Source organism: Xenopus tropicalis, chromosome 4, assembly GCF_000004195.4.
Source record: "Xenopus tropicalis strain Nigerian chromosome 4, UCB_Xtro_10.0, whole genome shotgun sequence".
Classification (NCBI taxonomy): Eukaryota; Metazoa; Chordata; class Amphibia; order Anura; family Pipidae; genus Xenopus; species Xenopus tropicalis.
In genome coordinates this window covers 118,234,333-118,378,511 of record NC_030680.2, presented here as the reverse complement: position 1 = coordinate 118,378,511, position 144,179 = coordinate 118,234,333, and the positions used below count along the sequence as shown (strand labels likewise).

The window sequence follows — 144,179 nt, the reverse complement described above, 5'->3', positions numbered from 1 at the left end:
TGATGTATATATAACCAGATTTAAGAAAATATTTTCATGATCTTACAGGTGTGACAGTAGACTTTACATGGGTACGTTACAAATATATACAAATATAAATTTCACCTTTTTTTAATAGAAGCACGATATTCAGTAGCTGTTCCAGCCTCAACAGATTTTGTGTTAATAAAGAGTCTATGTGATTTTATTTTTGCCCCATTTCATTTATTTTCCCTAAACGAGCTCAGAAGAATAATATTTTATTATCCGAGTGTTAGAAATATAACTAAGAGGAGAACTATTGTTCCTTCATTCTCAATGTTTTATAAAAGAGGATTTATTTTTTACATATTAGTAAATACTACAGTGTTGCTTTTATTTAACATTGCTGTCCTTCCCTAGACAGCGATTACCTGTATTTATATATTAATTATAAGTGCTAGACTTTTTTTACTAATATGCTGGGGCTATCTATTAAAGCAAGTGCAACCATTTATAATAATGCTATGTTATTCATAAAAGGTATTTGCATTAATACAGAAATAGTAATAACTGAGTACCTCAGTTTGAGTTCTACAATAACTTATAATAATGGAAATATGAAATACAATAATACATAAAAACAGTGTAAAAAAGTGTTAATGATAATATGCTAACCATGTCCCTAAATACTACTAAAGCACATACAGGTATGGGACCTGTTATTCAGAATGCTCAGGATCTTTCAGTAATCTGGATCTCCATACCTTTAGTCTACTAAAAATCATTTAAATGTTAATTAAACCCAATTGGATTGTTTTGCCTCCAATAAGAATTATTATAGCTTAGTTGGGATCAATTAAAAGATACTGTTTTATTATTACAGCAAAAAAGGAAATCATTGTAAAAATTTGGAGTATAAAGGAGATGGCCTTCCAGTAATTTGGAACTTTCTGGACAATAGATTTCCAGATAACAGATCCCATGCCCTGTAATATTGCTGCTGTTATTTCCTGGGTAGTGGAAAAAAGCAATGCAAAAATAAATGGCAAAGAGTGCTATTGTAAATAAATTATATAATTGCATAATAATCATTTTATCAGCTTAAAACAGCAACTGATAAAAACAAATACTGGAGGATTACAGACCCCATATAAATTAAAAACTTCTAGATAAAAATACCTAAAATTATACATACAATAATGCCAGCTGTTACCGCAAAATCAATACCGGTATGAGACCTCTTAACCAGAATGCTCAGGACCTGGGTTTTTCTGTATAAGGAGTCTTTCTGTAATCTGGATCTTCATTGCAATCTCCTGTTGTTTAAAGGTTAATAATAAGGCTCCCCTTTATCTCTTGGGATTCCTTCTCCTCCTCTAGTCTATTCACCCACCATCCCTGGGAACTGACTTTGGCTGTTAGTTACTGAGCATGCTCAGTTCTTCTCAACTCAGGTTACCAAACATACCCTCCAGTCTAGCAGCCAATGAAGAGATGGCACTGCTGGTTCCATAGAAACTCTGCTCTAGCTGTGCACTCTGCTGGAGGAACATGTTTTTTCCTTCTAACCTCCTGTCCTGAGCTTAGTTTAACTGTTACAGGGCCCAATCGAAGCAGGGCTTTTTATTAAAGTAAGTTCTGCCTGTGTAAGCCTGCATTTTTCATTGCATGAACTTTACAACTCACATGTGCTGTTTGCAGATGTAAATGTCACTGAAGATGTCTCTGAAGATGTATTGGAAGGAAAATGGCCACTGGGTGAAAGCTGCTATTTGTTTTAGGAAAATGTGATGGTGCTGGTAAACAGAGGGGATATATGCAGTACAAATGGTGCTGTTAGGGGAGATGTGCCCAACTTATATACATATAAGGAAAGCATAGGGTTTAGATGTCCTTTAAGTCTACTTAAAATAATTTAACCATTAAATAAACCCAATAGGGCTGTTCTGCCCCCAATAAGGGGTAATTATATCTTAGTTGGGATCAAGTACAGGTACTGTTTTATTATTACAGAGAAAAGGGAATCATTTAACCATTAAATAAACCCAATAGGGCTGTTCTGCCCCCAATAAGGGGTAATTATATCTTAGTTGGGATCAAGTACAGGTACTGTTTTATTATTACAGAGAAAAGGGAATCATTTAACCATTAAATAAACCCAATAGGGCTGTTCTGCCCCCAATAAGGGGTAATTATATCTTAGTTGGGATCAAGTACAGGTACTGTTTTATTATTACAGAGAAAAATGCAATCATTCATTAAAATTATTTGCTTAAAATAGAGTCCCGGTAATTTAGGGCTTTCTGGATAACAGGTTTCTATTTAATGGATCCCATACCTCCCATATATATTAGTAAGATGCTCTGCACAACACCCCATGGTTTATTATACCCAGTATATTGGCCAATACAATGTGGGTGTAATGCATTCACTTCAACTGGAGGCCTATTTACTCATTTTTGAGGTTGAGAATAAGAAAACATGATCACACAAATTCATTTTCAAACTTGAACTTTAATGTTTTAATACACAAGGATAATAAATAAAGTTGTTAGATACATTTCCCATTGACTTGTATAAAAACTCGCCAGATTTACTTGACAAGATATTCTAGGCTGGGAATAACTTCTGGGGTTTTTTTTCTTTAATTAATTCTGCCTATTTGACAACCAACTCAGATTTGGATAAATAACCCCCTAAGGGGCAGATTTACTAAAACTCTAACTTTTCTCATTTTTGCTTTTTGAAAATTCGAATAAACTAAATTCCATGAATGTCTGATATTTACAAAAATGTCTTAACTGAAAAAGTTGGTATGGAAAAAGTTGCAGAAAAGGCACAAAACTACAATTTTTTTTAACTGTTGCACCGAAACCTCTACTTTTTCGAAATGTCCCACAAAAAACCATAGTCAAAAATCGGAAAACCTCTAAAGTTTTGAAGCAAAGAAGATCCTCCTGGGAAGGGAAGATACATCTGTGACTTTTAGTAAATGGTCCCCCAAGGGTACACATATATATACTGTATATATATAGCTGGTTTTCCTTATCAGTGTTTTGCTACTTACTGCAGTGTCCTAAATGATTGTTGTATGTATAATCATGCTGCACTATAGTAGGGTTAACATCACACTGATTGAATCCAATTATAAAAGGGACATCTTCCTTTGACTTCTACATGATGACGATCGGTTTTGCTGGCGTATTTTTTCCATTTGGAACTGTTGTGTTTTTGTAACATAATAAATCACGAAACAAAATTCGACAAAATCTAGTTTCTGCTATAGTAAATGCCCCCCTTAAGTGTTCTCTTTTAAAGGGGTGAGATGGTAAACTTAAGGTGGCCACGCACGACCTATAGCATACAATCAGCCACAAACGTTCAGGGCTGAAACAGGCAGATAAGGAGGTAGAAACAATAGGCAGATTGAAGGCAGATTTTGGTCAGGCGCCTTCTATGGTGCCCGATCAAAATCTTTTAACTGGCCCGATCGGCGAGTCGGCCGATATCAGCAGCTTCCTGCGATATTGGTCGACTCACCGACATGCCATACAAGCCAGCTTTACCCTACAGTCCACGCAGATTTATGTGCAATTCTTCTCCCCCTGTGCAACACTATGCTACACTGTAAAAAGTAATGCAATGCATGGCCACACTGCAGAGTATTACTCCCTACGGCTGCAGGTTCCCATATGTAGTATGTAATAATAATAATAATAATAATAATAATGTAGTACTGTTCAAACTGCATAATATTTGAGTGCGATACATGTAATCACATTATACTGCAGGCCCCGCAGAGGCTAGTGCAATTGTTTTCCCTCAGTGCAGCACTGTGCAAGTTATGTAACAGGCAAATGCTATGTGTGAAGTCACACTGCACTACAATGCACCCAGGGCTTTATACATATGTTCTCCCATAGCCATATATTAGTGTGCACAGTTTATGGCAATTAAATGGACAACTGTATGCATGTCAAGCACAAACATTGGCACCAAGTAACTTGTTGACACCCAGATTTATGACCCTAATATCTTGCCATATACTTGTCATTTTTTCCCTTTAAAAAATCCCCTGAGTGGACTCAAAACATTTTTTTTACAGTTGTTTTTTGTCAATTAATATAATTTTTTATCTGTGGAAATGCCCTGATATTTCTTTATTATCTCTATTTTACTGTGTACTTCCATAAACAACACTCACAAAGAGCACCCTGATTCATCTCTTATTATCCTTGTTAACCAAGTAACACACTTTCCCCATATCTGGGAATAGAACACAGAAATCTAGGATCTATGACATTATTGCCATAGACCTGGCACTGTAGAACCTACGTTTTTTGGCAGTTGAGCAGTTAAAATACAGATATGGGACCTATAATCCTGAATCCTTGGGACCTGGGGTTTTCTGAATAAGGAGACTTTCCATTCTGTTATCTGCATCAGTATATGTTAAATCTACTAGGTAACATTTAAAACTTTAAATAAACCCTGTTGGATTATTTTGCCACCACTATTGATTAATGATATCTTAGTTGGGGGTCAAATATAAGTTACTGTTTTATTATTACAGTGAAAAAGTAAAACAATTAAAAAAAAAATAATTATTTGATTAAAATAGAGTCTATGGGAGATGGCCTTCCTATAATTTGGAGGCTTCTAAAAAAGGGGTTTCTGGATAAAATATCCTATACCTGTACCTAGTGCATTCTTGTACACTTTACTTGTACTGTTAGATATGTATGTTTGTATGTAGAGCTATTTTTAAAATGCTACCAGGATATGTAGTGCTGTGCAATTTTAAAATATAGAAGAGTAAACATAGGGAGGACAAGCATTGTAAGAAACAAGTATAACTATATAAAGATTTAGGGGCAGATTAGAAATTAATAGTTTACTGCAAGAAATTTATACCACAAACTATTTATTCTATATACTATACCGTATATACTCGAGTATAAGCCGATCCGAATATAAGCCGAGGTACCTAATTTTACCTAAGAAAACTGGAAAAACTTATTGACTATAAGTTAGGGTGGGAAATGCCGCAGCTTCTGCTAAGTTTCAATAATCAAAATAAATACCAATAAAATTACATTAATTGAGGCATCAGTGGGGTATATGTTATTCAATATTTCTTTCAAAGAAAAACAGTAAACTAGCTCTGTTAGTGGAGAAGAGGGTCAACAAAAACAATATGAGTACTACCCCACGCTCATTGCACATTGGCAAACTGGCAGCAGACCCAGTCCCGGAGGAGATGTAAGGGGGAATAAGTATTGCTAGTGGGAGCCTAGGCCAGGGCACTGGAGGGTCTGGTTGCAGGTGGCCTAATTTGCACACAAAGGAGAGAGGGTGCTAGTCTGGAGGGACCCATGGCACCCGACTCGAGTATAAGCCGAGGGTGCCTTTTTTCAGCACATTTTCGGTGCTGAAAAACTAGGCTTATACTCGAGTATATACAGTATATGGATTTTTAGTGCCATGTGGTAAGAGATACAGTAGGAAGGAGGTCCCTGCCCCAGATCTTACAGAGTAAGTAAGTTCAGCTATTTTTTCTCTAAGTCTAAAATAAATTCTATATGGATACATATTCCAGAATGAAAATATTTTATCAGTTTGTATTATGTAAAAGCAAAGGAGTAAACAATAAAACAAACAAAAATCAAGTGTATGCATAGATTGCAGTAGCCCATTTATCAATAGCAAGCAGAGGTTAGCCTTTACTGGACAAGTGTTATAAGGAATAATAAAAACAATTTGGGTTCCAAATAGCCATAACCATGAAACCTCTCATTTAATGAATCTATTAATTTACTAATCCTGTTTTCTGAATGTGCAAATTAAAACACTACAAGGCTGTATATTTATTCACATGTATGGGTTGTTTGCTTAGAAAACTAAACACTAAACCACTCTTCTGCAGTGAGAGGTATGTGCTTACGCTACTGTAGGGGTGAATGGTTAAAATGGGGTTTAAGATTGCAATTAGCTATATTAATTACAAGCCAATCGTGTGGATATTAAAAAAATGAACACTGGATACTTTCATATGCAGCGCATTTACAAAATCTGCCAGCTACTAGAGTTTTACTGTAAGAACACTTGTAAAGAATAAAATGTAGCACGAACGGCATGAATTATCTACGCCGGAGGGCTGTACAGTGCATTTGTGACACAGAGACATTTAATTCTTTAAGGAAATGGAGCAGAGATTAAATTAGTGGTTTGGCTCAGGCTAGGTGTATTCTAGTTAAACTCTAATCAGCCTTTGTTCAGTGTGCACGGACTGTCACTGCTGGGTTACAGATTTACTGTCAGCAGGCAGGTGTGACATTTTTAAAATATGGAAAAAGATTAGAATGCGTTCCAGACCTCGGATGATATGATTTTCATGGGCCAGGCTACTTTTGGAAAAGCGTTCATTTGTAACCATATGAAAACAAACCGCATTCAAAATTGTAAGTTTTATGTATTCTTTATGAAATATCCTTCCCGGTTTCTGCCATTTTAGCTCAGCAAAAAGTCGACCTATCAAACAAAATAACATGGATTTATTGAATGCAATATGGTGTAGCATGTCATACGCTTTCTCCGAGGGCTAATTTATGAACATATTCATGGGGGCCTTTCTGTGAACTAGAATGTCTATTCAGTGTCCAGACTGTAACTATTTTTTTTATTTCTTTTCCTACATTAAAATATTGCATATTCATAAATATTTATTCCGAGCCACCTGAAAATATATCAGAAGCTAAACAAGTAATTTAATGTTTTTAGTTTTTACTTAGCTAACCAAGTATATGATTCAGTGGCAGGTGCTAACAGTGATCTACTCTTATGCCACAAAATATCTGCATTCATAAATAATAGCATTTCAACTTAATAACAAGCATCATAATTAATATGTTAAATGATTGCATATTTGCTAAGGATATCCATACAAAGCATATCCATATTAGCATGGTGTTTTCTATGGCAAAACCATACATAACTTGCATAAATGTAGAAGGTGGGCATGTATGGTCCTGGCAGCAAATAATTACCCTAAACATGGCCACTACACAACTGATAGCTAAGCTAACTTAACTAAACTTTTTTGCCTTTTACATTGCTTTAATATCTTAGGTTCCCCATGTCCAATCCAAAGTTCACTGTCTTTAAAGAGTACCTGCTCAGCGAGCAGCCTGCATAGTCTTTTTGGAATCTAATATATGGCGTTTAAGGAGGTAGTGTATATCATTCAGTGACACTGCAAGTCTGTAACATGAGCAAAATAAACAGAATGTTATACTGAAAAGACTACGTATTATTTAACATAAATCTTAGTTAGTTTTATTAAAAGCAGTAATTGAGGAGCATCATTTTGCTTATCTTACCATTAATTAGCTAAGTGAGTTAAACTAGAGCTATTGAGCTCTATATAAAAAAAACCCAACACGTCGCCCTTTGTTCTTTGTCAACACAAAATAAGTTGCAGTTGCCTACGGTAGCAGAGATTTATAGCAGGTAATATTTCTGTGGGGCATTAGCCGAAAGCAATAAGAATAGATGCAGTGGTAGAACTAGATACTGGATCCCATAGCAAAATCTTATTCTGGCCAACACCCACCTTGGAGAATATAATCTACTTTGCACAAATGAGTAAACTTATACATCACCCAGGACCCTCTGAAGGCTCCAGGAAGTCTCTCCGAAATGCCTTTCCATCTTCAACAAAGTGAATCACCAGTGGAAAGGCATGCATAGTTTTTCCAAGGTCGCGCAAAGTTACCTGCTATTCCACTGGCTATTCACTTTGTTGCTGGTGGAAAGGCATTTTGGAGATATTAGTCACCCCCAGTAGCAGAGATTTATTCCAGGTGACTCATTTCTCCTTGTAGCATTAGCCTTAAGGTTGTGCATTAAACACCTCCCTTACAACTGCACCTGTAAACAGTTCCCGAGAGATTTTTATGACCGTTAATGAATACAGGGTGAAAGCAATATCATCCCTACCTGCAAGACACAAATAGGGAAAAGGGCAGGCTAGCAAAGGACCTAGAGACTAAGAAAGACTATTCATTTGCATGTGTTCCTATGAACTTTGTTGTCCGGTCATATGAATTTCCCAGTAACAACAAAAAATGAACATTATTCAACTGAACTGACATTTTAGTTATTGCTGTCATGTGCAAGTGAACTGTTTTCTTTGAAGCAGAAGCCCAGTTTTAAATGCAGGGTGTTCCTATCACCTCTGATGTGATTTGCAGTCTTTTGCAGGATTGCCAGCATTCCCTCATTTCCAGGGTCAATCCTTGGTTTTGGCTCTCTGTCCCTGGAAATGTTTCTGTTTTTTAAAACTAAAGAACTGTAAAGAATATTTTTTTTTAAACTGACAATTTTTATTGGTTTTGTTTGTCATGTTGCATTACAATAAAGAAATATTTTAATGACCCTATGACTATAAATCAGTTGTAGGAGCATTTAGTCAGTCTATAAATTACTTACTTCTATAAAATCTTATGCTGGTGAATCCTAGATCTACCTGTCTACTCGGATCTACCTGTCTACTCGGATCCATCTGTTCTATACTTTTCGACAAACTGTCTTTCTCCTGGATGTCACAGCACTACCTAAGATTCAACCTCTCTAAAACTTCATTTGTAATTGTGATTGTAATTTTACAGTCACCCACATAAGCTTGCAATTATCCAATCCCTTGGCAGATCCTCTGCTTTCAATACTGCCCGATCGTGCTAAGAAACAGCCAAACACTTACCACTCTGTAATCATTCCCACCTAGACTACTGCATCTTAATTCTTATAAATTCAGTCTGTTTAAATGCTGCTGTTAGGCTAATGTCAGACCAGGCATATGGCGTATATTTTCGGCAAGCGGAAAAACGATTGCCGAACATACCCCCATACGCGTATCGCAGTATTTTTCGGTAAATGTTTTTCATCTTGCCAGAAATATACGCCATACACCTGGTCTGACATTAGCCTTATATATTAGCTGCTTCTAAATGCAAATCCTTTGACTTGCTCCTACTTACCTCTGAAATTAAATTCAAACTACAGGTATGAAATATATTATCTGGAATGCTTGGGACCTGAGGTTTTCCGGATATGGAGTTACCTTAAATCTATTAAAAACATTTAATTAAATAAATCCAATAGGATTGGTTTGCCACCAATATAGGTTTATGCAGCTTAGTTGCTATTAAGTACAAGGTACTTTTTATTATTACAGAGTAAAGGGAAATCCTGTCCTATCTCTCTATTTATTTCCCTGTCTCCCTTCTACCACTTACCTCTAAAAATCCTGGAATGTGTTGTGTTTTCCTATATTACTTTTTCACACCCATAATCAATTAGACCATTTGCAATCTGGCTTTTTGACCTGAACTACTGAGACTGCTTTGTGTAGTTTCAAAAGATCTTCAGGCTGCCAAAGCCAAAGTTCACTTCTCCATTCCATTACCCTATCATCTGCACTTGATATGGTTGCCAACTTCCTTCTTATCCAATATTGCACTTGGCATGCATAATCAGGCTATAGGCTGGCCCTTTTCGTAGGCTGATGCCACATAGGGCTGATTCTTGGCCTGTGAAAAAACTCAGGCTGAGGATCAGCCCCTCTGCTAGCACAGCCTCCTACCTTGCCTGCACCCAAAACCATTGTGTCGGCCAGGGATATTGGAAAAGTTGAACTCTCCCCTTTCCTCGCTGATATGCACCAAGTGTGCCTGCACCCAGGTTCCGGGTGCAGGCAGGGTAGGATGCTGATGCCAGTGGAGGGGCTAATTCTTGGCCTTGGTCCATTGTTATTCTCCCTGTACTCCCTGTGTTTGGGAAACCTCATACCATCACTGGGATTTAATCATCTGTATGCTATTGCTATCCAAATATTAATTAACCCCTTCATTAACACCTGAAATTGAGACTCAAATCTCTAATTGCCTCCTAGTAATCTCTACCTGGGTGAAGCAATGCTATCTCACATTTAGGGTGAAGACACATGGGGTGATTAAAAAAAAAAAAAGGTGACTTTTAAAAAATCAGGTGCAGGGACTCTGTATAAGTTGCTGTGACTAATCGCTGCGCTGTGTGGATTAGTCCTCACAACTTTTTAAAAATGTGGCATGCTTAATAACACTGTCAATTTAGCATGTTGTCTAGGCATCTTCACTGACAATATTAACCCCACCTTCAAAACCTGACACTTTTTCCCATGCAGTACTTCTAATCCCATACCCTTTTCTCACAAGCAACAGTTAAGACGCTCATGCATACCTAACCTACTGCAGTTTTCTAACCAATCTCCCTAACTCTTATCTCTCTTTACTTCATTCTAGAATCCTCCTCCTCTGAGCATACCCCTACACTGCTGAAATCCATATCATGGCTTCCCATAAATCAAAAAATAACTTACACCTTCTTATGACTTTTAACCCCCTTCATTACTCTGAACTTGAATGGTCTGTCTCAGGGATTCTCAAACTACGGCCCGTGGGCCAGATCCAGCCCCCCAAGGTAATTTACCCAGCCCCCACTGCGTCCTCATCCCTGGCTACTACCTGTGTACAGATGCAGTGGGGAGCAGGGAGTGCGCTGTAGTTTGAGGATGCGGGGGGGGGGGGGGGGGACTACGGTCCAACACACAAACAGTCTGAGGGACCATGAACTGGCCCCATGTTTAAAAAGTTTGAGGACCCCTGGTCTATCTGATAAATTAATTTTGGTAATTTTCTCAAATCCTATATTCAGGTTTTCTGGGGAGGACTTCTCCCACTGCCCAGTGACATGAATAGGAGACACAGGCAATGACTGGCTACTTCATGGATCATGGATCCCATTGGTTGACACATTCTAGTGAATGGGACCAAGCATATGAAAATAAAGAAGGCATGTGTGGTACAGATCAACGTGCCCCCCCATTCTGCTCGTCACATCACACCAGGGGTGTCAGAAATCTAGCTTTGTCAAGAGTGGGAAGCTAAACATCACTGTAATGCACCTTTCTGGGTATAATATTAAAAATGCTGTTTTATTTTGTTAGTGAAAACCAAATAGTAGATATTGTTTAAAATGGAAAAAAATATTTATTTTCTTAAACTTTTATAAAGGTGAACATCCCCTTTTACACAGTAATATGGCTGTCATTGAAATTTCAAATTGCTCTGTTCACTAAATTCCAACGATTCCAAGCAGAGATAATGACTGAGGTTATATATATATATATATTTGTATTTTCTCTATCGTAATTTAATCCACGCCAGGCTGACAGGTTATGCTGGAGCAGCAGGTATGTCGCCCTTGACCCCACTAGACACAACTGTGCTGGAACGTTTAGCTAAATTTACAGAATATTTTTGCTTTACTGCGCAACCATAGCAACGAGAAGCGTGTTCGAATATGTGCCTGATAGTAACATGGAATCCATTTTCATTTCATTCATTGTCTTTGAATTAAGGTATTATGTTCTCATGACTTTCGATTCCATGAGCACCACGCCAATATTTAATGGCTCGGCGTTTCATCAGCAGGAAAATGTACTGTATCCCTTTGTGTCAGGCATTCTCCCAAACAGCCTGAGCAGCGCTCCCTGAGGGGAGGGGCCTCTACGTGGCAGGGGAGGCGGAAGTAGGGCTGTGTGCTGGCAATAGGGAAACATGGCTGGCTGGGCAGGATTCTCCGAAGAGGAGCTTAGGAACCTTAAAACGAAACAAGGTACAGGTAGGGCATTGCACATTACTTAGATCTGCATTGCGCCATCCTCGCTGCGTTATACTTATGTCAGATAGATAGATGTCAATATATAACATGGAAACCCTGCCACACTAGATAGATATGTGTAAATAAATATATAGACACAGCACTCGTACGTCTTTATAACAAGTTGATATTATGGTTAGACTCATATCTAGGAGTCGATTTTGCACTAATAAAGGATAATATCAATTTCTTTTAAAGACCTGTGAGTGCTGTGTCCATTCCATGGTTATAGTTTGTAGTTTGATATCTATATCTGGCACCCAGGCATTTACAAAATGTTTTCAGAGTGTGCCCTTTTTTTACTATGGTGTGTGTGTATATATATATATATATATATATATATATTAGTCTTGTAAAGAATCGGCACTCCCCAATATCGGGGTAACGGCTGGGTGCTGACAAAAATAATGCATCAAACTCAACAGTAGAAAGCACTCACAGCTATAGCGTCAATCAAGTCAGTGATTTATTTCAGCATACCATCTACGAGTTTCGATCACCACAGGATCGTCATCAGGATGATGTGTGTATATATATATATATATATATATATATATATATATATATATATATATATATAGGCAGGGTTCCCATGTTATGTTTTATGTTTACACGCAGCTATATATATATATATATATATATATATATACACAAAGGATGGCACACCACTACATAACATACCTCGGGTGCTCGGTAAAGGGTTCCAATAGTATAAAAAAGACCAGCAACCCCCGGGATTTCTTGTGAAAAATCAAAACATATATTCAAAGTAGCATAAACGGCCAACGTAATGTTTCGGTCCCCACCTGAGAAAGGTCCCGATGAGGGACCGAAACGTTACGTCGGCTGTTTATGCTACTTTGAATATATGTTTTGATTTTTCACAAGAAATCCCAGAGTTGCTGGTCTTTTTTATACTATATATATATATATATAATATATATACAAACACACACACACCTATCTGTCTGTTAGGTGCGTGTGTGTTTGTTCGTTCATGGTTAGGCCCAAACGTAAAAGGATTGCTCTGTAAAATACTCCTCCCAGTACACACAATATTACAAATTTGTAAAAATACATTATTAGCTGTCCAATAAACATGGAGCTGTCTGCTGCAGTGTGCCAGAGTTGCTATGTTTTATGCTTTCTTGATTCAAGCCCTGTTATGAGCCCTGACATTTGGTACTGGATCCCCCTATAGCTTATAACAGCATTAGAGATTTATGACAACATTGCTGTATCAATCATTGTGTAAGGGCAATGTGACACAGGGCTGGTGCCAGGGCAGTGTTTAAATGCCCATAATCACCCATTTAAATAGGTATTTGCTTGGACCCTACCAGATCACTCATGAGTCAGCTGATCATGTGGAAACGTCACTGTATTTTCAAGCGGAAAGTCTTCTGAAGTACGGTTGCCATCTTTTCTGTAAAATGAAATACCGTTCTTCCTATATTCTTAATCTTCTTCCCTATTAAAAACATTAACAGCAAACATCATTTTTACTGGCCAGGCCAATGAAATACCAGTTGAGGTGTAAATAAGAGCATTTTGCTTCCTGCCTCAGAAGCAGAAAAATTCACAGGAGGCCAGTCGCACTGATGCCACTGCCCTTCAAGACTGAGAATAAAATGTTTCATTGAAATCTAACTGATTGTGCTTACAGCAGTATCTAGGAGATCAAACAGGCATTCTCCCCAAATCTCACTGTAAGAATTTGAGGCTGTCCACTCACCACTATTAGGGGCAGCCCCAAAGTTTGGGAACTGTTGATTTAGAAGGCAACTCACACCAAAGAGGTCTCCAAACACAGTCATAACATCACTATTATATAAATCTTGCAAGCTTTTGTTTAGCTTTTTTTCTCCCCAATGACGGTTAAAAGGCATGTTTATTTTTCCTGTCTCTGTGCTTGAGGCTTGACCATGCATAAAGTTGCCGTGTGTGTTACACTTCTCAGACAACTGAAGAATATGAAGGGTATTTACCTTTATTTCACATAAGCAAACAAAATCATACATTATATATATATATATATATACACACCACACATTTTTATTAGAAAACTAATATTTAAAGGAAAAATACATGTCACTTTGAACCACCTTTATAGATACTAAAAATAAATCCACTGTGTTTCACTTGAAGTATTCCTATTCTGCAGTGAAAAAAAATCTCATAACATTCTGTCTGACCCAATGTACTACAACTTTCCCCATCTATAAGGATCCCTTGGCCCTCATAGATATTGTAAATGCTTAAAGGTATAAAAGGCCTTAAAACAATTTAATTAGAGCATGTGAAGGAATTTAGTTCAAGAGTTCCCAGTAACTACTGACATTTTATTAAATAGTAATTATAGTAATTGTGTGCTTATATTATACAGGCATTTTGTTGTTAACATATTAACAGCTATGATAATACCCAATGGGTGGAGAATGATGGAAATAACACTGAATAAGTAAATACTAAACTCACTTCATGCCAAGCTGCTAAACTGTGAAAATAAAACATATACTTAGGTGGAATGTGTTGGATTACACCTATACCAAGCATGCTAGTTATGCATAAATTGTATAAAAGTGTCAGGCTATATGATTATATAGTGAGACAAACACTGGCAAATGCCAATATTACCCCAGTGGTTTATAGTGATTTGAAAGTAACGTTACAGCGATGTTCATGATATGAAACATTTTTAGCTTGTTATACCCATTATTGACATTTCTGGAGTGAGGATTGGCACTGCTAAGGGCGGGACATGTGTATAAAAAAAAATTCACCACATGACAAGAATACACACACACACACACACACATATTAACAGAGTTAATATTTATCAAACTGCAACTGCAGTTTTATAGCTACCATAATAGTTATTCTTAAAACATAACAGTGTCCCTTACATTTGACAATAAGAAATAGCACTCAACTCAAATTATGTTGCTACAAATAATTCTCTTGCATTGTTCTCAGGTTAGTCACATGTACTTGTCAGGCAAGTCTGGGTGGTCTCTTTGGCCAGCTTCTTTTCGGGCTGCTTGAAAACACCCAGTGTGCTGTAAGGTTTAATGTGAAGATACTTTACAGACTGGACTGCACTGGACTCAATGAGTGCACTGGATGCAAGCAAGATGCAGATGGACTACAATGTTATAACTGCACGAGTAAATCTTGCGCAACAATTTAAAAAAAACAAAAAAACAACCCATATCAAAATACAAAACTTACCCAAAAACAAAACATTCACCTATTTGTTGCCCATGTGGTCACTGGGGGCATTTCTCCCAGTAATGCTTGATTTCCTCTAGTGGCAATTAATATAGCCTAAGAGTAATCCAGAAAATGGCTGTTGTACATGTTAGAGGAAAGCTAGAAATTAGCTTTTACAGAAGTTTTCCAACATGTTAATTACTAGAGCATGAAATGTTTTCCAGAGTAAGGAAGTGTTGACTTAAATGTTTGTTTCTTTTCTAGACTTACCACATCACCCTGATCGTCCACGAAGACAACCCACATCAGCCAAACCTACAGCAGCCAAAAGTCGACAGCAGATGCAGAGAAAGTTGGCTTTGCAGGTACAGAGTCAGCTATTGGCAAAGCAGGATGGATCCCTCTGTGTTCCTGCTGAGCAGCAGCTTTCCAGATCATCCATCACCTCATCACCGAATGTAATAACTTGCCCAGCTGAAAAAAAGCAAGTCATACATGATCAACCAGAAATGAGCACATCGGTTAGCCCTGGCATTGACCTCAAGGGAAAGGATTTATTCTCTGAACAAGATGGAGAGCTAAACAAAAAGGATATGGAATTGTTAGTAAGTCTATTTTATAAAGGCATTGTTTCTGATTTTCTAGAAAGTTTTTTCATTACAAAAGCCAGCACATGTCCTTATGATCAGATATTAATATACTATGTATGATATATACACACACACAAAAAATCACATGCTATTAAAGCCTTGTTCAAATTCTTACATAAAATGTACTTGTGCTTTATGTGCACAGTAGGTCATTGGATCTTACAAGTGAAACTTAAAATTGAACGATACTTGGTATATTCAAACCAGTAATCCATCTTGGACAGTCTTACAAATGTCCTGGTATGCAGTTTAGTTTCCTGCAGATGCAATGGGAAAGAATACATACAAAATCTGAAGCTTGCTGAAAGTTCATCTCTAAGCAGGGCATTGATCCTAGACACAAATCCAATAATAAACTGTGGTGGCGCACAAATTAAAAAAAATATCTTTAGTGCAGGCATTGAATAGTATGCAAACAATATGTTTCAGTCTGTTTAAAAAAAACAATTTTCCTTTTCAGTGCTCTGAAATAATAATATTACACAAATATTATCAGTTTGTTGTTCAGTGAACTAACTCATTTTTCAAGACACTCTGAGTATTATGGCATTCAAATATGAAGGATGGCTATGACTTACGACAAGAATAGAAATAGTGTGAGGCCTGATGCGGTCACCGGTCAGAGGAAAAAATTGTCAGCTTAAATCTGCCATCTTTAGGGAATTTTCTGAGCTTGAAAACCGACAGACCTATTAAAACACCTGAGTTGGCCATACGTGTCTGTGTTTAGAAGGAGCAGATTAACTAGTTTTGAATATATTTCTTGACTGGAATCTTATGATCCTATCCTATGAAAAAGTTGATGAGAAAGTGGGAGAACCTGCAGCTCCACTTCACTTACTGCAAATGCAAACTTTATAGGCCTTCAGTTTGAACAGGGTAATGGTATTTTGCCAACACACTGGATGACCAATTGCACAATATCCCTCAGATTGGCCTGGGGCTGATGGGTCAGATAGCTTTAAACCTGGCCAGTGAATAGCTCCCGAATGTAAAGTGAATATATAAAAGGGCTGATTATTTTCTCCAGCATTTATTTCTGTGTTTTTGTTGTATTTGCAAAATGCTGTTGTATTTGTTTCTAATAATTATATTTTTTGCTTCTACCTTGCTTCTCAGTATTTTGCAAGGAGGAGATATAAATTGAATTTGGCAAGAATTTTGGATCTAGTCAGTAAATGGCATCCTTTCCAAAATCCGGTTGCCTAGAGTTAAGTAAACAATGCCTAATTCTGGTGGAAATACGCTGAATGACCAATTTCCCTTCCTAGCATAAAGAGCCAATGACTTCATGTAGCTCTCTGCTATTTTAAGCAGATATTTCCACAAGCCTGGATTGTTTTTCCCTTTTTTGTGAGTTAGAAAAGCCATAGCTAAATTCTTTACCAAATTAAAATAAAATCTCTTGGGAAGCCATTACACTTTTTTAAGTCTAGTTTATACTTCATGAAATAACAGATGCATGAAATTAGCCACACGCTAGTGAAAGAGGGCAAAGAATAGTTTAATGCTTGTGTTGGAGCTTGGAGCCCTGTGGCAAAAGAAACGCACACAGAGAATTAATAATGTCACTTAAAGCTGCAACTGCATGTTGATCGGTGTTTTATTTTGCCACCGGTATTTTTCTTTACATTGCAGAGTCCTTATAAGCGCTACAGGCAGTTTAACCAGTAAGGTAAAGACAAGCTATAGCATCTGGCAGCTCACGTTTTGGGGACAGCAACTGTCATGTCACACCAATTATATATTCCACATGCATTTTATAATTATCCTTCTTGTGCAGATTTCTACATATAATTGTATCCACTGATTTAAGCTTAAAATTCAAAATGGAGGTCATTTGGTTTTTATTTGCCATGTTTACCTGTGATATATATAATCAGATTTTTACTTTGTGTGGCCACATTATTGGGACAACACAGGTACTTTGCCAAACTCGCCAAGTCGCATTCTTTTAGTGTGCTCCTGGTATTATGATTGTTACCCTTTAAATACAATTTATGTACCTTTAATGGGTAAACAATACATAACTCTTTTATATTGCTATATTTGAGTTGGAAAGGGAATCTTCTGGTTTGGTTTTTTTATCACTAGTTTCAGAAGAACAACTCAGAACGTTAGTTGTTATTTCTAACAAATTTGACTTTTATCCATGATCATTTATATTTTTTGTAAATATTTCAACAGGAGAGAGAAATCTCGGTTGGATCAGCTTCAAATGGAGCAACGACTTATGGAAGAGAAGAATAAGCGTAAGAAGGCTTTACTTGCAAAAGCTATTGCTGAAAGGTAAGAGGAGACTTTCTGGCACAGGTGGATAATTTTGATTATTTCATTTTAAGCCTCCACAATAGAATCAGAGATATTAACACAGATATTTATTTTGCCATCTATCAAGGTCCAAAAAAACCCAAGCAGAGGCTGTGAAACTCAATAGGATCCAAAAGCAGCTCCAGGCTTTGGATGATTTAGTATCCACTGACATTGGCATTTTAAGGAACCGTATTGATCAGGCGTGCATGGAATTTTCTCAGGCCAAGTAAGCAATTACTCATTAAATATTTAGATTCATTTTATTGTTAAATATTCATCTAGATGATTATTTGTAAAATATGGTGATTGTTTGTAAATTCTTAATAGTAATTTGTAAGCTGATCTGCCCCATAAGATCCTATAACAACCATTAAAGAAAACAACTCTCACCTCACAGCAAAATGTTTTGTTTTTTTTTAAACCCATTTGGCAGCAAATCAGAACAATCTATTACAGAAAAATTGAGAACATTCAGGAACTTGCTCACAGTTTCTGCAGTCGATTTCTACAAACCCAAACCTCAAGAGTTCATAAATCTGCCCCTAAGTGATATAAATACTTTTTGACTGTATAGTGTATTTCAGTAGAAAAGGACAGTGAGTATTATGTACATAAAAATGTAACACTATGTAAAGGTACTATGATACAATGCAGCTAAATGTAACAATGTTGCTCTTTATTTACATAAAGGAAGCGTTATGATAAAGCTGAAGCAGAATATATTCTGGCCAAGGTGGATCTTCATAAGAAGACTGAACTCAAGGAACAGTTAACAGAGCATCTGTGCACCATAATTCAGCAGAATGAGGCCCGTAAAGCCAAAAAACTAGAGGAGCTTATGCAGCAGTTAGAAGTTGAAGCTGATGAGGAGAAACTTGAACTTGAAATTGAAGTAGAGCAGATGCTGCTGCAGCAGCAAGAGGCAGAAGCAAAAAAGAAACTTGTAGCAACTCCAGAGACAGAGGTGCAATTTGCTTCACCAACAGAAAAGAATAGTGAACCATCAGAAAAAGAAACAAGTGCAGATCAGAATGGTCTGTGCCAATCCTCACCCCATCTTACAGCCGAGTCTTGTGTCGAAGATAATAGCACAGATCAGTCAAGTACTAATTCCTTGTCTGAGAAGCAACCAGTATGACTGAGCCCACATATGTATCTGGACCTTGGTGCTTAAGGAGTGTTGGTTGCGCACATTGTGAATAGCGTCCTGTGCACATCTAAAACATTTGCATATATTTTTACAGCTTGTGAATAGATAATTGTTATTTGTGTTGTATAATCAGGATGTTTGCACAGTGAGGTATTTCATGTTTTCACTTTTGGTGCTGGGATATCAGATTCTACCTATAGTTCAGTTTTAGGGGTGCAGACTTTACATCCCAGAGAAATGAGATTTTACATTTGGGCTTAGTGCAATTAAAGGGGAAGGAAAGGCAAAGTCACTTGGGGGTGCCAAAATGTTAGGCACCCCCAAGTGACTTTAACCGCTTACCTTGTACCCCGGGCTGGTGCCCCTGTTAGGAGAAAATAGCACCAGCCCGGGGTACCTGGAGCGCAGCACTTCCTCCTTCCGCCTTCCACTTCCTAAACTGCCGGTGGCCGGGCATGCACAGTAGAGCGAAAAAGCCAACTTAAATGTTTAAGTTCGGCTTTTCACTCTACTGCGCGCGCAGCGAAGCCGGAAGGAGGAAGCGCCGGCAGCTACCCCGGGCTGGTGCTGTTTTCTCCTGACAGCGGCACCAGCCCGGGGTAAAAGGTAGGCGGTTAAAGTCACTTGGGGGTGCCTAACATTTTGGCACCCCCAAGTGACTTTACCTTTCTTTTTCCTTTAAGGCACAGATACAGTACATTGCATTATTTATTCTCCCTTTGGCTCCCATTGCACAGAGCTGCTATGTTTGGCTCTATGTTGTGTGATATCTTGTCCCTGTGAGGGACAGTGCCGAACTAAGACACAGAAATGGTGATTTATAAATATGAAGGCTTATAGGCAAATTTATTAAAATTAGGATTCGTGCAATTTTAGAGGGTTTTTTTTTTTAACCTTAACAGCTTACATTCTTAAAAGGCACAAATGGTTCCTTATTTATTAAAAAAGCAACAACAACAAAAATGCAGACGCCGAAGTGCGTAATAAAAAAACACGAATACCTCGAATCGTGACCTTTATATCACTTTCATAGCATGAATTGCTCCCCAGAAAAAATTAAATACCTCACACAACCTTTCATAAATCATGACATAACATGTTTCATTGATTTTTGAGTATTAAACTGTCTTCATACATTCAAAACAACTATTTTCTAGCTGTTCAAACTGGAAGTTGTGATACAGTTTGGCTCAGACTTTTCAGACAATTCAGCTTTCAAGACTGTGTACTTGGCATGGAAATCTCATATCACCTTCTTGTATATTTTTGCTACTTTGTTGTTTCTTCCTCCTGTATTTTTTATTCTCTTTTATAATGATGTTTTTTTTAACTTTTAAAGCCCTTACAATAGGCGAGTTATTCATAATATCTGTACAATAATACCATAACACTAAAATGTTCTTTTGTTTGTAAAGCAACAGGATCTCTTCAGTAATTCCCACTTAAACCTGACACTTCTCTCATCTGAACTTTTTTTTTTTTTTTTTTTTTTTATCTCTGGTGGGTTGTTATAGTAAGGAGATTAACATTTCATTTCTTGGGTACAAATGTGATGTATTATTTATAATACACATATGCTCTGTTTAGCTTAGCAGTTCACCTGCCTGGTTATGATATTAGTTTTCCTACAACCTAGTTCCTTAGTCATTAAAGAAATGCCTACAGCTGGCAGTTCTGTGCATCACTTGGCTTTTTGCACACACACAAAAAAGAAACAAATGTACCTATATGGTAATGATAATATTGTCTGTAATGCTTACTTCCATCTTCAAAGGGGTTGTTCTCCTTCAAATTAACTTTTAGTATGACATAGACAGTGATATTCTGAGATAATTTGCAAATGGTTTTCATTTTTTGTTACTTGGTGTTTTGTTCAGTAGCTCTCCAGTTTGGAAATTCAGCAGCTATCTGGTTGCTATGGTCCTGTTTACCGTAGCAAAAAGGCAGTGATTTGAATAAGAGACAGGAATATTAATTGGAGGAAAAGGACTGAATAGAAAGATTAGGAAAATGAAAAGTAACAATAATAAAACTGGGAATTCGCAGAGCAATCGTTTTCTAGCTGCATGGGTCCTATATTTGAAAGCTGGAAAATGTAGAAGAGGAAGGCAAATAATTAAAGAACTATAAAAATAAATAAATAGTGAAGACTAATTGCAAAGTTTCTAGGAATATGACATTCTATAACATACTAACATAAAGGGGAACCCCCACTTTATTATGTCTCACTCATGCAAGTGACAGAAAAAGTTAAGGTTCATTTATGCATTTCCCGTCAAATTTAAAATGTCCCTTCATGTAGCGACATACAAAGAATTTATGATAAAGGTTTATTTAATATTTTGTGTAATTTACTTTGTAAAATTGTGGTGGGTTCTTATAAAGAGAGTTAAAAAAAACTTTAACTGAGACCTGGTTTTAATGACCGACTGTAACAAGTCTTACAATCTTGTGTTTCTTCTACTGTTATATACATTACATATTTATATACTGTATATAGAGGGCGAAACAATCATTAAAATTATTTTTAATTGCACTGCATGCTTGTTATGTGTGGGAACTGAACACTTTCTATGTGCTGTAAATCAACACGAATCATGTATTGCTGTTTATAAATACTATATGAGCAGATAACTCTGGCATGGCCAGCATTTGTTCCTCAGACTGCCAAGGGATACTGGAAGTCGCAGTACAACAGTGACGAATTGGCTGCTTGTGGGACACTGTTGCACAGTCGGCGCAGATGTGTCTTGGTTAAAAAGTAAATATGTGGCAAATGCGAACCTTATACTATATCTAAAAAACGGGTATGCTGAAATATAAAGGTTGGCTTTTGTTACTTAAAGAAAATGAAGGTTGTGGTCCAACAGTACTGACATATTAATTATCGCACAAGCTCCTAAATTGTTCATAGTACTGACTCCACTGGGACTCTGGTTAAGGTTTTTGCATAGCTCAGAAATTAATATGTATATAATGCAAAATAAAGCAGTCTCAAACAGCTGGTTTAACTCTGCAAATGTTTATGAAAAATGTGAATAGAGAACTCTCGAGGATTGAATGACTTGTATGTTATGTTTTTCCCCCTTTTTTCCGTGCACTATCTTTGTTTTATCAAGAACAAGCTACCTTTTACTATCCCTCTAATCTGTTTATTGATGTAGGAGAAGGTAGTATGTGTCACTTGGGGAAATAATATGGGATTACTGTGCACTCGGGGTGTGCAGATTTGTGTGTGTTTTTAACAAATGTACAAATCTACCAAGCAGAGTGGAACTATACCAATGTAGTATCAATTACAGAAGACTTTTGAGAGGGAAGGGGATGCATAAAATGCTGGGTACTGTTAAGTCAAGATGGAGGTATTGAATCTATTATCCAGATATCTATTATTCATAACACCATAACACTTTTTAGCAATCATTTTTCAATTGACTTCCCTTTTCTATGTAGTAATAATAAGTGTGCCCATTACATGAAGGTTCTTTAAACTAGCCTAAATCCATGCTGGGGGCAAAACAATCCCATTTTTTGTTTTATGTCCAATTTTAGCAGTTCATGGTTATGGAAAGACCTCTTACCTGGGCACACACTACATTTTCAAGCATTCTTATAATAAGATTACAAGTTTTAAAATATTCTGCAGGGCTGTGGATACATTAAACATACACATTACATACAAATATTCCACTTATTTTGGATTCCTCCCACACTGCAAAAACATACAAACAGGTTGATTGGCTCTTGATAAAACTGACCATATTGTGTGTGAATGTAACAGGGATCTTAGATTGTAAGCTCTGCTGTAGCAGGGACTGTTATCCATAATCTCTATAAAGTACTGTGTAAATGTGGTAGCTTAGGCTGATGCCACGCGTGGCGTAGGGCTGATTTTTTCCGCTTGCCGAAAATTCAGCCCTACGCCTGCTACTTGTGCCTGCACCCGAATGAATGGAATACGCTCGGGTGCAGGCACATGTAGCTGATATGCGCATGAAAACTTGAGACATGAGACTTTGCATTCTCTCGCGTTTTCATGCATATATATCGGCTACATGTGCCTGCACCCGAGCGTATTCCATTCATTCGGGTGCAGGCACAAGTAGCAGGCGTAGGGCTGAATTTTCGGCAAGCGTTTTTCCGCTTGCCGAACAAAATCAGCCTTACGCCACGTGTAGCATCAGCCTTAAGGCTCAGGGCAGCATAGACCCCAAAAACGCCCCTGCTGTTAAAGAAAAAACGGTTTTTGTTGACTCTATTTGAAAATATGCAGGGTGATAAAGTAACCAAGATATGAAATGTTAGCCTGAAAAAAAGAGCCACTTTTAGATTTTAGCATGTCTAGATGGTTCTACTTTAGACAGTGGAGGAATAAATAATATGAGTTACGTGCTCCTTTTTTAGAAGAGGGAAAGTAGATATTTTCTATACAATAACAAATGACTATAAGAAACCATGGAAATCATTTATGGAGTCTTAATAAAGTGTTTAAACACAACAGGTGCATTGGAGAATCCCAACAGCATAATAGTGACTTTGCAGCTGGAGAGAGTGCAGGACATGCAACTTAACTGGTAAAGGTATTAGGTTAGACTATCAGGGTTGGGGGGGTTTTTTCTGGAAAAAAAGGTGCTTGCGAGGGGACATGATTACTCTGTACAAGTACATTAGAGGGGATTATAGACATATATGGGATGTTCTTTTTTCCCATAAAACAATCAGTGCACCAGAGGCCCCCCCTTTAGATTAGGGGAACTGAACTTTTATTTAAAATGTAATAGTAGTAATGTTGGTACAGTATATATAGTTTATGTGAGTGTATAGATAGGTCTGTATGGGTGTGTGTTTGCTTGGTTAGCATTGGGGGCTTTAACTGACAGGCTGAGAAGGGACAGTCAGGTAAAAAAAAAAGGGACAGGTTGGCAAAACAGTAAGGTTTAGGAACTTCAAATAAAAATTACTTACATAAACAGGCCTATCAGTGAAAAATGATCAACATGACCTATAGATACATTTGTATGTACATTAATATATTGAAGAGTAGTTTTTTTTAGTGTCAGTATCACTTTAAGAAGAGTTCTAAAATAAGGGTAAGAAGAAAGCAATTCTTGATTTTGTTCAGTGTGATAGCCTATTCAATTTCTCAAAGCCATCATCTCTTTTTTTCAATGTACAAAAAGCAGTGGAGGCACAACTGTGATTTATTTAAGTTTTCCTGAATTTACTCAGTTGTCAGGGGTAGGTACTTACCCAGTGAGGGGCCATTCTTGGGAACATATCAGTGACACAGTCTTATACTCTGTTTAGTACCTCGGCTCATAACAGTCCCAATAGCACATACGTAGGAGTTTGTAGATGGAAAATAAGCTAAGAAGCTTGCAGAGACTGGTTAATGGAGCAACAAAAGAAACTCCAGGACACTAACTGACCTGTAGAACAATCCACACATAAATTATGCTGCAGCCAAGGTAAGGCAAGTAAGATTGGGTTGGTCACTTGATCAACAAAAGATGAATTTAAAATATTTTACTGATAAGAACATTTTAATTAATTGACACATATATCAAATTTAATTAACTGGCAATTTGTTAGAATGGGATTGGCTAGCCCAAGCATTTGGTTCACACAACATTGGTCCTTTCCTGCACATCTCCCATGCAAATGTACTCTGATGCCTTTGGAAAGTATGGAGAGCTTTCAAGTGCTGATATTACAGTATTTTGGAAGTGTGGTAAGACCTACAGTGATCTAAGTTGTTTCTGACAATCACAGGGGTGAAATAGAAGAGGGATAGGGAATTAGTTCTATAGACAGCAAATCAGGAACAATTTCAATATTGTATTGTCTGGAAACAGCAAGGCTGATACCATGTGACTGTGGAGAGAGAGATGGGAAGTAGGATACAAAGATAATAAAGCAAGGAACAATCTCCTGGGATGTTAGAAAAGTGCAGACAAGGTTGCAGCAACTGCAGGTTCTGCTCAGTGTGCCATTGATTGTCAGTCAGGGAAGAACTTCACTCTCCTTGCACTTTCGGGCCCTTGGGTTCCTGTTCCAATAGGCCCTCACTGTAGCTAGTGTAGATCTATGGCCCAGCTAGGGACTTAGGGAATTGCTACACAAGAACCAGAAGGTTATCTGGGGCTTTAACCTATTCTGATTAGAGAAGGGCCCTGACTAATGAGTCAGGGCCCTTCTCTAATCAGAATAGGTTAAAGCCCCAGGTTCCTGTGCCCATTAGGGTCAGTCACCCCTGCTTAACTAGTGGCCCAGTTCTACCCAAAAGGAGAGCCAGGACTAAATACTGGACACTGCACACCTTGGGAACACTGGAGGGATTTAACAGATTGCAATTCTAATGATCTAATGGATGTTATACCTTGAATTACAGATGTGTACACAACAATCAGGCCTGAGCTCTTAGCCATATGTGGTGTACCACAGGGGATAATACATTTATTTGTTCTTTTATGGTTCGGATTTACATGTTCTAGTAAAATGGAGAGTGCTGCATTCACTCTCATTATAAACACAGCAAGTGTCTTCCCTTTACTTTGTACCAGGCAGTTGAAGGAACCCATACCTTCCCAGGCTACCCAGAAGGTAACAGATCATTTGGTACAGTATAAGGTATAGTTCGCATCCATGCCTGACAGATTAGGCAGCTAGTGTCCTATTCTATGGGCAGTGAAATCTCAAAACCAAGAATACTGTAAAATTGCCAGACTGGAAAAAAATGCTTTAGCAGGTGATGCAGCAAAACAGATGGTAGCTTGACCAAAGCCAAATGGAGGAGACAGACTGGAATAGAATGGTGTGCGGTAATGCACGAGGACCCTGCAAACCCATGTCACTTTCTTTGCAATAGATATGTAGCAGACTGGCTCAGCGGGCCAAGAATTGCAGATGTCAGTAATTACTTGCTTAGGCCTCTAAATGCAACATTCCCGGTCCTAGAGTTGCTTTAAGCAAGGCAATCATCTTCTCTGTCTCATCCATATAAAGCATAAATATGCATGACCTACTTGATTATGCTTTTCTTCAACTGTTGAACTGTTGTCAACTAATGTTTGTTTGTGCTACCCGAGATTTTTGTCTGTCCCTTTAGCAGCTGTCTGGTAGGGAGAACAATAACGGTCTCATGCTGGACTGGCTTATGGTATCGGCTTTATGGAGTCTGAATAGCTTCAGACAGAAAAGTTTCATGTTTTCGATGCAGACTCTCATATTGCTGTTGTATCGGGTTTCTGTTCAATTAAGTCAAGGACATATACAGATGTCTGTTTCCATCTACGGAAGCAAATCCCAGATCCCCATGTTGCACTGAAATCACAAGGGAAGAGACTTCATGAAAATATTTACCTACACAGCAAGACTACAGACCAAGTCATTTCCATATGGCTCATACTTCCTCACTGGATAAAAAGGAAGGTTATCTACAAGATTTTTTTTTTACATTGTCCAACATTTATTTATAGACTAAACCCTTTACTGCTCAGAATCAAGGACATGTCCTCTGTCTGCACTAGGCACTCTTTCTCAACAGTAGTGTCAGATCTGAAACCCTTATTTAATACAGTGGAATCACAATAGTACAGTGGTAGAACTCTCAGGATGTTAAGAAATCCAGCTAAACCAAGGTGCATTTCCTTATGGTTGGAAAATTGCTTAAAATTCTATCTTGGATGTAATTAGTCTTAAAGCACTGATGGGTACTTACCTAATATATATTATATACCCAGCTGTGCAACCTTTATTTTTTAAGGAGGTACACTAAGAAAGACTCTTTTAATTCTAACTGGTGGTGTTGGGAAGGGAAACCATTGGTGGGAGCCTGGGGTGTGAGGCTTTGATTCTACTTTAAAATGATTGGATATTCTCGTTTGTAAACCAAGTTTTTGTATGAATATTCCTTACCTGTGTGATATGGTTGCCTGACAAATATTCATAAATTATTAGATAATAACCTAAAATGTAAGAAATAACCTCTAATTAATAGATTTCTTTGTTAATTAAGGGCTAAAGGACCTTTTCTGTCTATTCATTTAAATGGGAAACTTGCTGAGTATGACAGATTCTGGAATTTCATTTTAAAACACCTCCAACTTGCTCACACATTAGCAGTGGGAATTTATGAAAGACAAGTAGGTCCAGAATGTTTGACAAGTCCTTAGATCTTAAATCTATCTGGTAAGTATCTGTAATAAACATGCATCATACACCCATCCTTTCACTCATGCCCCACTGGGTTATTGTTTCTTCTTACATACAAATATAAAAGATCAATTAATTAAGTATTAAAATAAACAAACAGAAAATCCTTAAATAGTTGGGGGCATCTAGCATCCCCCATATAAAAAGTAATAATGAGGTTCCCTCTGTTTCAAGGTTACAATACTACCCTTTTAACTGACAGTTTAAAATGTGTAAGGCAGATCTATGCTGAAATATATGAATTGCATGCCCCAGTTAATGTTCAGCTTCAGCCACTTCAGTCATTTCTAAAGGATTCTAATACAAAGGTGCAGAGGTTAAAATGGCACAAAGTGATCATAGTAAACTATAATTCCCCGTGGCCTAATAGAAACCAGGCCTTGCCTTATTAAATCTCTATGACTCCATTACAATTAGACTAGGCACATGTTATCTTTAACAAGCCGACAGTACAACGTTTGCTTTTGACCTGATTTACAGGCAGTCAAATTCCTGACAGGTTGAAAAGATTTTCTAAATAAAGAGCCAAAGAAGAAAGAAATGGAAATAGATTCTAATGATCAATTTAAGAACTGCGAAATCTGTAGCTTGGACATTGATGATTTTCATCCAAGTGAGTGGTGTGCCTAAAGGCAATTCCACTGATATCCAAGGCTTCATTGAATTTACTGAGAGAAAGCTATATCTATGTAAATAATAATATATAATTTCTATACATGATCAAGTTTGGTGCCATTTAACTTCCCAAGTGGCACAGGATTGAAGCAAAATCCATGGGAGACCTGAATGCAGAATATATGACATTTATAACAGCAGAGATAAAAATATTTTTTCTATATCTGGACTTTTTAGTCTGACAGCTGTTTTGAATAGTATTTTTCGTTGCAGTTAGGTCCAATCACTGGTCTGATTTGCTTCTGTAGGTTGGGGAGCACTAATCTGATAATAAACATAGAAACCATATGTCTGATTAATCCATTAAAGATGGAGACACGCAAGTTAAGTGCTCTTTACAATTTGGTTATTTCCAATGAACTGATGGTTAGCCCCTCCAATGAAGGATCTGGCCAATTGAAAAATCAGGCTGCTACATCAGTGGCACGTGTTTCAGGGCAACAGCTGACCCGAAACTGCATGGCCAGCATTTCCACTTAACATACGGATCAGCCTGGTTGGCTTGTGTGGTCGTATATAAATAACCAGTGAATAAAGACACCAAATTGTGCTGGAAATTTAGCCCTCTTGTAAGCAGAATTGCATGAAAACAGATCAAGTCCAGTCTTGTTCATGTCCTGCAGGGATCTGTAGTTATTCAAAGGCATATTTTTAATCTGGTGATTGGTAGATTTGCTAAACAGCTATCATAAGTCTTGCACAGATGATCCTGTCTCTGCCTATTTCCAATGCAGTTTTTTTCCCCAAAGCAGGTAAAATCCCATTATTACCTTGTTGACTGAGGGTGAAGAGCTTCTTTTGGGCAAAACGAAAAAGGAAATTATTGATATTTTACTGCCACTGTCATTTTGTCAAAGCTGTTGACAAACTGTTGAATAACTATTGAAATCCATTATCTGGAAACTGGTTATACACAAAGCTCAGAATTACAGGACGGCCATATACCATAGAGTCCACTTTAATCAAATAATACACATTTTTAAAAATGATTCCCTTTATCCCTTTTTGTACTTGATCCCAACTTAGATATCATTAATCCTTATTGTGAGCAAAACAATACTATTGGGTTTATTTAATGCTTGATTCATTTTTTAGCATACTATTGAGATCCAAATTATGTACAACGCGGCATATTTAATTTAAGTTGTGCAATGTAAATAAAAATGTACATGCAATTTGGAAAACCCCAGGTTCCAAACATTCTGGATAAAGGGTCCAATACCTGTACTAGGATTTCAGTAACATTGCACTATAACAATATCCAATATCCAGCTACTGTAGCATCCCTCTTACTACAAAAACTTTTAAAGCATTATAAATAGGCAAAGCTATAATCAATGGAAACTGGCACAATGACTTAATAGAGCCTTAGGATTGAGTCTTTTAAGTCTTTCTGTATTTTGAAAAATCACTGAATGTTTTCCATCATTATTATTTTCTGTTGCCTACATTTAGGGGCTGATTTACTAAAACTCGAATGCTCCGAGTGTATTTTTGCCGAATTTTTCATCGCTTGCAGAACTTTTTTGTACCCTTGTGAGAAAAAATCGGAAAGGTTTTCCCCGCTGTTTACAATCGCTCGGTACAAAAATTTTATGACTTTCGGATCGCCAATACAATATTATCGTGACAAATACAATTTTTTCGTAAGCATCCATCCAAATTTATCCCATTCGGGATTTGAACTCGTGATTTCATGAATCTGCCCCTTAGTATATACTATTAGAACTCTCTGGCCCTTAATACTAAGGCTTCTGAAGCCTGGTAATTATCTACACACTGAAGGTTTAACCTGTTTTCCATGTAGTTTTTTTTTTTTTTTTTTTTAAAGCATGAACATCCTTGCTGCTAGCTGCGGTCTCATTGAACACCCATCTTAAATAACAAACGTAAACGCTCATTTACAGTGTTTAAATCTTGAAACTGTTCCTAGTAGTTAGCTATTGTACAATCTGAACATAAATGCCAAGTTAATTAGATGCCATAGGAAGTGAGAGGCCCCTGAGTCTTTATTTTATTTTGCTACCAAAGAACAAAGTTTTCCTTGGAGGATAGATTAACCTTCCTTATAAAGAGGCACAGTGTTTGTAAATGCAAAAGAATGTAGGCAGCTACAAAATACAGAAATGGCAAAGAGGTGAAATGTTTCTTAGAATATTCTGCATTTGTATTAGATAACCTGTGGATGAGTTTTATCAGCTCCTCACCCACAACTCTGACCCATACTGGGAACAGTAGTTCAGACACATTTGATAGGCCAAACATTGCAGATACTTGCTCTTGGTGGTGTTGCATATGCAAAGCACTTAAGTAAAAATGTCAGCTTGTTGTGGAGACATGAGGCAAATGTTCAATGTAAATGGGCAATGAATAATCAAAGAGAAATGGAATTTGTATTTTATAAATTGTTGCAAGAAAATGCCTACTTCACTCGTGTATGCTCAGGGCCAGATTTCAAAGTTAAGCGCCCCCCCAGGCCAGTGATAGTTTACCAGACTTGCCAGACGTGCGCATTCACTCATACACACAGGTGCGCTCTTAACTGAAAGAAAGAGCCAATAGGAGGCACAAATATCTACGTGAAGAAACGGGAGCTGCACCAGAACAGGAGATTTTAAACCTGTCGCAGTCCTGGAGCAGCTCCCAATTATTGCAGAAAGTGGGAAGACTTTGCCCCCTAGGCCCGGGCCTTTGTGGCCTTCTCACAAGTCCGGGCCTGTTTATGTTGCCATACAAGATGTCTGTGTTCATTTATTGTTTTAATTATCTGGAGAACTGTTTAGCTCCTGCATAATATGAGATTCTAGCGCTGTCTTTTTTTTTCGAATAATTTCTAATTTTGCATATATGTATATACTGGACCTAAAAATGAGTGAGCATCCGGCTGTATGACCAGATCAACCTTAGGGGGTTATGTAATAAAAGGCACTACATTTGCCCAGGAGTAGTAACCCATAGCAACCAATCGGCAAATAGCATTTACTGGTCACATGTTTTAAAGCAAAAATCTTATTGGTTGCTATGAGTTACTGCACCTGGGCAAACTTTGTGCCATTGATATTATAAGCTTGCCAGAATACTAGGCATTTCCCGTATAAGTTAATCCTGCAGGGTCTTGCTAGATACCCACTGCAATACCACTCTTTAGCTCAATGGTGCAATTTAATCAGAGACTGAAAAAAGTTCACCACAGTTCAGACGGAACTCAAAATCTCTCTATACTCTTGTATAGGATGTTTAGGTGCATAGTTAACAAAAGGTAAAAACTTGCTCTAATCCTAGCATGCTGTGAAATTTCCCTCTGTGACTGTGATGAACATTAAATATGCCCCAAGTCTCTACTTTGCCTGGAAGCCCCCATAGGCACATCATTAACAATCGCCTCTCCCCTCTAATAATATGAGTGTTTCATATGACATAAATAACTGTAAACATAATGCCAACAACTGAAAGAGGACCTACACAATATCATTTTCAGTCCTGAATGTTTGCATTGTTTTAGGTTTCTAACTTTTTTTTTGACAGACCATTATAACAATGCACATTATGCCATATCAACACATTTCTTCAACAAGACCATTAGTGGCACTTCCAGGGCTTTGATATTGACCCATGTCTCGGTAATAAATGAAACAGGAAGCGTCCGCCAGTTTTGCATAACTGATTTCTGCAAAGTGTTACGAAAATAAATGATTAGGCGAATTAGTCATTGTTAATGCAAGGGACTGTGAAAGTTGTTAAAGGTAAGTCTCATATTTTTGTTTCTCGTGATAGAATCATTATGTCTAAGAGCAGAGCTTGAGAAATGTTTGTGCTGTGGTGTCACTTTTGGGCTATGCTGAAATCCATCAAATTAACAAGCTTGGTTTCATGAGAAGTCAAGCAAAGTAATGCAGTATTAGCAGCAGAACAGTAGAAACCTAATCAGTCTCTGGGAGTGCAGAACACAAATTATTCACTGCAATGGTGACTGAGATTTCAGCTCTTCTCTATCAACATCGTCCTAATGATCCATAACTGGATGTAATATTCATATATGTAATATAAAGAATTATTATTATTTGGTCAGTCTGGTCCAGCAAGAACATATTTCATTTTTTTTTGTCTAAGAAATTGTATAGGTGTGTAGAGAGTTACACAATATGTTGGCACATTCTAAAATAATAATAATAGTCATTTGGTTGATGGCATATGGAGCATATTTCAGTACTGGCTTTTTCTGGACACAAATTAGTATTAAACCATTTTCAAAGAACTGTCTTTACTAGCGGCATCATGAAAGGGAACTGGAAATGGCAGGGGCTAGTGGCCAGTGGCCGCCTATGCCAGTTTAGCCCCTATTCTGCCCAAGGGCTTAGGACAATGGCATATTGCATTACTTGGGAACACTTGACGTGCTGTGTTTTTCATTAGCCTGAAAAGTGCCACCAAAGCACCCAAACCTGCACCCCATTGTCTTGAATGTAAATTGCTAGTCATATGATGCTCTTCTGGACTACTATTGCCCGGCATGCCCTGACACATGCTTATCAAGCACATACACGTTACATTAAATCTATGGAGGGATGCTTCAGATGCTTTTGCTCTACTGTTTAGGCTACTAAAAAAGCATTACTTATTCAGTCTTATTCAGGGCAGTACATGAGAGCATTCACACATATTATTGATTAGCCAATAGGACTGCAAACATTTGAAATCACAGTAAGTTTTTGCCTACATATATCGAGGCCATAGGTAAAGTTTTCCAAACTGTAACACTGTTTTCCTTATAAGCCCAAAACCAATGATTTAGTGGGAAAGCCTGAAAGTCATTTTGGTTGTAATTTGTGGGTGAAAGCATATCTGCTGTCATAGGTGTTAGACTATAGCGCTTATTTAAGGGGTGGCAACATGCAATCCAAGCCAACATGCCAGACTTGTTTCCCACAGTGCACAGTGCCACCAATATGTATATTTGCCACAAATATGTGGGACCAGGGTGTCCCTTGGCACACCCATATGACTGTGTGTCATTTAGGGGCTAAACACTACGGGAGATTTTCACAAGATTTTGTCAGTCAGATTTAATCTGATCCTTCATGCGACACCATGCAACACAACACAAAGGCATGAGATTTTGTAGGATCTCCATAGGCTGTAATGTAAAGTCGGATCAGATAAAGTCTGATGGTGTGTTTTGTTCCTGCATCTCCATCCGACAGTCAGTGTATTTCAATGAGAAAAAAAAAATCTATCAGACACCATCAGATTTAACTCGTCGGATGAAGAAGCAGCATGTGGCGTTCCCTTCCTACAGGTGCATCATGTCAGGTAGCAAATCTTTCATATAGTTCACACATCAGATTTTTCTATCAGTTCCATTATATTTTAGTTCATGCAGCTACATCTGACTTGTAGGATGTATTTTGCCTGTCCAAAACCATCCTACAAAATCTGCAGTGGAGTTTGCTGAGGAGATCCCTTTATTAAGGGGCAGATATACAAAAACTCTTAATGGTTCTTATTATTTTTTTATTTCAAAATTCGAATACGCTTGTTTCCACGAGTGTCTTACTTTTACTAAAAAGTCTGAACTGAAAAAGTTGCACAAAAAACAGCGTCAAAAATCCGAAACCTCTGAAGTTTCGAAGCAAAAGAAGGATCCTCCAGGGAAGGGACATCTGCCATTGACTTCTGCTTGATCCCGGCAAGTTTGTCCAGATTTTGAGCCATTTTTACACGTAGTAAATCTCTGGAAAGTCACCGTTTTTTTTCTCTGCAACTTTTAGAGTTAAAAATCTGAATCGTAAAACAAAATCAGACAATTAGTAAACGGCCCCCTTAATTCTTCTTCTGGGGAGACATTATGACTAGGGTTCCATCACACCTGATTTAGCCAAGCAGAGGGGAAGGGGGCAATAGCCATAATGTCTGGGTGCATGGGAAACAGCCAAAGGATAATAAAGTAATAAGTGTTACTAATTTTAAATAGGGCCCTTAGTCTTATTAATTGTCCTAACTATTTTTTTAAAAACTGCAACTGGGGTCCTGTAAACGGTGTTTGATTTAATTTACCCAAAATCGGGCCTGTATGGTACTGCTCATACATACTGTACATACATACATTTGTTCATTGTGACCTACTAACTACATTCATAGCAACAACTAAGAAAAAGAACATTAAAGGAATTGTTCACCTTTGAGTTAACTTTTATTGTGAGAGAGAGTAATATTCTGAGACAATTTGCAATTGGTCTTCATTTTTTATTATTTGTAGTTTTTTAGTTGTTTCATTTTCAGCTCAGGAGCTCTCAAGTATCGAGTTTGGGCAGCTATTTGGTTGCTAGGGTCCAAGTTACCTTAGCAACCAGCGAGTGGTTTGGATAAGAGACTGGTAGGAGAGGTCTGAATAGAAGAGAAATTTACAAACAATAACAATAAAATTGTAGCCTCACAATAGTTTTTTGGCTGCTGGGGTTAGTGACCCCCATTTAAAATCTGGAAAAGTTGGAAGAAGAAGGCAAATAAAAATTTGACTTAAAGGTGAACCACCTATCACTAATGAAACCCAGTTTTTGTCCATGACCATGAAGAGTGCATTTTAGAATCAGTGACATAAAACTGATATATATCAAATATGAGAAACTTAACATGCAGCTTTCATACATTTCACACAAGTGCCAAGTTAAAATACAGATTCAATCAGACTTTTCCAACCTTGAACCCCAGCCCCATGGACAGGCTGTGAGTATCTCCACTTGCTACGACAGTACCAGAAGTGGCAAGCTGTTCTTCATTCATTCCAACAGACAAAAGGACGCACGGAACAGGCTCAGCCCGCAAATGCCCGTCCCAAATGTTATGCAATTCAGTATTGGTTCAGTCTGGTTTCTGTTACTTGTTTATAATCTGGGAAGCCTTTCATGGGGTTTTGGAGTGCAGTGATTCAACAAACAGCAGTCACTTGATGCACTCATGTCAAATTCTATGTTACAAGTAACGGTACATATGTAAATACAGGTTCAGTCGTCTAGAGGATGTTTACATTTTTCATAATGCAAAACAGATTCGGCAAGAGGGGCTTTGCTTTTATGTCACTACTAAGTGTAGGGGAGCCCCATTTGCACACAGAGGTAGAACAGTAATGCATAGGATTTCAGTCGACCCAATTGTATTTTGATTTAATTCAAAGTGGAGAAATATGCTAGACCTAATTACTGAATCATGGGAGGCCACGATTGCCCCATTCTACAAATATCAGGATTTAGGGCTCAGGACACACAGTCTATTTTGATTATAGCTTCTTAGCAGGGATCTCTACTAGTCATCAATGTCATTGTTAGTGGGACATTCCATGGGGAGAACCCGGATGGTTTGAATCCCCAGTGCATGAGAAAGTCCATAGCTGCTTATATGGCAGAGCAGGAAAGGCATTTGCTCCAGGCTTCCAGCATCACAGGGGCCCCCTGGGGAAATGTCCATAAAAGTACAAAGTATATGTATTGAGTACCAAATCTTGGATATTTTCATTATGCATGGCAGGTATGTGCAGTATGTGCCCCCTAGCTGTTTGTCAACTGCAGATCCCAGCATCACATCAATAGTTTACTGTTACACTTTTTTTTAGAAAGTGCTTTTCATAGACATTGACACTAAGCTTCCTGAACTAATTTTTTTTAAAATGTATCATTAGAAAAAATCCAGAATTCAAAAATTTGGCAAAAAAACGGGAAAGCTTCAACAGAACTTATCAGGAAGGGTAATTTTATAATGAAGCTATTTTATTTTTAGAGTATTTTTAAACAATTCATTTGTAAACCTGAATGGAACACTGTGATTTTCGGTGGAATTGAGTTTTTCTGAAAGAGTTTCTTCATAAGTCTGGTAGCAAATGAGAAAAATAACTTGGCCTCCCAGAGAAGATGTGGGTCAATATCACTTTAAGAGTTGAGAGCAGGGCTCTGTTTCCTCCTGTTTCGTTCTATGGCCTTTGTTTATTCATTTATTTTTGGCCCTGTTAGTTCTAATATTAGTACACGGTGCTGCATAGCTTGTTGATGCTATATACATAAATAACGATGGCAGGGCAGGGACAGATGTGAATGATGTATGAAATCTGTAAAACACTGCAATATGCAGGCAATACATAAACAGAGGGTAATAGTAAGAATGATTAGGAAAAGTCAGATAAGCAGAATGCAATCAATCTTCCTGGACCTTATGGGAAGTGTAACAATTCTTCATATACACATTTTGGGAATGCAACATGCAGAATTGGTCACCTTTGTCCCACAAGTAACTGAATAACTAATGTACTTAGAAAAGTAGATTATACGTAAATAATGTAAATTTATTCTATTGGTTCCTGCAGGAGTAATACAAAGTATTTGCAACCTGGGCTGGAATAGCCTGGCTGAACCAATTCTGCTCCCTTCTACCCTCTGCAAAAGCTGAATCCTTTGCTTAAACAAAGTAAGCCTTTTATTTTAAAATACCCTAAAATTACTCTGTACAGCCCCTAGAATAACCTTTCTCCCTGCATCCAGATTTATTTCATTTATCTATTACAACCAGTTTATCTACAGCTTTTTCAGTTACTTCCTTGTCTAGCATGCAGCTCCGCCCCTTTTTGCTTTCGGAGCACTAGCAGTAGACTCCTTTTTGAGGTCATCATAGTCGGACAGAGAAGAAGTGCTCAGAAAGCAAAAGGGCAGAGCTTCATGCTAGACAAGGAAGCCAGTTAAAGAGCTGTAGTTAAACTGGCTATAATAGAGAAACGTAATATATTTAGATGCAGGGAGAAAGGTTTTTTTTTTAATAAAAGGTTTACTTATCCTTAAATTATTAGGGCTTTATGAAAGTGCAGGGCTTTATGAAATTTGCTATACCCGTATCGTGCCACATAAGATGGGGACTGACCTTGCTTTGTGGCAGAGATGGCTTTGTGTTTCTAGTCAAATAGCCAATGATTGTGCTCAGAAAGCGAGAGACTGTGTAGCAAATGCTAACGGGAGTTCCTCTTAAATGTATTTTTGTGTTTCAGTTCTTATTCATACTGTTATTTCTACATTTAAAAGCGGATGAAATCATTCTCTTATGCACTGAAAGAACTAAGGGGCCATGTAGTAATTAAACATGTGGCATGGACTCTTTGCTTTGTGCCCTTTGCAGCTATTTCCATTTCTCCTCTCTGAGATGACAGAAGGTTTGCAACATTGAACTGGAATATGAAAGCTACTTATCTTTTGGCAATCTGGATATCGTGCCTATACGCAGGTTTAATATCAATGGGCGCTTTTGTACTAGGCAACTTGACTGGCAAGTGAATAAACATGCATATTTGGTACACTATGGGCCCATTGATAAATATGGAAATGACATAAGAAACAACACAGAAAAACATGGATATTCCCAGAATAACTTAGCAGCGCAATAATGTGCTTAAACCCTACCAGTGAAGAAAGACAAAAAGGGAAGGAAAAAATGAAGAGGAACCGAAGGACAAGTTTATCATGTTCCAACTTCACTAAAATACAAATAAATAAATAAATAAATAGTCAAAGGAAACTATATTTTTAAGCATTCAAGGTCATTATGTACTAATCCTTTTACATTCAATACTTAAAATAAGTACTGCATAATACGGCATGGTACAGGTATGGGATCCCTTATCCGGAAACCCATTATCCAGAAAGCTCCGAATTACGGAAAGCCTGTCTCCCATAGACTCCATTTTAATCAAATAATTCAGATTTTTAAAACTGATTTCCTTTTTCTCTGTAGAAATAAAACAGTATCTTGTAATTGATCCCAACTAAGATATAAATAATCCTTATTGGATGCAAAACAATCCTAATGGGTTTAATTAATGTTTTATTGATTTTTTTAGTAGACTTAAGGTATGGAGATCCAAATTACGGAAAGACCCCTTATCCGGAATACCCTTGGTCCCGAGCATTCTGGATAATGGGTCCTATACCTGTACTAATTTTCTCATGTAAAATGTAATTTTGAAACAATTGCGCCAGGGTGAGGAGTGAGATTAAAATGCCCTTTTCATTCTCTATTTTAGTTTGTCTGATTGCTTCTTTGTGTGCTGCATGGGCCTCCTTATACATGTTTCAGCTGTATCGGATACCCGGTATGCCTTCCATGAACCTTTTCCTTCCCAACCTCAACTATCAAGCCAAAAGGTATTGTTTTGTAACGTCTTTAGTAGCTCAGAAGGGGAATATATGGGCATGTATATGTTAAGCAAAATTTTAAAGACATTCCATTTTTGTTATTTTTTTACTTTTGTTATATTGCAGAAATGCTATTATACTACCAGAGTTTGCACATCTAATATTAACCCCCATATGTAATAAAAGGCACTAAGTTTGCCCAGTGCAGTAACCAATAGCAACCAATGAGATGTTTAGTTTTAAACATGTGACCAGTAAATGCTAGCTGCTGATTGGTTGCTATAGGTCATAAGAACTTTAAACTTTGCCCCTTATATTGCATTACCCTGTCAGTATCTCAGTTACTCCCTTATACTGTCGCCTCTACAACATAATCTCGAAAGAAACCATGTGATCATTGTTCTATAGATGCCCACCCATACTAGTGCTGAAGATTTTTTTACACTAGTATGGGTGGGCATTTATGGAACAATGATCACATGGCCTCTTTCAAGATCACATGGTCTGTTATACAAGATTCAAAGAAGAATTTTTCATAGTAGGTTCCTAAACTACCTGAACTATAACGTTGTCATATAGCATAGTAGTGGATGCAACAAATGCAGAAGGGGCCAGGAGGTATAGGGGACCCAATGGGGTACTGACTGTTGTTTGTTTGCTATATTTGTGTGTGAAAAATGTTTGGTTCCCAAAGTTTAGCATTATGGTTAGGCCCTAGAAGTTTTTTCCTTTGTGGGAAACTTTCAATTACATCAGTGGTTAATAGATTGAGATCTAGTATTTCCAATTGTGTATTCAAGCTATCTGATTTTTATATTTTAATCTGGCAGCTATTTCCTAATATCTAATATAATGTATTTGTGGTGGTAATAATATCCTAATCCAGAAACTGGAAAACCTATGTGTATAATGTAATAATAATAAATATTAAATGCAGGGGATAGATCCAATGTATGGGTTTATTTAATGACGTTCCTCCATAAAAACAGTTTCCCAAATCCTATAACTTCAGCTTTTGTTGTGAATTTCATTATTTCTTGGAATGAGTGTGTGAATCTTGGTGATTCATCTCCATCCAGTTTATTATAAAGTTTAACATTTAATGATGATGTTGAAGGAATAATTTACAATAGACTCCCCTGACAGCCGCTTGCACTATAAACATGTCATTATATATTCTACTGAGTGAGCCTCGAAATGCCTATGAACCTAAGAGAAATGGTCAGGTTTTGATAAAGACATAAAACCCAAACTGTTTATTATAAATTTACGTTCAGCTCGTCACTTATCCTTACAGCACATGTAAGTAATGCACAATAGCATTGCAGATGAAAGAAATCAGTAACAGTATCGTCCCTGATAGCACTAAATGGAGACGAGCAAACTGTTTATGGTTCTTTACGTCTCTCCATTTGTTTTGACTCAATTTCATGCTTCATATTTCTAAAAAAGATTTACATGATACAATAGTTTTATCGCAGTGGTGTAGGGGCTGTTTTACAAACATAGGGGGTAAAGTAATAAAAAGTTTGCCTGAATCTTGTAATCTAAACAGCCAATCAGATGTTTATTTTCAAACAGCTGACGAGTAAATAGTTGATTGGTTGCTGTGGCTTACTACAAATCAATAAACTATCAACAATCAACCTGATCCAATCACTCATTATGCTCATGCGTGTGACCCACATGGCCACCCCCAAAGTGCTCAAGAAGGGGCTTTTCTTAGAAAAACACTATTTTAGTACTGTACTATCAGCAATTAGTTTTGTCTACTGCAAGATGGAAATAAAAGGACCTAACTGGTTGGTGTTGCCAACTGCTCATATTTTGGTTACACATTATTGTCAACTTTCAACCAAGAAGTGGCAGGAGCCCAACTTTCCGCAGCATCTTGCAATCAGGGCCGGAACAAGGCCATATCTGCTTATTACGGTAGCAATTAACAGAGCCTAAAATAAAGAATATTTCTCTGACACAGTCCACAGTAAAATATTTTATAGAAAAAGAGACCTTTCAAAATAAAGTTGAATTGGCAATTTCTTTTTAGCCAACTGGGGGTCGTTTTCCCTTTTAGATCCCCCTTGAAGCCATCTCTTAACACATTCTTTTGTACTCTTTAACTGGCTAAGTCATACAGAATATATGAATTCTTTCAGTTAATCTCATTACCCTCTAGGATCATATATATTTTTCCAGACTTTATATCTTCCAGAACGTCACTGATTCTGAAACAAGCTATGCACTAGAATAATATATGTTACCTTCTTCTACATCCCCTTCATGCTTCAGTTTGATTCCTGCTCTCCATGATTTTATTTTGTCTCAGACTTTAGCCAGATAATTAAAACAAGTGAAATCCTGCTAATTTCAGCGGTACATCAGCAAATTTTGAAGATGCCTCAGTTATCAGAACAGGGCCACAGACACAAGCATTTCTTTATGCAAAAGTTGCATTAAGTTGTAAAATGTTTTGGTTTTTTTTCTAAAGGTACAGTAAAATTTCCGGGACATTATCTTCATCTATAAAAACCAAAGCTCTCACAGTATATATGCTTTTATTTACCTAGCAGGTGCAGTTAGAATTTCTTAGGTAGGGTTTTTTTTTATAATCCATTCATAAAACAAGAGTTTTGCAAAACCATAGTGGTGCCTTCCTGCCCTGAAGGAACCCAGTGCAGTGAATGGGGGGCAACTTGAAGTCCATATAGGACATCTGGTGGTTTTGCAAGTGTTATTGCAAGTGACATTGCTACAATAACTTATAATCAGAGTATGCCCCAAAATGACAGAATTCTTGTATTATGCATTATATTTGATTAGATTAGAGATTAAACAACCCCTGTGACTGGTCATACTGTGCAGAGTAAAAAAACGGACAAGAGGAGATAACACTGAGTTATGAATCAAGTGGAAAGTATCAGATCCAACATGTCTAAAAACTATTTCACATGTGTCTGCTATAGTGTAAACATTTTGTTTGAAACAATTAATCCTTCCTTAACGACTAGTTAAGGAACATGGTCATAAGGCAGAAATACTTTCAAATGGAAGTTCATGTAAGTAGAAATATTTACTACTGTGTTACTATGTTGTAACTTCCAGATAGATCTTTAATGGTTGTTCAGTTTAAAGGACATGTAAACCTTACATTTTCCTACCATGTATTTAAGTCGGGCACACCTTGACATATGTGTGACAATACAAACATTTTGTTTTCACATCTTTTTATCATTTGTGCTTTTTTAATTCAGATCTTTTGATAAATGACTATCATTCATGAAAATGAGTTTAGCTGTGGTTTCAAACATTATGGGGCAGGTGTATCGACTTTGTACAGGTTATACAAATGTGATTGCAACTATTTTCAAATCTGAGTTTCTGAAGCTGGAATATTAGGAATTTAATGGGCCCAAATCCCTTTAAAACTCATAAGAATTCACCATCTAAAAGCTGGCGAGCAGAAGTCAAAGGGGAACTGTCATTTTAAAGTTCAGATTTGAATTCTAACTTTTGAGATTTATTTGAAATTTGAAATTTGAAAATGACAAGTAAACTTTTTAGCTGTTTAGCTGATTTAGCTGTTTTAAAGCAAATTTGGGATTTGAGTTTTTAGATAAATAAGCTCGCAATCAAGATTCTGGATTAAGAAAAATTCAAAAATACTAGAATTAAAATTTTAATAAATCTGTTTAAAGAAGAAGGAAAGTCATTTTGGCATTTTACTGCCAATAGATTTGCCACATTAGTGCCACCTAGAACAATATATTTATTCTGCAGAAAACCTTACTATACCTGAGTAAAAACCATAGAAGCTTTCTCTGTCTGTTTAAGATTGCAGCTGCCATTTTAGCTTGGTCTTCCTTGCTTCCTGCTGTAGCTTTAGTCTTTGGTAGCTTAGATCACACATTAGTAAGGGAGGAGGGAGTGAGTTTTATGAATTCTTACGGGAAGGGGAGTAGGAGAGGGGAGAGAGGAGAGAACTGCGCAGACTCTGGCCCCTGGAATGAAGGATCTTTCTGAGAGAGGTAATCAGATACCCTAAGAACATGTTTACAAAAAAGGAGACAAGAAATCCTGTGTTTCTTTTGATAGAGGACTATCAGAGGACTAGCGTTTCTGTGAGTGCTTATGGCTGTATTTACATAGACATTTCTGATGAAGCTTCCTGGTCTTTACCTTTCCTTTTCCTTTATAGCACAAAATATGCATGCATCTGATAAACTCTGACAATTTTGTATTCAACTTCGACACAGCACACAGTGTTTGGTATTTTTAAGTAAAATTGTGTTAAAACATTTTCCTAAATGTCAGGAAAATGGTACTGACAGTCAGGAAAAGTTTTAATAAAGGCAATACAATTAAAATTGCTGAGAATCCATGAGCATCCTCCAATTAAAATGTTCATAAATCTGCCCTGCAGGCTGTCTCTTTCAGTATATTGCTATATGGAAGCTGAAATCCTGTTAAAGTATTTCCATTACCTCTTAAGCAAAATACTAATAAGGGTCCCAGTCTTACAGACTTAATTCAGTTCACAGTTAGTTTTTCATTAATGGCAAAGATTTTCTTTTATTCCCTTCCAATTTCTTCCATTTTCAGAAGAATGTTATCTTATATGTACACTGAAATACCTTTCAATACCTTCTTTGAGTTCCTTAAGTTATCATGTTTAAGAGCTCATATAAAATACTCAATGTAATATTTTAATAGTGTGAGAGTCAAGCCTGCGCGGCATAAATTTCCCCCTATGTCATTCCCATTTAATTTCTCAAGTGAAAGAAACAAGAAACCTTTACTCAAGTTCTTTGCATAGGAAGTCTGGAAATCTGAAAAATATGTAATTCCATTTCCAGTAAGATGCCAACGCTATATACAATTTCTGCATGAATTCATTCAAAAAAAAGGCCACAAGATTCATATTTTAAAAGAAATTGTGAATATAAAATGCTTCTGTAGAACTAATACAGCATTAGTATCCATTATGTCTTAATCCTGACTATGGTGTAATTCTAATTAAATTGGCTTTATTTTATTATCTCAAACTCTGTTCCTCAACAGTTGCCAAAATAAATGAGCTTTGTTAATATTTTAGCTGCAATATATAAAATAAAACATAACAGTGTATTTTTTCTGTTTTTTTATTATAATAAAATGAATATTTACTCCTCATTTTTTGGCTTTGATTATATTTTTTATTGTTTTAACCTTTTCTGTAAAGTCAATGTTGACTCTTTCAATAACTGAAATCTAGTCTCATGGTAATAAAGAATGATTGGATTACGCCAGTGAGGCAGTGCTGTGACACTAAAAGACATGACCACTAGTGATACAAATCTATCCCATTGCACTCGAAAATTTGCCAAAATGCATTTAAGTCAATAGTGTTTTTTCCCACACAAAATACACTGAAATCCATGGGCTTTTTTGCACAAAATACATTGAAGTCAATGGGTGTTTTTTCCACACAATATACACTGAAATCAGTGGGCATTTTTGCACAAAATTCATTGAAGTCAATGGGTGTTTTTTTTACACACAATACACTGAAATTAGTGGGCTTTTTTGCACAAAATGCATTGAAGTCAATGAGTGTTTTTTTTACACACAATACACTGAAATTAGTGGGCATTTTTGCACAAAATTCATTGAAGTCAATGGGTGTTTTTTTTACACACAATACACTGAAATTAGTGGGCTTTTTTGCACAAAATGCATTGAAGTCAATGAGTGTTTTTTCACACAATAAACATTTAAATTTGTGGGCTTTTATGCACAAAATGCATTGAAGTCAATGGGTGTTTTTTCACACAAAATACATTGAAATCAGTGGGCTTTTTTGCACAAAATGCATTGAAGTCAATGAGTGTTTTTTTTACACACAATACACTGAAATTAGTGGGCATTTTTGCACAAAATTCATTGAAGTCAATGGGTGTTTTTTTTACACACAATACACTGAAATTAGTGGGCTTTTTTGCACAAAATGCATTGAAGTCAATGAGTGTTTTTTCACACAATAAACATTTAAATTTGTGGGCTTTTATGCACAAAATGCATTGAAGTCAATGGGTGTTTTTTCACACAAAATACATTGAAATCAGTGGGCTTTTTTGCACAAAATGCATTGAAGTCAATGGGTGTTTTTTCACACAAAATACACTGAAATCAGTGGGCTTTTTGCACAAAATACATTGAAGTCAATGGGTTTTTTTTCTCACAAAATTATGCTGCAGTTTTGTCAAAAAAATTGCCAATGGAGAAATGCAAAATTTTTCTATGAATCCATGCCTGGCAAAACATTTCACTCGTCCCTAATCTCCACATTAGTTGGTAATAGAAAGATATAGAATGTTGTACAATAAAAACTGAAAACTGGTGCTGACTCTGAAACAAGTATCACTCAAGTACAGATGGATGAGCTGAGAGCTTGTTTGTGAAAGTATTCCAGCTGGATAAACACAGCCCTTTGGTTTTTTCTAAAAATGTTAAGAAGAAAAAGTTTTTCTAAGAAAATCTGTTTTGTTTGCCGTCAGTACAGAGTGATGAATAGCCTCCTTCATCTTAAAAACTTCAGCGCCCAGACTTGTTGTTGTTGAAGTGTCTGTTGCCTGATAAACCCGCTCTACTGTATTATGCCTCTTGCTACATTGCTAGAAACCCTCAGCAGGAAAAATATTCAGGGGTGAACAGAAATGGTGTTAAAATAACAAATGATTCTCTATAGTAAAACAACTTTTTCCTAAAAATGTAATAGACCGTATTAAAGGGGTGCTATAATAATTTCTAACTCTATTTTTATATACTTGTTCAAAACAAATCATACTAGCATTGAATGTTTGATTTGAAGTCATTTGTTTGTTGATAGTAATGATATTTAGGGATGCACCTAATCCAGGATTCATTGGGGATCAAGCCGAATGCCAGTACAGTTTGCTGCATCCCGGTATGGGCAAATACTGAAGGCATGCACTTGGCAGATGAAGGGATTTCATTTTTTTGATACAGGGTTGTTTAGATTTCAACAGGCACATTAGGTTTTTGATTCAATTCAGAAGTTTACCAAATATTTTAGAATTCAGTATTTGGGCAGAATATGAATTAGGTGCATCCTTAATATTATTATGAATAACAATGTGCCAAAGGTTTCCCTTATTTATTATATGGTAAATACATTTATACAGCACTTCTGCATCATTCACATCAGTCCCTGCCTCAGTGTAGCTTACACTCTAAGGTCCATATAACTTCACACATTGTAGGGAGTGTGGGAGAAAGGAGGCAGACCCAGAGGAGACCCTTGCAGGCAGAGGGAGTAAATATAAATTCCTTGCAAACATTGCCCAAGCCAGAATCAAACTCAGAACACCAGCCCTGCAAGGTAGAAGTGCTAATCACTGAGCCACAATGCTGTCCCTATACCTTAGTTGAACAGTGCTGTAATGGACAAGCACCAGATTCTCTTTAAGTTTATCCATAGCTTTCCACAGCTTGAAGAAGTGTTCTGCAGTTACAAGGCACCCTCACACACCCCGACAAGGAATGAGCCCAATAAATACAGAATGAAATTTGTTGTAAAGGAATGATCCGTTGGGCATCTGTGGCATTATTAGGAAATACTGTCTAAAAACACTCTGTTGGAATGTTATGTCATTTTTAACACAATATTCATTAATCAGGGTAGAATGAAACCCAGCCTTTGTAGTCCCAGACTGCAGCCTAAGCCTTTACTCTGGAAGCTCATGAGTTAATCCAGAAGAATAAAGCAAAGGGTAACTAAAAGGGCCACCCTGATGTAAAGAGATTAAAGCTGCTAAACTAGAACTGTTCACCTTCCCTTCTCCAGTGTGTAGAAAGCAAGCTTTTTACAAAAGAAGGCTAAATTGTAATTATAGTGTGACAAATTGAGAAGTATAATGTTATTATGAATTTTGAACATTTAGAATAAGGTTATATCTGAGGAACTTTATAAAAGTGCAGCAACTCCAAATGCCCACGATGTTGCTTAGTCATTGATTCAGCTAGGATTATTTCTACCAAAGGCGCTAAATTGCAGCAACACTAGTACCCACTGCAACCAAGAGCAATTTGTTTTCACCAGCAAATATGTTATTAGTAGCAATGGTAACTGCACTTGTACAGTTTAGTACCTTTATATAAGTAAATTACCCCTTCTGAACTCTGCCTTTTCTGCGAGCTCCTTATGACCTTGTGCAAGTCACTTAATCTTCCAGCACCCCAGGCTAGTAATCTAAACTGTACTCTCACAGGTCATATGCTTAATATTTCTGAAACATTAGGTTTTCAGCACTGCATGTAATTAGGAAAGCCTTATAAGAATAAAACATTTAAATAAAGGATAAACAATGACCTAGTTTTCTGTGTATTTAGAAAGAGTAACCGATCTATCTAATGCTTCTGCAACAATTCACACCAACGCGGCTTCTGGATCCCCCATAATCCCCCTAACTCTTGTACTGCATGTATTTATTAAATTATACCAAATCTGTTGTAGTACATGTATAGGACCCATTATCTGGAAACCCATTATACAGAAAGCTCTGAATTACGGGAAGGCCATCTTCCATAGACACCATTATAATCAAAAAAAATCTATTTTTTAAAAAGAATTTCCATTTTCCTTGTAATAACATAACAGTACCTTGTACTTAATCCCAACTAATATACAATTAAACCTTGCTGGAAGCAGAACAGTCCTATTGGGTTTATTTAATGTTTGAATGATTTTTAGCAGAGGTAAGGCATGGTGATTCAAATTATGACCCCTTATCTGGAAAACCCCAGCTCCCAAGCATTCTAGATAACAGGTCCAATACCTTCACTCATTTCTAACAACTATTACTAAACAAAGACACAGAATTGTATTTATTGGAATAGAATTTTGTTGTAGGAAAAGTTGATAAAGTTCCATATTACATTTTCTCTACACTTTTCCTTGTTGCAAACAATTCCAAAACATAGAAAATGTTCAGTTTATAATGCTTGGTCCAGCTAACAAAAAATATCATATTTTATGCAACCAGTTCAAATCCAGTGGTGCCAAATTGTCTGCAATACCCTGATTATTGGTTGAAACATTTAGGAGAAAGTAATTGCTGGAATCTGGGTTTCCCTTCAGGGGAAAGTGATCCGATACCCATTGGTAGAACTACCTAATGCAACTAAACTGTCAATTAAATTTTTAAATTGCAGAGACTATCTGGTTCAATTACCATCTACATTTACAACTGTGTAGTTTCCTCTAATAGATGATTATGTTTTGTTTTTTATCACAGAGGAGGATTTTCCCCCTTTTTTATATATATTTTCAGAGGCCAAAGAAATGACCTTTGAGATATTTGGAGTGGTTTACTTGATATTTGTCCAGGCCCCCAGCTGTTGAAGCTCTATCCACTGACCTTCAGTGCTGATTAAAGCAGTTATGTGACCTCCCTGAGTGCCTTTCCTTTACTCGTTGATAATAAAATCCAACATGAGCCTTACTCTATCCAACTGGCAACTCCTCTTGATCAACTGGAATTCAGTCTAACTGCAATATACAGCCAGATCTGAAAATAAAGTTGTTAACCACATGAGCGCCTCTATCTTTTGCAAATAAGTATCATTCTGTATACCAGAAATATTTACAGTAGGAGAGTTCTGGTATTCCCAATGAAGGCACTATAAAGTTATCAGGGTTTATTTACTAAACAAAAAATCAAATTTCAGCATAATTGCACCTTCCACAATCAGGCATAACATTTTATACATCAATTGGCATAACATACAAAGGAAGCCCTATAATTAACACCACATTAAGGCATGTGTTACTTACAAGGCTCCCCTGTGCCTGACTTCACTAAACTCTGCACTTTACATCATACACTACTGTGGATGCAGAAAAATAGCATATGGATGAGTGCAAGTAAGCACAGAGCTGTATTTGCATTGAATAGGTACAATACTAAAACCATTACTGTGTCTTGAGCTTTTCATAAATGAGAATTACCACCTTGCATTACTTGTAGTACATTAACCTTCCCAGTTCAATTCTTAAACATCAATGAGACTACATTTTTCAATTTCAGACTGCTTAACGTGTTGGTTTTTTTTTTACCTTCTGGATCATCTGTTAAGTTTGATTTGATTTTAGTAGACTTTATTTGAGCAAAAAGATAAATATGTGTCCTATTTCAACCTTACAGTAGCTACTCTGAAACTTGGTTAATGTAAACTTTGATACCCCCTTCTCCCCATCTAGTGAAAATGGTGAAGGTGATGAAACAACCCTAGATAGATGCATTGTACCTCCATTCAGTTGTTAGTGTAGTTGGTATATTAGCAACAAAAAGTGTCAGACCTAATGGTGATCAAATAGTGATCAGTAACAGAGCAACACAGGCACAGACACTTAATAGTTTAGTCCAAACTACAGGCCCTAACTTTCTGCTTTGTCTGCCTTCCCACCATTCATCTTTCTTTTTTACCCCCTAAAACTAATTTAGAGGGCCCCTTCTGAGAATCCCTACACAGGAAATAAGTCTCCAGTTTTCTCAGTTGCTAGTGGATAGGGGAAAGGGGAAAGTTTTGGTGTGTAGGTTAATCAAACTAATCCTTTACCCTCATTTACCCAGATTCCCCAGTAACCTACCAAGCAAGGCTTCAATCACTGCTGCCTGAACTCACTACACACTGGCCACTAGTACTAAATATGGTAAATATTAGAGCCATTATAGCTCAATTTCTAAATATTCCCCAGGCATCCTTGGAATAATCCAGTAGTAGACTCTCATTTCCAAACAGTACTGAAGCAAAATATTACTCCTATATACCTCTTTAACTTTAAAACAGAATCTTATGTAGCAATGAAAGGCATCTACCTACCCATATAACTTATATACTGAATTTCTAAAGCTTGACCTTTCTTTTATTCTGGTGTAATTTCATCATAAATTTGATCTATGGCAGGCTTGTAAGGTACATATTGCTTCTATTACTGGAAACAGAATGAGGTGCCCTGAAAATGATACAGTGTACTAAATGATATATGGCTATTTCTCCACTATAAGTGCTCATTATGGAGCAGATTGTTGGCTGGAATCAGAGAATGACTTTTAGCGTACATACTTACACAGTGTTTAGGCTTCTTCATGAATATCAAAAAGGAACAGAAACTGCCAAAAGGTAAGGAAGGTACCAAATCATTCTAAATAAGCATTTTTATGTTTGTTAATTGAGTCTTCATAAATATTTGTGGCTTATTTATATCATACACAGCACAGATTTGTAAGGAATATACACAGTTGCACGCTAACTGATAAAGAGAAGCAAGGATCATGCCTACAGCAAGCATAATGGCTGAGGAACACCATTGCGGAGCAGTTGTGAGACTGATGTGAATTGTTTACTTACCAAGCATTGGACCACAATAATCAATGGTTTGAAGCAGCAATATAGGAGTGGACTTATCACAAGATGGCTGCATAAGAATAGTTTGGTGTAATTTAACTAATAATAAAGTCCAACAAGAAAGTGTTCTGCAGATAATCCCCAGCCGGTCAGGAATTTATCCTTCTATAACCTTTCAAAAGCAGTCACTTAACTGGTAGGGTGAGGTTGCAGTTAATTGCACTGCAAGGCTGTGTGTGACTTTACATATTTTGAATTATTTTCAGAATTAAATTTAATTGTTAATTTGTTTGGCTTTGCTCCTACCAGATGGGAGACTCCCTGCCCCTAAGAAATGATATGCCATGAAGACTTGTTCTGTATATTTTTTCTATTTATTCATCTGTCTTTGTAATGATTATTATTGTGTAGGGTTCCCCAAAATTTGGGTCCCCTAGGATGGTTGCCCCTAGGATAGACCCCAAGGGAGGGTAACACTTTAGTAGTGGGACACCTTGGGTGGTTGGCACTATAAGGGTTAACAGGGATTTAGCTTCCCTGCAGTTCAATAGTTAGGCCACAGGGTGCACACAGTATATAAGGCTGTGCAGCCATGTGCCTGGAGGTCTTTCAGCCTGGGACCCCTCTTGGAGAAGAGGTTAACAACAGGTTAGAGTTAGACAGTTAGAGATTTGTTATAGACCGCTCTAGGAGTGGGAGACAGGCAAGCTAGCTGGGCAGCGTGGCCCCGACAGGAGAATTTACTGGATTAAGATCCACCAGCACTCATAGCTGGAGTCAGGGTACAAAGTGCTAAGTATAGGAGATTTGCCTAATCCAGGGGTATCTAAGTGGAAGTACCGGGGTGAGGTCTGCTGAGGGGGTGTCCGCTTGGCGTGTAGTACCGGGAAGTGCCCTAGAGAGGGGCTTCTGGCGAGAAGTACCGGAGGGAACCCCTAAAGGGAATCATCTGGCGTGTAGTACTGCTAATATCTCGTGGAGAGAGGGTCTCTTAAGGAAGAGGGAGTATACCCTGACTGCCTCATTGCTCCTGTATGCAACTTGCCTGTCTGATACAACTGTACAATAAATAAGTTCCACTGGTTAAACATTCATCCAGTGTCCTGTCTCTGCATATCGGGAGGATCCACCTGCCTGGTAAGCAACTACCCCAGGGAGGGGGCAAGGTGCCAGGAGTGTTGGGAGTCCTCACACTGCAGTACAGTATTAAGGTCCCAGGAGGGGAGTTATAGTTCATTCTATCCTTATCCTGGGTGGAGGCACGCCAAAGTATAAAGAAATAGCTGTTCCCCAAAGTAAGCGGGGCTCAGGACTCCTGAAAGCGCCAAGTATAGTGACATATCAGCAGGTAGTGCCACCTCTATTTATAAAGTGGGCTACAATTGTAAAGCATAAAGTGGGGTGCTATATAAATAAATTATGATGATCTGTCTCTTTGATCTTGAGTTATCCACATTTTTGTGAAAAAAACAAGGAATATAAAAAAACTAAAAAATCACGATATAAATTCAACAGCATAAGCATGACATAAAGCAAAATGGTGTTGATCGCAGCTGATAATATCATGAGTGTGCACATATTAAGTATAGTAAGATTTGCTTGTTTGTTAAGAAAACATTTCCCCCAATATGGCTAACTTTGGTGGGCGATATTGTGCTAATTAATTGGCTGAAATCTGCCCGTGTATAGCCACCTTTAGACAGGTGAAATTTATAACATTATGAAGGGGAAAACATTGGTTTTAAATGATGCGGCGTCAGTCCTTTGGGATTGCATTACCATTTCTACCTTTTTCCCAAGGGGCCATACCTCGTTGTGTATGTCTGTTGTGTCCTCCAGCCAGGCAATAAAATAATGTATATTTTGGATATAATTAAGTCTCTAATATTGCTGAACTAAGGAGAGTTTACAGGCTAGCCAGGTGAGGGCAATAACCCAGTGTGCTGCAGCCAGAATTTGAGATAAGGGCAGCTTGTGGGTGCATGAGAGGACTGTGCAAGGCAGGCAGAGCAGTGTCATTTGAGAAGTTGAGACATTAGTTATAACATTTCTGATGCTATCAGAAAGATTGGGCCCAGAAAGTTTGGACTATTGTACAATGCCACCAAGTGTGAATGTAATCCCCTGGAAGCTGACACACCCACAAAAGCATATGCATGATGCTGTTAAAATGATCGCATGTTTGCGGAGAAGGGTAATATACTGTACCAACGGAGAAGTACTTTGTAGACCATCTCTTTTGCATTAACATTTTGAGATAGTTTAGGTATAGAAGTCCAGACTTAAATACATTTTTTGATCACAGCAAGACAATCTGCTTCATCATAAAAAGAAAAATATAATTTGTGCCTTATCCAGTTGTTAAAGACTTCAATGAATGGTGAGACCAGGTGGTGCTGTGGCCAACATGTTTGAATACTTGCTGCTATTGTTGTCACATCCGTAGGATCTTACGTGTGCTCACCAGGTTTTGATCACACTAACTGTTGATCATTTTGGCTGTTGCTGTTCAGTTTGTATTGTTCAAATCAGGATTTGGTTATTTGGATATTTTATCAAAATAATTTGTGGAAAGCAAAATATTCACCTCAGATGTACCCCATATGAGTAAAAAGACAGTTTGTGTTTGTAGGCTTTACAGTACTCAGTTCCAAATCTAAAATTATAATAAATGTAACATTTTCCTGGTGTCTTAAGCATTTCCCCCTGTAAAACTGTGATACTTGTAAGCACCTTTTGGGGAGTCCACACCAAGTTTTGTATTATTCCAGTCTGCGTCCAATTAAAAACTGAGTAATCTTTCTACACAATCAAATTGAGCTCACATGCTTTTTTGGGGATATTATGCAATTTCTGGGCTTGAGCTGGAAGCTTCTGGCAACAAATATACTGGAATGTACTCAGCTCAGTTTAGTTAGTTGCAGTCACCCCAAATACAAACAATGAATGTAAAAACATTGCAGAGCTTGGTATGTGGGATACCCAAGTATACCTGTGGGTGACCCACTCAGTAAAAGATTTCTATAAAACTACTAAACAAAAATAATTTTATTTTAAAGGTTTACACAAGAACAGATTTGACCTTGTGTAATTCAGTGTAGGACTGGGGTGTCTGGACCCCACCGGGGCTGCCACACCAAGGGCCCCCACTCCAGTTTAAATTCCTCCCCCCTCCATCATGTTCCATTTTTTCCCACTGTTCCACCTGCCCAATCTGACTCTGGTGTAATTTCAGAAAATGTTTAACACAAATGCATCAAAACATCAAATGACCTTGGATAATAAAGTGCGAAAGAGCAACTAAAGCCCCCAATCTAAGGTGGTTATGTAATTAAAGGTACTAAACTTACCCTGGTGCAATAGCCTATAGCACCCAAAAAGGGCAAAAGGGATACTTGCCTTGATTCCTCAACAGCATAGGGGAAAATGTTAACATAAATACAAATTACTTCATATCTAAAATATATATGGAAAAATGGTTAATTTTCCTGCTTTCCAGGGCCACCAATTTCCAATTTACACTATAGAATTCTGCCAATAATTTTCAGCAATAATTATTTCAGTGCTCAATAAGGCCAAAAATAAAGAAACAAAACAGAAAGTTCCCCCAGTCTACAAGTAAATGTAGCAATGACCTCAAACCCTCATTATTCAGGCTGCTATTAAGTTGAAATACTGTGTATTATTTTTATTTAAAAGTGCTAATAACTTGACATTGTATTATTTGCTTGCTGATGTTGGAATATAATATGGTACATACCATGTTTAACATAGCCTTTAACGAGCGCAGATATTCTATAAACTGCTGCCATAATACTGATGCTATTTTGAAGATTTTATTTTAAAAACACTCACATATTGAAGCAATTTTTCATTCCCTGGGACTTGGCCAGACCTGACACATAAGTGAAAGTCATTTTTTTTTATTTGTTATACATTGAGCTATAAGGAAGAAATTAACTAGTTGGTTGCACAATTACTAATAATTATTCCGATATAAATCATTGCCACACACTGAACTGATAATCAACAAGCCTGGTTTTCCTTAAGCACATTTTAATTGTCTGTAAAATAGTTTAAGGGTACATGAAACAGGATAATCACAACACATACCATACACATAAATCAATGTATTAAGGCAAAGCAATCCCACTGACAGCAACAAGAACTCTTTTGATTGATATATCTAGTCCAGTGTGCTAGCCAGGATATTTCATTAGGGAGAATGGTAATCAGTTTTCTTAATTTTCAGCTGCGAATCTGAGATCTAGCATGGCATCCGGGGCACCGGAACATCTACATGAGAGTCTGAGGAGGGCCCCCAAAGCTGTAAGCGTTGTTTCTTACTGTTAAATCTCCTGACAAATATATTAGTTTTGACAGCTCTTTAGCTTGCCTTCTAAGCTAAGGTTGGTGATACTGCCCTATAGAAGGAAATACATTCTCTTGATTATAACTGGAGCTACAGTTACCTAAGCAATACATTCAAACGTATCTTAGCATTCCTCTGGAGTTCATAAAATGTTGTCCTTATCACACAGTGCAATTATAAAAGCATTTCAGTGAAAGCACACATGCCTGTAACTGTGGTGCATGGAGTGCCATCAAAAGGCCAAGGGAACGGTGTAAGACTCAAAGAGACAGATGGTAACACCACAGCCAGAGAGATTTTGACCACTAAAAGAACTGTTAAAAAAGGTAAGGGTAGGGTTGTGAGTAGTGATGGGCGAAATGTTTCGGCAGGCATGGATTCGCGGCGAATTTCCGCGTTTCGCCATTGGCGGATTGTTTCACGAAACGAATGAAAAAATTAGTCCAAAAATTGTCACCGGCGTCAAAAAATAATAGCCGCGGGCATCAAAAGAATAGCCGTGCGACAAAATAATAGCCGTGGGCGACAAAATAATAGCCGCTCGACAAAATAATAGCAGCAGGCGAAAAAAGAATAGCCGTGGGTGTCAAATTTTTTTGCCGCACGACATTTTCGCCGTTTCACGGATCTTTTGAGAGATTCGCAAATTTTTCGGCAAAGCGAAACATAACAGATTCGCTCATCACTAGTTGTGAGTCTCAACAGTGCAACTAAAGACTGTTTTCTCGAGATAAAGGTTAAAGGTTACGTGCCTGACGTAATTTCTCTTCAGGGATGTGTGTCATAGCTGGAAGGGAATTTAGGGTACCGAATTCAGAATTTTTTTAGATGCCTGAGCTCCAATGGTCACAGCAGATTACACATTAGGAGGAGGTTTCAACATTATGTTTGTAAAATAAGGTTCAGGGCTGGCTAACTTCAGCATACAAAAGTCTATAATAAAGATATAAGGCAAGACACTGTTGTGGCAAGTCCTCCAGGTGGATGCTGATATACCATGTTCAAACATGGCAATAGTTACTGAAGAAAAGCTTAGACACTTATAGGGCATTGTTTGCTTGTAATTAGAAGGATGTGTATTATGTAATATGGGACTGAAATAACCAGTAATTAGGCAATAACTACTGTATATTGCATTCATTCTTCTTTGGATGGACAGTCACCACCATAATTGCTAAATGCATCTCTAAAATGCATTTCTTGACAACTGGAGGCTCTACGCCACCATGAAGCATTAACTGTCACCCACCAAAGAAGGGTTTATGTTATTTACAAACTCAGCGGAAAATAATGTTTTCACCCTTTATTTGATCAGCACAGTATAGTTTGTCAGACCAAGGCTTGGACTCAGTTCTCCTGAAATAATGCAGTAATTAATATAGTTTGGTAAAAAAAATAATGCTTTTATAGATTTCTACTGAATATTAATAAACGGAGTTGGCGCCAACTCCGTTTATTAATATTTTGTGCAATTTGGGATTAGTTTGGAGGAAGGCAGCTGATTAATTTATCTACTCCACATTTATAGTTTTAGGTTACCTTTCACTTTTTTACCTTCACATTTATTGGTTTATGGGTATTGATTGGTTCTTTACACTTATATTTCTTAAGCGCAGATAAGGTTTGTTTATATAGATTTCTACTGCACTCAAAGAAGGGTGACTTCATTTATATAGGTATTGGAGAATCTTAGATTTGATGGGATGGGAACATACAATAAACACTCTTCTTACTCACCAACAGATATTTGTAGAGGACACATGAGCATCCCTTAGAAGACAGCGGGTTTGCTATTAAGAATTGAAGTTTTGGCGTTATAGACAAGGTGATACAATAGCATACATTAGTTTCAAGAAATAGCGAGTGACTTATTTTTAACTATTGAGAATATACAAGGCTACTGTTTGTAATACTCAAAGTTTAATGTTTTGTTGGTTTTTTTTTTTTGCTTTCCATGGATTATTTAGAAGCTAGAAATAATTTGAAAAAGAGGGTGAACATGATGGGCATGTCTTTTTTCATCTATCCATGATATAAATATGGATTCTAAGGGCCTAACCAAACTCCAGCCTTGAAAAAAATGGAGGATTCGGTAAAATCCTTTATTCATTGCATCTCTATACAAATTAAAACACCATCAGCTAAGTGAGGAGAGATTCAACTTAGAAACATTTCCTGCCCTAGATTGGCTTTCCAGAATGTCAACATTTTTTGGGATTGTTGGGAAAAGAGAGTAAGACAGCTTCTGAATCTGTTTACAGGAAAAAAAAGTCAACTCATTTGAATAAAGCTGTTATATCCATGGGTTTCACAATATTTTGTGTTGATAAATATTAGGACATTCAGTTACATCTCAGTTTGGGGAGGCATGGGTATATTTAAGCTACAATCCCATAATAAACAGATGTTTTAGAGAAATGACAGGTGAACATCTGTTTTTGCACAGCAGGAAAGTAAACTAATAACATAAAATGAAAACATCACATTCTTTGTACAGAACGCAATCGCTCCCCAGCTTGAGGTATGAGCTGTCATGCATTGTCAGTTACTCTGTTAGCTCATATCTGCTACATAAATCAGGATCCTTTCTTAGAAAACAACTATATTACCATTGTTTTGGCTCACTGGTGAAAGGCTCTCTATATTCTTTATTTTGCACGAGCCATAATTATCTGCTATGATGCAGTCTAAGGGCAAAGGTGCAACTGCCAATCAGAACTCAGCCACTTGCAGCCTTTAGAGGTCAATTGAACCTTTCTCCAGGTCAATATACTAAATGTTTCCAGCAAATTCTATACAGTAAGAGTTCAGGAGGATTTCCCCATCCTAAAAGGATTCTCTCATACAGTTGGTTACTAGGATCTCAAAATGGTACAGTGTTTCATTTAAAATTGCTGAGGCACTAAGAGATGAACTCATTCTTGTAGCAAGGGGCATTGGAACAATCTAGTGTGATATACAGAGCGCAGCACCAGAAAGCACTGAGCAGTCCTATTGTTTCTACATGCTCTGTTGCCTGAAAGGTGTGCACATTAGGTAAGCAGGATGTCTACGTGTGTTCATCAATATTGCACTGTTGAACCCTGGTAGCCCTGTACTCTTTTTCTGTTCCACTAAACAATCCAGCCAATCAGATTTCTTCTTACTGGAAAAAATACTCAGTACCTAGTGGTTGTCAGACTTTTTTGTAGGTGTAACTATTTTGGCTGGCCAGGGCCCCCCTTAGGAAGGTTGCTGATTGGTGTGTAAGTCAGTCAGCCATTGTTTCAAGAATATCTAGGCCAGCAAAGACATGTTCACTCCAAATTCCACCCTAACTATCCTTAAATCTTAGCTTTTAAGTGTATCTAAGGAAGCAAATATATATAGTTTGGGAACCAATGATCTAAAGACTAGTTTGGGAGCCTCTAAGATGATATATTGACTTATTCAGGATTGACATTTTTTTTTGGTATTACACAATCAATAAAGTGTCATCTCAGTGTATAGAGTCTTCATATATTAAAATGCATATTTAATAATACATTTAATTAGTGTAAATTTTAGTTAATGTAATAATTATTAAACAACTAATAAAGTAAATTAGGGAATAAATGAAAATATACAGGTTATGGCAGGTTTCTATATATCATGGGGAAAGTGCCATATTTAAAACACTGTTTTATATAAATAAATCTCAGTGCCATTGTATAGTGCCCTTCTGGATACTCTCACACATACCTAGGGATACATACATGCTAGGTTACACAATGAATGGACAGAGCTGAGTATTTTATTCCCACACTTCTTCCTGATACAGGTACAATTTCCTGTCAGGTGATCTCTGAGGCAGCACACAGACCATCACAAAATGGTGGCTCAAGGTAAAAAATGTAAGAGGGAAATATTTACTGATAGCAATTGCCCATCTAGTCTGTAAGAAAGAAAGGCTCATATAATTAACTTTTATATTTACATTTTCCTCAAACAGATAATGAATTTTGAAGGCACCTAAGAATGTGTGACTCAAAAATGTATTTCTTTGTATACATGCATTTATCCATGCCACATACATACAGTGAAACAACTCCAGCTTTACGTGACCAGTGACAGTTCTATAGGGAAATTAAAAGGCAGCTACCAAGTTTAAATGCAAAAAACTTCTTTATGAAAATAGGAAGCAACCTTTCAAGCTTCACTCATTGTCCAATGCATGATAATTGATAAATAGACAATAGTTCCCCTTTAGAATAAAACATTTGCTAAAAGATCAGTAACACCAAAAAATAAAAGTGTAAGGAAGGAATTAAAATATAATGTATTGCTGCCCTGCACTGGTACAGCTGGTGTGTTGGCTTCAGAGACACTACTATAGTTTATATAAATAAGCTGCTGTGTAGCCAAAATGGGAGCTATTGAAATAGGCGACAGGTTACATAGCAGATAACAGATAAGCTCTAAAAACACCACTTTATTATTTATTATTACTCTACTATGGAACCTGTGTTTTTTTTCCTTTTTTCCAGTTTGAACGGCTGCCCCTTAGCTACAGAGCAGCTTATCTATATAAACTATAGCAGTCTTTCTGAAGCAAACACGCACCTTTTACCAGTGCAGGGCAACAGTACATTATATTTTAATTACTTCATTTTTTGGTGTAACTATTCATTTAATAGGAGAAAAAGCCTTTATGGCCTCTGCTACATGCATTGGCGAACATTTCATAGCACTTTGGTAACATAACTGTTAAAATGATTTCTCACATATTTGTTACGCACCACAAATCCATGTTTCCCCTTCCCTGTGTCTGTGGGACGTGATTATGTTCGGATGGGCTGCCCATATGAATCTGCGCACAAACACTAATTCTGAACACTAATTACAAAATTCTTGTGGCATTTTGCAGATGAAATCAAGATGTCTCGGACTGCAAACATAGCAGGCTTCACTGTGTTAAAATTAATTTAGGCCAGCTTATCCAAATTACAGACCTGAATGCAAGCTTGACAAAATTGCCATTGTTTGCATTTGGGCTGAATATTTAGAGGACACATTACATGCAAGTTTAATGAGGCTCACAAATATTTCCATGGTAAAAAAAAACAGCCTTCAATCATTTATAACACTGGCTATAATGCTCCCTTAGATCCTTAGATCACAAAAATATAGTTACATGAATTATTTTTCTCCTAAAAAAGAAAGAATATAACCGCATAACAAAGTTCAGTATAATGAATGGAAAACTGCTTGGCATGACCGAGTCCCACAAAATTGTGTACTGCTGACCTGAACCAATTAGTACCAGGTTGCTCTGTGATGCAGTTGTATATTCCAGTAATCAGATGATGGTTCAAGGGAACATCACAAGATTTGGTTACTATTGTATGTGGTAAATAAAACTAACCACCTTAATTAGAAACCTTTCCTCCCAAGCCAACTCTGAGGAATGTGGTTTGGAATGACAACGTTGTGGCTCCAGATCCTGCCATGGCCATAAACACTATAGCAGTGGTGTATCATTTGCTGGAAATATGCGGTTTGAGATCAAACAAACAATTGAGGGGTTTGTATTGAAAATCTCCTCGTTCGGTCCTGAAGCACAGAAATCGGATAATGAATTGTGCTATAATGATACTGCAGTGTTATTGAAAAGATTTCTTCAAGGCCATGACACTTTTTATTAGGGCCAAACAAGTAAGTGATGCCGTTTCCAAATCTGTGGATACATAAGCTGTTCACTTGGGGTTGTCACTTGTCTTTATGGATGATGCATTACATATTCTTAGGCTGCCATTGCCATATGTACTATTAATGAAGTGCAAAAATATTTACATTTCTTAATACTATATGACTATTAAGTGCAGGGGGATTCCTGGGCCTGTTCCACCACCCCTCACCCACCGTGCTTGACCTTCTGGTGTCACAGAGCTGATTACACTCTCTGCACTAGCAGCGCTAAATTTGTTTTAAAAAATAGAAATTTGGCTATTAAAGTTACCAGAGGTGTTGTTTTGCCACCCCTAGTAACTGGCCACTGGCGCCCAAGGCAAGGTTCTCACTTTGCCTCATAACAGAAGTGGCCCTGACTTAAAGTAGGGTGCAAAGTGCTGAGAAAGGGTGCAATCTTCTTGTTTTTGCAATTTGCAGCTTTCTTGAATTTACATAGGTATCTGTTCTCCTTTTTGCATTCCTGTAGCCCTGTCTTAATGAGGGGTGGACACTTTGGTGTCTTTTTAGAATGAGCAAATGTGCACCCCTGATTACAGGGGCACGTACATTGCTTTCCTTCACCTGCATTTGTAGGGAGTCAAGGTGCAAGATTGTTGTTCCCGTATGTGACTATTATTTCACTTCTTTATTAAACTTTTAACTTTTCCCCTACATTTTAGCTTCATGCAGTGAAGTAATTCAAGAGGAAATGCTTAACTTATTTCTAAAGAGGGATTTTTTGACATTAGCTGGCTTTCGACCACAAGCCAAACAGCAACTTCACACCAGGAGCAATCCATACGTGTACAACAGTTTTCAAGGTTTTTATTTCACCTCTCCCAGCTATTAGTACTTGTTGGAGTAATTGTAAGTAAGCACGTAATGACCTCTCACATGACCTATCAACACTATTCTAATACATGGCTAGAGCCTGACATAACATTTATTATATTTAATTCGTTGTTAAAATGTTCACAGTCACTATATCATATTTGTTATTTTTTTGTGGTATTTAATTAATTTTGACTGAAATCAGAATTGATTAAAACAGCTGATGATATCTTTACTTCCCAAACAGAAATATTCTAGTTAGAAGTAACTAATGAGATCTTTACTTTGTTTCTTTTTGATGGATAAGCAGACCAAAATATGCAAGTATCGGTGATAAAACTGTGCTGCATCTAGGGTTGCCACCTTATCTGGAAAAAAATACAGCCTTTCCTATATTTTTGTGGTTTTTTACTGTTATAGCATTGACACAAAGCAACATATTTAACCAGCAAGGCCAGTACAATGCCGGCCAGATGGTAACCCTAGCTGCACAATATCCATTAGGGGATTCAAGGTGGAATAGCTGAAATAGAAATATTCTAGTTACAAGTAACTATGCTGGAACTTGCCAAAATGTATTCATAGGTTTGATCAGAGCGATATTTTAAATGTATGTACCCCTAGGCCTCTGATCACATACCTGGCCTGCCACCTCTTCCCCTGCTACACATAGGCACACAAAAAAGAGAGAACCTCTAAATCAGTGCTGTCCAACTGGCGGCCTGCGGGCCGCATGCGGCCCTCAACCGCCCTCTGTGTGGCCCCCCACCTGTCTGGCTGCTTTGATGGCTTAATTTTGTGTAAACCCCCCATGCATGGTTACCACCTGTATTGTTTAAAAATGTAATCCCCTGTACTGTTCACACCTTTTAATCTCTGCATTGTTCACCCCCTGCAGTGTTCACACCTCAGGCTCAGGCTATAATCACCCACATTGTTCACCTCTTCACACCTAAGACATTGTAAGTACTGCCTGGCCTATGCTGCCTGTGTATAAGCAGCATAGGGTAGACAGAGTATGGAACATAGGCAGCATAGGGCAGGGAGGGTATGGCACCCACAGGCAGCATAGGACAGGCAGAGTATGGCACACACAGGCAGCATAGGGCAGGCAGAGTATGGCACCCACAGGCAGAATAGGGCAGGCAGAGTATGGCACACACAGGCAGCATAGGGCAGGCAGAGTATGGCACACACAGGCAGCATAGGGCAGGCAGAGCATGGCACCCACAGGCAGCATAGGACAGGCAGAGTATGGCACACACAGGCAGCATAGGACAGGCAGAGTATGGCACACACAGGCAGCATAGGGCAGGCAGAGTGCTGCCTGTGTGTGCCATACTCTGCCTGGCCTATGCTGCCTGTGGGAGGTGAACCTGGCATAGGTTTGTTCTGGGAGTTTGTTAGCAGTTGGAAATAGCCATTAAATGGTCCCTAAGGTGTGTAATTATGTGCTGGGGGTTGCTGTGCTATCCACAGGGGAGGAGGAGGCATATGGATTTAAGGGTGTGTCTTAATATGACATAATATAATTCTTTAACATATGAATGATGGTTGATATCCCTGAAGGGACCATTGTGATAAAATGGGTGTGGTTTAAATGGGGGAGTGGCCAAAACTGGCTTCCATTAGCGGCCCTCCACCATTTATGCGAGAGAAATTCCGGCCCTCGGCACCGCAGAAGTTGGACAGCAGTGCTCTAAATGAACAAACAGCAGCTGCACTGGTGACAGGAGATTTGAAAGCTGACACAGTCCCTGTATAGCCACCTATTAATGGCAGCATACCGCCCTAGGCCCAGATTTTTGAGGTATTTACACAAATCTAGGCATTGGTTCAATATATCTGTTTTAAGTGATATGTTAGTTACACAGTTAGTTACATAGATAATAGATAGATAGATGATAGATAGATGATAGATAGATGATAGATGGTCAATGTATGTACCCTTTAATATACAGTGCTGCAGAATATGTTGACATTTTATATAATAATAAGAACACAAAAAGGGGCTAACTGGAATTTAACTGTGTTAATGGATTACCATGAAAAAAAATCCAGTACCCATTTAATTTGGGCATTTACAATATTTTTGTGAGTATAAATAAACCAGTTACATGCCACTATGCTTATTATAAAGCTGTTCATGATATACAAGACTGCCTGCTTAATTAAGCTCTCATTAAACTCCATGATACGCTAGCTAGAGTGCGGACTGTTCCATGGAGCATTTACAGTTTTCTGCAACAGATGAGTTAAGAGCCGCGGGGAAAGAATGTCCTAACTTTTAATATCCTAAGGAAAAAAAACCTCTCCTAAAGATTGCAGAGCTGGTGGTTATTAGTAAGAGACCACTTAGAAGTTCATTAGAGGAGCTGCTGTTGAAATGTTGATTGGTGTCTCTAGCTGAGGGAGTCTGGGAAACCTTAAAAGACATTTCCTATTAGCTGTTAGTTCTCCTTGAATGAATCACACACACTCCCATTGTCTGCTCTTTATTAAATTCTCAGTCTGAGAACAGGGAAGTCGCTTCCTTGCCTTCACACTGAGCTTCCTAGGGGCTGATACCTGCTCTTACTTCTGTATCTCACCCCAGGCAAACTGCTCATGCCTCAAGCACTGGGTTCTAGAAAGAAGAAATGACATCTGCACATTTGACACATTCTATATTTTATTTTACCTAAACACATTTTATGCATATAAAAACCATGTGCCCCATGCAGCTGGTTTATGGCTCCCACGTGTAACAGTTTTTAAGGGCTCTCCCTGATTTCTAACAGAAAACAACTTGGATTAACTTTTCCCAAGAATTCATAGTGCAAAAAAGGGGAATTCGATCCTCAAGCTGATCTCCTACATTTATCACACGCCCAAAAAATAGAGAAAAGACTGTATTTAGGGCAGTTAGGTCTCCAGTGTGCCAACTCATTTGCCTGGCTTACCCCTCATTTATGTTTGGTGCCCCACTCATGCTCCCTTCACAGTGGGGAAAAAAAGAAGTGTTTGTGCAAACAGAAGCAAGGTATCAACTTGACTGGGGGGGAATTATCTTAAGTCATTTAGTTGCTGTGATAGCAGTTATATCTATTGGGAACTTTTACTTCTGGACTTCAGTTTCCCTTACAGTTTCTCACAAAGCCCACTAGTGTACCTGCAGTACATGCCAGAATCCTGGATGCATTGCCTAATACATAGTTACACCATTGCTCAATGCCAATAAGCCAATTATACTCACTTACTCAGTGCCAGTTCTTAGTAATAGGGCATAGAGCCCAGCAGCCTTGTTACTCTACTGACTATAAGCACTCTTGCTACCCTACACAGAGCCCAGCAATATTGTTCAGTGCCAGAAACAAATGCCCAGTTAGCTTGCTCAGTTACCGTGGTCCAATTTCACTGCCTAAACAAGGAGCCCATTCACAAAGATATAGTTACAGTTGTTTCTTACTACCAGATACCCAATTATATTGCTCAGTAGCAGTGTCATCCCAGTTTTATATCATTGTGTCTGGTTACACTACTCAGTTCCAATGAATTAATTACAATGTTACAATGCAAAGGCAAAACAGCTGGAGGTCCACAGATACAAATGCCCCCCCCCTCCCATTCTTCCAGAAGAGAGGTTATTTGTATAAAGTGATCATTCCAATATAATCTGACCTTTATAACACGTGGATTGTTAAAGATTTGGTCAGCTACGTGGAAATAATTGGACAGCTTTGCATTTGACAGCTGTGTGTGCATTGCACAGTACTAGCAGCCCATTTGCATCTCACGTAAGGAATGAACTAGTACAAAAGCAAGGCACCTCCCTACTATCCAGAAAGATTTACATGGGCACTACTCTTTATATGGCTACTTTTCAGCAAGGCGCAACTCTAGAAAGATTTACATTCAGGAACATGGGCACTACTCTTTATATGGCTACTTCTCACCAAGGTGCACCATCACACCTCCACATCATCACATCATTACTGCCAAGCAATGCCATGCACAAAGGAGCTTCATGGTTAGATGGTATAGGTGGGGAGATGTAATTGTTAGTCTTCTATGGGATAATATACCTTTTAGATGAGCTGTAGGAATACATTTGGTCCAGAGAGCATCATCCACTTCTTTTAGAATAGTTTTCTCTTTCTGCCTTTCTTAACAACACATACAAATACAAGAATTGCAATGTGTAGCCTTCCAACTGCTGTCAAACTTAGTATCACCAGCAGCACAAAGTAATCCATAAAACCCAGTCTATATGCTCTGCGCCAGTGTGCACACATCATTAGTATGGGTTCTGGCTTTAAAAGTTCCAAAACTGCAAATGGCAAAATGGGTTATAGTTAGAAACGAAGGTTTGGCAAAAGCTGGAAGGATGAATGGAGAAAAGACTAAATCACACAAATACCAATACAGCAACACCACCAGCCATACACAATCATTTCAGTCTGTTTTCCCTCCTGTCTGTCCTAGTTCCCTCAACCCTAAACCATGCCTGTGGCTGTGCTGCCTGTGCCAGGGATTTGGAGAATAGCCAGTCCCTGCACTTACAGAGTACTGTCCCTTTCTGCAGGCAGCAGTGCCATTCAGTGTGCCAACATTACATGTTATCCTCATCTAAATTTCATTAGGATCTGCACTGCAGGAATCCCAGTCCTGTTACATCCCCTCATGTCTGACCAACAGTGACACCACATGTCTCTCTAGAATGAGTTCACCCCCAACCACATCGCTAATGCGCAGCCGCACAGTTACGCACAGAATTCGCAGCCTTCGCTTAGCAAATTGTACATAGGCGTAAACCAATAGGGAATCCTAGGGTGTGCTAACATGTTGCTTATTTGCCTTTTGGGAAAATTGGCTTTACCTTGAAGACATTGCAAGATTTTAAAAAAATTCAGGGCAAAACACATATTTTTGTTTGTGTAAATATTTATGTAAATATATTTTCAGCTGGTTGGTTCCTTAGATAAACGGCAGAATGTAAATGACTGAACGCCAGGCCAGAGATATCCCTGTACACTGGTTATTTCCTGCTGATAAAAAAGAAAGACTGATCTGTGACATATCTGAAACTCACAGATGTATCTATTTTTAAATCTATTGAGACAAATGCATTTAAATCTGGGAATTAAAAACAAAGAACTACTGAAAACTAAAAATCCAGTTAATGTGTGCATCCATGGACTGCAGGTCGTTTTCTGAGTGCGCACATTTTAACGTTGTATTTTTTTATACATATTTTTTTTCTTGCGGTAAATAAAAACCTTAATATCCCGTTCTTTAAAAATAGTTGAGAGTCAGGCTGTAGCATGGGTATCCGAATGTAAACAATAAAACGCTTCAGAAGCAAGCGATATTTCCTTCGTGTTTGTTGTCATAAATTTGGTAATGCCAAATGAATATGTTGAAAGGATTTTTCCCCCAAATTGGATTAACCTTTATTTCAACTGTAAGTGCAAACACACATACACACAGCCTCCAATGATTTACACTTACAGAGTGCCAGTCACATATTTACAAGCAGCAGTTAAAACAGAAATGAGACGTGTGCAGCACTTTGTACACTCAGAAGAAGAGAGAACCGTTTCACAACTCACTGCCATGCCTACCCCAGCTCTTATCTTAAAAATCAGATCTGGAAAATATGTAATCAGTTTGGTGCTATAAAACTCTAAGTAGCCTAATTTATTCTGACACATTACAATAAATAGAGAATGTTTAACCACTTTACTGCTGAATACAGAGGAAAAACTGCATCATTTTAGTTCCAGAGATCTTTGTGGCACTTGGGCTCATGTCACAATTATAATTTTATTTCAGGTTTAACACGAAAGGTAAAGGCTTTGGGTCGCTTTCAGATACACCCAGGGAAGCCTTTTCCTTTTATATTGGAACTAAAATGATGCATGTGTTTGTAGAAGCAAAGGTTATGCTCAGTTTCCTTAGCTGTTAAATTCTCTTTCATGCTGTGGTTAAGAGCACATGCATTAGCCCAATTATAGATATTAAATCCCCACTAATATTTATGCTTCTGTTTAGCTGTCACATTAATGGTTACTAGGCTCTTGTATAATTAGAAATAACACTAATTTGCGCTGCTCTGCTTGCTAAAGTTTCTTTGGTGCAGCTTTAAAGAATGGATTGTGTTTGGTCACTTAGACACACTTGAATTATTTGGCTCCACTACATTTCATTTTTCTACTTCGCAGTTCGTTCATAGTTTTGAGGGGATAAACATATTTTAACATTTTTAATTTGACTACAAAATATGTGTGTTTTAAAGGGTACCTGGATTTGGTTTCCAGCTGGGAGGCATTTAAAAAGCATTACGATTACTTCATAAGTTCTTTTACTCTCTAGGGAGAAGCTCTAACAGCAAGTTCTATTTTCTAAATATCAAAGATCTCTCTATCATCCATCTATTATCTATCTATCTATCTATCTATCTATCTATCTATCTATCTATCTATCTATCTATCATCTATCTATATTAATACGATTTTATATAAGGTAAAAACACAGATTTGTGCTTCTAATAAATGTGCCAATGTGTTATACTTCAAGATATTTACGACATTTTAATTATTATTTTTTAATATTAAGAATTAAATAATAAGAATAAAATAAGATGTATGAAAACACACATTCATCAGTTCAGTATTTGTAAATGACACCGTAGTTGTAGTTTTGCATTCAGGAAGTATTAAACGAGAATGAAATAAATGTATTAATATGTAAGTCAAATAGATGCCATTACGGGTACATAGGTAATATGTTCATTTATATCATTTCCATAAGGAATGTGCCGTTTGCTTCTTCTGGTGATGGGCACTGAAGGGCTAGTAGTAGCCGCAATGGTGCAGAGCAGATAATATATTTTGCGCACCCAATCTGCCAATAAGTGGTCTGACTCTCATAGGGAGTATGAGCCAGGTGTATTCTATAGGTATAACTTGCATATGTAGTAGTCTAGCAGTAACCATTTTATCATTTACATTACTTGCCAGCCTGGTATTGATTTCATCGGTTTCCTGGAATAAATGTCGGAATAACTAGCTAGGCTACGATGCTATTTGTGTCAATACTGTTTCTACCGGTGTATTATAAAGCTGCTTTTATATCATTCCCATTCCCCGTACGTTTATTTTAGTCATTCGGAGGCGTTATATAGAAATCTGCTCCTAGCGATTCGATAAAACGGCGTCAATTCGCACAGCGTCAAAATGATAAATGCGCTCAATGGCAACTTTTTTCAAGGATATAGGATTTTTTCGTTCGAGCAGCTGCAGAACTGCCAAGCAGCTACCCAGTCTGTCACATGGGATGCTGGGAGTTGTAATGCTGCAACCGGTGGAGATGCCTGTAGCTCAATACCCGTAGCCTGCTATTGTTTAGCAAGGAAACCAGTGTTTCTGATTAACTTCATTTACTTTGTGCGGGGACACCTCTCCTACTGGTAATACCTGCACCCAGGAATGAAATACAGGGGGACCCCTGAATATCTGGAGAATAAAGCTGGCATGCAGCAGGGGCAGTAGGAGAGCTGAGGCTGCGCAAGAATAGCTGGGCTCTGGCATGATGGATTTGCTGAGAGTGATGGGACATGATGGATGGACGGTATTTCCTCTCCTTGTGCATAGCAGCTCTTCAGATTTCAAGGCTCTTCATAGATCTCATTTGTACAGCAGCCTTATATGTATCCAGCTCAGCATGTGTTACTTGCCAGATGTGCCCATAACTCTATCACTGTGCTACTAGATATCTGCCTCTATAGAATGATGTGTTCCATTTATTTACTTGTATGTGATTTATCAACGCGGAATAATGACTGTACTTGAGCTTCCTTCACTTCTAATGATAATGCAACTGGAGTGTATTAAAAATAAGAGATTTTAGGCTGAATTTGTATAATTGCATGAATCTGTATAGGACATGTTTATACTGTATTTAGTGAGCAAAGTTCTTTGTATTTACTGCCTGTTCTGTGAAGCTGTACAGAGCTCTGCTGAGGTCATTTGTGGCCCGTGTCCATTTTCTGCAATGCTGCAAAATGTGCAACAGCAAGGTAACCAATTATTTTTGTCACGACTAAGAGGGGGCTGCAGTGGTATGGCCACTAAATCTGAGGTGCAATGGTATGGCCCCAATGATGATGAAATGGACAGTGAGATGCAGAGGTTTGGTCAAAAATGATGATTTGATAGGTGATATGGCACAAATTAGTAACGTCAGTTTATATACTGTTCTAGTATTGGGGTACATGTGCTATACTGTTATACAGCTATACATTTCTACTAAATGAGTTCTAATTATATATATATATATATACACACACACTCTCTCTCCTTGTGCAATAAAGTAAATGCATACTGGCCCACTGTAAACACCTACATTTGCATTTACTTTATTGAACTTTAACGTGTGCTACTTGATATAATATTTACTGCACACCTAACTGCTGTGTGCGCACATTATACACAAATATGAGCACATGTTGTTACATTGGCACCACTGCGAGCTCCTAGACTAGAGAAGTGGATGGGGGCTGTGAGGGAAGGGGCTAATGATGAAAAAGTCTCTTCGTCCCAGTTCCTTAATTAAATGCATAAAAAGCACAGAGAGCACATCTGGTTTCAATTTCTCTCCCTTTGATGGCATCATGTTCTTTCCCCAGATCAGGGGGCTGTATGTCTGTCTATGGCAGCTTGGAGCCCAGGCTCCTGCCATTGGAACACATGGACCTCAGCTCTCCTGAGCAGCCCCTCACTTAAATCTCACGCAATCCCCTGGCTTCCCATTCCTTGCTGCAAGAAGAAAGACATAGAAGCCCTTCACGCCAGCACTTCTTCATTTACATGCTTGCCACAAGGCCATCCATTAATCTTCAGGCCAAAGTGGCTCAGTTTCAAATCTGAATTATCTGGCACAATTTCACAAAGTAACAATAGGCCAGGCAGTATGATATAGGAAATAGGAACTACCTCATAAGCAAGCGCCAGTAGGATTTGGGTGGGGACATCCATTTTCTTTTATATATTGCGCATCTGTTTGTATAAGCTGCTAGTGCAATACATCCCATGCATCCCAGCCCTGCCTTACATGCCTGTAACTCATATGTACTAAATAGCACTGACTAGACTCGTGTGTTTGTGCTGTGTTCCAAGATGAACATTCAGGCTGCTTATTATTGGAGCAGTCTGGGTAGAAAGCAATGTCTCAGTGGAAGTTACCTGCTCCCTTGTTACCCTATGACACAATTAGGGGTGTATTTATTAACGTTCACCAGTGATGTTGTACATAGCAACCAATCAACAATTAGATGTTAAGGGTCACCTACAAGTTAAAAAACAAAAGCAACGATCTGATTGGTTGCTATGGGCAATATCACCGGTAATGTTTGTCCCCATTGTTACTAAATGCACCATTTGTGTGTGAATTCCAGGCACAGGCTGAGCAGAACTATCACAGAGTGTCCGATCTGTCATCCAAATATGTTTTCATCTGAACTGAAAGGAAATTAAGACCCCCCCCCCAGTTTGCCAATTACTGGTATTTAAGTTCTAACACACATTCCTGATTGAGACCCAATGTGACCAGAGGCCAAAAGAGTAAACCAGATGGGCACAGCCTCATGCTATCTGAATTTTATTCCTTATATCCCAATAATCAGAATGTGATGCATGGGTTCATGTTGTGCTGTTCTCATGGCAGCGACATCCCTACATGCACACCATGCAGGCAGACCATTGTCGCAATGGATTGCAGCTCTTCAGATTTGGCCCAATCCAATAATTTGGTTTGATAATCACATTCCCTTTCACTGGTTTGGAGTTGCATGGGATTCAATGCAAATGTATTCTTTGGGTGGCCATTAAGAACTATGCACAAAGTGACTTGGGGTTCCCTGGTGAGCCCTGGCTTTGGAGGCCCAGTCTGACTGGGTGAATGTATATTTGTTAATACATTTGAGTTTCCCCAATGCATTTTATATAGCAACGCAGTGCGATAAACCTATTAAAGAGCATTAATACTACCAAAAATGATTCCAACCTGGGCACAATGACTTTGTATGTTCTCTGGGTGATTGGCATTCCCCCAGTTATTCCAGTTGCCTTCTGCTCTCCCAAAAGGTACATTGGCTTCTAATAAAATTGACCATAGTTTGTAAATGTGATAGACCTTAGATTGTAAGCTCCACTGGGAGTGAGACTCATTTAAATAATATATAATACTTTAGACTATATTGGCGCTATATAAAATCAACTAACATGATAAAATAACTTCCACAGACCAGGTAATTGTGCTCGTATTTGTTAATGAATAGAAACAGCATTGATTACAGTAACTGAATTTCATAGGAACCTTTAGTTTCTGGCTAAATAACTGATACTAGTACGTGTGTAGGGAATTTAGACTGTAAGCTCATATGGCACAGGGGCTGATGGAAGCATGTATGGAACAGAGCGTTTGAGAGCTATTTAAAAAAAGGATAATAATACTTGGCAGAAAGTGAATTTAGACTGTAAGCTCATATGGCACAGGGGATGATGGAAGCATGTATGGAACAGAGCGTTTGAGAGCTATTTAAAAAAAGGATAATAATACTTGGCAGAAAGTGGATATGTGTTCGCCAAAAATATATACATATAAAAAATATATATACATCTATATATATATATATATATACACATATAAAAAAATATATTTATATATATATAGTCTAATTACAATATATACATATAAAAATATATTCATATATATAGTCTAATTAAAAATACTCTAAACACACACAACTAGAATAGATTCCAGCTCAAAGGCAGTTTAGAATTGCGGACATTTTAACTCCCAAACTGCTGCAGGTTTTCATCCTATACAGTTATTTTAGCCCGCAGCAAAGCTGCTGAAAATGCAGGAAACACAAAAAAAGCTGATTGTATTAGATGTGGGTTTGCTCCAAAAACTGTTCCCTGCAGCTCTTATCAAAACATGCAAATGAGATTTTCCAACAGGACCTTAAACAAATCACAAGGAGTTAATTCAGAAAGCAAATAATCGCAGCGTTTGAAGTGACTGCTCGGCTCTGCCTGTCAGTTTGCCTCCCCACATAACTTCCAGGGAATGATAATTAGCGCTCAGATACAAAAGGGAGACGGCAGAGAAACCTCATGGTCAGATCAGATGTTGGCAGCGACTTGATAATCGCGCAGGATTGTTGTAGGGTAGAAGTGGGGGAAGGAGTTTCTGATGCAGGAGAAAAAGGGGGTGATCTGTGAAACGTCAGGAGCAGCACAAAGGCTTTGCCACGTAATTACAGGCAGTTATTAAGGCGATCTGCCCTCCCCAGGGTCTCCAATTTTCATTTATCCCTCTGCAGAGTCTCCCCTTTCCATGCCAGTGTGGAGCTTTTGATGTGCCAAAGAGTTGCTTGATCCAACTGAAAGGAGGAATCGTTGGAAAGAAAAAGAGGTCCCCAGACTATTGCAGACTCCCTTCCCTCTGCAAGAAGAGAAAACGAAAGACGTTTTTTGTTGCTGTTGCGCATACATCTGCAAGACATCATCATCCTCTGTGCAACCCAATTCACTCCTGAGATTGGAGAGAGAGTGCAGGGGAGAGAGAGGGAGGGAGGAAGGGGAGAGAACACACTTTGCTATCAAGATGCGTCAGGGCTGAGAACTTTCTGCTCTTGGACTTTCTCTCTTGGATTAAGGAATATACACCAGAAATAAATCTCCCCTTGCTGTCTGAGCGACTGCGCATCGAGGAGACAAATCTTCTGGAGATCGGGCAAAACTTGGATTATTCTCTAGATCCCAAGGACTTGGGACTTCTCCACTGATCGCGGCGCTGAGAAGCAGGACTAGCTCAGCTTGATCTCACCCGTTTTTGGAGATTCTGTATCTCGGTCTTCTCCTTCAAACTTGAGTGGAACCATCATGACCTCCAGCTATAACCACCACGTTCTGGACAGGCAGGGCCCCCTGGGCAGCCGCTTGGAGAGTCCCATCACTGCCAGTCTGGACAATTTACAAGCCAAAAAGAACTTCTCGGTGAGTCACCTGTTGGATCTGGAGGAAGCTGGGGAAATGGTGGGGGCACAAGCCGAGGATGGATCAGGGGAAGCCGGCAGGAGCTTACTGGAGTCCCCGGGTTTGACCAGTGGAAGTGACACTCCTCAGCAAGAAAGTAAGTGTCCGCAGCACAGGGCTTGCGCGCCAGCGTTGTCTTGGCCCTATACGGACTCCAACTTGTGGCCCTACGAGCGCTAAGGAACTGTAACTCTCAGCTCTCCTTGACAGGCAACATCTCTGAGAGGGCGCTGGGAGTTTTCTTTAAGCAGCTGTTGGCCACATGCTGGAGGCCCCAATAGAGGCACTCATTAAAGTAGAGAGAAGGTTTTAACATTAGAGGTAAGTAGGTGCCAAGGAGGGGACACTAATCTATAGTAACCGGCATTGGTATCTATAGCTGAGCGGTAATTGCGCTAATGAACTCCTACCACTGGGTCAGGAAAAGAACAAGCAGAACGTATTTACATACTGCATTCATTGTCTTGTTCTTATCAATTCATTAAGCGCAGAATTCTCGCTAAACTTATTGCGCCCACTTTTCCATTGCAATAATGCGACTTAAAATATGGACCCAGATTTAATGGCAGGAATGTGTGTCCTATTTTGATTCTGAATGTCACCATTAACTTGAAATCTGATTGGGTAATTCATTTTTTCTCATCTAAATGAATAAATCGTTTTTGTAGCTCCTCCATGGACCCTTATTAACCTAACAATGCCCCTGTAATAAGTATAACCTACTAATATATCCATAACCCTGTAATAAAAATAGCCTTTACTAATATATCCATAACCCTGTAATAAAAATAGCCTTTACTAATATATCCATAACCCTGTAATAAAAATAGCCTTTACTAATATATCCATAACCCTATAATAAAAATAGCCTTTACTAATATATCCATAACCCTGTAATAAAAATAGCCTTTACTAATATATCCATAACCCTGTAATAAAAATAGCCTTTACTAATATATCCATACCCCTGTAATAAAAATAGCTTTTACAAATATATCCATACCCCTGTAATAAAAATAGCTTTTACAAATATATCCATACCCCTGTAATAAAAATAGCTTTTACAAATATATCTATAACTGTGTAACTAAAATAAATTAATAAAAGCGATGATGACCATAACCATAAATACAGTTGTAAACTAGATAACTAGACTGGGTAGAATCGGACAGAGTAGGGAGAATCTAGAGATATTATGAAGCATTGTTATTTGATTTTTTGTTTATTTAATTTGCGTTTTTATTCTGTAGAGAATGGTCTCTTTTCTCTTCAATAAATACATATTAGTCACATGTACTTGCTAGTCAAACTCCGGAGACCCGCTGTTATCTTAAATCGTACAGACAGAATCGGGGGCTCATCGAGAGGTTTGGGGCTCAGGCATGCTGCTAGAGGGCCATCTGGGGTCTTAGCAGTAATTAACACATGTATGTAAAGCAGCTTTGGCACATTAGCGCTGGGAAATGGCTGACAGCCTTCAGAATGGGAAGGAATGATCCATGAGATTAATTATTCAGGGCAGTTCTGGAGCTGTCATAATTAAGGATTTACATGTGGCCACATGGAATCTGCTTTTTCTATTGGACAAAATGTTTCCCTGATGGTGACTGACAATGGTACTGCAGTGTGTTAAAGCAGTAGATAAAAGTATACAATTTCCATTTCTAATAGTGCTACAAAATGAATCACCTCGGCAACGAGAGTTTTAATCAAAAATACTAGATTGTAACTTTAGGGAAATATGTTTACCAACTACAGACACATTTGGTGCAAATTGCCAACTGCTGGAACACAATGTCTGGATGTCAAAAGTAAATACCTTTTCTCTTAATTAATTCACGTAGGAAAAGGCAATTCGGGCCATAATATGGCACAGCAAAACATTGTGCGAATAAACTGACTTCTAGGTACAGAGTAAATTATAACTTATTAATAGAAATACACCAATAACACCAGGTCCATATTTTATCTGGAGTTTTACTTTTGGACACATTTTCGATAACTATACAGCAGTTTTATCAGTGCCTGTTTCAAGGGTTCAGTTTAATTCTACCTATGGAGCTGATTTCTGTTAATAGGAATAAAATATTGGAATACATGTCCGTATATTCTGTGCTGGATTATAATAACCTTATACTCAGGCCAGTGCTAAACACAAAGTGGGCTTTTGGGAGTGTGCAGGGTATGTAGTAAAGCTGATCGGGTCACTTACTGAGTTATACTAACATGCCCATTTATGAACCCTTTATTCTTCAGATAGAATTCACTTCTACTATTTAATACGGGTTTAAGGATCATTGAATTAAACCTTAAAGTGATAATGAAATAGATAAGATTTGGTTACATTTATCAAGGCGAATTTTAGGGCAATTTGATTGTTATTTGTTCTCGCAACAAGCCCAAAAGAAATGAATGGAACAAAAACAACAGTGCATTGGTTTTGCCTTTGCTTGCCATCCTGGACATGTCTTTGCCAAGTGCCATCCCGCTACACAGGTCCATGCCTCCGGTTCTCTAAGTGCCATCGCACTAGACAGTTACATGGGCTCCGCTTGTGTGTGTGCATCCCGCCAGGCAGTCAGTGACCCCATTGTGCGCAGTGACACGCTGAAACCCAAGACAAGGAACAGACCAGTGCAGATTCGGACTGGTGGCAATAAAAGAGCGGAATGTGCCCTTAGCCCCCTCTTGTACAGGACACTAATGAGCTGGCCGGGGGCAAGGGGCACTGGCAAATCCTGATAAACAGCGCACTCTGCAAGCACCGGGAGTCATTAAAACTCTTACTTCGTTTAGACCAAAGACAAAGCACTTGCAATAAAATACCATTTACTGGCCTGTGTTTGATCTGAAAGCAGCTCCCATATATTGGCAATTGCTTTATTACTACTCCATCCCCTACTCCAGCTACAGCACAATGTGTAAGTGCAAGGCTATTGCAGGGTTTGGGGCTACACATATACACAGGGTAGGTAAGAATGAGGGCAGAGGCCTAAGAGCAGAAAGGAACAGGGGTTAATTCAGCTTTCAACGCCTATTCCACTGTATTGTTATTAGTCTTGTAATTATGGTTCCACTGTATCAACAAATAAATAACTGCTGGAACCATCAGATTTGCGTCCGTTCCACTGACCTTGTGCCTGTGTAGCTACTACAGATAAAATGTTTTGATTTTCAGGCCATTTTTGGTCAGTACAATTAGATATTCTAAATTTACTAGGGGTAAAAAATAGCCAGATTCACTCAAGCATATAAATCCCATAGGCAGCCTATTATCTGGACACTTCATAACGAACTAATATAGGTACATCAGCTGGTAGGATTTCCGTTATTATAATAACATAAATTGGTATACTCACAGGTAAGAGAACACTTAGTTTGGAGGTATTTACCGTGCCCTTGTACTATAGCGATACATAATTAAGTCTGTAGAAATGGAAGTTATATTGAAAGGAAACCCCTATAAATAATGAATTCCTGGTCCCTGTGATTTAACTGCAAGTTTTAACCGCACTAGGAAACTAAGCAAAATACTGCTTGTACATTAGACTAATAAACACTAGAATATAACAGTATTTCGTCTTTCATAATGCCCCCACACACTCTCTTCTCCTTTACATAGAATAAACACATCATTCTGTCTTAATTCAAATACAAAATACCCTCTGTTTGTACAAACACATATATGTATATGGGTCTATTCCAACCTAAATTACTATGTTACCATGTACTATGTTATTATGTTACATGAATAGTTCTATTTAACTATAAACGATGTTGTTATTTGCAACTTTTTGAAACTCTTTTGCATAACAAAATATTTTCAGGGCAAGAGAGAGAAGAAAGGTTTAAGTGGAACAATTATTCACTGAATAAATCCTGGCACACTGCGTAAAGTAATACATTGCTATGGCGGGTTGCCTACAGCTGGGGGCAGCACGCAAAACAATCAATACTGTGTGCCCCATTCCATACACCCTGGCACAATAAAAAAAAAAATCCACCCCCCCCATCCTGCACAGTTGGTATTTCCTTGCCAGTAATGCCCCCTGGCAGTGCAGTAGCCAAGTGGAACACCAAGGCTGAAGGTACCAAGGGCCGATCTGCCTGTGTAGAGGTTTCCATATTGTTGGATGTATGACCCTACATACACACTAGGTACATAAGATAAAGAACATTAGGTTTGTAAGTGAAGGTGGCTGTGTACACAGGCAGGTGAGGGGGTAACATGGTATATGTAGGTGGATTTCTATACGTCAGATTGTCGCTTAAACACCACCAATTGGCTTGGGCCATGGTACAGCGCTGGGCACATAAGGAGCAATGAAAGTAACGCAGGCGGCCCGACTCCATCACTGGTGCGGAGACCTTTGGTCGTTGCCTGTGGGCATCAGACTATACACTTACCTCTGGCCAAATGACTTTCTGTCCCATTGCCCAGGGAAACTTGCCCATGCACCGAGGCCCACATAATGGGGTAGGTAATGATAATGAGATTCACAGCTTGAGATACGCTGAAATCGTAACGATTAATAAATGCAGATTGCGCAGAGGCAATTTCGCATAATATCGCTGTTAGCGCAGCGCCTGGATCAACACGTTATATAAGAGGATAACCTGAGCTTCATGGCAAGAGTTGTACAAATCAATTAGACTGGTTATATAATAATCTGAGTTTATAGCCAGTTATGTACCAAGGCATTCTACAGGTATATAAACTTGGATCAATAGCCAGTTATGTACCAAGGCATTCTACAGGTATATAAACTTGGATCAATAGCCAGTTATGTACCAAGGCATTCTACAGGTATATAAACTTGGATCAATAGCCAGTTATGTACCAATACTTCATAGAGGGAAACTAAGCATTACAGCTGGCATTGTACAAATCCATAATGTATTATGCTTATAGCCAGTAATGTACTAATCCATTATATACAGGAATATAAAATGATCTTTATAGCCAATAGCCAGTAATGTACTAATCCATTATATACAGGAAAATAAAATGATCTTTTTAGCCAATAGCCAGTAATGAACTAATCCATTATATATAGGAAGATACAATTAGCTGTATAGCCAGTAATGTACTAATCCATTATATACAGGAATATAAAATGATCTTTATAGCCAATAGCCAGTAATGAACTAATCCATTATATATAGGAAGGTAAAATTAGCTGTATAGCCAGTAATGTACTAATCCATTATATACAGAAATATAAGCTGAACCTTATATCCTGTAATGCTCCTGATTAGCTCAGCATGGGAATAAACCTCCTTTATCCAGCGTACAATTTATGTGCTGGCTACATGGCTAAATGTTGAGAAAGGAACACAAGATTTAGATAAGAAAGTCGTGTTTGATCAAGGAGTAGATTTATCCTGATATGAAAGGCACATTTATAAGGGGCCCAGCCTAAAATCCATGCAATTTATCACAGTTACTCTGGGAGGGAGGAATTTCCTTAATACTTTTTATTTTAAATAGAAGGGATTTAGGTAAAGCATTAGGTACTGGCTCTTGTGATTTGTGTATTACTGATTAACCATCTAATCCACAAAGGTTACATTGTATATCTTGCAAGTGGGGTGGAGAAGCTAATAACAGTGATCTCAGTTGCTACCCCTTCCTTGTCTGTCCATTATTAACTATCTTTTTCCATTTGCACCCGCCCTCCATGATCATGATTAATTACCCCCACAGTTCTATCAATAAATTATTTCTGCCCCCATCACCCTCTTCTCCTCTCTTTTTCTCCTTTCCTGTTTTTTCACTGTCTGCTCTCAACCTTTCAAGTGCTGTCTCTCTTCTTTTACTCCCATTAGTTATTTGCTTGACTGTCTGTCACTCCCCTTCTATGATTTCCCTCAGTAATTATTTTTATTATTTCTTATCTGTATAGAACTGACATCTTTTAACACATCACATGCAATACTCTTGGTATTTTCCTGCCCCCCTGTTATATTTCACATACTTCCTCACCTTCTCTATATATTGTTTTTTTGTGTATCCCCATATATGTTCTAGAACATTGATTTTCCATATTTTTGGGTTCAAGCCCTCTTTTGAATTTGGTAGGGACATCATTTGGGTAGAGATATGTTAAACATTATTGTAACAGTCACCCTGTTGTAGTCCCAAATCATCCTAAACAAGAAATAACATTTACCCCAAAGCTCTCCTTAATTGCCATTCATACTACCCCAGCCCCAACCCCAGGCCTAGGTTGCCTGTCCCAGCGATAGATTTGGGGTATATTAATGGTTAAACACAAGCTGACATTAGTATACCCAGTAAATGTATATTTAGTAATACATAGCTGGTATTTCTGCTATATTTCTCTTTCCTTTCTCTGTACCTCCAGCATAAAAATCAGCCCCCTTCTCGTGACATGATAATAATGGTAGTGCGCTGTGTTTTGTCTTCATTCATCTATAAATGTGTGGTTTAATTGGAAAGACAGACTGGAAGATGAACAGGAGAATCCTGTAGAATAAAATAATAAGAGCAAATAAGACTAAAGTAAGTATAGTAATAATAATAATATATAGTAGTCATTATTTTCCAACTGTTTGAAAATAATTCCAACATATCTGTGCCTAATGTATAATACTTCCAGTTAAATGAATGGTCCGTAAGACAGCTTATGATCAGCTTATAATAAGTGGGACAGCCCACGTTTGGGCTGTTACTTTTACCTTTTAGGGTAAAGGGTCTTCTACAGATCTAAACCCAGGGATACATGGATATTATATTATTTATTTTATACACACAGATGCATAACGCGGCCACATTAAAGCCTGCTCATGGTATCTAGTGTGGTATTACTGTAACTGCCTGTGGTGCTATAGTTTTAGCTCTATATGGAGAATAAAATAAACTCATTTTTTATAGGCACACACTCCCCCACATACATATTCATGCCCACCAGCATTCATGGTAAGCATTGCTTTATAAAATGGATTGCGTATTTTAAGGGCAAAGACACATGGAGCCACTTTGTAACAGTTACTTGTCACGGCTACTAAACACCAGAAAATACCTTGCCATAAACAGTACTGAGAATTGCCTCTGCTTAAACACATGTAAAGACAATTATCAGTAAATGATCAGCATTGACTGCTACTAGTAGCTCTGTGTGTCTTCACCCTAAAAAAAACTATCTCCTGGATAGTTCTGCCTTTCATGTATTCTTATATAGATTCTTATATACATAATAATAATTTGATATACAATTTCCCACCTATTGCATTGCTCTCAGATTCAGGAATCAGTTTAGACCTGCATTGTAATCTCATGACGACTAGTGAAATACTCCATTCACCTTTACAATATGTTCATATAATTGAATTAGAGTGCGCTGATAGCTTAAGCACATTTTCTACAAACTATATATAGATACAGAAGAGCTGCCCTTAAGATGTTGTTAAACATCTCCCCCCAACAATTGTTGTTTTTTTAATTTTTGAATTATAATTGATAAAAAGAAAAAAACAAGACATAAAATTAAAAATATATTGGGGATGCTGCTATTTTTTGGTTTCTTGAAATAGCAGTTTCAAATATTCCGAAATGAAATGCGCGTTCGTGCCTGAAAATATTAATCCTGCCAGCCTATGGAATTATAGGCCACAGCACAGTTACCCTTTAGCAACCAGTAAGCAGTTAGATTTGCTAGAGATTTTTAACAAGCTTCAGGTAATGTTTATGGAATGTTTCTAATTAAAAGTAAATTTGCCAGGTAATTTGCTGGCTGCCCATATTTCTTTTTAGTAACAACAAATTGTATTCTCTTTACATTCGCCAACGTTAATCAGTGACAATGAAGAGATACAGGTATTTCTTAACTCAGAAACCTAGAAAGCTAATGATTGCAGGAAGGCCGTCTCCTATAAAGTTTTATTATCAGCAACATTTTTTTTAATGATATTTTTTCTCTGTAATAATAAAACAGCAGCTTGTACTTGATGGTAACTAAGCTGCATACATCTGTATTGGTGACAAAACAATTCTATTGGGTTTATTTAATTTGTATATATATAATTATTTTTTATAAGTAAAGTTAGGTTATGGTGATCCAGATTATGGAAACACCCCTTATCTGAAAACTCCCAGGTCCCTAAAATTCTGGATAACAGATCCCATAGCTGTTCAAAAATACAGAAACTGTAACTATTATCTATTAAGCAACACATTTCAGATCAAAATATTTTAGTGGAAGGACCCAAAAGCATTAATTAGCTGAAGATTCCCTACATTCTCTCCTCCTGGCCCATGTGTTTATGAGCAGGCATGGATTTATGGAAAGGCCACAAAGACCCGGGCCTAGAGCAGCAGGACTTTAGGGGCAGCATGATACTCAGCTGAATTTGTTCTAGAGCACTGGCGACACGCAGGAGATTTAAATCTACCATGTGCCCCCCCCTAGTGCTCCAGACTCCATGATCAGAAACCTGTGCATGTGTGTGAACTGGGGAGGTGGGTTCTGTGGGCAAATAGTGGGGACAGGGGCAACCTATAAATCTGGGCCTGTTCATGAGGATGTGACTTTCCTGGGCTTTTATTTGTTTAAGCTATATATATTTAGCACACAACTGTGGGCCCCCGGCCTCACACTTTCAGAGGTTACACACTCAACATCCCCCAATATCAAATGGTGAACTTTAACTTTTACCTATTTTTTTTTTTTACCATACACATCTAAAATGACCATAGAATTAAATAGAATGGTGATATTTTAGTCTGGTGAGCTCAAGTGTTGGACTCACAAAAGGTCAATATTTTCTCATTTTTACATATTTTTCATTTTTCACATATTTAAAAAGTGGGGAAATATCTACTAATTCACTAAGAAAATCAGGCAGTTTTGTCTGTTCTTATTTGTGCAATAATAATTTGGTCCCTTTGTAATAAAACTAACTCTTTCAGTATAATGGAGATACCAACCCTGTTAGATTGGCCACACCCACTCTGCCTGACCATGTCCATTCCACCCCTGCTATGCCCTGGCCATGCCCAATGATTGCGTTCTGTGCTCTGCCTGTTTATGAGAATTTTTGGGGTGTTTTTCAGTGCTTTATAATGGTGGGGTAACATCATGGTGGGGATTAAAAGGGGATTAAAATCTGAAAAAATCTCAGTTGATATGTCTGGAATAATGCCAGGTCTGACTTGCCTTTAGTTTTCAGTGTTATCACCTGAAAGTCAAGTCTCCTGAATGGAGTGAAAATATCTATTTTTTTTTCATTCCCAAGAGATATCTGCACCAAATAAAGTGAATTGGGAGTCATTACTTTGTACCACTGTTCAGCGTATCTAGCCCATAATGTTATAAATGATGCAAACTTTTCCATAGCAATCAAGTATGTAGCATTTACCATTTACTCTTTGAAAGTAAACATCTGATTGGTTGCTTTGGGTTAATAGAATATTTTTTGACTTTTATTTCATCCCTGCAGTTTTGGAGTATGAAAGGTTAATGTAATATATTAATATAATTTTTCCAATAACATTCTGGCCCACATTACCTAATGGGTGATAGTTACTTCTTATTTTTTTTTAATTTTATTCTTTAGAAAAATCTGCTGCATTTGTAATTTCTAGTGAGGGCTGTGCTCATTTGGAAGTGCTATTAAGCATTAATTAACAATGAGTAAATATCACCCTATTCACTATAAAATTCTGACTCTTTGCATGGCTTGGTGCCATTTATCATTTTAAGCCATAAAAAAGCATATTAGTGTTATTACCACTGAAATGTAAAATTACCCTCAGTGCATTGAGGGTTAAAGCAATGCAATGTGGGCTAAAACTTAAACTAAGTTTTTACATTTGTTTTCAAATTTTTTCCATACAGACATTTAAATATATGTGTGTGTGTGTGCGTATGTGCAAAGAGTGATCTCTTTTTAGCTTTAACACTCGTCTGACCTGGCATTACTTTTGGCTGTTATTTTTTTCAATGCAGAGAGTGGTTATATCATTTTTGGACATAACTGAGGTATTTCTTAGTATGCAGGTATGAGATCTAGTATCCGTGATACCAGTGAGATCTTGAATAAAACTACACATTGATTGCACATTGCATGTGAGTGCCATTTGGAAGTATTGAGACATACTGTATGTATATTTTAATTCCACGAGAGGTGGAGATACCAAATAGAGCACCGCCAACATATAAACCTTATATTAGCTCCACACATGGACTTAAGTTCTGTTCTGATCTAGTATACAGAAGCCTGTTACTTAAACAAGTCCTTCTTTATTTTATACAGATAGTAAGACCTCTGTTTGTTTTAAATGAATGTGAAGTGCTGCGTAACTTGCTGCCAATGTATAAATAAATGATGATGATGATTTCCATTTTCTTTGCAATAATAAGTCGGTATCTGGTTCTTGATGATAACTAAACTAGAGTAAATTCATATTGATGGCAAAGAAATCCTGTTTTTTTTTTTTAATTAAATGTTTTTAGTAGCTGTAAGGCATGATGCACTAAATTGCAGAAAACCCCAAGCATTTCTTGCAATAGATCCCATACCTGTATTATCTCTCCCCAAGTAATAGTAACAACAAAAGGGTTCAGTACAGTTTTCTCCTTTCTATGCAATAGGCAAGCAGTGATTGTTACTGCTGTTTAGTAATGATGGCCATACACGTTACAATTATGAGCTTTCCTGCAATCAATGTTTGTTCATAGACTACACTAACTTCTAGAGCTGAATCGTCAGATACGCAGGTAGAAACAAAACAATTCTACCCCTATCTGATGATTCAGTAATAAACGTTTGCCGATGCTTGGGCACAAAATGAAATTTCATATGATAATATTGGTGCACGTAACCAACCAAGCCTTCTTTTCTCCCAGTTCCCAAACACACTTGTGTACTAGTGGCTAGAACTACAGATTTGCTGAGAAAATACTGATAATACTGAGATGCATCAAATCTACAGAATTCTTCCTCTGATTAACGGTCCAGTGTTAATAACACTTGAAACTTGGCTTTCAACTTATTTTGTCATTTTCCATAATATATGCATATATATATATATATTTCCATGCAGAAATGTTACATACCGGTGCCATGGTTAGAGCTTGAATGAAAGATACAGATTTACACAACCATGCAAAATGATTTCATGAAATGGAAAGGATTCCTATTGATCTGTGTTTGCCTTTGCCCATAAAATTAGAATGTCTACCACACTATATAACTCTAAATTAGTGGAACCAGATTGTCCTAATAAGTGCTTTGTAGAGAAACACATGTAGCCATAAAAAGGAGACCAGTCAATTTAGTCCTGGTCTGAAGTGTGGCCTGAGCCGTCCCCAAAGAGAATTGGATTGTAGGCTGAAACAAATCTCGTGGCAGTTCTATAAATCGATTAGCCACAATGCCAGGATTAAAGGGATCATCCTTGTGCTGAAGTGAATGGCCGCAGCTTGGCATTTGAGGAGGGGAGGAAACATAAGGAGCCTTTTGTACGGGCGCATAAAGATGACATGGATACTTTGCATTAAGCAATAATGTTTTCCTGCAATAAATCCTCATTAAAGCTCCACAATTTTCCTTTACTTTCAGAAACCAAGGCTCCAAGACAAATTACACTTTTATTAACTGTCTACAACAGCAAGACTGTGCAACTTTTTTCTTTAAAGAAAAACCCGCAGTTACATAAAAACTGGGGATTAGCCGGAGTGAATAATACAGGGAAAAACAGCACAATTATTCCTCCTGCTGACAACATAAGAGCCCAGCAGCACATGCAAAGGAAAATGCCCCGTGTGAATACGAATTTGCGTCAGCGGAAGTGATTTTGCATGGCCATGCTTGCAATAATGTGTGCTCTGTCTGTCAGTTGGGAACTTAGGGGAATTTGGCAAAATAGTTACTTTTAACTAGAATATGCATCATTTGCATTAAAGTTGGCCAACAAGGGCATTTGCCATGACCCTCAAGATACAAAAGGCTTCTTTTTATGGGGGGAGCACAGATAAAAGTAAAAAGAATATTGTCCAGCCTTTAGCCATACAGTATTCAGGGATTTGTAGTTCAACAATACTGAAATCCTTGTATTGACACTACCTATGTACAGATATAACATTGCTGTTGTTACTTGGTACACTTATAGCAGTATTACAGCCAAGTCTTCCCTAAGTAATTATCTGTCCGGTAAACTTGGGGCTCTCCAGCTGCTGCAAACTACAATTCCCTGTATCCTTATTTGGTACTTGAATACTCTGGGAGTTGTAACTTGGAAATCTCTTCACTGTGTCTCTTCATGATTCAGAAGAGTATTTAAAGGCCAAGGGTTTTGGATTTATGGATACGGGCCAAAGTACGGAGCTTAGTGGGGCAGAATGCAGGCCTTAATATAAAAAAATGTTCAAAATTCATTGGGTTTAGACTTTTAGGACCAGTGGCTGCCGATTGCACTGGGGAAGGTTAAAAATGTTGTCAGCATATTATATATATTAATTTAATATAGATGAAGAATGGGTTGGTTTACCAGGTGAGTGACAGAGGGGTGCCACACCAAAAGCTTTTTAGGGTGACAAAAGGACCTATAACATTTCTATTGGTTCATATGCCCATAGGCTTTAGATCAGACAGCATGTGACCTAAACCTCAGCCCTAGTGGGTCCTCGGCAAAAATATGTAATATCTGGTAAATATTTGTATTATTTACGTCAGGGACCTTCAACCTGCACCCTCGTTGTTGGTGAACTTTACCCAAAGAGGAAGTCATACCTCAGTAACAGCTGGAGGGCTGCCGGTTGAACATATCATATTTATACCTTTTTTCTCTTAATAGGAGGCTTCATTTTCCCTGACCTAATAAAGCGAAATAGCAAATGTGCATATGAAAACTATAGTTGCTGCTCAATAAACCAGTCTCGGTGGGACAGTATTAGTAGCATCCAGGGGCTCCCTGTGCTGGCACACCCACTAGTCACCCTGATTAGCAGGAACAGTTTGTTGCTGACGATGCTTTGCAGGAAGTTATGTGAGCAGCTATCTAAATATAGTTGAGCAACATATTTAATGCCTAAAAACCTTAAAATTAGGTGTTAGATACATTGTGTTGCAGTGTAGTACTTACCCATATATTATGAATTCATTGTCTCTTGATCTTGGAAAGCATTCAGTGAACCCATTGCAAAATTATAATTCATGTATTTATAAAGGTGCGTAATGGAATTTACACCACAAAATGACAATTATGCCGCTCTCAGCCTGCAGTAGACTATTGGTGGTTTTTAGAAAAGGATTTGGTGTAAATATCTTCATTTTTACTTAATGTTCTTTACATGAAACACCTCTTTTTAAGCCAGATTTTACACTCAGCTACACACTCACAAAAATGTATTTTAATGTCACTTTTTTTACTTATTAATATACCCCAGGGTTACACTGCTCAGGAGTTTTCCTGGGGTTTTCCGGATAAGGGGTCTTTCTGTAATTTGGATCTCCATACCTTAAGTCTACTAAAAAATAATTTAAACATTAAATATCCCAATAGGACTTTTTTTTTACCTCCAATAAGTATTAATTATCTCTTAGCTGGGATCAAGTACAAGGTACTGTTTTATTATTATAGAGAAAAATTCTAAACTCTCTGGATAACGGGTTTCCGGATAAGGGATCCCATACCTATATTACATTATTACATTTATTGCTTATAAGTATGCACAGTAAAATGTAATCAGATGTATTACACAATTTAATATTAAGCATACAAATTTGTTAAAGGGAGTTGTAATTGAAATTCTTCCCTCTCCCCCTGGCCATTTCCTAACTAAATATAAAATGAGAGCAAAGACCTTTGTTCATCTTTTATAGAGAGACAATGTATGAATACAAACCAAAATATGCAGTCTAAGAACAATTATTATGTGTTGGCTATTCACTGTTTCTATTTCTTATTGGTATTTTAATTGTGAATGATCGCTTATTTATTAATAAGAAAAACTTGTTTAAATAAAAAACTTGAATATCTCCAAAGCTCACGAGCTTGAAAAACTTGAAAAATTAGAGTTTGAGGATATGACTTGACTTTTCCTAGGACAACTCCCATTGACTTCTATAGAAACTCGCAAGCTCTTACATGGCGTATTATAACATTCGGGGTTTTGGGTTTTTTGCACTTAATAAATACCAGACATGCAAGTTTTCGAACCATAAGTTGAATTTGAATTTTTAAGCGCAAAAAAATTTGAATCAAGAAAAAAAAAGCTCGACTGTTGATAAATCACCCCCTAGGTATATGAAAAAAACACACTAAGGGGCAGATTTATCAAAATGTCAGTTTAAAGCTTAATACATAAAAACTTACATTCTAATAATTCCTATGGGATTTTTAGAAGCGTATTTATCAATGGGTGAAAGTTAGAGCTCACCACTTGATAAATCCACTTTTAAAAACCCCATAGGAATGAACAGAACGTGGGTGAGTTTTTATGTATTAAGCCCTAAACTTACATTTTGATAAATCTGCCCCTAAATGATTATACATTAGCTCAAAAATATTTGTACATTTAAACATAGGAAAATGAAACTGAGATCTATCACTTAAAGCTAGATTCCATTTGCTTAATAGCTACTGAACCAGTGTCAAACAGAAAATACTCCAAGACTAGAGTGCCGTATTTTTCAGAATGAAAATAATTCAGATTTGTCCGGCACTAAAAATTCTTTACCAAAGCAAGTCCAGATTTCCCATGATGGTGTTGGATGACGGTGTTGCTTACAGTGCTATTTATTTATATAGACATGTACATTATACAACTTACTTACAAAGATTAACTTAAATACTAATATGTCTTCCTTAAAAAAACAAAACAAACAAATAAACAAAAAAAGAAAGAAAATATATATATGTGTGTGTGTGTGTGTATATATATATATATATATATTATAGCCACAGCATGCAGAATAATAAAGCATAGATATTATAACCATCTGCTGTTTAAAGAAACATGGCTGCATTTCCTAGATGAAATTAGAATAATGCAATAAACATTTTAAAAATTATTTGAATAGAATTTGTTTGGCCTGTTGTATATATTTACATTATCGCCAGCACATTTGGCAGAAATGGGAATAGGATTTATTATATTTGAGACAGCTGTTAATTATTAGGAAATGATTATTCTTGGGGGTTGAGTTTACACAGAGTAAAAGGCAAATCGCTGAAATCCTTGATATACAATATAAATAAGTACTGTATATTATTTATCGCATTATATAGTGAAATGATTTATTGTATTTTCAAGTAAAATAAGTAAATAACATTGGATTTATGAATGGCTGTACATTCCCACATGGCACAATAACGTTCAGGGGAAAGTTAGCTAAAGAGGTTCCCATTACATACTAACTTACCTAATGTTTTTTTAATGAATTTTCTTAATCAGTTACAGTTGTGGCATTTTTTTTCAGATATAATGCACAAGGAAATAATCAGTAGCTCGAATACATTCAATATGGGGTTCTGATATTTATATCATTATTTTCATGGAGGTAGCCTGTTGTGTACACTTGGTAGGTGATTGCAGACAGTGCACAATCATGGCTCTCCTCCTACCATCCCTTAGCGTTTAATCACTTTGCAGGATTTATGGAGTATGGGTTTACCAGGTTCTGCCTTGTCCTGGGTGTATTATCCATTGTTTCTGCTTGATCTTATCTACGTCTGTAGTGTTTTATCAGGTAATTGGAACCAAGCCTCCACTATTTTTAGGGATATTTCGCTGCCGCGCTTCAGATTCTAAATGGATCACATATGTCTTGCTGTAGGCGAGTATAGGGAATGACAACCGTTAAATTAAGGTTTCTATCCCCCAAGCTGTGGATGATCATATATTAGAACGGGATTAGCTCTCCACATTTTACTTCCAGTCGCCATCTTGCCGAGCTGAGCACCGTCCTAGTGCCCTAGAGAGCAGTAGTTAATTGTTGTTGGTTGTTTGACATTTCTAGGAAAGAAGTGTGTGTGTGTCAGAAACATTTACCATAAGGACTATTACACACTTGTCATACAAAACAGTTGATTAGATTGTTATTAGAAACAGACTTTTTCAAAGAAATAATCTTGTGTAATCATTGCTTAGCTCTTACAAACCCGTGCTGTCAGCTGAAATCAAGGCAATTCGGTCCCAGTCGCTAGATTTCTGACATCACATGCGTTATTTTTGAAAAATGATTTTTTTTCTTAGAGCCTAATGCCTCTGGATTCACCACAATTTAATAGGCAACCTATTTTTTTTTGTATGTGATTTCATATGCAGGTATGGGATCTGTTATTCATAAACCTGTTATCCAGAGAGCCCGTTAAATTACAGTTAATTAATCTCCCATAGACTCCATTTTAATCAAATAATTCACATTTTTTTTAAATGATTTTGTTTTTCTGATAGTAATAAAACAGTACCTTGTACTTGGCCCAATTAAGATATAAATAATCCTTATTGGAGGCAAAACAATCCTATTGGGTTTAATTAATATTTTATTGATTTTTTAGTAGACTTAAGACTTAAATTCTGAAAAGACATCTTATCTGGAAAACCCCAGATCCTGAGCATTCTGGATAACAGGTCTCATTACTAGCTGTAGTAATGGTGGGATGGCAGAGGGAAGGCAACTCGGGGAGATTAGTCGCCCGCGAGCAGGGAGTTTTGCCGCGGGCGACTAATCTCCCCGTGTACCAGAGCCCTAAAGCAAAACAAAAAAGAAACATTCTGGATTTTGCATTGTTATAAGATAGGGGTTTCTTTTTTAAACTGGTATAAATGTGAAAGTGAAGATAGTCTTCAATCTCCCATAGAATTTGTCAGTGTGGGGTTGCAGTTTGTTTTTTCCTGCAGTGACCTCTGCAAATCCATGAAAAAAAGGCTGCATACAGGGGACATTAACATTTAACAGCACAGACATTGATTAAATTAATTTGTAATTACTCTTTGATCTTTGTCAACTAGTAGTATAATCATACCACTAAAGATTCGATATTCTAAATTCCTTTGCAAGTGGTCTTTTGTTTTATATTTTTATTTTTCATGACAGCACAACATATGCTCAATGAAAATATATATATCGGTATGGGATCCGTTATCCAGAAACTCATTATCCAGAATTATGGGAAGGCCATCTCCCATAGACTCAATTTAAACCAAAAAATAATTATATAATAAAAATTAAAAAATTTTCTCTGTAATAATAAAACAGTACCAGTACTTGATCTCAGCTAAGGTATAATTAATCCTTATTGGAGGCAAAACAATCCTATTGGGTTTATTTAATTTTAGATGATTTTTTAGTAGCCTTAATGGAAATCCAAATTACGGAAAGATCTCTTATTTGGAAAACCCCAGATCCCGAGCATTCTGGATAACATAACATAATATGAATAGAATAATACAAAATATATGAAATCTGGCGATTGACTGTGGCTGTATAGAGTGTGTGGTACTGCTGCAAATGCGTCTTTATTAGCGCATACATAATTCCTAACTGTTTTTACCATATGTGACCTATTCTGGATCATGTGTTTTCAATAATGCAATCAAAGCTAAAATGTGACTTTAATAGATAAACAGTTTTTGTAATTTATAAGAGGTGGTGTTCTCTCGCTATGCCGAGCTGCAGCAGTGAGTGGCAATGAAAATGATTCCTTTAACGTGCAGCAGCCGTGCAGGCTTAACACAAACCCCATGCGACCGAGCGCTGCCAGCAGCTTGAAATGAATTCTTATATATTTTAACAAGTTTCTAAGGGAATACATGTAATTAGGGGAGGGTGAACTTTTGGTAAGTCAATATGCAAGTTCCCTTTGTTCATTTGCATAAAAATGTGAAGAGTTGAAAATTCCGATGCGATTCTGGATTTTTTTTTTAGTTTCCATTTTTTTGTTAAGCTTAAAATTTCTTTTTTTGTCTGCAGAATATACCACTCCCAAGGACCTTATGGGTTCAAGACAAAAATATAAAGAACAATGGGGCCAAAGCACAAATGCACATGGAGGGGCAAGGGATGGGGTAGCTAGGGGGGATTGAACTAGCTGAGAATGGTTGAGCTGGTTTTGGGGTGCCACGTGGAATGCTTGTCATACCAATTCCTTGACCATTATATTTATATTTGTACCCTTCTGAGTAAGAAGTCTATATATACCGTATATACTTGAGTATAAGCCGATCCGAATATAAGCCGAGGTACCTAATTTTACCTAAGAAAACTGGAAAAACTTATTGACTCGAGTATAAGACTAGGGTGGGAAATGCAGCCGCTACTGCTAAGTTTTAATAATCAAAATAAATACCTATAAAATTACATAAATTGAGGCATGAGTGGGGTATACGTTTTTCAATATTTATTTAAAAGACTACCCCACGCTCATTGCACATTGGCAAACTGGCAGCAGACCCAGTCCCGGAGGAGATGTAAGGGGAAATAGGTATTGCTAGTGGGAGCCTAGGCCAGGGCACTGGAGGGTCTGGTTGCAGGTGGCCTAATTTGTACACAAAGGAGAGAGGGTGCTAGTCTAGAGGGACCCATGGCACCCGACTCGAGTATAAGCCGAGGGTCACTTTTTCAGCACATTTTGGGTGCTGAAAAACTAGACTTATACTTGAGTATATACAGTATATATATTCTTCGGCGAGGAATCCGCACTCACATGACTTATATTCAAGAATAAAGTCTTTATTTGACGAAAGGAACTGACGTTTCAGCTGTGGCTACAGCCTTTCTCAAAGGCAGCACTAGTCAATATATATATAATTTTATATATATATAAAATCGAGGAGATCTGTCGGCACTCACATTATTAGGAGCTATAATGCCTGGGTGCAGTTCTCAAAAAAAATGTAAGTAAATTTACAGCGTTCAGAATCCGCACACACAGGCAAACAGAGCTCTGCCTGGTAAGCCCCGCCGAGCTAGTGATGTGATCATACAGTGTGATAAAGTGTGGTCTACATACAAGGGATCCTGCCGTCCTTTCCAGATTCCCTTCAATATTTGATATCAAATCCTTAATTAGATCAGGTTATCATTTTGACCCAAAATACAAATGTCAATAAACTACCAGTTTGATCAAAAACTATAAATGCCCTTAATACCTGACTGTCGGTTTGCACCTTAAATGAGACTTAAATCCGTAATATGAATATGGCAAAAAATGCCTAAAGGTTCAGAATCTCTATAGTAATAAGGATCCAGCTACCAGGCCCGGATTTGTGGAGAGGCCACAAAGGCCCGGGCCTAGGGCGGCAGAAATTTGTGCTGCCCTGCCGCAACAAAATCTTTGAATTTTGCTCCCATACGAGCAATGGGGACCTCTCTGCACTGCTCCATATGGGAGTTTAAATGTATGCTATGCGCATGTGGGCTCACACTCTCTTCCGCGGCGGGGGGGGGGGGGGGTTCACGTGTTCGCGCATGTGCACTAGATGTGTTGGGGGCGACTAATGGGGGCAGCCTAGGGGCGATCGGAACACGAATCTGGCGCTGACAGCTACAAAAATAGACAATGCTGATCATTTACTCATAATTGTCTCTATGTGTGTTTTAGCAGAGGAAGTACGCATTATTGTATATGGCAGGGTATTTTATGGTGTTTAGTAGCCGTGACAAGTAGCTGCTACTAAGTAGTTCCATGTGTCTTCACCCTTAGGGGTTGTTGCAAATTTTCAAGCAGAAAATGAAGTTGATGCAACAGGGCTGATTATTTAATTTTTATGCTAAATGAATTAGTATTCTATATATATATTGCAAGTCGGCCCCTAATCTCAGTAACAGCAGCAGCACAGGGCATGAGCAGAGAAAAAGAGGCATCTTTGGAGGCACATATCTTCCCTGCTAAAGGGCTGTGGTTGCCTTGGGCTGGTATTGAATCCCAAAACATCCCAAAATAATGTGCCCTACTTTTTTGATTAAGCTTTAGTTCTCATTTAATCGCAGCCTATGTACAATGTTAGACTTACTGTTTTTTATTCTGAGCTACAATTCTTCATAGATTTTGGCTGACAGCTGTGGATGCTGAGAGCTGATTGGTAACATGTGGACAGGCAGTACCTGGCCATGAATATGAAGCTCTATCAGTGTTTAGTGTACTGCAGTACTGGCATATCTACACACAAGTTATTTATTCTCCTTTGGCACTATTTTGTGACATTTGCTGGCAGAGTGACTACCAGCCGCAGGATCATCATTCATCTATACCCATGCCTAAAGCAAACAGAGATAAAAAGATTTTCTTTGCACACGGTGAGCTGCAATGAAAATGATATATATATATATAATGTCTCTGCAGCACCAAGTTGGGAGCCAGAATTAGAAGCTAAACGCTAACAGGAAAAAACACACTTTAAAGATGAATGGAGCAAATACAGCAGTAGGGATGAACAGGCACACTTGGTTTTAAGTAAAATAATTTCTTGAGAGACTGTGGAACACATGCAAAATGTCAGCTTTAGTTTGCTAACAAAATATAGGTTGGGAGAGTAAAGGGAATGGCAGTGGCGCATAAGTATAATATTTTATTAAAGTTAAAATACAATGTATTGAATATATAAATAAAGTGACTACAGGCTCCAGTTATACTTGGAGGGAGATTTCTAAAACTGGAATTTTTCTTACTTTTACTTTTTTAAACCTTGATTAAACTCATTTCCATGAATGTCAGACATTTATCAAACATGAACTAAAAAAGCAAGTGTTGGAAAAAGACGCGGAAAAGTCACAAAAACTGCAACTTTTCCGACTTCTCATGCAGTAACCACAGCTTTTTCGTAATGTTGCACAAAAGCCAGCATCAAAAAAACACTTTTAAAGATTCAAAGCAAAGAGATCTTTCAGGGAAGGGAAGGGACATCTGCCATTGACTTCTACATGATCTCCACAGGTTTTAGATGGAGTATTTTCAGATTCGGAATTGTCACAGTTTTGTCGCATAATAAATCTTGTGACTTTTTTTTTCCGTCAAGCTTTTCAAGTTTTAGCTCTAAAAAATCCAGATTGTGAAAAGGAAAATCCAAACGTTAGTAAATGGCCCCCTTAGACCTTCATTTCCATTATTGTCAGCTAGTGACTTAGGCAAAGCTTTATACTTTCACAGGCCAGAAATATAACAATAGCAAGAGAGCCACCACATGGAGCCGAAAGGATCTTATCCATTACCTTTAGCCCCTTCATACAGATTCCAGTACCTAAACATGGAAGCCCAAACAGGGAAAATATACTCTCTTAGACCTTGCAGTACATGGAGCAACATGGCTGAATTGCCCAACCATTGCTAATCTTTGGTCAACTAAGAAAATGGGAGGGTCAATGCAATTTGTCCATCTGTTTTTTGCCAAATGCAGTAGAGGCATGGAATCTACTACCCGGGCTGCTTAGGACCTGGATTTTCTGGATAAGGGTTTTTTTTTTGGATCAATGTATCTTTTGAATCAATGTATCTTTTGGATCAATGTATCTAAAAAAAAAAGAACTGTCTCCCACCAGTATGGGTTTCTACTAGCATAGTTACCATAAAGCACTTGGCACTATTTTATTATTACAGAGAAAAAGAAACCCACTGGCATATTTGCTTATAATGGGCTATATGGGAGATAGTTTTCCCTTAAATTTGATATTGGGGAGCTCATACCAGAACAACTAAAGATATTGCAAAGGAATTAATCCATGAGGCAATATGTTAGGTCAGGCACAATATATTTTCTGCAGGCTCGTCACTTGACTAGCATTACATCATTCTCCATTGTCTACACAACCCACTTCCTATTGGCTCCTTGCAAATAATGGATGATTGGGCAAGACTGAAACTCCAAACTGAGTCAGAAATAGAAGTTAGGGAAAAACAAAGTAGTAGGAGGCCTTATGGTGCCCTTTAGTTTCAGTCTTCTATAGGTATGAGATCCATTATCCAGAAACCTGTTATCCAGAAGGCTCACAATTATGGGAAGGTCATCTTCCATAGACTCCATTTTGATAAAATATATTCTTTTTTCTCTGTAATAATAAAACAGTTCCTTGTACCTGGTCTCAACTAAGATATAATTAATCCTTATTGGAATCCTACTGGGTATAATGAATGTAATAAATTCTTTTTTTAGTTGACTTTTAACTGGTATGGAGAAGTATACATATACTGCCAACTAAAATCATTACATTCTGCATTCATTAAAAACTTACAATAGTTTTAAAGTTAATTTAAATGATTTCTTTTTTTTATTGCTTTTCTTTAATCGTGCCCAAGAATAAAGTTTTAGAAGGAGGTCCCCTTCAGTAGATTGCAAAAGTTATTGTTTATCTATTTCTTCCCATTACCTGCACTGCTTCTCCTGACCCTTAAAACAAAGCGGCACATATGTCAACACTATATAAACAGAGAATAAGCAAAGTTTACTTTATGAGAACAACAACTTAAACTGATAACCTGAAAAAAAAGTCAATAAAAATGTATGTTCTAATAGGTAATGCAAATAGAAGTTAGATGAAAACATGAGTTCCTTATTAGACTTAGGTTACCTTCTTATCTCTATGAGTTTTTGGTGATTCTACCCTGCAGTTTCCAGTCCTAAATAGTTTTATGTGCTTTTTTAAACGTGGTTTTGCCACCCTACAATAATATATTAGTAAGAGTAATATTTTATCAGCAAACACACAGTGGCTTTTTGTGCTTTTCCATAGCCTTCTATATCTCATTCAATTTGTTGTTGCCGTTTTACATCCACATTTTGCGGTTATGTGTAACTTAATTCTAAAGGGGTTGACAGCTCCAGATAAATTCCTAAATCATTGCATTACGATTTCCTTCTATATTAAAAGTGATTTATACACAGGCCACTAACGCTGATTGCAGATACAATCTGCTTAGCTCAGCCCGTCTGCACATTGGCTTTGTACTGTAGCTCTTTGGGGTTTTTATGTTCCAGCTGAGCAATAGGAAAAAGCAGGACATAGGGCCCTAAAGCCCAGCTAGAGGTGCCATTCCAGGCTGAGCTGTTTATATAGAAACAATTATTATGCAGTGGGGTTTTTTTTCTAGAAGTTTTTTTTGTCAGCTATTATCCAAAAACCCATTATCCAGAAGGCTCGGAAATAGTATAGCATTGCCATTTCACATACAGTTTATTTAAACAAGCAATTCTTAGTTTAGTATTGATTTGCTCTTTTTCTGTAATAATTAGACAGTGCCTAGTACTTTGTGTTAAGTAATATTGTATAAATCGATATATACATTTTTTAGGGGTGTTTGTAAATGTTTTTAGTGGTTTAAGGCACCCTGCTCTGAATTACAAAACAAGAAAACAGGTCTCAAGCAATCCGGATAATAGAGCTTTGCACGGTTCTGCTCTGTTGAGTCTCAGCCCTGGGAAATAAGGGACAGATTTACTAATTTGTCATTTTTTTTTATTTTCAAATTCGACTAAACTCGTTTTTTCCGAATGTATAATATTTACTAGAAAATGTTGCAAGGAAAAGGCACTGTGAGAAAAGTCAGACAATTCTAAAAAGCCAAATTTTCAGACAAAACCCAGCAAAATCTCTAAAGTTTAGAGACAAAAAAAAAGAAAAGGACCTTTGCCATTGACTTCTACATAAACTCGGCAAGTTTAACCTGGCGAATTGTCAAATTTGGATTTTACGCCTTTTATCTGTATAGTAAATCTTGGAAAAGTCGCAGCTTTTTTTCTTGGTGACTTTTTGCGCTAAAAACTTGATTTGAGTTTAAAAAAAAAATCAACAGTTAGTAAATGGACCCTTAATTGCCCTCCAAAAGATTTGCATCTTCCCCTACACAAGGGCACCACACGGGGTCAGACAGGGGGGTGCCCCCGCCAGCCGCATCCCCCGCCGCGCCCCCTAACCCCCGCCACCCACCCAACATCCTCCCCTGAACACGCCTAAGTGAGACACGTCACCACACACCAGTTTGTATGACATCAGACTAAGGGGCAGATTTGTGACATAAGACAAATCTGCAAATCAGGCAAAATGTGACATAAGAGCTCACCACAGAAATATTAGCCTACTTTCTATGTATTCCTATGGGATTTTTAGAAGTGTATTGATCAATGAATGAAAGTTAAAATTCACCAATTGATACATTTAAAGGGACAGTTCACGGTTTAATTAAATTTTAGTATGGCATAGTCTATGGCATTTTTTTTTCAGTTTACCATAGTAACCAGGCAGTAGAGGTGTGCAGGAATTTCTACTAAATAGAAAGAAAATTGTCAGGACAGATTGCAGGATTACATGCCTAGACTGCCCATGTATGACCATGTATGACCAGCTGCAGTGACATTTACAGGGTTCTGTATTTACATACACAAATAAAAGACATATATATATATATATATCAGCAATACCCCAAGAGTATGCATTTTTTAAATTTAATACAATGCTCATTCATTTTCATGGATAATTGATTTGGTGGGGTGTTAGTGCTGCTGACCTCTAACGCCTCACAGAACAAAATGGTGTACAACTGCTCAAAACAGCAAAGCACATCCTGGCAAGCTGACACATGTACGTTGTTTCTCCATTCATTCATGGCAACATTTCCTGACTAAAATTCCAACTTCCAAGAATCCCTAATCCCTTTTTTGACTTTTCATAAATTTACCCCTAAGTGTTTTTCAACTGATGCTGGAGGATAACATCTATGTAGATAAAATGTGAGATACATTTGACTGACCATCAAGATCTTCATAACCTTCTCATTCATCTGATGATATTAGCCCTTGTGTGCGTATGATAGGGACCTAAAAATGTAACTCCCACTTGGGCAAGGACTGATCTCAATGCTGAAGCTGAAGCACTGGGTAACATATTGGTAATTTATATATAATGAGTACTAGTAATTTATTGTCAAAAGCTCTGTAAATTGCAATAGCAAAAAGGCAAGTAATAAGCAGTGCAGGTGCTCCTATTAATGGAAATATCCATAGAAGGAATATTCTATGGATACACATAATAAGCTATGCTATCACACTGGACTTTTTCAATGAAATGAATGGTAGAGTGACCCTAGTTATAAACAGGGTGTGTTTGACTTTATTGCTATTAAAACTATGGGCAAATTTTGACAGTGTTTTTAAGAGTGAAAGCAGGGCTATTTGTGGCCCTTAAATAAGATCATTATAGAAAATGAAAATGATGGGATGCTATTTTTCCTTTGAAGAGCATGGAGTCCCCAGCCCCCATGATTGCAGTTAAATCTCAGAGACATGCAAGAAGCTATTTCCTTATTCAGATCAATTCAGAGGCCACAAGTGTGAAACAAAATGTGCCACATGTCCTCTATAAGCGGATACTTTTGACAAAAGACAATTAAGTTATTTACCAAATATTGCTTGTTTAGTTAGCAAGAATGGCACCTTTAGCAGGGCTCAATGTTTTCATTGATATTTGGAGTGATTTGGCCTCAGGCCGCCATGTGCTTCTCATTATTGGCCGGAAAGCAGATAAAGTTCAGACGCCTAAAAGACAAAGTATCAGTTGTGCAAGATGCTTTCTCATTGGCCATCAGTACCTCCTGCCATAGACACAATAGATTTAAGGTATGTACATGAGTACTGACTGGCATTCCTTCAGTTATGGTCTATAAACCTCTATTTGAACAAGCTCTCTATATGGTTCTGTTGTGCAACCAACTGGCACCATGCTGCGTTCCATCAGAAAATTCCTCGTTGTTAATAAAATTAGCTATGGTCTTCTTAGATGACAGTAACAGACAGATTTACTCATTTCTGTATTTAAGTTTTTTAGAATCTTTGATTTTTTTCTAATAAAAAATTTGAGTTCAGAATAGAAAACATTTGGATTGGTGTTTTTTTCTGTTGATTTGCTCAGATGATACCAAAAATATATTAAATATATAATAGCTCGTAAATAATAAGCATGTGTTATCAGAAGAAAGTAGAGAACAAAAGTCTTACAGAGTATTATTGTATGAATAACTGAAATATTTCACCTCAAAATGTTGGGCATTTTACTATCACCGTGGATTTGCCTTTAATGCTGAAATGCAAATCTGGGCGGTCTGTGTTTAATCCATATACACACTTTCTAACAGTCCCTCAGATACATCAGATTAGTTAAATATGGGTATGAGATCCCTTATCCAGAAACCCAATATCCATAAAGCTCTGAATAATTTTAGACAAATAATGTAACATTTTCAAATTGTTTCCTTATTTTGCTTGATAATAAAATTCTGCCTTGTACTTGATGGCAGCTGTTGAGTTCATGTGGAAGTCAATGGCAGGTGTCTTTTTTTACAATTGGAAGAGCTTTCTTTGCTTTGTGGTATTAAAGCTTTTTTGGTTTTTTCAAGATCCTGTAATATTCAATAATCCTTTCCGCTCAGTTGTTGTTATCCATCAGTGTTATACATAGAAATCCTATCTGCCCACACAGTCGCTCTGGATACTTCATTGATGCAGTAATTGTGGGATAACCCAAGGAAAACCTAAAGTAGCTTTGGGCTCTGTATTTATTGTAGGACTGGAGCAAAAGCAGTAGCCATGTTGTTTCAGTAAATAATGAACATCGTAGAGATATAAAAAGTAATAACCCAGTAACCAGTTGGCTCCTGCAGTACATAGTTTAGCTACAGGGGGTTCCAGTGAGGCTTGAAAGAAAGGTTATGAAAATACATAATAACCCGACACACAAAACCACATGAATAGCTCCTAAGAACATTACATTTAGGCTGAGCCAATTAAGAAAATGAGAAGAAAATGAAACAAGTGATATTATTATTTCCTGCCGTTTGAAACAAGTATTTTATTATTTCTTATTGTTAATTTGCACACACTGGGAAGATGATGGCATATATATGTTAACGTGAAACAATAATGTACACTCGCAAATGGAGTGTATGCCATTAAAATTCTTTTCTGGCCTGTTAGAAATATATTCAATTCCATGTGAAAGTGCAACTTCAAATCACTTGTGAGCCACAGGGATGCACACTTGCACTGGGCTAGGGCTTCCCACAAGTACTACTGAGGGTCATAGGGCCTAGGAGAATGATTTTCCCTAATCGTTAAATAGATCTTGATTACTGACCATAGGGTAGATAATATAATGGATCAAATTAATTCGACCAAATAGCCAGTTATTTAATCCACTAACAAGTCATTACATAGCTGGAGAGGATTACATGCACACCACCCCAAGGAATGCTGTTTACCAGATTGTAGTTATATGAAGATCACAACATCTTTTTTCATGTGTATAGATAGATTGTTATCATAACTGGTAACCAAGCAATATTCCACTTGTATACCCAACATGAGCTCAATGAATAGGGCTTGTGCCAAACATACTTTTTGCCTGTTCTTTTAATATCAAGAATGAAACATTTTTTGGTTGTTTCTTGAGCTAAACTGGGCAGCAGGGAATCCTAAGCTACTCCGTGTTTGGTCCTTGTGAGGTCAACTGTTTTGACCTGCCGATAAGCAGAGGTCAATTATGCAGGGAGATTTTCTGTGTATTTTGTATATTTATATTTAGTACAATGATTCTAAAGAAGATTGTAAGCTCTAATGAACAAGGCCCATTTTATCTTGCGTATAAATACCTATGTTTGTTGCATTCATTCAAAATGTTGATGCTTTATAAATATCTGATAATAATCAATAATAATAATATAGACAATATTTCCAAAAATCTTATAATAGATGCGGTGTAAGGTTTGTTATACATGGCAAGTTCCTAGACTAAAACAAAAGAGATAGGGAGTTTTAGGGATAGGGAGTTTTCTTATAACGACCCTCCTCCTATTGCCTCCTTAACGATATGAAAATGTAACTGAACATGTATTATATTGAAATGTCAGTATATGTAACTGTTATGTCTTGTATTTCCTCTGTAAAGCACTGAGGGGGTTGATGGTACAATATACAGTACATAATAGCAGGTGAAATGCCATGGTCTAGAACAAAGGAGAGAGCCAGAGATAAGGACAGCAGGCAAAAATAAGAAGTTGACATGTACAGTGGGAGGTATAATGGGCAACATGTAGGGACAGTATTTGTCCATAATAATTACCATTAAATACAGCAGTGATTCCCCCTTTGATGTTGCTCCCAATGGCCTGTAAATGTGCTTATTTTGACATTTCTGGCTTGGAGGCAAGCACAGATACACAGCTTTACTCCAAGCACAGCCTCCTCCAGGCTAGCAGTCCACATGGGGCTGCCAAATAGCCAATCACAGTCCTTATTTGGCATTCCCAAAGAACTTCTTCATGCTTGTGTGGCTCACCAACAGTTTTTATGTCTGAGTGTGGTTGGTGATTAAAAAAAAGTTGGGGATCCCTGAAATCCATAATGTTCTCCATAACCATTACAGCAAAACATTTGTGACACTCTTCTTATCTTTAAGTTACCAGCAAAACCATAAAAATTGTGGCTTTAATGAGTAATATATTATTTATATAGACCATATGTTCTCAACATATTTTACATATTAAAAATGGGGGGTGATTTTCATCGAAATTGGCTTGCAATAATTGTTTCTGTGTAGCAGCAAATACCACACAGAGGGACAGGACACTTGGGAATTCCATCTCTTTTAGTTACAGAGATTCCCAAGTGTCTTTGCACCAGGGACCTTTAATCTTTTATTTAGAGTTATACCCATAATTCTCCATTTAAAGATAAGGAAGTATATGGTACTGATAAGCCAGGCCGTAAAACGAACAGATATTGCTTTCATCTAAGCAGCCGGTGATAAAGCTCTGAGCAGATCAGAGCACAAGATAAAGCACCCTGTGTCTACTCTCTGAAGTATTTTGGCACTGATTTAGAAGTTTGATTGATGAGAGAGACTGTGAAATGTCAGCGCCACTTAAATATACTATATTTGCAATAAAATAACAGAGTTGTGTTGCTCTCTGTGTGGTTCATTTCAGCTCGGGATACGTTTTATATTTCTTCCCATTCAGTCTTTATGTTTTATTTTACATAATAAAAAACCTTGAGGGCTCTCACCTCTCAGGGGTCCTCTAAGGAAAGGATAGGAAAATGGAAAGTGACGTTATACAGCACTGTCTCAAAAGGGGATAGAACTACAGTTTGTGCTCTGGAAGGGACTGCTTTAAGCCAGTCAAAATTCCCAGGCCATTGGCAAAGAAATTGAATTATATAAATGCTTTTTAAGACAATACAATACTTGGGGGTCCATTTACTATTGTTTGGGGGTCTTTTTTGTGCTAAAAACACATTTTTTTCATGAAAAAAACAAGGATTTTTCACCATTTATTATGCATCAAAACCACGAAAATGTAAAAATATGCTGTTGAGGTTTTTATGTAATTTGTGGTTTTACAGGTTTTTTCTGGGATCTTTTTGTTTGTAAGCACACCAAAATTCTTATGATAACAAAAAATGTTCTTTCATTCTCTTTCTGCATTTTAATTCATTTGTGCTTTTTATATTCAGCTCTTTTAATCAATGACTAGACATTCGTGGTTTTAGTGGAAATTCGTTTTTTTGTGGTTTGAAACCACTAAACTCAGAATATTGATATCTGCCCCAATGGCTAGCATTGATGCCTTGGTCCTGGGTTTGATTCCAGCCAGGGCTGATAAAACTGACCGTGTGTACATCCCTAATTTTCCCTTTAAAGAATTCAGTTGAAATATACCAATATTGACCCTGGATACATTCACAAGCCCCATATCCTGGAAAGTGCCTCTGTTACTAAAGAAAATAAACCAAATTTAGCAACTATTGATCACTGTGATTCTCCCCTCTTCCTATTCATGTCATTGGGAAGAGCTTGATTTACGGCACATGGAAACTATTGCAGGCTGGATAACCTGTGGAAACCTGTGTTTTCAGGCAATAAAAGCTTCTGGATTTTATAAGTTTCTATCTTCCCATAAAAACAAGGGACTGGCCACAATTACAAATGTTTTTGGGGACTTTCCCTAAGAGAGCTGATCAAATTGCCCTGTAAGCCATTGTCCTAAATGTCTCCGCTCTTTGTTGTATGTATAACTTTATTTATAAAGTGCCACAGAGCTGTACCCGCAGAGCTGTACAATCTTACAGAATACAAAATTACACACAGGGAGGACAAGTGATATAATAAATAAATACAATAAATATATATAAATGCAGAGGGAATAAGTGCCATGTGGTATGAGACACAGTAGGAAGGAGGTCCCTGCCCCGTAGAGCTTACAATCTAGACTTATTTTTATCCTTATTTCTTCAGTGTCTATTCCAATAGTAGGAAACACCTATGTTCTCAAAAAAAACCATTCCAACAATTAACCATGAAAATGAATGACTTAAGGACAATAAGGAGAGGCATTGTTCCAATATAAATGTTTTAGCGTTTGTCTCACATGCAACTTCTATTCATGCAGCGTCTGTTTAGATTTTAAAGCTGACTCTCCATTTAACATGTGCTGTGTTTGTAAACTAGTCATTGCATCGTTTGTTTATCTCTTACTTTGCAGTTCTGCTCTAACAAACCTCTAGATGATTTGAGGCCTTCAATGGGTTTACATTAGTGCATTATTAGGAGAGAAGTATGCAAAGTGAGAGTAACTTGCATCTGTTTTTGATTGGTTATACTGTGACCTTCCTTCCATTTTCATCAATAGCATCTGCCAACCTTTCCTTACAGAGAAGCAACCTTGCCATCTGAGTACAAAAGGCCCATGTATGTCTCCTGCAGGAAAGGTCAAGTTACCTAGCACTGGGAGGAACAGCAACATTTTCTTATCACAGCTACACTGTTTCCTCAGTATGTGCTAGAAATGTCTAGTGTCTCTGATCAGGATGTTCTTTTGAATTTGAGAGGGAATTGTTTTTTGGCTGCATTGTTCTATATATGTTTCACTTGACACTCAGTCTGTGTTGCATCAAGAGGTGAGCTAGGACCCAGTACTGTGTTTTAGTGCCTGAAACAACTCAGGAACTCAGGGCTAGGACGAGCTGGGTCTTCATGGACCTGATTATGAACATAGATTTCATTAATATTCTCCGATGCTCGTCATTTGAAAATATTTCACTGATTTTTTTTTATTTCTGAATATTTGAGTAGAAGGCATGTTGCTGGCAAAATACAGACTTGGGAAAGCCTTCATTTTTACTGAGTACTGCTGTGTAGTGCTCAGGGTTAGATTCATCCTTTATGTTAGGTTAGCCTGTCTCTCTTTCTCTACAGGTTGTGTTCAAAGCTAAGCTCATAAACCTACCTCCCAAAATGATCTACCCAGTTTCCAATGCCCGTCCAGCAGCCCTTGTATGGCTTTTAAGTGTCCTGCTCGCTTATCTCTTGCTAATACAAATGGTAGGCAGCATCGCACATGAAACGTCAATGTGGTGCACAAAACAATCATAAATGTATTCAACTTTCCAAAAAATGAACCATACCAAAAGGACAGAAGTACTTCAGTGGTCCATGGTCAATGAGCTCCTCCCTCTTAGTGCATTTTGTCTCATTGGATGCTTCATCCCCTCCCCCTCCAAGAACTTGCTACAATCCCACAAGATCAGATTGTGACCTCACGCCCGACATTTTACAAAGTGTAGTCACACACATGAGATTTATGTGGGAGCATTGCTGCTGAGATCAGCTAACCAGTCTTTGCAGGGCAGTGGCAGGGCATAGTGGTTTTCCCTATTATCTGCTGGCTGTTCCAACTAGTGTTTTTTTAGTTGTGATGCTCCCATCCCAACCATGTAAAAAAAGGGGTGTGGTCTGTTAATTGGGTGTGGTATATATGGGGTGTGCCTACAAAGTAGGAAGTCAAAAGTTTCACCACCACACGTTATTTGTGTGTCTCTCTTTCATTTTTCAAATGTTAGGAGATATGCCTATGTCTATTCCATGTATTCTACTGTATCTGGTTCCTCTATTCTAGGCTGTGCCCCAGTCACATAACATCCATGTTTAATAGGCCCCCATCCTCAAGTCTATTTGTTCTGAGAGGTCTTTAACTCCTGACTAAGGGGACTGACACAGTCTGCTTCCGCCATGCAACCCATCCATCCCTTTCTTCTTACCCCCTAATGTAATGACAATGTTTAATGTTTTTACAAAGTGCTGTAATGTTAGATGACAAACTCCCTAGCCAACTAAGTTAGTAAAATCTCCAAACCAAAAGGCTCAATTTAGAGTTTTGTTTGCAGACATGTACCTTTCACCTATTCTTTCTGCACACTAATAAATGTCTTTCCTGAGAAAAAATAGTGGCGGTAAAACACCCCAAGTGCCACTAGCCTAAGGCTAAAGGCTTCTTTAGGAAGAAGTAAAAGGGATTATGAATGAAAGAACCAGGTCTCAGTTGGCAAGGTGGAATTAGAAATACTTTGAAAGAAGTTAAGGGAAACCATCAAATGTATAATTATAATTTTAGGCCTTTAAAGCTTTGCAAAGTATATTTTCCTTTTCTTCCATAAGCTGTCAGGAGAGTGTTGTTGCTTGATATAAGTGCACTGCTGCTGCCGCTGCTGCTGAACTACAGCCTGGATGATGTAATGACATAGAATGATATAGCACCTTTTAACATAGCACCCAATCTCATTTTTGAACTATTAAATCATTGCTAAAGATTTTTCAACACCAAACACTGCGTCCTCACTTTTTGTATACGATCACCAGTCCAGGAAGGAAATTTATTAGAATGCAGAAAGAAGAGGTCGTTAGACATGAAATGGGATATGTCCTTGGAATTCAAACTCAGAAAGCTAAAATTAAATGTTTAATTTACAGACCTCTCTTTCTGTTTGTTCTGTGAATGGTGGATTGTGCTGTACAGGCAGTCGTATTATGGTTGAATGCTGAGCTTTTAAACCTTTGTTTAACATTTCAGTGGGCAAGTTTATAAATGCAAATTTGTAAGGGAAACATAAACTCGGTCCTGAGCACCACCCAATGTGCCTGTGGCGTATTTATACTGAGAGGCAAATTCATTTATATTCAAATTTTCAAGAAAAACTGGGAGCAAAAGACAAATCTTTGTCCATGAATTGGCTGATGTGACTTAAAGGTGGCCATACACGGGTCAATTGTAGCTGCCGATATTGGTCCCTTAGACAGATTCAGCAGCTTATCGGCCTGTGTAGGGGCACAAATGACAGGCCTGCCCATCTGGCTTGAAATCAGCCAGATATCGATCGGCAGGTTAAAAAATTTAGTCGGATCGGGGACCATATCAACGAGCCAGCCACTGATTGCGCCTATTACCGGCGTTCTAATTCGATTGTTTGGCCCCAGAGCCAAACTATAGAATTAGCCTGAATTCACCCGATATCGCCCACCCATAGGTGGGGGATATTGGGAGAAGATCCGCTTGCTTGTTTAGGAGGCTATGGCCTCCTAAACATGTATGTGTGCCTTTGAGGTTTAGATGTTTAATAATTCTGAAATATTTGCATTTTGGAAACTCAAATGCGTGATTTTTCAAAATGTGAATCACAGTAAAAACTCTAATGTGAAAGTTTATAAAACTTAGTTATGGGGCACTCAAAAGTTATTGGGAACAAACACTTAAAGAATGGTCTAGTCATTGGTTAGGACAGTGATCCCCAACCAGTGGCTTAGGAGCAACATGTTGCTTTACTAATTCCTTGGTTTCTTATTTCTGAATTCCTGGCTTTAAGTCAAGTTTTGGTTGCATGAAAAACATGTGTAATACCAGACAGTGCCTTCTGTAGGCTGCCAGGGGCTACCAAATAGGCAATCATAGTGCTTATTTGGTACCTTTAGAACTTATCATGCTTGTGTTGCTCCCTAAAAACGTTTTCCATTTGAATGTGGCTCATGTGTATAAAATTTGGGACCCCTGGTTTAGGGGAAGGGAGATACCATTTACATTCAACGCTTAGCATGGTGCGATCACATGCTCCTTTCTATAAGAACATGCTCTAGTTTTTATTATTTTTATTTTTTTAGTCTATAAACTGATCTTTGAGTCAAATATGATTTAAAACGATTATTTTCTAAACTCCCAGTGATGACTGTTACATACTGGCAAACTGAACCTTAAAGCCTGTGAAAAACATGTACGAAGCTTTGTCTATAAGAGAGAGACGAAGGGTACAAAGGGCCAGACAGTTGTTGTTTAAAGAGGCAGCGAAGACTTCCAACATAGCGCATTCTAATCAGGAATGAGAAAGTTATTACTCGCTGCCAAACATATGGATTGCGCAGTGTGTTGATAAGTTCTGTCACTGAAACTCAAGGAAATTATGTGTTTTCTGGCCAGTGATAAATTGGAATCTTGCAAGTCATAATTTGTTATGTCATTCCCAAATTTTTTAGCCATGTGGAATATCACTAAAAGCCAAAAAAAATAATTCAGCTTTTTTGACTGGTTCTTCGCTGATTGGACGAGTTAGATTAACTATAAAAAAAATAAACTCTAGAGGCACGAAAAGTATTTATAGTATGTTATACTACCGGATTATATTAATTTAATTTAGAAAAAAAATACTTAAAAGTATAATTTAATGATAAATAGCTGTAATCTCATTTCCATGCTACATCCAGGCCTGCCTGCCTCCCTTATCACTCTCCCTCTGTGAGATCTCTGGTTAATAGCATGAAAGCTAGCTGATCTGTTCTACTCTGCTTCTACTTCTGCTTCACATAACATAGACTTGGGTTCATGGGAGTTTTCACCTAGGGTGTAACACAGATCTTAAAAAAGGAAATCATATTAGATGTTTCAAGCTAACAGATTTGCATGTGGATAAACCATATATAGAGCTGCCGAACTCTATATAGAGCTATCTTACTTTAAAGGGATTGTTCAACTGGTATGTAGAGAGTGCTATTCTGAGACAATTTGCACTTGGTCTTCATATCTTATTATTTGTGGATTTTGAATTATTTAACTTTCTGTTCAGCAGCGCTCAAGTTTGGAATTTCAGTAGCAATCTGGTTGTTAAGGTGGCCATACACGTGGCGATCTGACGATGTTTCGTACGACCATCGGTCGCACGAAACATCTTAAGATCCGCCACACACCATTCAGGGCTGAATCGGCAGGTAAGGAGGTAGAAACAATAGGATTTCTACCTCCTTCTGCCGATTCAGCTCTGAAGGGAGAATTTTGGTCAGGCGCCTTCTATGGCGCCCAATCAAAATTTTCAAACTGGTCCGATCGGCGAGTCGTCCGATATCAGCAGCTTCCTGCGATATCGGTCGACTCGCCGACATGCCATACACGCACCGATTATCGTACGAAACGAGGTTTCGTACGATAATATCGGTGTGTGTATGGCCACCTTTAGGGTTCAAGTTAACTTAGCAACCAGGCAATGGTTTGAAAGAGAGGCAGGCATATGAATAGAGGAGGGCCTACATAGAAAGATAAGTAATACAAAGTAACAATAACAATAAAACAGTCACAGAGAAACTGTATTTTGTCTGCTGGGGACAGTGACTCCCATTTGAAAGCTGGAAAGAGTCAGAAAAGGAAAGCATTCCAAAACTATAAAAAATGACCAGTTGAAAAGTTGCTAAGAATCATCAGTTCTATAACATGCTAAAAGTTAGCCTTGGATTTAAAAAAATTAAAAAAATAAAATGATTATATATACATTATTATTTTTCTGTTTCTGTTAAGCTGGTACCATAAAAGCTTTTTAAAATATATTTTGTATGGCTTTTGGGCTGCTGGGGCAAAATTACAAACTCATCATGTTTCACGCTGACAGATGCCCTTTAACTTTTTCATTGCTGATGGACATCCCTGGTTCCTACTGCCTGAAAGGGCATGACAGAAAGACGTAGAGTAAGGCTGATCTATGGACAGATGGGGGATAGGACCTCGATCAGTATTTGTAAATACAAAGTCCCTTTTTAACTGCAAAATTTGGGGTGTAAGGAAACTTCTTGAAGGTTTTGCAAAATCTCAGCTTTACAGGAGGCCAAAGAAGGTTAATTCAAACATATAAAAAGTGAAAACAGTAAAAAGATATGATTAGCAAAGAGCTGTAAATTTTGGAACAAAAAAATTTAGTCTGGTTTAACAAAAAATTCCCATTGCTATATATGTCCTTCTGTCTCTTTCTGTGGTGCCTTCTCAGCTTCTCTCTGGTTTCAGTAGCCTGACCTAAAAACAATACCCGCACTGCAGCCCTACACTATCCTATGCTGTATACCGTTTATGTTAGGTTTGGATTTATTTTCCTAGTTCATAAAGCCATTCCTTAAATACACAAGGAGTGTTTTACATTTGTTCTATCATTCTCTGCATGACTGCTGTAACAATATTTTTTTCTCTGTGGGAGAGCAAATGTTTAGGCAGAGGAAGGTAGGTCTCTGTTCACACAGCCCTGGAATGTTTCTGCATAATAATGTGAATTCCAGTAGCCCCCACCTTCTTAAAAAGCAGTGGGGCTGATTCTGGCACTTAGAGACTACTCCCTTCTGAGAGGGGCATGATGTGTTAAAAAAGGGGGTGCTTCTTTATCTTGCAATGCCATTTATGCCCCCTGTTACTATAAAGCTATCACCCAAGCAACAGCCCAAGGAAAAGCTCTGTGTCAACTCTACATGTTGTTCCGCTATTTGTGCACATTGGAAAAGTGGTGATGAGTTTTTCAGAGATGCTTCATTCAAACGTTATCCCTTTTTAGACAAAAACTGCCACTTATGGCACTTCCAAGTTTGTCTCATTATAGTCAATGGGAAGCAGCAGAGACAGTTTCAGGCAATTCACCAACCAAATGTCTTGTATACCTCCAGTCTAATATCATGTGGCATTAAAGTGCTGAAGAGAATACATTTGTGCTCACTGATGATGACAATTGTGCTGATTTGGTTCAGGTCTTTGGTGGAGGATCTGGTGTTCTGTTGAATCCAATAACTATAGAAAAAGTGCATCCCTATATATATACCATGTAATACAACCACTATATAACATACATACATATGGGACCTGTTATCCAGAATACCCGGGACCTGGGATTTTCTGGATAAGGGGTAGTTCTATAATTTAGATCTCCATACATTGTCTACTAAAAAAATATGTAAGCATTAAATAAACCCAATAGGACTGTTTTGCCTCCAATAAGGATTCATTATATTTTAGTTGGAATCAAGTGCAAGATTATGTTTTATTATTACAGAAAAAAAGAAAATAATTTTTAAAAACTTGGATTATTTGGTGTCCTCCCCTCCCACCCCTACCTGCAAAAGGAGGAGCAGCCCACATCAGAGTCCAGGGCTCGACTGCTTCTCCTGACACTGCTCTCTGCATGGAGTGCTGGATCTTGTTGCAGAGTGCAACAATCCCAGGTGGTGCAAGTTCAGTTCAATTAGCACTAAAGGGTGTGCTCTTGTGTCCTTAGTACTCTTGCACTTGTGCGCCCCTGGGTTGCAAATGACCCCTACGCCTACTTATGGCAGGCATTAACTACAGACTCCCATGTGAGCTGAACTACTTGTTCTAAATTTTGGTACAGGCACAAGTGCTCTGTGTATGTGCTCTAGTGCTTCAGCTCTTGCACCTCTACCATTGGTAAGTTAGCCTTTTTATGTATTTTAGATAAAAGCAGCACTGCATATCTGTCCAGCAAGGGTTGTCCGTCAACACCCTCTCAAAAATATGATCTGTTGATTTTTCAGCTGAATGTAGGACAATTCAGTGCTTGAATACATTTTGGAATTATTACGTTAAAAGGTTACATTTGTGTTTCTTATTATTTAAACAAATACAAGACTTCACTTTTGCAAATAAATCTGGTTTGCATCGATTTGTTGCGAAAATGCTGCTTACAATTTCCATTTTAAGGACTGTCAGGCAATATATCTGACGTGTACAGTCTATTGTTCTTGGAATGTCTTCCAAAGCACTTGCCCAGTTTGTCCCACTCGGGAGAAATACGCCCAAAAGCAGCAGGTTCACACCCAGGAAAATCAGTATTCTATGCAGGCTTCAGCAGCAAAATTGTTTTTATATTAAAGTATGGAGTATGCAGTGCTAGAACAGCACATTTTAGCCATTTACTGAATACAGAAAACAGACAGAAACAAGTATAGCATAGCTATAACTAAGACATCTAATTATACAGGTATGGGACCCGTTATCCAGAAAGTTCCAAATTACAGGAAGGCCATCTGCCATAGTCTCTATTTTAATCATATAATTCAGATTTTAAGAAATGATTTCCTTTTTCTATGTAATAATAATAAGTATCCTGTACTTGATCCCAACTAAGATTTAATAAATCCTTATTGGAGGCAAAACCTATTGGGTTTGTTTAAATGATTTTTTAGTAGACTTAACGCATGGAGATCCAAATTATGGAAAGATCCCTTATCCGAAATGCCCCAAGTCCCGAGCATTCTGGATAATAGATCCCATACCTGAAACTAAATAGATAGCCTAATTTTTTGTCCATGCTATGTAAAGCCCAAGGTGATATTCATGGTCAGTTTTAGGGAAGAAAAGTAATGGGTCCCAAATTTACAGGGGTCTTTTAGGTGCTAAAACATTGATACAAGATTGATACAAGTACAGCAGTCATATTATATTGTGTAACAGTTATAAGACATTTTGGTATATACATCAGTCAAGTCCAGCCTAAAGTTCTCTAACTGGGTGGACGTCCCTGAGTCATATAATATTCTGTCTCAGATGGGGCCCCAGCCTTCTATTACCCCAGGGCCCTCTTCACTCATTCCAGCCCTGGTGGTATCTCTAGACTCTCAAAGATAAACAAATAGCTGAAATAAAATTGGCTGATCTATGTTCGTAACCTTTATAACAGAAGGGAGGCAAGTTCTGCAGCCAAAAAAAGAAACACAATAGCTACAATAAAAAAATAAAAATCAGATTTATTAAAATGAATGAATATCGGTGGATGTAGATATAGCTCTGTTCAGAGAGGATGTAGAAATGGGAAAGCATTAATAAGGTTGGGAGTAAATCACAATGTTAAATGTTTATTCAATGGGTTGTCCTCGCGATAGATTGTTTATTATTGTAGGACTGCTTGTGTTATGGGTAAAAAAAAATTCCCACTCCTGCCACCTATAATATATAAATGAACTGTTTATATTTAACTGTTCCTTAGGGCTAAGTTGTCCCTGATGGTTTTCCCAACAGAATAATGTTAACTGGAAAATGTACTCCATTTAGAAACAGGATTTATATTTATTTACTTTTTCTATAACTCTTTAGCAAAAAATATTGGCAATATGTGAATCTGTCAACAATAAGCATTTTATTTTTTTTATAGGTTTTTATAGACATGTAGGAAGCTATTGGTGCTCTAATGATGAAACGTTCATATAGTCTATTGAAACAGTGCCATCCAGTGGATGAGTTTATACTGAACTATGGTAAAATACTTTGGATTTACAAAGCAATAGGGCAGCACAATATTTCAGTGGTTTGTACTGGTGCCTTGCAACAGTGAGGTCTTAACTTCAACTCCGACCTTAGCACTATTTGCCGGGAGTTTGTACATTCAGCCTCTCTCTAAGTGGGTTTCCTCCAAGCATTTGGCTTTCCTCACACACTCCAAAATCAGGCAAGATGAAACTGACCATTGTGTGTTATATAATATGGGCCCTAGATTGTAAGCGTCACTGGGGCAGGGGCCAATGTTAGAATGCTCAGGACCTGGAATTTTCCAGATAGGGGGTCTATCTTTAATTTGGAATACCAATGGCTATCCCCTAATTTAGAGCTTTCTGCATAATAGGTTTCCAGGTAAAGGATCTCTTACTAACATCCCAAGAAAGGGGAGTGCTCTTGCTTTACTCAGCATAGGAAATATGCACAAATTATTTACTACTTGTATTGAATTGGTATTATATTATTCCTTTTAGCAATCTGCAGCTCAGTAAATATCATGGTATAAAGTGCCCAGTAGAGATGTAGCGAACTGTTCGCCGGCGAACTAATTCGCACGAACATCGGGTGTTCGCAAGTTCGTGAACTTTTTGCGCATGTTCGCAATTTGGGTTAGCGTGGCGTTTTTCCGCTGCGTTTTTTCTCGGCCTAAAAACGCCGCACAAGCCACACATGGCGTTTTTCAGCAAATCCCGTTTCCATAGTGCTAATAGTGCGAAATAGCAACAAAACGCCGCGTATTTCCGCTAGGTCTGCCAGCTGCCTTTGCGTATACATAGGAATAGCTTGTGTTTTTACGCAATGCTGTGTCAACAACATATTTTTCAGAGAAACTTTTGCCCTTGATCCCCCTCCTGCCACTGTCCAGGTCGTGGCACCCTTAAACAACTTTAAAATCAGTTTTCTGGCCAGAAATGGCTTTTCTAGGTTTTAAAGTTCGCCTTCCCATTGAAGTCTATGGGGTTCTCAAAGTTCGCAAACTTTCACACTTTTTGGCGTAAATTCACGAACGGATTCGCGAACTTTTTTTTTGAGGTTCGCTACATCCCTAGTGCCCAGTACAGCATTTACGTGACTTATCCGTTTTTTCTTGATCAAATGTATACATTGATATGCTATTGCTGCCTGCAGCAAATTATATTGCACACCATTATTTACATAACTGCTGAATAATGAGATTGAAGAAATAATAAACAGGGGAAATGTGTTGCTCATCACACAGCTATTTTCACACTGGACAGAGGGGCTGATTTACAAACAGAGGTAATATGTTGCACAAGTGCATTTGCCAGTAGCAACCAATTATCAGTTCCAAAATAGAAACAGAAAGCAGATTCCTGATTGGCTGCTAGTGGCAATTTTACTTGTGCATTTTAGCATGTATGCTTGTAAATCAGACCTACAGCCCGTTGGAAAAATTGTTACCAATAAGCAACATTAGAAATAGAGGAAACTTACCATATGCAACAGAGATTGTTGTTATACCCCATCAAAAAGTACAAGATGGGCTTGAAACTGCACCAATCTGCTTGTGGTTGTGTGGCAGGGTTAAGGCACAAAGATCCTCCCTTGATGGCCTTATTGGCCTAGCTCTAATACCCTTTATACCTGATACTTTAGTATAGGAGAGCGCTGAGCTACTTGTGCTGCTCAGATGTTGAATGGTTTAACCAGCTCCTTTCTACTGACTCTTACTCAGTTGCTGCAGTTTGAACAATGATATGCTTCCATTTTTAATTTCTATTTAACTTCTCGATTTATACGCTACAGACTTTTGTGTTGTGACCACATTTGACTATGTCTGAATCAATTATGAAGAACACTTTATTAGGGGACAGTGTCATCAAAATATATAAGGGACCAATTATGAGCATACAAAGTATACAAAGCACCATGTTTTGGTACTGTGAATCCCCACTCTTTTGTTACCAAAGCACAGAGGTGGCCCCTTGAAGGCTGCTTACCAATAAGGCATTCTGCCTGCACTGCTTTTTGCTTTCTACATGTAACAAGGTGAAGAAGGTACAGAGATCACTTTGCACATAGTACCCTATGGGGATTAACTTTACACCACTCTCTGCATCAGTGTGCTCAATCCTATCCAATAGTAAATAGTCTTTGAGACTGAAAAGAATATGTCAATTTGAATGGGATTCTTGATAATGCCATCAGCCTTCTCAGAAAGATTTAGTTATTTGCTTTTATGTAGGGATGGATAGACCTTACAGGCAAACTTTTTCTGTCTTTATCCCTCTTATCAGTCTTGACCAGGACAGAGAATAGAGACTGAGCCACAAAGAAACTCCATTGCATTTATTGAGTAACTTGACATATGCCGAAGCCTTTTGAAGTGTTTGTAGAAAACAATTTAGTTCTGCTGTTTATGAACAACTGCCAGACACAAATGATGGAAACAGCTGAGAAAGAGAACCCTGTGTAGGGAAAAACCCCACCGGCAGCAGTTTGTGCTTCTTCCCTTGATTTTGAACTCATATACTTGTTACAGATGGAATTATGTGTAATACCAAAACTGCAAGGTCTACTGATTATAACATCTGCCTTAACCAGACCACCAAAACTGGAATGCAAGACTGAAGAAATGGGCTTTTCTTTTATCTCTGAGTACCAGAACAGATCTGTCGGCTCTCTGCTCTGCTGGAAAACAGTTTTGAGAGCAGATGTGGAAAAGGAGTTCGAGACAGGCCAATTTATCTTCTGGGAAATGACAGAAATGATGCCACAGGCTTTTGATCTGCTTTAACTCCAAAATATCTGCTTCAGCCTTTTGGGAAGCTATCCACTGGGATTATTTCAGCCTTTCCCTGCCAGATAAATACCACGATGCACAAATTGCTTTGAAATGTTATTCTGACTGTTATTCAGTCAGTAAGAGGTTAAAATGAACACATTTGCAGATTCTGCAGTCATGATATATAGCAAGGAAAGAAGATCTTTGGCCCTCCATTTTTCTCCAAGCATCCATCATTCAGCATTCCCCACTAACTCTTTTCCTCTACCTCTATTCATCAGACTTACGTAGCAAGAACTCAGAGTGTCAGTTAAGCAGAGCTGATTATAAATAGTATATTTATTTTATTTATAATTATATTACAATTGACTGTTTCTTATTTCTGCACCTTAAGTACAGCACCTTTCTATTCCATAACATTCCTCTTTGCTTATTCTCCCTGTGTACCTGTATATGGCAACATAATAATAAGAGCAACAACACTGTTTGGAGGCTTTATTACATTTAGTAGCAACTTTATAGTAACAGTTCCCAGAGCTAGAGACCTAAGGATGTCTGACTGCTAACCAAAAAATATAAAACATTTCTGAATCTGAGCTCAATGTATCTCCTTCAATATTTGCCTCATTACAGATCCATATAAGCAACAGTACATAAGGGATAATTTTTTTACCATGCCATCTCCTTTACCATAACATTCTCTATCTATCTCTCTTGTGCTATTGTTTTGCCCTGTGCAACATCACCAGAATACACATTTTACTCTCAATAGATGCTTATTCTTGCACATGTTGTTAATCCCTTTTCAGCCAAGCTCACAGATGGTCACTGTCTATCCTTAATTCAAGTGTATTTCTTTACTTTAGAATCATATAGTTTATGCCTTAATGTGTATTGGAAAGTCTATTCAAGTCTTTCCCAAAGTATTGTATAAAGGTTGCCATATGCAGGCCAATAAATGCTGCCGAAGGACAGAGTTGGCAGCTTATTTGCCCGTGTATGGGGCCCTCAGATGGGCCGTCCTGACCGATATAAGGCTGAAAATCAACTCAGAGTAATATAAATACTAGCAGTTACAGGTCTCAGCAGTAAAATCATCTTCTACACTTTGGAAAGATGTTTTTGGAAGCATATTATCAAGCAGAACCTAATTGGGCTCTCTAGCTTCATGGGTCCCCCAGCAGTTGCAGGCTCTGCTTCTCCTATTGTTACGCCCCCTGTTTTGTTGGACTCTAATTTATGTGCTGTTTAATACATGCTTTGGGGTTTCTTTAGCTGGATTTATTTTCATAGAAAGGAACATTGGTAAAATGATTTCTCACACCTGTCTGACAAACAGCACATGTTATAAGCTATATTAAAATGTGTCAGTTAACGGAAACTTTCAGATCCCTATTTATAACAGTAACGTAATTTAATCTATGATCTTAGGTTTCAAGATGTGCCCTTGAAACATAAGGCCTGAGGTTTCTCTGCAATCCGTTGGTGCCATATAATGATACCTGAATCTGTAGAGTTAAATACATTGAACTGAAGCTTCAAAATGTTTTATGTGGAATCTCTCTCATAATGTATAATGCTCATCCCCTCATCCCCAAGGGCAGTTGCAGAGGGCTGCAAACTAAGAAAATAAAAGTTAAATGGGGTAGAAATAATCATATAATCCTTTCCTTAGGGGGCATGTAACAGATCTGGATTATAGCATATCCTTGCTTGAACAAATTTTAGATACTAAAGATGACTGAGCAACAGTTTGTTGACTTCTTGCTTCAAGCAAGACTGTTCCTAAGCCCTGGTTATTCCCCAGGAAATTACTTGGTTAAGAAGCTTTGCCTAAAGCTGCCCACACACTAAGTTAGATGGTCAGCCAATGTGGTTGGTTTTAATTATATTGCCCAACTGTTGGGCTGTATGAACTCCGATAGTAGAAAGTGATTTAGAATCGAAATCCTGACTGAATGATCAACTGTATGTATGTATGTATGTATGTATGTATAACTTAATTTATAAAGCGCCACAAGGGTACAGAGCGCTGTACAATCTTACAATATTCAAAATTAAACACAGGGAGGACAAGTGTTATAATAAATACAATAAATAAGTATAAATACACAGGGAGTAAGTGCCATGTGGTATGAGACACAGTAGGAAGGAGGTCCCTGCCCCGTAGAGCTTACAATCTAAATGCATAGAAAGAGGAACATGAGAGGACCATTGCATTAGACTCAAATTATTATTTTGGTAAAAATGAGAGAACTAAATAATAATTTCCCCTATCTTTGTGCTTACGTTTCAGCACCATAAACCCCTATAAAAAGAACATAGTGGAATCTCTAATATAGTCAAAGACTGTTGCTTTGAGATAGGCCAGGCAAGGTGGGTGGTAGCTTCAGTTTTTAAACTCCTAACTACATAGTGAAGTTGCTTTTCAGCCATGAGATCCCTGACTTTTAAGGCACAGCAAATTACACTCTAGTTACTGGGGTCCCTGATATGGCAAATCTAATCAGCGCTGTTGTTCCTATGTTCTACTTATGTCTATAGAAACCAGGGCACTCTGCTGTTTGGCAATTTATTGAATAGGACATTTTCTTGTAATGACAAGAAATATATAATGTATATCAGGGCTGTCCAACTGGAAATGTTGCCCTCCTAAGGATATTTATGGCCTGAGTCTGCTCAGAGGCTTCATACACTTCACTATATGACATCATTTTAATTGAATATGACCTTCCAGCGTGCAATACGAGATAGAACTGTCCCACTACTTGTAATATGTATATTGTTTTCTATAGGTTTAATGAAGGTGTTACCGATTCACCTTGCAGTTTTAATCTTGTCTAAATAGCTATTGTCTATTGCCTATAGACTGTCTAGCCCAGGGGTTCCCAACCTTTTTTACCCATAAACAACCTGTAACCATAACCAGGAATACAGGGAACTAAAGTTCTTCATACCTGTAATGCTGAACCCTGCATGTTCCCCGTACATCAGTATGCAATGAGTGTTATAAATATAGGTTGAATATACATCAGGGATTGCCCTCTTACCTCAGATATTTATTTATGTACAATTAAAATGGCAGATGACTTATACTGTAAAACTTGTTCTTTTATTACAAAGGTAATTTACTGTTCAGACGAGTGAATCATTTTAAATGACATTTCAAACTAGAAGATATAAAACATTTGTTAGTTATATCTATGTGTATATGGTTCCCCAAAGGCCTGGTCTCACATCATAAACAGTTTCTCCACTCAGCCGAATGGCCCCTTGTAATAGAACACTCAAAGCACAGACTTATGAATAGGATTTCCTGACTGCGAGGGGAATCTTTGTACAGTCTGTGTGGGGACAAGGCCTGGGGTAGATTTCAGGGTACCATACCCGATGTTCCAAAAATGTCAGACAACTCCTTGGATCATTACAACAGGTTGTCCAATGGATCAAAATTTCATCAGCCATTTAATGTAATAAATGTATTTTTTGGACCACTCATTTCCATGTCTCTTGGTGAGAAATTACATACCCTCACTGTGTCCTGCAGTCTTATTGGGTGTTCACTTGTCAGCTGCATATTAAGTATATTAGACACATGCTGTTCATACCCTCTGTAAGTTACCACCTGTCTATGATTAAATAGCCTTGATTTGTTCTTTTATTGTAACCTAGATCATCTAAATGTTTCATTCAATGAGTTGCTCTGATCTGAATTTCTTCTAGTGTTTTATATTGACATGCTACCCCATTCTGAGAATGTGGTCTGATTTATTCATAATATGGCTGCACGTTCTTGTCTTGTTAGCTAGCAGATACAGGTTTATTCAGCATACTATAGTGTATAGCCATATACAGCTCTGTTGGGGCAGTCATGGTACCAGTGAATTCATAACACATGCTTAAAGGGATTGTTTATCTTTAAATTAACTTTTAGTATGACATAGACATTGATATTCTAAGATGATTTGCATTTGGTTTTCCTGTTTTATTTTTTTGTGGTTTTTCCATTATTTAGCTTTTTGTTTAACAGCTCTCCAGTTTGTAATTTCAGCATCTGGTTGCTAGGGTCTTGTTTATCTTAGCAACCAGGTGGTGGTTTGTATGAAAGAATGGTTTGTATGAAAGAATGGAATATAAATAGGAGCGGGACAAAATATCCACCTGTCACTGCACATATGGACAGATTTTGGTGGGAATACATAGTTCAGAGCAGGTTTTTTTTCTGAGTGCCAGTATGGCATACCAATAGAGGGAATGCACCACTCCCATCCTGACATGACTGGCAGATCAAACCCTTGCTGGACTATAGCTACAGTATCCTGAAGGAGCAGACCAGACAATATGTAAGGTAAAACCGGTAAAGTTACTGGATCAAATGACAAGGAATGGAAAAACAATCATGGAGTGACTTTGTCTTATTGCTCTTAAAGTAACATAAATTCACAGATTGTTGAGTTTACAAGATTTAGCAGAACTGTTTCTGCTGCTGGTAAATCCATTTATCTGTGACATCTCACTGAAATCTAAAAGATCACAGGGGACTCAAAAGAGTAAAGAATAGCTTTAATACTTTACCATTCCCCAGTGGCGCTCTAAACGTCTTTGAACTGTGTGTCAAATAAAGGCCCACTTATATTAATATCCATATTACTTGTATAGGAAAGGGCATGCTGTAACTTCCATGGTTAGAACCTGACTTCATTTGAAAAGGAATGGCTTCTATATTTATATTCTTTTCCACCTACTGAATTCTCTGACTCTGCTTCCCACCACTATCATTTATTATCCAATGTATAGCCCCACTGCTATCATTTATTATCCAATGTATAGCCCCACTGCTATCATTTATTATCCAATGGATAGCTCCACTGCTATCTTTTATTATCCAATGTATAGCCCCACTGCTATCATTTATTATCCAATGGATAGCTCCACTGCTATCTTTTATTATCCAATGTATAGCCCCACTGCTATCTTTTATTATGCAACATATATCCTCACTGCTATCATTTATTATGTAACATATATCCCCACTGCTATCATTTATTATGAAATGTCTAGCCAATATACCTTTAGAAAGCCATGTTTTCAAAAACAAATGCACTGCACTACCTGAACTCCCCTTACAGCATAGCCCTTCATAAGACAGGTTCACTTATAGGAAAAAAACAACAACAGGAAGATAAAATAGCCCTAGAATAATATGCTTACTTGGTATGCTGGCACTCTAATGTGTTCATTGTAGATAAAAATTATCTGCAGATCAAGTTGCTCAGTATTTGATTACAATATTTTTATTATTACAATAGCTCTGTAAGAACAAAGTACACTAATCATTACATGCTGTTCCATACATTATCAACAGTAAATGAGACCTCTGACAGATCTATGAAGCCATTCATCAACTCCATTCATCAAACATGAATAATATTGCTGTTCTGTATTGAAAATAAAAATGTGAAACAGGGATGTTTTGATTTCTCGACATAACATAACATGAAAAAGTGTAACCCAGAAGTCATAAAATTTCTATACTTAGACTTTCTGGTTTATTATAATGTATATAATACAGTACCACATATAGTACCTAGGCATGCCTATGTCTTTCTGTTATTTCAGTAGGTGAGCTGGAGAGGCCTTTTCATTAAAATTCGTATTTGTGTAATTTTCATATTTTTCTACTTCGAATAACCTTGAAGTTTTAAAAAAAAGTGAATGTTACCTTATTTATTAATAAATCCGAATTTAAAAAGCACCATTAAATAAAACTGTAAAAAAAATATCAATTAGCTTGAATTTGTAACTTTTGCATCATTAAATGGTCGCAAAGCTCAACAATTTTTTTGAAAAACTAAAATTGACTAAACAGTTTCAGTTTTGCCTAGGACAACCGACATGATTATTAGCACAAAAAAGTTAATTGGGAAAGAAAAAACACAAACATTGATAAATAGTTTTTCTAAACAATTGCTGGTTTTGCTATTTGCGGGAGCTATTCTTACGATTGAGATCATATTGTAATCCTTCCAATTCTCCATGCTTAAGGTGGGCACACATTATCCACTCCTATGGCAAGGTCATCAAACAGGGCTCATCTGATATATTGGACCCTGGGCCCACAAGCAGATCATACTCCAGGCCTATGTAGTCTTGTCTTGAAAGGACAACAACAATACGGTTTCAGCCAGGTATTGGTTGGTACCAGTGTCGTGAATTTGAACATCTGGTTTTTAATAATGGGGAGTGGCCCAAATCTGTGTGATGGTTATGTATCTATGTTATGTACAGAAAAGAACTAATAGTAAAATTCATAACAAATTTGACAAAATGGTGGAGAGATATTACTGTCAGCACATATTTACATTTTTTTGTTATCTACATTCTATCATACGGAGTTAAGATATTTTTTAATACACAATATTAAGGCCACTTGGCTCAATTACCTGCCTGTACTCTACAGATGAACAGATGAATGCAGAACAGAAGAAAAAGAGAAAGCAAAGGAGAAACAGAACTACATTTAACAGCAGTCAACTGCAAGCTCTGGAAAGAGTGTTTGAGAGGACGCATTATCCAGATGCTTTTGTAAGAGAAGACCTAGCACGCAGAGTTAACCTCACTGAAGCCAGAGTCCAGGTAATTCTTTATATTCTATATGTGTTTGCTTTGCCTGAATATACAAGTGACGCAGGGTTGGGAGGTTTTTACTACACCAGTATATTCACCCACCTAACCTGAATAATAGTTTAACCTGGGGATTTTTACAGTGGGTCCTACTGTAATTAGTTCTACAAGGCCCACCACATTCCCAGCATTTTATTGTGCTGCACTAGAAAGCACATTAAAATACATTAAAAAAAGGTTTACCTGATTTTGGATACCAGTTCTCCTCAGATTCTTCTATTTGGCTCTGGTGCAACTGTGTTGTCTGGAATTGTCTTCCTTGCCTCTATTCACTCTGCTTGGGGTCCAGTAAAATGCTGACACTGGGGGTCATACTTATAAACACTGGCCAAATTTTCAACTGGGCAGATCTTTGATTTCATTGTTCTACTTGCAGCTGGTTTTAAAAATCTAATCACTGATTGGCTGCTATAGGTTACTGCTTAGGTTCAAATCTGCCCAATATTTAGAAATGATGCCAACTAAGTTCTCATGTATGGATGGAATATGAGCACACCAGGCTGTCTAACATTTAGTACTGCTGAAGATATGTAAAGCATACCTAGAATTAATAGATCTCCTCCCAATGATGCAACTTTCTTGTGAAGACCCATCTAAGCCAAAAAAAGCTGATGGGCTTGTCAACCTAAACACCCAGAAGACCACAGAAGCAGCATTGTATCAATGTGGTGTACTCCACAGCCCAATGGAAATTGAATGGAGAAATAAAGGATTCAGCAGTTTCATCAGTTGTTAATAGGGGAATCTGGAGTGCACCAATATATCCAGATGAGGTTTTATTGTCCCTAAACGTAGTACTGCACATTGTTGAGCTCTTAACAAACTTTACAATAATATGTCCTCCCTCAGTTCCCTTACTGTCATGTGTAGGCAATTCCTTGGTTTCCAGCTGCAATAACTAGAGTGACAAATGAGTCAGGTCCAGAGACCCTAAGAATTTGTTAAAGAGGCTATTAGGCTTTTTCTTCCTAGATTGTTTTCTTTACAGCTAAACACAATTTTATTAGTTAAGCCCTGTACTTAACTCCTTCACGCAACATCAGACCGAGCAGAAAGAGGTCCTGTTTTTGAAATGTTTATTCTTGGTGATAAAAGGATAAAGAAGGTTTCACAAGCAGTGTAGGAAGCAATAAATATAAGTCTGCCTCATTAAATGCATTCCATGGTTCTAACCTCTGAGTTATGAGTCCGTTCTTTGTAAGCTTTTTCTTACTATGAAGTTTGCCCTTCATAAAGCAGGTTGAGTTAAGTTGTACTTACAAGCTTATTAGGATATAATTGCATTGGAGTGAATATACTCACACTAAGAGAACCCTCCAATTTACATGCTACTGGGTACCCTTTTCTTGACAAAAAGGACATTTGGAGACCACTAACCTGTAGTTTTGGTTGGATCTCACATTCAGAATTCAGACACACATGAGCTGTCTCATCACACATCATTTAGTTACTAACACAACTTTCACTCTGCTATTCATTCAGTCAGTGCCAGCACCAATGTAAAAAAAGCAGTGTAACTTGTGAAATCTACAGACAGTTTGGGGCATATTTTCCAAAGTGTGAAACTAACATTCAGCACAGTTTGCAAGAGAGAAATGTCACCACTGTCTCTTAACTTCTATGGAGCTCGCTTTGAATAGAGTTTGCTCTAAAATCCTATACATGTGAATACAGAGCAGTAATTTCTCACTGCTGAACTGATATTTTTGCTCCTATGAGCAGTATAGTTGTACTTTGTTTGCAACTGGTTACATCGCTATACCTCCACATGTCGCGTTGTGTTGTAGTCAACTTCAACCAATCTCTTTAAAGAAAGCAAGAGATGTGTTAGTCCCTCCATTTGTGTCGGACTGCCCCACCAAGGTACCAGGAAAATTCCTGGTGGACCCAGGAGTCAGTAGGCCCTCCTGCTCACCCATATTAAATTTAATTGACTTTATATGGCATGGACATTGCCAGTTTCTGTTTCAAAAGAAAGAGTAAATTGAATGGAAGGATAGAGGAGAGATGAGAATAATGACATTTACTGAAGAGAGGAAGAAAAATAGAATAGACGTTCGCCTGTGATCTAAGGTTTTCTGGTGGGCCCCTGGCACTGCCACTTTTGATTTACAGTAGGACTTTATGTTAGTGGCAACATCACTGGCCTGATATAGAACCCTAGGTTTATTTATAACTTAGGGCCTACATGTCTATGGTGCTTTGAGAGGCAAAACATTTTTTTTCTTCTGTGGTTCTATCATCCTATTTTGTCTCTTTATTTCTGATACATGGCATATTCCGACAAACATATCCTTAGCACTGACAGTTAGAAACATTCACTACTATTTTCTTTTCTATAAGCTTTTGTTATAAGTAAAACCATTTAAAATCCCAAGGCCGTGACCAAAACCATTATCATATTATTGTAACCTCCAGAATGAATAGTAATAATAATGAATAACCAACAGATAGTTTATATAATATTAAGTGATCTATTAAATAATCTCAACAAACTGGAATATACATATCAGTAAATATTGCCCCCTTTACATCTTTTCCCTTGAGCCACCATTTAGTGATGGGCTGTGTGCTCCCTCAGAGATCAACTGACAGGAAATAATGCAGCTCTGACTGTAACAGGAAGAAGTGTGGGAGAAAAAGGCAGAACTTTGTCCATTAATTGGCTCATGTGACCTAGCATGTATGTGTGTACGTTTGTTTGTGTGCTGCGTGAATTGTATGATTCCAGGAGACGACCCAATGGCGCATTATGAAAATGGTTTATTTAGATGAAGCAGGGTTTTACAAATGAGCTGTTTTATGCTATACATTTTTAGAGAGACCTACATTGTGGGGGGGGGGGGGGGGGGGGGGTATAGTTTTACTTTAAAAATATATGTGGTTAGATCTGTGAATGGTCATAATTAAAGTCACAGCATAAAACAACTTAGATATCCTTGCAGAAGGCTGACTGACTAAACCACTGGGATGTGTAAATGGGACATAACGTCTCTGAGCAACAAGGACAATTATAGCAGGATCATTGAAGGAAAAGGAAAGCCAAAATGTTAGGTACCCCCAGTGATTGTAATTGCTTACCTTATACCCCAGGTACATGCTCCTGTTAGGAAAAAACGCACCAGCCCAGGGTAGCTATGAACGAGCGATCCTCTTCCTTCTCTCATCTTTCTTCGGAATCCTGGGGCCAGTGCATGTGCAGTAGAGTGAAAAAGCCAGCTTTTTTGTTAAAATTCAGCTTCTCACTCTACTGACAGAAGAAGGAAAAGGATCGCTTGTTCGCAGCTACCCTGGGCTGGTGCTGGTAGCTTTCCTTCTCCTTTAAAGATGATATGCTGTAATATAAATTACCATGCAGCTCTATTTCCATAAAAAGAAAAACTGGGAAGATGTAAGAGCCAAAAAGCTAATATCTGCCTCATCGTTGAGGATGTAATTGTAATTATACTCAGACAAAGAGAAAGAAAAGTGCTTAGTGCTCTCCAGTGTTAGATGGAAAATGATATACTATAAATACTCTTATACAAGCTTTTGTTTTTTTAACCTATGCTGCAGTGAGGGGCTGGGACCATACCTGTATTAACATTCATTTAATGAAGCCAGTGTTATTAGAACATGATTCATGTAATATTAGTTCTACAGAAGTACCCCGAGAGCACAGCTTGGGATGGCGCTGGGTCTTCTTGCACAACTTTTCAATTTCCTGTCTGGAAGAAGCAAGTAGCAATATTGTTCTTAAAAACGAAAACCTTTATGTTGAGGATTTCCTGTTTTAATAAAATGGATGGCTCGGATGATAGCTTATCTGTCGGGCACTTAATGCTGCATTATATTAATTGTGTAATGGGAACAGCTCAGCAGAAGGCAGAGTCTCCAACGCTATTTTAGGTTTAAAAATTGACATAGGATCCAAGGATTATATAAACCAGGAGCCAAGATGAAAACTTTCTTTTAAAAAAGATCTCATTTCATTAAATATCAGGAAATGTGCCCATTGTGTAAGTTGGTTGTATATTCAGTTTAGTTCAGTAGTTATATAGTAAATCATATACACATAGGTCAGGGATTCATAACCCGTGCAACCAAAAATGCATTTCCAACCTGTTCAGATTTGGTGTCCATGAGCCTCTGAAAATATTTCTATACAATAAGGGCTTTGGCGCACGTGGAGATTAGTCGCCTATGATACTACTGATTTACTGCGGGCAACATATCTCCTGAAAATGCTTTCCCAACTTGACTCGCAAGGAAACTTTGGCAACATAAAAATTAAAGTTCTAAAGAGACGCATATGTTTTCCCACTGGCAAATTCTATTATTGCTGCTGGGAAAAATTTTTTAGATTTGTCACCCACAGTAGAGCAGATTTATCACGGGCGACTAACCTCCACATAATTACAGTGACATTTGAAAGATGGTGCTCGAAATACCTTTGTAACTTTTACCAGCCTGGTCAGCATCAATAACTGTGTTTCAGAGGTCCTTCGGAAATATCCTTGGTTCCAGCCATGACACACCTTCACAAACATGTGAATTGGATATGTTCTGTAAATAAGGCAGGACTCCCACACTCACACATCCCCTTCAAATAAACCAAGAATCCCATAGGTTCCTGTACTTTCACTTCATACAAACATGTAACTTTGGATCACCTCCTTCCACATCATTTTCCTTTCCACATATAAAATGATGGCAAGACTTGCGCAATTGATGGAACTTCTGCTAAAACTACCTAGATACTTACTGAACTTGCATATCAAGCAAAATACAATGCAGAGGAGCTTGGCAGGAGCAGGCAGGGATAAACTCCACTGACCACCAATGAATTAAAAACTAAATGTTGCTCACAATACACTGACTGACTTATTAGCACATTTATTATGCATTTTAACTACCTGTATGAACTGTTTATTACAGAGTAACATCAGCTGTTTGTATTGGGACCTATTTTACTGAATTATATGCTACATTTATCCAGCAGGTAATTGACTGGTTATTGGGCCCCACAGCAACATCGTTGGGCCCATATGCTTCCGCAGTTTACATAACAAATGCAAAAACTTTGAAGAAAATTATATATATATACTCCATTGACCCCCATTTAAAATACTGATTTATTAGCACATTCATTATTTTTACTATATTTATTAACTACTAGTACTAGTCATTGGGCCCCACAGCAAGATCATTGGGCAGTTTATAAAACTTTCATATCAAGCAATGACAGTGCAGAGCAGGGGCAGGAAGGAGTTTAGGGTTTAAGTTAAGGGACCTAAAAGTTTCTGATGGCGGCCCTGTTTCCTGTTTAAATAAGCAAGTATAATGTTTTTGACTAATGTTTTGCTTTAACTGGATTCTCATTATGTAGTTTTAAGACTTGCACAAAAAACAGATAATGTTTTAGCTCATATTTATGCAGAAATATTAAATTCAATAGGGTTAAAAAAAACTTTCAAGCACCACTGTAATTCCAAATAAATGCATGGGTCACTGATGACTGCAAGATCTCTTGAAGAATAAATTAAGGTAGCCAGGCATCAATTATTTTGCACAAAAATAATTATTGGGCTGCATGTATATATAAATATATATACACTTATTATTTATATGGCCAGTATCAGCCATGGTTGTATAATAAGGGAACTTGATATCAAGACAAATAGAATGGGGATCTTGGTAGCCAAGTCACTGTGGGTTCAAATGAATCTCTCACACATGGCAGTGCCATTCATTTCCTCAGATGGAAAAGTCATATACTGGTGCAAATATTTTTTTAAAAAAAAATGTAAAATGGACATGGATGTTGAATACAATGGATACATCATATTTCATATAGTGACATCACAAAGCACTGATTACAAGTGATAAAATCAATAAGCATTTAAATTCACAAGTTATTAATGGTCTTTGTGTAATATATATGTATATAAGTATAGTACTGATATATTTTGCAGCACTGTATGATAAGAGTAGGGCATGCATCACAATAAGTATGAATATGTGGAGTCTTAGTTGGATTGGATTGTGGAAAGCCCCAAGGCAGCACTTTGAATTTGTACTCATTAAAAGCAATCCTTGCCATGACAAATCTATATAATGTGTTAGATCTTTTGTTTTGTAAGAATAATCGCTTTGGCGGAGATATCTATAACAAAGCGTTATATCTTACTGTGCAGCCAAGGTTCACTTTGGGGGTTGAAAAATAAGAAGTGAGCATGATGTTATTTCAAAATCACATTACCAGACTGAAATGTAGACTACATTGTGCAATTTCTCTTGAGATCAGTAGTAACTGAAAATTACAGAGATGTAGCCACATTTCAGAGAAGTTACATAATAACATATTAAGTCAGGTTGGAAAAGGAGCAAGAGCCTCCAGCACAGCTACACTAATCTATTAACTGATCCAGAGGAAGGCAATTGTTGTTTGGTCGATGGTGGGAAACCACTGCCAGCCACAAGTTAAGTATACCTATTGCTATCACAGGACCTAAACCATACAGCAAAGCCATTCATGTCACCAGAGCTTCAGTGTTTGCACAGTTGTATGCCTGTATGTATGTATGTATGTATATCTTTATTTATAAAGCGCTACTTATGTACGCAGCGCTGTACAGTAGAGTATGTATCAACATTATCATACTTACAGTCTCCCACCTCAGCAACCAAATGACTAATAGTCATGACTACAACTGTTAGGAATAACACACATAAACTAAGAGTGTACCAAATTTATAACAATATAGGGTTATATTGATTATAGTGTCTTAACCAACATCGCCGGTGATGTTGCCCATAGCAACCAATCAGCAGTTAGAATTTAGAAAACAAACACAAAGATCAGATTTGTTGCTATAGGCAACATCACCAGTGATGTTGGCTTACACACTATAATAAATATGCCCCTTAGACAAATTATGGTGTTGGTCGTGCCTTGTAGCACTAGGTCTAGGTCACCCACTACTTCTAAAAAGTGTGATCATAAGAAGTTATTGAGGCCTCCTGGAATGCTGGTTCTATATGAACTGGTTCTATATGTCAGTTCTGCTAAGAAGACCGTGGCTACACCTCAGCCTCTAGTCCTGGAACGGAGGGTAAGAGAAGAGACAAAAGAGAACTGAACTCATGATTTCAAAGACTCCTGGTTTCACTTCACTAATGGATCCATGGAACCTCAGTACAAACTGGTTGCATCAGCTTAAGCATTTTCTTAAAACTACAGTAGTGCCTTCTAAGGGACTGCCAACAACCTGACAGGTTCAACTCAACTCAACTCAACATAGGAAGAGCTTAAAACAAAACCCTTATTTTTGGGGTGTATCTAAGTAAGGAAAGGCAGCTTTGGGCTATCTTTTATTTCTGTTCAATTTAATTGGTAGTAATAAATAAAATCATACAATATATACTATAATTTAGTTTTTGCAAATAATCCCTTCATGTTTGTTTATTTCAACATTCATATATTTTTGTAATCATGCCATTGTGTTAGAAGATAGTTTGAGATATACAGGTATGGGATCGGTTATCCTGAAACCTGTTATCCAAGTTCCGAATTATGGAAAGGCCATCTCCCATAGACTCCATTATAAGCAAATAATTCCAATTTTTAAAATTGAAAACCTGTTATCCAAGTTCCGAATTATGGAAAGGCCATCTCCCATAGACTCCATTATAAGCAAATAATTCCAATTTTTAAAATTGATTTTCTTTTTCTCTGTAATTATAAAACTGTACCTTGGTACTTGATCCCAACTAAGATAGAATTAATCCTTATTGGAGGCAAAAAAAAGCCTATAGGGTTTACTCAATATTGAAATGATTTTTAGCAGACTTATGGAGATCCAAATTATCCAGAAAACCCCAGGTCCCGAGCATTCTGGACAACAGGTCCCATACCTGTACTCCATACCTCCATACCATATACTGCTTAAAAATAAGATAGTACTGTTTATAAGGTGTTTTAATGAAGCAATCAGTAATGAGTGGTGCTCCTACTATGTGCATAATATTAGTGGCATTGCCAGGCAGCAAAGCATCCAGAATAGGAGGTAAATCATTAAGAGGGCCAGGGATCATATAACATATTGTAGTACTTCCCTAGTTCCTTTACCAACCTTAATATGGTCAAGACTGCCTGGATATGGAAAGAAAGAATGGTCTATTTACTCAGTACTGTAAAACCCTTATAATGTCAATGAGAAGGAAAATTAATGAAGGTTTAACTTTTACAAGTATGGTAAATGATCCCTTTAAGTATGGGAACTTCAACATATTCTTTCTCTTTTATAGAGGAACAACTATTATTTTAGATATGGTTTATTTTATGTTCGCTTGGGACCTACAATTGTACAGTTCATCAGATTAGAAAGTCTACTGTAAACAAACAGAACTGGCTACAGTGCAGGACTGGGGGTGGGATAATTACTAACATCTCTCAGTTGTAAAACAAATACAGTATTCAAGCAATCAACTAAATATTTCAAGTGGAAAATATACTTGAAAAAAAAAAACTTTTCATTCATTGATAAATTGATTTGTAGACATTTTCTTGTGCAAACAGAATGTTATCTAAATGTTCCCCACTTTGCTGAACAATTTCTGTTATTTTAAGGTTTGGTTCCAGAACAGAAGAGCCAAGTTCCGCAGAAATGAAAGAGCCATGCTGGCAAACAAGAATGCTTCCCTTCTCAAATCCTATGCAGGAGATGTGACCGCTGTGGAACAGCCCATTGTACCCCGCCCAGCCCCGAGACCCAATGAGTATCTCTCCTGGGGCACAGCCTCCCCATATAGGTAAGGGAAACAATATTTATCTTTTATAGACAAATTATGGGACATTATTATTATTTTTCTTGAAAAGTATAAAGTACCGCAGTATGGCAACCTACTCAATACAATACCATGTTTGCCCAGTCAATGCTCTAAATGACATAGCACCACTTTTACAAATTGGTTTTTGCCTTTGGGGACACAGACCAATGCTGAATAAAAAAAAATGGACTTCAGCAACAGGAGCAGGACCAATGTAACCTGTGACCAGATCATTTCCAATAATGCATGAGTGCCACCCCCAGGAGATCACTGTAATTTTGGGGCTAGGTGAGTCCAAGATACAGACCTGCCTACCCATACCTCTACACAGAATATGCCATGGCTACTTCTATTTTCAGAGTAGGTTTTTTAAACATCAGTGCATTGCTGTAGGGAGCCATGAGTGATATAATATTACAATAAGAGTCGCGTAGGCTTCTAACCAAGACATAATAACACATTTAGACCTTTGGATCACTCACATTAGCAATTCAAAAACAAACCATGAATTCAGTGTAACTGAATAAAGGCAGAATAAACAGGTTGCAGAGCATTGTTTCTTCTCAAGCTAAATCACTTGCAGAACATACCAAACACACGAAAGGAAAAAGCTCAAAGCCATGGAATGATTATGTTTCCATAACAGTGCATTTAGCCAGAATTTCATGGCAGCTGTCTTTTGTGGCTAAGTGTTCTGGGCAAAACAGTTAAATATTCCAAATATTCCTCTTTCCAAATATTTCTTTTAGGGTTTCACACCTGAGGTTGATTAATTAGGAACATCACATATAATATGTGCAATAAGATCAGGGGGTTGCAGTTGTTACATATGAGGCATCTCAAACATATAGTATGGGCTTATATTCACTATAATTGCAAATATAACATGAAGAAATGTCATACCCTGCCTCGTGTAGTTGCATAGTTATACTGTTAAGTTGGGTTGAAAAAAGACCAGAGTCCATCAAGTTCAACACCTCCAAGTGAACCCAGCACACACAAACCTATACTGACCTATCTATCCACTCACATACAGACCCATACTGACCTATCTATCCACTCACATACAGATCCATACTGACCTATCTATACACTCACATACAGACCCATACTGACCTATCTATACACTCACATACAGACCCATACTGACTTATCTATACACTCACATACAGACCCATACTGACCTATCTATCCACTCACATACAGACCCATACTGACCTATCTATCCACTCACATACAGACCCATACTGACCTATCTATACACTCACATACAGACCCATACTGACCTATCTATCCACTCACATACAGACCCATACTGACCTATCTATCCACTCACATACAGACCCATACTGACCTATCTATCCACTCACATACAGACCCATACTGACCTATCTATACACTCACATACAGACCCATACTGACCTATCTATACACTCACATACAGACCCATACTGACCTATCTATCCACTCACATACAGACCCATACTGACCTATCTATCCACTCACACACAGAACCATACTGACCTATCTATCCACTCACATACAGACCCATACTGACCTATCTATCCACTCACATACAGACCCATACTGACCTATCTATCCACTCACATACAGACCCATACTGACCTATCTATATACTCACATACAGACCCATACTGACCTATCTATCCACTCACATACAGACCCATACTGACCTATCTATCCACTCACATACAGACCCATACTGACCTATCTATCCACTCACATACAGACCCATACTGACCTATCTATACACTCACATACAGACCCATACTGACCTATCTATCCACTCACATACAGACCCACACTGACCTATCTATATACTCATATACAGACCCATACTGACCTATCTATCCACTCACATACAGACCCATACTGACCTATCTATCCACTCACATACAGACCCATACTGACCTATCTATACACTCACATACAGACCCATACTGACCTATCTATCCACTCACATACAGACCCACACTGACCTATCTATATACTCACATACAGACCCATACTGACCTATCTATCCACTCACATACAGACCCATACTGACCTATCTATACACTCACATACAGACCCATACTGACCTATCTATCCACTCACATACAGACCCACACTGACCTATCTATCCACTCACATACAGACCCATACTGACCTATCTATCCACTCACATACAGACCCATACTGACCTATCTATACACTCACATACAGACCCATACTGACCTATCTATACACTCACATACAGACTCATACTGACCTATCTATACACTCACATACAGACCCATACTGACCTATCTATACACTCACATACAGACTCATACTGACCTATCTATCCACTCACATACAGACCCATACTGACCTATCTATCCACTCACATACAGACCCATACTGACCTATCTATACACTCACATACAGACTCATACTGACCTATCTATACACTCACATACAGACCCATACTGACCTATCTATCCACTCACATACAGACCCATACTGACCTATCTATCCACTCACATACAGACCCATACTGACCTATCTATACACTCACATACAGACCCATACTGACCTATCTATACACTCACATACAGACCCATACTGACCTATCTATACACTCACATACAGACTCATACTGACCTATCTATCCACTCACATACAGACCCATACTGACCTATCTATACACTCACATACAGACCCACACTGACCTATCTATCCACTCACATACAGACCCACACTGACCTATCTATATACTCACATACAGACCCATACTGACCTATCTATATACTCACATACAGACCCACACTGACCTATCTATCCACTCACATACAGACCCATACTGACCTATCTATATACTCACATACAGACCCATACTGACCTATCTATATACTCACATACAGACCCATACTGACCTATCTATACACTCACATACAGACCCATACTGACCTATCTATACACTCACATACAGACCCATACTGACCTATCTACACATACATAAACCATATATACCAACATCAGTACTAACTATATTTTAGTATCACTTGGAAAGTAATAAAATCTGATATATACAGCACTTTCCTCCCAGTGTAACAAAATTGCTGTAATTGGGAATTTAATGTAAATAAACAGATCTTAAAATGTCAGTTAAATGAGGTTGTGTGACAGCTTTATGTCTGTATAATGTACTACTTATTTATCATTAGCAATGTTGCCATGGCAATAATTTCACCCTGCATCCTTTCCACTACCATTGGTGGTTCTCAATGGCTTGCAGGCTCCTCCGGCAAAGAGAGGATTAATGTGAATTTAGTGTTATTTCCTTTTGCTTGTTTTTACAATGCCTGGATCAGGTAAGTTCTCACCACAAATATTTGGCATCCCAATGAAAACTAAAAAATGAAAAAAAAAAGTATCTGCTGCTCATTAATGTTATAAAAGCCAGACATTCCCTGCTCTTTCAACTGTAATCCTGCTTTTAAACTTCTAGTGTATATGCAGATGTCCAGGGCTTGTAGCTTTATTGTGGGTAATGAGATGTATTTACTTAAGCCATGTTAGGTTTTATTAAAAATACCTCCAGGCATGACCCTCATACACAAATAGTTTCCCTTAGTACAGTTTCACTGTTGGAAATAACCTGTTTTGTGCCCTTGTCCCCAGCACATACCTTTAAAAATTTGTCTCATTGGGCTTGCAAATCTTTTTTTCAAAGTGACCTTAGCACCTAATATTACATTTTGAATTGATTATCAGAGTCAAAAAGTATTTTGTGTATTTAAGTGTATAATTGGAGTTCTGGGTTTGGACAAACCTTAGCCATTCCTATTTCTGTTACATGAACTATAAACATAAGAGCATAGCTTATTGTCAGTCTTAGCTACTTTATTGCTAACTTCTCTTAGAGGCACTATTCATATAGCCTGATACAATGGCATTAACTTGAAGAGAATCCCTGATACAATGGCACTAACTTGTAGCCTTACATATATGCAGCTCATGCCACTGTAAAGAGAGTCCTCAGTTGGGACTGGCGTAGGGCATATGGGTGCTAACAGCTGACAATACAGCTAGCTGATGAAAGTTCACAAGGGATATGTGCCAGCAAAGGGGCTGTCTGGGTGTAGAAGAGTGAACATACAAGGATCTTGAATGATACATGTAGTTCATATAAGTGCACACACTGTAGAATGCTTTGACAAGACTGGTGACTGTTCTACCTTGTTTAGTAATCACAAAGAGCATGTGTATTATGGCAGCAATTCTACTCTGGCATGCACAAAGGGCATGTGCATGGTGGCTACAATTCTAACCTATTTGGCAAGGTCAGGGGGCATGTATATTTTACTACTATTCTCCCCAGTTTAGTATGTATTTAGTATGTACCAAGGGCATGTATATTTTTGCTACTATCTTACCCTGTTTAGCATGCCCAAAAGGCATGTTTATCTTAGCTACCATTCTACTCTGTATGGACAAAATGCATGTGTGATGGGGCTACCATCCTACCCTGTTTTGTATGCATGAATGGCATGTGTATTGGGGATACCATCCTGCCATGTGTGGTACGCAACAATGGCATGTGTGATGGGGTTACCATCCTGCCCTGTATGGTATTCACGAATGGCATGTGTTTTGGGGCTACCATCCTACCCTGTGTGGTATGCACGAATGTGTATCTTAGCTACCATTCTACCCTGTATGGACAAAATGCATGTGTATTGGGGCTACCATCCTTCCCTGTTTGGCAAGCTCAGATGGCATGTTTTACTACTGTTTACCCCAGTTTAGTATGCACAAAGGGCATGTATATTTTTGTACCATTCTTCCCTGTTTGTATGCACAAATGGCATGTGTATTGCGGCGACAGAGATGTCCCTCTGACAAGCTGAGAAAATGTCTATTTCTATAAAAGCTGCTTGTAATTCTCTTTCTCTATATTGCCATTAATGAAAATATTAGAATGTTTATGTGCCCAACACATGCTAAAGTTCTGCCCAATATGGATAAATAATAAGCAAGAAGATGCTGAATGGAACTAGTGAAGTCAGGGTTCACTTTGCGCAGTCAGGACGTACTGAGTATCTCATTTTTTTTAAATTGATTGTAAACAGAAAACAGTTAAGCAACCATTTAATTTGTTCAACTGTTTCCTATTAACATCTTACCAATGTGTAGGGAAGGTCTGGCTTATATATCCAATACTGACAGCAGATTCTTTTTTTGCCTCCTGCTTTGTAGTGGCTGGAGCCAAACCCCTAAAGTGAGAACTTACCTTTTCCAGGATTGGTGAGGAAATGAGCTCCAAATTACTCCTTCCCTGGTGAGTATGTAACACATACAGTGGGCATATTCTGTCTCATGTCACACAAATCTCACTGCCCTAACAAAAGAACCAATGGACAGAGACATAAATCATTAGTATCACAAAGGTTGTATAAGGGAAGTATCTTTAATTAGCTAGATAATGGCACATTATTAACGATATAGTAAAATCTAACACAAGTTTTACCCTAAATGCTGCCCCCTGGCTATTACGCCACATGCAAGGGATCACTTTTTTCCATACATTATATCAGCTGGGGAGGATTTCCATAGAACAGAAAACTCCTGATCATGGAGATAGAAAACATGATAAATGCAAGCTATTTAAGAGGCGTATGAAACGTCTCCTATTAAAATGGTTTGGGTGACAGTTGCAGTTTTTATTTGCGAACAACTCAGATCTGGACTAATTGCTTTCATATGAGTGCAGGAATCTGTAAAATATATATGGTACCTAACCTTGCAAAAGAATATTAGAACTAAACCTTTCTGTTTAATTCTTGCAGTGCCATGGCGACCTATTCCTCTACCTGTGCCAACACCAATCCTGCCCAGGGGATGAACATGGCCAACAGCATCGCCAACCTTAGGCTGAAGGCAAAGGAATACAGTTTACAGAGGAACCAAGTGCCAACAGTCAATTGAAAAAAAGGCTGACTACAGAAATACTATACTATTGCCAAATGCCTTCTTGTAATAACCAAAACTTTGACTTTATAATGGGATAACGTGGAGATGAGCAGGGTACAAACTGATATGTTATGAAACATCCCTTTTTCCTTCTTGGAAAATGCCACCAGCTAGTTTCCATTTTGTTTTCTTTTCATGCTTTGCTTTCTATAGTAAAAAGCTTATCCTGCTCAAAAACAATTTGCCTCTGTTACACGGACAAGTCAGTCTTAATTCACAGCACCAGCCACAAGCAGGGCTGCCATCTAAAACCCATTTTTTTCAGTTGGGGCCCTGTACAAGTGTCACTTTTGGGGTCCCTTGTGCCTTACCGAACAATTCAAGATTTATTTTTCAAGGCCTGAGCAATGGTTAGGGCCCACTATCGCTGTATCCGCTGTACCCACTGATGGCTGCCTTGGCCACAAGACCTAACAAATACCATTCAAAAATACCTTAATTTTGATGGACACAATTGTTTTAGTTGCAATTTCGAAAAATGACTCGAGAAAAAAAGCCATTACACTTAAAATAAGCACTTCTTCATATTGCTAAATATCAAAGGAACGGAAGAGTTTGAAATAATCAAAATGGTACCAAAATTAGCGGCTCTTATTTAGTCTGTATATACTAATCTCTACTTGTGATCACCGGTTTAGAGCTCATTTCGGAGATGGACTGTGTTTCTTTTTCAGCTGATCTGTATTGTACCCAGCCTGAAAGAACCTTTTTATTTCTACCATAAGCTAAATATCGTGGAAACAAATGAGGCGCTTATTTGTATTACATATTCCTTTATCGGAAGGGAAGATGCCTAAAGTAGTATCTATTATGTAAAAGTATTTCTGTTGGAAAAGACATATTTTAGCTTGTTCTATTCATTTATAGAAGCATCTTGTATGGCCGCCATGAAATTAAACATGAAAATTAATATCAGAAGACATTTTCTGTGCAGATTTTATGTCTACTTTTAGTAACAGTTTAATGTCAGCCAGAGAAATGAACTTATAGTAACAATGGAACAATGGAGTAAACTGTTTGACTGGTTATGTTCCCCCCCTTTTCAAACTGGCAATCTGTGGGTTCTGGCAACTGCCAGAGGGGCCGTTATAAGTTGCCATAGACAGTCACTCTTTATTGGGCCTGTGGGGGCAGTTTGGGCCTCTGTGTACTTGAAATTCCAGGGCCTATTTTGAAACCCAGTCCAGACCTAACCCAGTGTGTTCCAAATAATCATAAAATGCCTTAAGATTTTGCCATAATAAAAGAAACACATCAACAGGGGTTGGGACAGGAAGTAATGTGATGAAATTGAAATGGTTACCAGGGTTGGTTCTGCTCCTAGGAGAGGGCGTTTGGTTCCTAGGCTGCTTTTGAAAAATCCTACCCATTCTCTTACAGAAATTATGGGATGCTATAAGGGGTGTATCATAGCCTCCCATCCAGCCCTACCTGAGTCATCTGTGGAATGACCTGGCCAATGGTCAGAATGAATGGGATCGCCCATAATCTCATCATAAGAGATGCTACTAAAGGATATGCAGAACAAAAATCCATTTTACATAAACAATTTACAATAATGTAAAAAAATTGTTATGTTTTCTAAAGAAAGCAATGTATTTCTACTTTAGTTTGTCCTAAAAAAAAATTCAGGAAACAGTGTAGTTACTGGTGTAAAATTTTGTCTAGATCTAGTAACACGTTTAGTGATCTATTTAGCTCATCTACATGCAGGTTATGGGCAAGGTTTCTGGCCACCCTTAACCCATATCAAGCTTAATAAAGGGCCCAGGGGTGCCTGAAACATTGCTGTATGTATATAAATAAATCTCAACCGCTTCCTTTTAGCAATCTCAGTTTGCTACTGGATTTCTTCTATGTTCTACAATCAGATGTTAGCTGTCTTATAGTTGACCAATGACTTCTACCTGGTTGCTAGGGGTTACCAGACATGGGACAGGCTTTGCACCTGTTATTACATTCCTTTGACTGTAGAGTTATGTACAGGGTATTACATATAGCTAGCTGCCAGGACCATGAAGACTAGTGACTAATGTAATAATAGTTGCAACTGGTTTAGTAACCCAAAACATCCAATCAGCATGCAGCATTAACTGGTCAGCTGTTTGAAAAAAATCACTATGTGTTACTAAACCCGGGCAAACCTTGTACTATTTATTACACAACCCTATAGAGTGCTAGTGATGAGCATGACAATAACACGTTACTGTATCTAAAAGTTGATCCACATTTCCTTGCATACTCCTGGTGCAGCTCAGCGTTTCGCTTTGTGGATACCTGAACTAAGTCTAATATTTATGACTCCCAATGAACATAGGACAGCGTTGCCCGCTCTGCAAACAGTTTTTGCTCTCACATCTGTTGAAGTAAATACACCCTCATTCCAATACAAATTCCATAAAAAGACTTGATTTGTAATTATTCTGTCTGTTACATTTTGTACCACTGACAAAGTTGTCAAAATGCATTATATATAAATATATGTGTATAGATATACTTGCCCGCTTCTTAGGATTTTGTTTTTTTTTTGTTTTGTAAAAAAATTAAATAAAAGGAAATATTTTAAAGCATTGGTCTTGGCGAATTATTTTATCTGAATAAGGGCAGTAAGCCAAGAACAGAGCCTGCATGAATATAAAAATAAGGGCTTGTGCTCAGCTCAAAAACCCACAGATTTGATATAATTTCTCACCTTATATCTGGAATAGAGTTTTTTTTAAAAAAAAGTGATTTTATGTGTTTCTGCCAGTGATTCATTTCTTTGTTTGGAGCATATTTATCAAAGGATGAAGAGAGTTTACAGCAGGTCCCCAGAGGGGACCCTTTTGATAAATATGTTCCTAACAACTGCATGGAGAGCAGTGGAATTCCTCTCTGTTGAACTATGGTGAACCTTTTGATAAATATGCCTGTTTATATGAAGAACCTCTCTATTCTGAGAATAGTTTGTAGAACAATAAACTAAAGACAATTTACAAAATAGCATGCTGTATATCATTATTGAAGCCTTTGTTTCTCCCATTGCCCCAGTTGTCAGTCAGTGCTTCCATATGTCTACACTATGTCCACTTTATTGTGAGTGGAGTCTCACATATTGGGCAGGCGTAAGCTGGTATTAAATAAGATTGATAGGATGGATTCTGATCACATGTATATATCAATGGTTTTCTAAATCATGTGGTGGACACCACTCAAGTGAGACCATAAAGGGCACTTATTGGCAATACAGTTCTGATAAATAATAAATCAATAGCACTCATTTACAAGGGAAGGGGGTAAGGTGTAAAAAAAAAAATCTTGGCCAGAAAGTTCTTTTAGAACCCATAAGTGCTAAGTGCTTTGTGCTTCCAGATGATAGTGCAAAGGATTGTTCCTCTTTCATTATGGAGCACTGCTCATTCATAAGGACCATCACTTGGACCAGATTGCGCTATTCCCTGGAACACCCCCTACCCTGTGCGTACCCTGTGTGTATACAGTACATGATACAAAAGGCTGAGGTGCTGAGCGATGCAGGACACCCTGCTTGGCACAACTGTACGCTTTTTAGTGTTCCAGCCTTTGCACCCCTCCTTATAGAAAACAAACCCAAATTTCCTCTGCAAGATAATGAACTGAATTGTTTGACTGTGTCAAAGTCACCCTGGGTCTGGCCATTCCTACACTCAATGTCATCTGATTCATCAAGAATTCTATGTTTTCATTATACATTTTCATACAGGCTACATCTTACCTGCAACTTGCTTTATTCTTAAGGTTTAGGGCCGTGACACACAGGGAGATTAGTTGCCGCGCGTTAAATTCTTGTTGTCACAGGCGACTAATGTCCCTGCAATGCCATCCCACTGGCTAGAATGTAAATCGGCAGTGGGATGGCATACGCAGAGCCGCGATTTGCCGAAGTTGCCTTGAGAGGAAACTTCGGTGACTTTGTATGGTGCTGCGTATGCCATCCCACAGGCGATTTACATTCTAGCCAATGGGATGGCATTGCTGGGACGTTAGTCGCCCGTGACAATGGAGATTTGTTGCAGTGCAACAGCTAAGAGTCCCAAAGAGTTGCCCTATTTTTTCCACAGGGCACAGATCACCACGGTGATCCTCAGAAATTAGAAATTATAGGAACTATAACAAAAAAGGGCCAATGCTCTTGTATAATCTGAAAGAAAAAGATAAAATTGTGCTCACCATTAAAAAAAAAAAACATTTCCTTGTTTCAGCCCCCCCCCCCATGTGAAAATATTTATTACTGCCTATGGTCTTCCTTAGTGATTTTGAGTAAGTTTGGTAAGATGTAGAACTTCAGATTCTTCCTACAGGTACCCCAGAGTGGGTGATATTTGGAGATACAACAAATGTCCTTAAAATACAGCAAGGAAGGTATTTTACAATTCCGGATTTCAAATTTTCCCCTTTGGTTAAAAACCAATGTAAATTTGCTTATCTCATGAACTGTTTGGAATCCACTCTATGTATAAATATTTAGTCCTAAATTCATAATCCAAATACATGAATACACTCCCCTCTCAATAGCAAGGGATTGGGCACTGGATAAAGTTGCAGAGCATCATTTGAAAAGGAAAATAGAAAGTAAGGGCTGAAGAGCCTAAAGACATCCAGAAACTGGGATCACCTATTTATTTTCTAGAACAGGGGTGGGCAAACTACGGCCCGCGGGCCACATCCGGCCCCTTTGCCTTTTATATCCGGCCCGCCGCCGACGCCAAGTCTCATCACGCGAGACTTGGTGTCATTGGCGGGCCGGAATTAAAGAGAGAAGGGGGCCCGCCCTGGCCGTGTGGCCCGTGAGCCAAAAAGTTTGCCCACCCCTGTTCTAGAATATACTCGTAATACGTGTTGCACATTACTATGGAATGAGGCCCAACTCAAAATCTATACGTAACTTTACTTATATTCCATTGTTGGCAACAGTCTTAATAAAAATAATAATTGGATATATCAGTTATAAAGGCCTTGCATTTTATATGTTTTGCCTGTTCTTTCAATGTTAAAATGTCTTTTTTACATTACAAACTGCTAATTGACCTTTTCTGAAAACTATTCCTTCCCACGCCCCTTTGCGCCTTGATATTAGCTTCAATATACATAACTGTCTTTATATACTGAGCCCTTCCCTAACAGCTGCCTGACAGACCACCATCAATACATATGACTATCTTCCTTTAAATAAAATAATAAAGTCAGATTGCTGAATACATACAATCTTCTGCTTAACTTAAAACATTCACTAAGAACAACGTAGCCCCAAGGTATATATAAAACAGATAATATAAAAGCCAACTGACATTCAATCTAAAACACTTGGCAAGCTCGATTAAGAGACAATAGAGGTTGCTTTAAAGGCCCCAAATCCATCTCCATATCATAAGTAACAACACAATAAAACCCACACTACTAAACAATAATCCCAGTTATTGCATACAGTTAATACAGGTTGTGGAAATCCAAGGTGACTGCTAATATCCTCATAATTAATCCTTATTGGAGGCAACACAATCCTACTGTATTTATTTCATGTTTTCTAACAGACCTGAGAAAATTACATAACGATCTCTTATCCAGAAAACTCGAGGTCTACTGTTGTGCTGGTTCTGTTTCTTATTCAGTAACAATATATTAAAGTGCACAAAAATACAGTAATTCTTCCAGCTTTTATAATAAATATGAATGTTATCACAGTCCAGATGTAACAGCCTCTCTTCTGTAGTAGCCAGATTATGTAAAGTATGTACTATTTCTTCTGTACTTGGAACAGATGTAACTTTCTATTTATCCTTTTTCTTGTACTTTTATTTTTTTTAAAAAAGATCTTCTGGTCTGTGTCCTACGTGAACAAAGGAAAAGTGTATGAGAGGCAGCTAATTTAATAATTATCGCTAAAACATTGAGGGAAGGAATTTCCCTCCCAGGAACCAGCAGAGCACATACTTTAAAGAAGTCTCTCTGTTTGCAAGTAGAATAGATCACTCACTTGGACTATTACCAGGACCACCTGCACTCACTGATGGATACCAGTACATATATGCTCTATTGGAGGATGTGATTACTTCATTTGGCAATCCCTGATTTAACCTGAGCTTGCTGTTAAATGGGACCCTACTACACTATTTGGCCTCTTTAGTGTGGGAGAAACCTTTATGAAAACTTACACATAGAGATTCGTCTAATTATAGCACTACAGTCCTCCTAAACTCTGTAACAAACATGTCTACATGCTACTTTCTGTCTGGGTATCTTGTTCTTCACTAACATCCATAATATCCAGATATCTCAGCCTTTAACTTTTATATGTTCTACATTCTCCACATGTTTTATTCTTTGTATCACTGTTCTCTCCAATTTTATACCATGGACCTCTTGAATCAATGTGAACAATTGGGGATATGCATTGACCAGAGTGCTATCTTGCATCGCTATGCTAAATTACTTGGTATGACATGGCTATAAATCTTACTGTACTATGCACCAGGTCTAAAATGTGCCACTTTCAAGTTGAAAAATTGGCCCCTTACAAAAAAAGTATATTACTAAACAAATGCAACTTAAAATGCAATTATGGGCCAATTAAAGAAGTCTCAGTTGATAGTATTATTAGAAGGATCTTGTACTCAAGATAATTCACTCAGTATGTGTATAGTGAGGACAGGCAAGAGAATTGCAGATGAATGAAGCCAAGTTCTACCAACTGATGATTGGTTAAAGGCAAACTGGGGGAATGTGTAGTGCAAATGGTACCCAAAAGTGTATTAAAGATTTATTGTAATGAAGGTTGCATTTTGGTGGTGCTCCTAAACCACATAAAATTCATGCATATGGTTAGAAAGTCATCTACAATTTCTTTATGTATAGTTACAACTGTGTTTCCCTTCGCTGTTTACAATTGTTTGGTATGAAAATTTCGTGACTTTCGGATAATACGATATTATCGTGATATTTGATATTTGTGATCTTCAGAAATGATCGTATCCAATCCGAATTTTTCCCATTCAGGATTCGAACTCGTGTTTTAATGAATCGGCCCCTATGTATAGCATCTATATAGTATCCTTTTGTTTTGTCCATGGGTCGATTTATGAAAGGTCACATCAAGTATGGCTGCTTTTGCTGTAAATCAGATTGTGAAATATTTTGGTAGGAAGAAAAACATTAGATTAAGGAAAAAATCAATGCTAATTGGCCCCCTGTTGTTCCAAGCTGATGATTACAGATTTCAAGGGGGGTGGTGGAAATGAAGAGCACTAAAAAGGCAGAGCTATAGGGGCAGATGGAGAGGTCAAAGTATAGAGGAGAAAAGACAGAAGAGCACAAGAAAAACACAAGTGATAAGCTGAACCAATGTCGTCAATGTTCAACAATTAGGCACTGTATTTCGAACCATAAAAAGAAAGCAATTATTTGATTGGTTGCTCTGGGTAACTGTACTGGTACAAATACCAATTCTGTTAGTAAGTTTTCCCCATTAGGTCTGGGGGAGAGAAGGAAAAAGGGAGCATGGCAGAGGAAAGGTGTTAAAAAGGAGAGAGGAAAGAGAAAAGAAGACAAAGGAAGAGAGTGGAAAGAGAAAAGGGGGAAAGGCTGAAGGTAAAGGGAAGAACAAGATAATAGGGAGATCAAGAGGAGGAGGGAGAATACATGATATTATTTTGGAGGAGATACAGTGAAAGGATACTGAAAGAGATGGAGAGCAGAAGGAAAGAGAATGAAAAGGAAATGTTAGTACCAGGGGAAAAACAAAGGTAGAAAAGTAGAAAAAATAAAAATAATGTCAAAGCCTACGTATCAATATACTGTATGTATCTATATACTGTGTACCCAGGTTCAGAAAGTATTCTCTCCTATAACGTGCCTTAGTAAATATTGGTCTACTGGGGAGTCCAGCACAAGGTGTATTTCTTAAATAGGAATTGCTTCTTTACTAGGCATCTTCAAAGACATTTGCATCCTTTAATGCTCTAGCACTAGTGTCCCTGGTCGTGGTAAATGACCCCTTGTGAGCTGTGGTTCTGCTGGAGAAATAATTGAGAAAGAACTATGCTTTAGTCTTCTGCTCATATGCCTT

The 144,179-nt window shown here is 37.8% G+C and overlaps 2 protein-coding genes across 4 annotated transcripts; both read left to right on the top strand.

Annotated features, from left to right (window-relative positions):
* Positions 1 to 11,571: 11,571 nt before the first annotated feature.
* On the top strand, positions 11,572 to 19,196 carry gorab (golgin, RAB6-interacting). Of its 2 annotated transcripts, none has more exons than XM_004913781.4 (5): positions 11,572 to 11,676; positions 15,199 to 15,535; positions 17,772 to 17,873; positions 17,983 to 18,123; positions 18,588 to 19,196. In XM_004913781.4, exons 1-5 carry the CDS (start codon positions 11,619 to 11,621, stop codon positions 19,033 to 19,035), a joined length of 1,086 nt encoding a protein of 361 aa, XP_004913838.1. In that variant the 5' UTR covers positions 11,572 to 11,618; the 3' UTR covers positions 19,036 to 19,196. The 2 variants fall into 2 exon arrangements, with proteins under 2 accessions (XP_004913838.1, XP_002933832.1); XM_002933786.5 differs by having other exon boundaries at positions 11,574 to 11,682.
* Positions 19,197 to 71,488: 52,292 nt separating this feature from the next.
* prrx1 (paired related homeobox 1) lies at positions 71,489 to 138,669 on the top strand. 2 transcript variants are annotated; one of them, XM_002933755.4, is made up of 5 exons: positions 71,489 to 72,576; positions 121,047 to 121,222; positions 129,882 to 130,063; positions 135,326 to 135,407; positions 135,916 to 136,325. In XM_002933755.4, the coding sequence occupies exons 1-4, from the start codon at positions 72,327 to 72,329 to the stop codon at positions 135,375 to 135,377; spliced, it is 660 nt and encodes a 219-aa protein (XP_002933801.2). In that variant the 5' UTR covers positions 71,489 to 72,326; the 3' UTR covers positions 135,378 to 135,407; positions 135,916 to 136,325. The 2 variants fall into 2 exon arrangements, with proteins under 2 accessions (XP_002933801.2, XP_004913839.1); XM_004913782.3 differs by lacking the exon at positions 135,326 to 135,407 and having other exon boundaries at positions 71,490 to 72,576; positions 135,916 to 138,669.
* Positions 138,670 to 144,179: the final 5,510 nt, after the last annotated feature.

Excerpts from the sequence above, each read along its gene's own strand:
- gorab (XM_002933786.5), top strand. The coding sequence starts at position 11,619 with ATGGCTGGCTGGGCAGGATTCTCCGAAGAGGAGCTTAGGAACCTTAAA. Across the intron at positions 15,536-17,771 it reads AACAAAAAGGATATGGAATT|GAGAGAGAAATCTCGGTTGG; the intron begins GTTAGTAAGTCT and ends ATATTTCAACAG. Across the intron at positions 17,874-17,982 it reads GCAAAAGCTATTGCTGAAAG|GTCCAAAAAAACCCAAGCAG; the intron begins GTAAGAGGAGAC and ends CCATCTATCAAG.
- prrx1 (XM_004913782.3), top strand. The coding sequence starts at position 72,327 with ATGACCTCCAGCTATAACCACCACGTTCTGGACAGGCAGGGCCCCCTG. Across the intron at positions 72,577-121,046 it reads TGACACTCCTCAGCAAGAAA|ATGAACAGATGAATGCAGAA; the intron begins GTAAGTGTCCGC and ends TGTACTCTACAG. Across the intron at positions 130,064-135,915 it reads GGCACAGCCTCCCCATATAG|TGCCATGGCGACCTATTCCT; the intron begins GTAAGGGAAACA and ends TAATTCTTGCAG.